Source organism: Balaenoptera acutorostrata, chromosome 12 (assembly GCF_949987535.1).
Source record: "Balaenoptera acutorostrata chromosome 12, mBalAcu1.1, whole genome shotgun sequence".
NCBI classification, from domain to species: Eukaryota; Metazoa; Chordata; class Mammalia; order Artiodactyla; family Balaenopteridae; genus Balaenoptera; species Balaenoptera acutorostrata.
In genome coordinates, this window is record NC_080075.1 from 42,021,136 (window position 1) to 42,140,365 (window position 119,230).

General features: G+C 36.7%; 2 protein-coding genes across 7 annotated transcripts; one reads left to right on the plus strand and one right to left on the minus strand.

The window, feature by feature from the left end:
• Positions 1–5,065: 5,065 nt before the first annotated feature.
• Positions 5,066–47,622, minus strand: PEX13 (peroxisomal biogenesis factor 13). Its single transcript, XM_007189697.3, has 4 exons — positions 47,464–47,622; positions 24,399–25,093; positions 10,584–10,709; positions 5,066–7,876 (listed from the first exon to the last, which is right to left on the minus strand). The coding sequence occupies exons 1-4, from the start codon at positions 47,553–47,555 to the stop codon at positions 7,578–7,580; spliced, it is 1,212 nt and encodes a 403-aa protein (XP_007189759.1). The 5' UTR covers positions 47,556–47,622; the 3' UTR covers positions 5,066–7,577.
• A 260-nt stretch (positions 47,623–47,882) lies between these two features.
• On the plus strand, positions 47,883–116,847 carry PUS10 (pseudouridine synthase 10). 6 transcript variants are annotated; one of them, XM_007189696.2, is made up of 18 exons: positions 47,883–48,077; positions 50,957–51,097; positions 54,106–54,369; positions 55,117–55,203; positions 88,040–88,074; positions 91,307–91,418; positions 93,029–93,090; positions 93,384–93,429; positions 95,681–95,745; positions 97,291–97,376; positions 98,446–98,571; positions 103,605–103,661; positions 104,531–104,607; positions 104,701–104,756; positions 105,799–105,916; positions 109,655–109,797; positions 112,857–112,956; positions 115,043–116,847. In XM_007189696.2, exons 2-18 carry the CDS (start codon positions 50,972–50,974, stop codon positions 115,079–115,081), a joined length of 1,599 nt encoding a protein of 532 aa, XP_007189758.2. In that variant the 5' UTR covers positions 47,883–48,077; positions 50,957–50,971; the 3' UTR covers positions 115,082–116,847. The 6 variants fall into 6 exon arrangements, with proteins under 6 accessions (XP_007189758.2, XP_057414489.1, XP_007189757.2 ...); XM_057558506.1 differs by lacking the exon at positions 47,883–48,077 and adding an exon at positions 48,105–48,156; XM_007189695.2 differs by lacking the exon at positions 47,883–48,077 and adding an exon at positions 48,115–48,251.
• The last annotated feature ends 2,383 nt before the right edge of the window (positions 116,848–119,230 follow it).

A 119,230-nucleotide genomic window follows, 5' to 3' on the forward strand; every position in this document is an offset into this window, starting at 1 on the left:
TAACATACTGTACAATCTAACATAATTCCCTACTCCATTTTTTCACATGGAAGTATTTCTCTAGAATAACACTGGTGCCTCTTTCTCCCTCCTTCTCTCCCTATTTTACTAACAGCTTCTTAGGGAAGGAGTGATTGGCGAGTTTGGAAGGAGAAACTATACACATGCAGTTTTCCATTCTCTCTCTACTCTCATTGGAGCTTCCTGCCTACCTACAGTTAAAGTGCTTTCTGTTCTGTTTTCCTGACCATTCTGTAAGTTTGGTGGGTCACTCTACCTGAGACTGGATAGAAAGTTTAATTTAGGGAAATATTAGCAAATCGTATGTCATGCGTTCCAAACTACCTTTAACACAAAGTTCACCGACAACAAGCCCTCCCTATCTGCTCAAAGTCTTCAATCAGCTGTTCAAACTCTTATTCTTAAATATAAGCAGGCAGCCAAAGTTCAGCAGAAATCTGAGGAAAATCTTTATTGTGATAGAGATAAAACATAAACACACACACACACACACAGTAACACAGGGGAAAGAAAAGACTATGTAGGAAAATGGAAACTTCAAAACAAAGTAATTTAGGGACTTCTCTGGTGGTCCAGTGGGTAAGACTCCAAGCTACCAATGCAGGGGGCCCAGGTTCGATCCCTGGTCTGGGAACTAGATCCCGCATGCATGCCACGAGTAAGAAGTCCACATGCCGCAACTAAAAGATCCTGCATGCTGCAACTAAGACCTGGTGCAGCCGAAATAAATAAATAAACAAATAAAAAACAAAGTAATTTACAATCATTAATGTCCTCGGATGGATCCTACAAGCTTCTAGAGAGGAAAACAAAAACAAAAACAAAATAGAGCACATATAAAGGATCAAGAATCAGAACAGCTTCAGCCTTCTCAGTGGCCACAATGGAAGCCAGAGACAACAGAGAAATCCCTTCACATTTTTAAAGAAAAACAACTGCAAACTTGGAGTTCTATATCCATACTATTATTCAAATTGAGATTAGAATTAAAGACATTTTCAGACATTCAAGGACCCACACTTTACCTCCCATGCAGCCTTTCTCAGGTAGCCTTTACTCCAAGAGAGTAAACCAAGAAAGAGGCAAATGTAGGGTACAGAAATAAGAAAGTTCATAGGACTCCTCAGGAAAATACAGAACCCGGGGTAATTGTGCACCAGGCAAAGAGAGCAGCCAGTTCAGATTTGTGCAGAATGACTCAAGAGACTTCAACTGATGTTTTCTTACGGTATACCTTATTTTTAAGAAATCTGACAGTGCCTGGGTGAGCCTGGCCTAGGTTATTAGCTGTACTTGGCTTGCGAGACCATGTGCTGATGGTCTAGCTCTTTCCTTCTGCTCCCTGGATCTTTTGAGAACACACAAGTGTTCTGCTTTGACCTACTCCTGAGTGCTGAAGGATAGCCATAAGGAGCTTAAAAGCGGAAAAGCCTAAGCAGCCCACTCCTCCTGTGTCACAGGCAGTATCCAGCTCTAGGAGCTGGCACATATTTCAAAATACATAAACTGTGGATAACCCTGTTTCCCAATATTTGCTCAGGGCCTTGCCCAATTACTTTCTCCAGAAACGGCTCTTGTAAAATTTCAGAGACAATGAAGCCAGACTATGACCCAGTGTCTCTTTTCAGCTTATCTTCTGGGACACCTCAGCAAACAGTGGCAATTCTGCCTTCTGAATATAGTTACATTTCTGCATGATACCCCACTTTTATATTAATCATCTTCCATGCTCATTTATATGTGTATTTTTGATAAAACAAATTATTTCATTGAAAAAAATAACATCAAGTAGGAATGCAAGAATGGTTCAATACCAGAAAATCAATGTTATACTCTATATTACTATTACTAAAGGTGAAAAATCAAAAGATCATCTAAACAAAGGCACATTTAAATTATCAATAAAAGGGAACTTCTTTTGATAAAGACTAACTAGCATAAAACTCCAGCAAACATCACATTTAATAAAGCAACTTTAGATTCTGAAGTAGAAATAAGATAAAAATGCCAGCTACCACAACTACTGTCAAATACAGACTGGCAACCTGGCTGAAACAATAAAGAGGAAAGAAAGGTATAAGGACTGAAAAGGAAGAAATAAAACTCATTATTTGCATTTGCACTTAGATAGACAACCAAAGAGAATCAATAACTTTAGAACTAAAAAGCATTCATCAAAGCTGGAAATACAAGATCAACATCAAGTTCAACATATTTCTCTGATCAGAAATAATAGGATACCATTTTCAATGGCAATGAAAAGTATGAAGTACCTAGGAATTAGCCAAAAAAACAAACGAATAAAAAACCCATAAACACATGAAGTCCAGAATAAATGAAGAGAAAAATTATGTTCACAAATGTGATGATTTGACCTTGTAAAAATGTTAATTCTAAATTAATCTGCAAATTCAATTCAATTCCAATAAAAATCTCAGCAGCTTGTTTTGGGGAACTTGATAAACTGATACTAAAATGTATACATAGAATAAAAATCCACAAACAGCTAAGGTAATTTTAACAAAGTAGGACAAATAGATTCACCTATTAAGACATATTACAAACTTACATTACAAGTGTTGTACTGGGAAAGAAATTGACATTTATCAATAAACAGAACAGAGAGCCCCAAACAGTTTCATGCTTATGGAAACTTGGTATGTAATGAAATGGGAAAATATGGAGTTAATAGATGGTGTTAGAAAAACTTACAATTCTACTCTGCATGCCCGGCAGACATTGACACTCACAAGACCCAAAAGGCACCAAGGTCACTTAGCTTGCCAGAAAGGTACAGCACAGTAAACACAGCATATAGAGGAGAGCATCCACTTTAGGTAAGCCTCACATGCCACAGGAACCACTATGGTGTAAAAATCCCTAAAGGTGGGTTCCACATCTCCCCAAGGAGGAACAAGCTTGGTTATCAGTTGTACCTTACTCAGAGAAATCTCAAAGCCTGTGCTTTTTACAATAAAAAAATGTTGCTGGGTAAACAGCTGGCATTCCTTATTTATCTTAACCCACTGTTTCAAGGAAATAGTGCTAAGGAGAAAGTAAATCCAAGATAATTTTCCTCTAGAGAGAGAGAGAAGTGGTTTTGTTAATAACACTTTTCCCTTAATGATTAGCTGAAGAAAAAGTTGGATTCGTACCTTATACTATATCCAAAAATAAACTCCAATTATATTACATGTAAATGGTAAAACTATAACACTGATAGAACAAGACCTAAAAAATACAAACAACTGGGGGCAAAATTTAAAATGTCTATTCCAGGAAGGACACCAAAGACAAGAATTAATAAATGACAAGCCTAAGTTATTTCCAATACCTGAACCTGACAAGGAAACATTATTTAGACTATATAAAGAATTTCTTGTACTATAATCAGCAAGAAAGAGAAAAGTCTAGTAGAAAAATGGGCAAATTATACGTATAGGCAATCCATAGCCTGGAAAACCAGAATTACTAAAAAGCGTATGCTTAGACTTATTAGTAATCAGATAATGCAGATTAAACAAAATACAATTTCATACATTATCAGATTAACAACAATCAGAAAATATCAAGTACTGCTGAAGATGTAGAGAAAATGAAATCCTCATGTCTTGCTGGTGTAAGTGCAAATTGGTACAACCATTTCCGAGAACAATCCAGCATTACTAACTGAAATTAAATATGCATATACTCAAAACCCCAGCCATTCTACTCTAGGACATATATACCAAAGAAACTACAGGGCAGGGTCATAGGAAGAAATGTACAAGTTTGTAGAAGTGGGAACAGCTGGAAATAACCTAAATATCTATGACTAGAGGAAAAGATAAGCTATGGTATGTGAATACAATAGAATAATATGCAGCATGCTATATACAGTAACATGAATAGATCTTAAAAACCTAATATTTTATAAAAGTTAGAAGCAAAATTAAATTTATATCATATCATTTATATAAAATTTAAAAGTTATACAAAATAAATGTTATTATATAGTTTTTCAAAGAAATATATCAAAAATTTGGGAGATGGCTTGGAAGGATAAACATTAAATATAGTAGAGAGTGGGGAGTATGGAATTGCAGGCAGGAGATGAAGAAAAACTATTAAGGTAAAATGAAGCAGAACAAAAGTGTAGGTTTTCTAGACCAATGATACTGCTGTCATTAATAAAGAGTATAATCAATGATTGAGTCAATGCTGAGCACATGAAATCCTTAAAAAAAGAAACGATTTATATGAGAGAAACACAGTTAGACTAAAACATTTCTTCATTAAATGTGAAGAACTATCCATAGGGCATAATATAGTAAGTACCCCATAGGATTGGTGAGTTAGCTGTCTTTAAAAGAAACAGTTCATTCTCCCAAATAAGATAAGCTAAATAAAAACAACATATAATATGAAAGGACACTTAAAGGCAATGCTTAGAAAACAAAATTTCTTTGTGTTGAACAAATATTTCACTGCATTTTTCTAGGCTGTTCTGGTATTCAGCAAAATAATTTAAAATTACATTTTGGGCAAAGTTATAAGTAAAAGTAAACTAATTTTAATTTTTAATTATGTGTGAATCTGAAATTTTAGAATGATATAAATACCTTGTGACATTTTAACAGGATGTAAGAAATTTAAATATACATGGAAAAAATTACAAATAAGTAGTTGCCATAATCTCTTACTTTTGACTGTGCTTCATATTTTAAAAAAAGTACTCTCATGTGAGGCAGATGTAGTAGCTATCTCCAATGTTATCAATGAGGAAACTGAAAAATAATCTTACAGTAAGTAAGTAGTGGTATCCAGACTAGAATCTAGGTCTCCCAAAACCTAGATTTGAGGCCTTATTTTTATTTAACTCACCTTGTAGATAATTTTTATATAAATGTAAATTTAATATTTTCTTTAAATCACAAGGATATAGAGCGGACACATTGGTTTGCAGTAGTTAATATACACAATGATATGAAGAAAAATACAAAGACTTTTACATTAATTGCAATCCTGCAAAAAGAGTTAACAGTTTGTCTTCAAAAAATGTCAATGAAGTTTAATATATTTTTATTTGTCCAGTAAAAGTAACTTCACAATCTATTAAAAATAAAATTTTAACTGCATTTAATATCATTCTTTTTTATACTAAAGAAAGCACAAGATAAAGGACAGCAGTATTCAAGTAAATATATAATTATGACACACTGATAGACTAAATCAAGTACCTAAATGAAATGTTAAAACATGAAAATTTATAGTCCTCTTACCTTTTCCTTTCTACACTGATAAACTACAATCAGAAAAGAATTTTAAATGAAACCGGTTTTCTTGTTGTAACGTGTGATTTATTATTTTATTTAATTGAAAGTGTTTTAGTTTCAGTTAGTAATTTCTGTAAAGCAGCAGTCCTTAAATAAGTTCCTAAAAATAACAATATTGGAGCCTTAAACTTTACATTTAGTCATCTAAAAAAGGTTACAAAATTTCTCTGCTTATTCTAGTCCTAAATTCCTTTTCTAGATTCTTAATAGAAAAGGAATTTTCAGACACAAATCGTTACCAGTCAGATAATATACATTGCAATTTAGCATTCTTAACCAAAAACAAACAAACAAAACAAAACCAAAAACACCCTAAGAAAAGTCAATTTTTTTTTTTTTTTGGTCATGCCATGCAGGCATGTGGGATCTTAGTTCCCCAACCTCCAAGGATGGAACCCGCGCCCCCTGCATTGGAAGCTCGGAGTCTTAACCACTGGACCACCAGGGATGTCCCAAGTCAAATTATTTTTGTCATTCATTCTGTACTATACTCTTCTCCCTATACATCTTTAATAGCAATCACAAGTACTATCTTAAAGACCCACCTTTTCTAATCTAAATAGCGCCGACTCAACATTTCACCTCTACTTCACTTCTAGTATTCAATTTAGATGTCTCAACGCCAAATTTAATAATTCATCAAAAATTGTTTCAATAACAAAATTTCCATAAATTACTTTCTAACAAACAAAGCAGAACCTCTAATTGTAGAACACAAATGGAAAATAATATATAAGTAACTTTATCTCCTTAACTTGAAGGTTTGAAGAACCGGATGTTAGAAAAATATGCCTAAGATAAACAGATTTTACTATCTTATTACTTTTTCTGCACGGGATCAACATTTGTATTTTAAATGATATATTACTTTTTATATTGTCTCAAAAGAGAGATTCCCAAGAAGCCTTTAGTAAAATTCTATGTTGCTTATACACATACTTGGTTCCTAATGTTTTAGTTTGAACTGTTCTAGAATTACTTACTTGTTGAACATAAAGACTGTAAGAAGAAAGATAAAAATACTAAATCAAAATATTTATCAAATAATTCCAAGTTTTCAACAATATATGTAAATGTATTCTTGTACCCTGTATTCCTGATAGTATTATTTTTGTAGTATGATCACAGCAAGTACATGAATTTTCCAGTTTTGTGGGGAAATATTCAGTGTTCTGAAATTTAACTAGATTTAAAATCATTATTAAACAAAAAACAAGTCAAATAGCACTATCATATTCTAAATGGCAATTCAGCATTGTATTTATAGTCTCAGTAGTAAAAACCAAACCTAAAAGAAATGTGTACCCAATATGACACACTCTCAATGTTTAAAGAACAGCCTGAATGTGGAATTTTAAAAAGTTAATTATATTAGGTAGAAGCAGAGAATCTATGAAAAGATTTAAAATCGTTGCTGCTAGAACTGAGTTGGAAACTCAAAGGACTTGAGTCTTGCCTGGACGAAAACAAAGTAAATCTTTCATATATGTATTCTGATTCACCCAGGATGAAAACTAATCATACTGTAAAGGGATATGATCCTCTGAAGAAATGGAAATAATCTATAAGAAAGATAAATTATAGCCTCTTTATTAGCAGGGAAAACTATTAGGGCTATATGTCACCCTGGAACCATTTCCTTCACAATGCTTCTAGTGACTTTTCCAAGATAAATTTTTTAAAAATACAATAAAAGATAAAAGTATCAATTGTCGGTGGGTGAAAACATATTACTACTGCCTAAAGCAAACCCAATACCGGATGTAATACACATCAGAAAATTTTTATTATTCTGTTTAATTAAAGTTGTAGAAAAATTAGCCTTTTTGCCTGTTCTGATATTTATATGTTGTCACTCAACTTCTGAGGATTCCAAGTCAATTAATCTAGAATTTTAAAATGCATTAGTGATCCCTACTGCAGCAAACTGTGTATTCTATAGTTCATGAATCTTATTCTTTCAATAAACACAGGGTTTTAAATAAGATGAAAATGATAGTCTCCATAATCTTAAAATCTAGGCAAAACAAATATCCTCACGGTCCAGTAACAACTCCTAAAATGTAACCAGGTCACTAGACCAACATACTAGTGTACAACTTTAATAATTTCTAGCAGCAAAACATCTGGAATAGCCATTAACAAATGTTTTCACTGGATTGAAGATTAATTTCTTTGTAAGAAGAAATTTTTTAAAAGTACTCTGAAGTATAGTTCAGCTGCAGGTAAACATGAAAGTTATCAAAGATCTTGTTTATCTCCATTTTTCCCAGTGGAATCAAGTGCAACTGGAACCTTATTACTTTCAACAAAAACAGATTCAAAGGCAGCTTCCTGTTCATCCAAAGAATCAGCAGCTGTTGCTCCTTTCATTAGTGTTGTGTTGGTAAAAGACTGTTGCTGTTTGGAAATTTTACTGGATTCCACTGTTTTTCTACCTCTTCTTTTACCAAGAATTTTGACATAATTAGCAGGTATAAGTCCTGTTGTTTGACCATCAAGACTGGCCAGAAGCCAACCACGCACTCTGGGTTGCTGTTCTGATGGAAGAAAAGACAGCCTTGTAATTATCACATACTTTAAGGGTCCAACAGAATATTGATAATAAAATGTTAAGTAAAATCTCTGTTACACTTACATAATAAAGTACATAAACAAATAGTGTACATGAATATTCAAAAAATCAAGATGAGTAGGTTTAATTTAGGATCCCTTCTTATAACTTACACTTTTAATTTTATATTTACTAAATATTTTTTCAGCCTTGAAGAACATGAAGTTTACATCAGTTGGTGCATTCATAGAGTAAAAAGATTCAGTTCTATCAAAAGATGAAAACTAACATCAATGTCTTTCATATTTTAAATTGAAATTTAAGGAATGAATATCTCATTACTTCTCAATAGGATGTTAGGGGTAAGTATAGAAAATATATACATTTACACAAGGCAGCTTTCTTTATATACTTTTGGCTGAAATATAAAATTCATTCTATATGATTGTGATGTATAATCCTGAAGGACAGTGAATGTTAATTTTAATCCAAGGTGGGCAAAAATTGAAGACCTCAGTTACCTATAGCTACATAACAAAAAGTTAAAGGCAATACTCTAAGCTTAACGTAGGAAGGATTATTTAAATATTCAATTTTGTACTTTGATATTCTCCCACCTATTTTATCCATGTCTTTAAAAACCTGTTTAACTGTTAAGTTTTAGTTCAACACTATAATTTAGGCACAATATGACATTTTCATGTTTAATACTACTCTATAATAAAAAAAAAAAAGTTAAATTAACTATGTTTGTGACTGATTTTGTTCTAAATGCCCACACACAGTTTACTTGAGCAATGGAGGAAAGCAACGAAGCAAAGCCAAAGTGTTAAAAGGCACTATTAGTTGAAGAATAATCTGAGATATAAAATTTTTCTGGAATATTATAATTTAGTTGAAAGAAACAACATTTTTTTTTTAATTATTTTTTTTTTAATTTTTATTTATTTATTTATTTATTTATTTATTTTTGGCTGTGCTGGGTCTTTGGTTCGTGCGAGGGCTTTCTCCAGTTGCGGCAAGTGGGGGCCACTCTTCATCGCGGTGCGGGGACCGCTCTTCATCGCGGTGCGCGGGCCTTTCACTATCGCGGCCCCTCCCGTCGCGGGGCACAGGCTCCAGAAGCGCAGGCTCAGCAGCCGTGGCTCAGGGGCCCAGCCGCTCCGCGGCATGTGGGATCCTCCCAGACCAGGGCTCGAACCCGTGTCTCCTGCATTAGCAGGCAGATTCTCAACCACTGCGCCACCAGGGAAGCCCAAGAAACAACATTTGATCTTTATTCTTTAATTAGATTTATTAAAACTAATTATCTGTATTTTCCTCTAACAATAAATCTTAAAAAGAAATAATTCTTTTGAAATCTAAAATAGTAAGTTACTATTTTCACTAGAAGAGAAACATGAATATAATACCTAAAAGCCAGGATTTTTGAAAAGTTACATTTTATTTTATTATTTATTATTTAAAAATTTTTCTTGGAAGCCTAGGTTTTGTGTGTGAAGAGATGAGGCAGAGATTTAGCAAATTTGATCCAAAATTTTCTATTATTTATACATTAAACTAATGATTTGAACATTGAAGGTATTTTTCCCTTATGTAAACAGTGACTAACACCAATAAAAGGTTAAAGTTTCCATTAATAGATCACATGGAAATCAGCCAAAGTGGTTAAAAATACAGGTTCTGAAGTCAGATAAACCTAGGTTTATAGTCCAGCTCCAACACACTGGACAATTTACTCATTCCGAATCTTGCTTTCCTCATGTGTAAACCAGGAACAGGATAATAACAGTACTCACTTTACAGCATTATTATAAGGTTTAAAAGAAATATGTAAAGTACAGTGCCTAGTACATTGTTTTTTTCTTTTTTTTGGCCGCCCCATGGCTTGCAGGATCTTAGTTCCCCAACCAGGGATTGAACCTGGGCCCTTGGCAGTGAGAGCGTGCAGTCCTAACCACTGGACCACCAGGGAATTCCCCCTAGTACATATTAAGCAGTCTATAAATGACAGCTGTTATTATTGTTACTAGTATCTTTACCAACAAAATGTGACTTTTCGTAGAAAACCTGAATCCCCACAAATACACAAAAAATCTTTTTTTTGTAAATCCACAAAAATTCTGATCATTACTGGGGAAAGGTGGAAGAAAAGGCCATTTTGCCTGGAGCCATTAAAAACTATTAGTGACCTCGTCTGAAAATTAACCTGAATGCCTATAAATTTCTTGCTGAGGTTCTTTAATACGTCATGACAGTAATTCCTAAATGTTCATGTTGAAGTTTCTAAAGTAAACATTATTCAAGCAAAAAAGAAAGCAATACTAGTCCCAGCAATAAAAGACCAATAGGGATGCTTAGATGATGCTAGACAATTACTTTGGTTTATTAGATTTGTTACACTTAGCGCTTACCTCATGTTCTGGGGTGGTGATTAAAAGTGTTTTGAGTTTAGAAGAGATTATATAAACAAAATCTTTCCTTATCTCAGTGAAATATTATTGGAACAACTCTGATGGGACATTTTTCTCCCACTCCCCCAGATTTAGAAGGTCTACATTGACAAAGAGAAATCCTAGTAACTACTTCTGAGTTAACTAACAGTGACCAAGATCCTTTAATGCAGTTTTTAATATTACATTTACAAATTCTAAAAATGCACAGATAATTCCAATTTATTCATGTTTTGTTACCTTTGAGAGCTAAGTTTAGCATATCACCAGCACGGAAAGAAATTTCTTCTTCGGATACAGCAACAAAATCATATTCTGCTCTAGCAACTACATGGTCATCCTCACCACTTGCCCAGTTGGTATTGTCTATAAACCAAATTAAGAATTAAGATTAGGTTAGTAAAACTTAAAAAAAAAGAAAAAAGATATTTCAGTGGCTATGTTTTGCAAACTGTATAAACTTATTTGCCAAGAGAAAAGTTCCCCCCAAAGTAAATTCCACAATTAACACTACATAAAATCAACAATATGTTCATTACGATACCTATTATAAACTTTTTCCTATTCTTTAAGCTCCAAATTCTAGTTCCCTTAAAGCCAGGGGTCAGCAATTATTTTGTAGAGTAAAAAGATTTTTGATAGTAAATATTTTAGGCTTTGCAGGCCATGAGGCAAAATTGAACATGTTGTATAGTTTCTTATATAAAGAGAGAAAAAATTTTTCCATAAATTTTATGAAAAATTCAAAATGTAACAATTGAATTCTTTTTTTGTAATATAGGTCTACTACAAAGAACGGAATCTTTTTGGGATAGGATAATATTTCACTTAATTTGGGGTTCAAAGGTAGTGTTTTTTATCATCAATATCAATTGCAAATATTCATCTGTTAACGCTAATTTGTAATGAGATTTGAGGTATTTCATTTTGAAAATGTTTTTTCACATAGATATGTATTGCCAAATTCTGATATCAATACATTGAACATGTGGTTTTAATTGAGCATATTCATCCTAAGAAGATGAATAGAGTAGAATTCTGTTAAATTCCTTCGATATTAACCTTTTAACATGTCCTTACATTAGATACTAATCACTTCCAAATGAAGATTAAATGGAAACTCCTCAACGGCAGTTAAACGGATTTTGAAATATGGACATTTCCTTCGCACTTGCATGGAGGTCCAAAAACACTTCTGAATTGTAGTTTGAGCTTGAAAAGTGTATCTGCTGCAAATTTATGTGGGAAGGGAAATCTCGTTTCTTTAACTTTTGACAACCTGGGTGGGGAGTGTATAAAGCAGTGTGACATTACTTGCGAGTCAAACAATATTAGTTGTTGTCAAAATAACTTCACTCCAATGTAAGTTTCACAATATAATTGCTATTCTGCCTTATAGTTTTAGGTTGAATTCATTAAGAAGATTACCAAATCTGCAGCAAAAGCTGATTTCCAAAGCCATTAGGCATTTTCTAAGAGTGGCTGATGGTGGTTCTTGTTTTTCAGAAAAATTTCAGTCTTGGCCTTGATCCCTCAAAAAGAGTAATAAAACTTAACCACTGACTGCTCAGCCCTCTAACTGCTGTGTGGTAGGGCAAGTCAGGATCTTCAGCTTCTACTTCTGACAAAAATTCACAGAACTGACAATAGTTATGTCCACAAGGGTGACTGAAGTTCACCTTTGACATTACTAATTCAGTAACACATGATAAATTCAAATATTTTCTGCAATGTACCTGCTGATGAAGAATACAATGAATAACTATAGGCTTTAAAAACCTTATATTTTCAAAACTGTAAATTTTGTCCAACTAAGCCTTTTTCTGTTCCACACAAATTTTTACCACCATCAGTCACAACACATCTTTGCAGATGAGTGTTTTTTCCGAATTCTTTGAAAATATTCTTGTCTGTAGTTGTTCCATGCAGACTATTCAGAGGCTACATCTTTAGCCACTTCAAATTCAACATTGACTCTTCCAATAAACCACTGAGCAGTAACAATATCTATTGGGTCATCATGAGCCAAGTAAATCCATTTTGAACTCATCTGCCTTGTTTTAAAATGACTATTAAAATGATGTTGTTTCAAATACTCTTCAAGAAACTGTTCTCCCTGAAAGGTTAACAGTCTTAAACAAGTTTACTTTCTCTGACACATTTCCTTGGCTGTTGCAATAACCACTGGTAAACAGATTTCCTTGCTAATCTGACAAATGAGCCTCTCAGAAACTTATTTTGGTTGCAGGCTTATTTTTTCTTCTTTTGCTTATTTATTTGTTTATGGCTGAGTTGAGTCTTCGTTGCTGCATGCGTGCTTTCTCTAGTTGAGGCAAGCAGGGGCTACTCTTTGTTGCAGTGCACAGGCTACTCATTGTGGTGGCTGCTCTTGTTGTGGAGCACAGGCTCTGGGCGCGTGGGCTTCAGTAGTTGTGGCACACGGGCTCAGTCGTTGTGGCTCGCAGGCTCTAGAGCGCAGGCTCAGTAGTTGGGGCACACGGGCTTAGTTGCTCCGTGGCATGTGGGATCTTCATGGACCAGGGCTTGAACCCATGTCCCCTGCATTGGCAGGCGGATTCTTAACCACTGCGCCACCAGGGAAGTCCCTTCTTTTGCTCCTTCCCCCGACCCCTTTTGGGTGAGGAAATTCTGCTATGATGAGCTATTCCATTTTAAATTTTCTAATTTTTCTGACTGTTGACTTCCTGTGAGTTGGGAATATTGGGATGAGTGCTCAGTCTGGTAATGTTGATGTACTGGGTTGGCCAAAGAGTTTGTTTGTTTTTTTCTGTAAGATGGCTCTAGTAGTGCTTAGTTGTCTTTAACTTCATTTGAAACAATTTTGTTAGACTGTTTTGTGACAGCTGTTATATCAGCAAAAAAAAAAAAACTTAACAAAATTGGTGAATTTTTGTGTAGCCATTTTAATATTGAGGATGGAAGGAAAAAAGCAACATTTTCGGCATATTATGCTTTATTATTTCAAGAAAGGTAAAAACACAACTGAAGTGCAAAAAAAAGATTTGTGCAGTGTATGGAGAAGGTGCTGTGACTGATCGAACGTGTCAAAAGTGGTTTGCGAAGTTTCGTGCTGGAGATTTCTCGCTGGATGATGCTCCACGGTTGGGTAGACCAGTTGAAGTTCATAGCCATCAAATTGAGACATTAATTGAGAACAATCAATGTTACACCACGCGGGAGATAGCTGACATACTCAAAATACCCAAATCAAACGTTGAAAATCAGATGCACCAGCTTGGTTATGTTAATCGCTTTGATGTTTGGGTTCCACGTAAGTTAAGCGAAAAAAACCTTCTTGACAGTATTTCCACATGTGATTCTCTACTTAAACGTAATGAAAATGTTCCGTTTTTTGTTTTTTGTTTTTTTATGGGAAGCCACTGAGGAGTGTTAGTCTTGAAATGACTAGTGGTCAGATTTGCGCAGCATTGTGCAGGATACACAAAGCACAGGGTGCCAAAGGGGCTTTTTTTTTTTTCAATTTATTAATTTATTTATTTTTGGCTGTGTTGGGTCTTCGTTTCGGTGCGAGGGCTTTCTCTAGTTGCGGCAAGCGGGGGCCACTCTTCATCGCAGTGCGCGGGCCTCTCACTATTGCGGCCTCTCTTGTTGCGGAGCACAGGCTCCAGACGCGCAGGCTCAGTAGTTGTGGCTCACGGGCCTAGTTGCTCCGCGGCATGTGGGATCTTCCCAGACCAGGGCTCGAACCCGTGTCCCCTGCATTGGCAGGCAGATTCTCAACCACTGTGCCACCAGGGAAGCCCTGTTCCGTTTTTAAAACAAATTATGATGGGCGATGAAAAGTGGATACTGTACAATAATGTGGAACGAAAGAGATCGTGGGGCATGTGAAATTAACCACCACCAAACACACCAAAGGCCGGTCTTCATCCAAAGAAGGTGATGTTGGGACCTCTCTGGTGGCGCGGTGGTTAAGACTCCACGCTCCCAATGCAGGGGGCCCGGGTTTGATCCCTGGTCAGGGAACTAGATCCCACATGCATGCCACAACTAAGAGTTCACATGCCACAACTAAGGACCCCATGTGCTGCAACTAAGGGGTGGGTGAGCTGCAACTAAGACCCGGTGCAACCAAATAAAAATGAATAAGTAAATAGATATTAAAAAAAGAAGGAAAAAAAAAAAACAAAGAAAGTGATGTTGTGCATAAGGTGGGATTGGAAGGGAGTCTTCTATTATGAGCTCCTTCTGGAAAACCAAACGATTAATTCCAACAAGTACTGCTCCCAATAAGACCAACTGAAAGCAGCACTCTATGAAAATCGTCCGGAATTAGTCAACAGAAAACACATAATCATCCATCAGGATAACGCAAGACCACATGTTTCTTTGGTGACCAGGCAAAAGCTGTTAGAGCTTGGCTGCAAAGTTCTGACTTATCCATGGTACTCACCAGACATGGCACCTTCATTCAGATTTCCATTTATTTCAGTCTTTACAAAACTCTCTTAATAGAAAAAATTTCAATTCCCTGGCAGACTCTAAAAGGCACCTGGAACAGTTCTTTGCTCAAAAAGATAAAAAGTTTTGGGAAGATGGAATTATGAAGTTGCCTGAAAAATGGCAGAAGGTAGTGGAACAAAATGGTGAATATGTTGTTCAAGAAAGTTCTTAGTGAAAATGAAAAATGTGTCTTTTATTTTTACTTAAAAACCAAAGGAGGACTTACCTGGTGGCGCAATGGTTGAGAATCCGCCTGCCAATGCAGGGAACACAGGCTCAAGCCCTGGTCCGGGAAGATCCCACATGCCGCATAGCAACTAAGCCCGTGTGCCACAACTACTGAGCCTGCGCTCTAGAGCCCGCGAGCCACAACTACTGAGCCCGTGTGCCACAACTACTGAAGCCCATGCGCCTAGAGCCTGTGCTCCTCAGTGAGAAGCCACCGCAGTGAGAAGCACGTGCACCACAATGAAGAGTAGCCTCCGCTCATCGCAACTAGAGAAAGCCTGCACGCAGCAACAAAGACCCAATGTGGCCAAAAATAAATAAATAAAATTTAAAAAAACACAACAAAAACCAAAGGAACTTTTTGGCCAACACAATATATTGTAATCCTTTAACATAGCTATGTTGTCTCTGCATAATAAATGTAATAATGGTTTACCACCTAATTCAGTAACAAAATAATCCAGACTATACGGTGCCTTAAAAGTGTGACCTTCAAAGTCCACTTCACTCTTCTTTTCTTGTGTGGCATGTATGTACTCATAATAAAAATATATATTGCAGTATAACAATACATGTGGCACTCAACACATTGCCAAATTATGTTACTGACATCTGCAGTGTGCAGAACAAGTGCAAAGCAATGAGAGTGCCAACATAGTAGATAGGATCTCTATGTTACAAACTACTCAACTCTGGTCTTTCAGTACAAAAGTAGCCATAACAATACATACATGAATGAATGTGGCTGTGTTCTAATAAAACTTTACTAATGGACACAGATATTTGAATTACATATAATTTTAACATGTCACAAATAGTATTCTTTTGGATTTTATTGTAAAAACCATTCTTAGTTTGTGGGCTGTACAAAGACAGGAGCAAGGCAGATCTTGCTGACAGGCTATCATTTGCTGACCCCTGTCCTAAGCAGCTAAGAAGTCATACGGCCTAAGCTTCCTCAGTTCCACTTTTCCTCAAAAATGTCTTAGTATCATTACCCATTGCTCCCTCTTTGGCCTCAGATAAAAAAATCGCCCCTCCTTTTCACCTGCCTTGGATCGTATCTTCTCCCACCTCTTACAGGAGGCTTCATCTTTTGACTCCTGTTTCTCCCTCCTCAACAATCAATCCTTCTCTACAGACTCCTTTCTTTCAGCCTAAAAACATTCCCAGATTTCACTTCATAAAAGACAAAGCACAACAAAAAAACTGAAAACTACCACATCAACTTGCTCTTACCCAAGCAGGCTGTTGATTTTTCTTCATCCATTCATTGTTAATCTTTTCTTTTTTCACACCTTCTGATTTTATATACCCTTTATACTCCTCCATGGTTTCTGTCTCTTCCACTTTACTAAAATTGCTTGCTGGAGCTGATGACCTCCAATTGCCAAATCTGATGATCTTTTTTCAATTCTCGATCTTATCTTACTACAGCATCTGACACCAGGCATCATCCTTCTCCCCCTTCTTGAAATTTCCTCCTTTCACCTTCACTTCTATAACACAGGATTAACACAGTTCTACTTCCGCTCTTCCTGGTTTCCATCTTAGTCCCTCTTTTCTCTCTACCACTGTAATATCATCCACTAACACTATTTCAACTCTCACTTTTATGTGGATGACTCTTAAATATTTCATTTTTCACCTCTTTCCTAAGATCCTTTCCTGCCTTTTAAACTGCTTTCTAAAACTTTCTCAAGTTCCATTTGAATGTCCCACTGGCACAACCAAACTCAATATAGCTCTAATGAAATGAATGATAATCATTCACAAACCAGTTGTTCCATGCGATTTCTCTGTATTTATTTTATTGACTTTGCCTTCAAATAAATATCCAGAATGTGACCCACCTCAGAACCTGCATCACTGTGACCCAGAGCCAAGCCACCATCATTTCCCACTTGAATTACTATTAATGGCCTCTTGATTCTCCAGACTGGTCTCTTTGGCCCTAGCTCTACCTAAAAACCGTTCTCAGGAAAAAGATTTTTTTTTTAAACCTAAGTCAAATCATATCACTCCTTTGCTCAAAATTCTGCCATGACTTCGCATTTCAGAATAAAAGCCAAAGTTCTTAAAAATGTCTACAAGGCTTATACCATCTACACACTGTACTCTTCCCTCCTTCATCTCCTGGTACTCTGACTTTGCTCCATTCGTACTGGCCTCCTGTCGTTCATGTGACATGCCAGGCACACTGCCACTTAAATAACTTTGCAGTTCTGCTGTTCCCTATGCCTCCAGCAGTTCTCTCATACAGCTTAGCCCCTTTATCTCCTTCAGAGAGGCCTTCCCTGTGTGTAGCTCTGTAACCCCATTTCCTACCACTGGCACTCTGCAACACTCTTCCCTGCTTTATTTTTTTCCTATGGCACTTATTACCTTGTGACTTACTATATATTTGACTTACTTGTTTATTGCTGTCTCTAACCACTAGTCACAAGGGCAGGAATTTTTAAAATCTGTTTTACTCACTGCTATATCCCTAGATCCTAGAACTGTGTCTGGTATGTAGTAGGCACTCAACAAATACTTGTTAACAAATAAAACATTATCCCTCTCATAACTCAATTGTAAAGGTCTAGGGCATTTCAATTCCTCCTTTCCCTTTATGTACTCCATCTAGCTAGTAACTAAATCTGTTACATCTATTATATCTTTGCTGCTTTTCACATACCCTAGTTCAGGTCTTCATTATTTCTCATCCATTCAAATGCAAAAGCATCATAAGTGATGTCCCTAAATTAATAAATATTTATTAAGCACCTTCGATATGCTGGTCAGGTTGTTAGCTTTTGGGAATACAATGGTAAATATAACCCAAAATTGTTTATTACTCTTACCATCCAATTTCAACCTGTGTTAACCTGCACTGACCTATTTTTAACACTTAAGACAGACTAACCTCTTTACAGCACTGTTTATATGTATGTCACAAGCCTGCTTTAGAAAACAAAAACAAAAGCAGACAACCAAAAAACCATCCTTTCCTTACTAAATGAAGATTAAGTCTTGTCATGGAAATTAAGATCTTCCATTATTAGGCTCCAATCTAATTTCTCAGCCTTACTTCTTAATATCCTTCTATTCAATACTACAGGACAGCTGATGAACAAATCTCATATTTCCTACCTATATATTTTTGTTCAAACTACTCCATCTGCTTCAGTCTTTTTTTTTTTCCATGTAACTGATGGAATGTTACCTATCTTTCGAAAATCTAACTTAGATGTTACTTCTTTCTGGATACAAATAGTCAAAAAATGTCAGCTTCACTTCTGAACTGAGATAATACTCTGTACCAGTTGACAGAGTAGAGGCTTAACAGTCAAATATGCCTGGTTTTGTTTCTGGTTCTGGCTTATTAAAGATGTGACCTTGAGCAAGAGACTTCTCTGAACCTCAGTTTTATCACTTGTAAAATGAGGATAATTTCCTTAGGATTGTTGTAAGAATTAAATGAGTAAAATACACGAAATACTTAGCACAGTGTCTTGTATATAAAAAAGGCTCAATAAGAAGGGAGAAGAACTACAGTCCTGCAGCCTGTGAAACAAAAACCACATTCACAGAAAGACACACAAGATGAAAAGGCAGAGGGCTATGTACCAGATGAAGGAACATGATAAAACCCCAGAAAAACAACTAAGTGAAGTGGAGATAGGCAACCTTCCAGAAAAAGAATTCAGAATAACGACAGTGAAGATGATCCAGGACCTCGGAAAAAGAATGGAGGCAAAGATCAAGAAGATGCAAGAAATGTTTAACAAATACCTAGAAGAATCAAAGAACAAACAAACAGAGATGAACAACACAATAACTGAAATGAAAAATACACCAGAAGGAATCAACAGCAGAATAACTGAGGCAGACGAACAGATAAGTGACCTGGAAGACAGAATGGTGGAATTCACTGCTGTGAAACAGAATAAAGAAATAAGAATGAAAAGAAATGAAGACAGCCTAAGAGACCTCTGGGACAACATGAAACACAACAACATTAGCATTATAGGGGTCCCAGAAGGAGAAGAGAGAGAGAAAGGACCCGAGAAAATATTTGAAGAGATTATAATCGAAAACTTCCCTAACATGGGAAAGGAAATAGCCACCCAAGTCCAGGAAGCACAGAGAGTCCCATACAGGATAAACCCAAGGAGAAACACGCTGAGACATATAGTAATCAAACTGGCAAAAATTAAAGACAAAGAAAAATTATTGAAAGCAGCAAGGGAAAAACGACAAATAACATACAAGGGAACTCCCATAAGGTTAACAGCTGATTTCTCAGCAGAAACTCTACAAGCCAGAAGGAAGTGGCATGATATACTTAAAGTAATGAAAGGGAAGAAACTAAAACCAAGATTACTCTACCTGGCAAGGATCTCATTCAGATTCGATGGAGAAATCAAAAGCTTTACAGACAAGCAAAAGCTAAGAGAATTCAGCACCACCAAACTAGCTCTACAACAAATGCTAAAGGAACTTCTCTAAGTGGGAAACACAAGAGAAGAAAAGGACCTACAAAAACAAACCCAAAACAATTAAGAAAATGGTAATAAGAACATACATATTGATAATTACCTTAAACGTGAATGAATTAAATGCTCCAACCAAAAGACACAGGCTTGCGGAACGGATACAAAAACAAGACCCATATATATGCTATCTACAAGAGACCCACTTCAGACCTAGGGACACATTCAGACTGAAAGTGAGGGGATGGAAAAAGATACTCCATGCAAATGGAAATCAAAAGAAAGCTTGAGCAGCAACACTCATATCAGATAAAATAGACTTTAAAATAAAGAATGTTACAAGAGACAAGGAAGGACACTACATAATGATCAAGGGATCAGTCCAAGAAAAAGATATAACAATTATAAATATATATGCATCCAACATAGGAGCACCTCAATACATAAGGCAACTGCTAACAGCTCTAAAAGAGGAAATCGACAGTAACACAATAATAGTGGGGGACTTTAACACCTCACTTACACCAAATGGACAGACCATCCAAACAGAAAATTAATAAGGAAACCCAAGCTTTAAATGACACAATAGACCAGATAGATTTAACTGATATTTATAGGACATTCCATCCAAAAACAGCAGATTACACTTTCTTCTCAAGTGCACACGGAACATTCTCCAGGATAGATCACATCTTGGGTCACAAATCAAGCCTCAGTAAATTTAAGAAAATTGAAATCATATCAAGCATCTTATCTGACCACAACGCTATGAGATTAGAAATCAATTACAGGGAAAAAAAACGTAAAAAAACAGAAACACATGGAGGCTAAACAATACATTACTAAATAACCAAGAGATCACTGAAGAAATCAAAAAATACCTAGAGACAAATGACAATGAAAACACAACAATCCAAAACCTATCAGATGCAGCAAAAGCAGTTCTAAGAGGGAAGTTTATAGCTATACAAGTCTACCTCAAGAAACAAGAAAAATCTCAAATAAACAACCTAACATTACACCTAAAGGAACGAGAGAAAGAAGAACAAACAAAACCCAAAGTTAGCAGAAGGAAAGAAATCATAAAGATCAGAGCAGAAGTAAATGAAATAGAAACAAAGAAAACAATAGCAAAGATCAATAAAACTAAAAGCTGGTTCTTTGAGAAGATAAACGAAATTGATAAACCATTAGCCAGACTCATCAAGAAAAAGAGGGAGAGGACTCAAATCAATAAAATTAGAACTGGGCTTCCCTGGTGGCGAAGTGGTTGAGAATCTGCCTGCCAATGCAGGGGACACGGGTTCGAGCCCTGGTCTGGGAAGATCCCACATGCCGCGAAGCAACTAGGCCCGTGAGCCACAATTACTGAGCCTGCGCGTCTGGAGCTTGTGCTCTGCAACAAGAGAGGCTGCGACAGTGAGAGCCCCGCGCACCGTGATGAAGAGTGGCCCCTGCTCGCTGCAACGAGAGAAAGCCCTCGCACAGAAACGAAGACCCAACACAGCCAAAAATAAATAAATAAATAAATAATTAAAAAAATAATAATAATAAAATAAAATAAAATTAGAAATGAAAGAGGAGAAATCACAACTGACACTGCAGAAATACAAAGGATTATAAGAGATTACTACCAGCAACTCTATGCCAATAAAATGGACAACCTGGAAGAAATGGACAAATTCTTAGAAAGGTATAACCTCCCAGGACTGAACCAGGAAGAAGTAGAAAATATGGACAGACCAATCACAAGTAATGAAATTGAAACTGTGATTAAAAATCTTCCAACAAACAAAAGTCCAGGACCAGATGGCTTCACAGGTGTATTCTATCAAACATTTAGAGAAGAGCTAACACCCATCCTTCTCAAACTCTTCCAAAAAACTGCAGAGGAAGGAACACTCCCAAACTCATTCTATGAGGCCACCATCACCCTGATACCAAAATCAGACAAAGATACTACAAAAAAAGAAAATTACAGACCAATATCACTGATGAATATAGATGCAAAAATCCTCAACAAAATACTAGCAAACAGAATCGAACAACACATTAAAAGGATCATACACCATGACCAAGTGGGATTTATCCCAGGGATGCAAGGATTCTTCAATATATGCAAATCAATCAATGTGATACACCATATTAACAAATTGAAGAAAAACCATATGATCATCTCAATAGATGCAGAAAAAGCTTCTGACAAAATTCAACACCCATTTATGATAAAAACTCTCCAGAAAGTGGGCATAGAGGGAACCTACCTCAACATAATAAAGGCCATATACAACAAACCCACAGCAAACATCATTCTCAATGGTGAAAAACTGAAAGCATTTCCTCTAAGATCAGGAACAAGACAAGGATGCCCACTCTCACCACTATTATTCAACATAGTTTTGGAAGTCCTAGCCAGAGCAATCAGAGAAGAAAAAGAAAGAAAAGGAATACAAATTGGAAAAGAAGAAGTAAAACTCTCACTGTTTGCAGATGACATGATACTATAAATAGAGAATCCTAAAGATGCCACCAGAAAACTACTAGAGCTTATCAATGAATTTGGTAAAGTTGCAGGATACAAAATTAATGCACAGAAATCTCTTGCATTCTTATACACTAATGATGAAAAATCTGAAAGAGAAATTAAGGAAACACTCCCATTTACCACTGCAACAAAAAGAATAAAATACCTAGGAATAAACCTACCTAGGGAGACAATTACAAAGCTACAGTAATCAAGACAATATGGTACTGGCACAAAAACAGAAATATAGATCAATGGAACAGGATAGAAAGCCCAGAGATAAAGCCATGCACCTATGGTCAACTAATCTATGACAAAGGAGGCAAGGATATACAATGGAGAAAAGACAGTCTCTTCAATAAGTGGTGCTGGGAAAACTGGACAGCTACATGTAAAAGAATGAAATTAGAATACTCCCTAACACCATACAGAAAAATAAACTCAAAATGGATTAGAGACCTAAATGTAAGACCAGACACTATAAAACTCTTAGAGGAAAACACAGGAAGAACACTCTATGACATAAATCACAGCTAGATCTTTTTTAATATACCTCCTACAGTAATGGAAATAAAAACAAAAATAAACAAATGGGACCTAATGAAACTTAAAAGCTTTTGCAAAGCAAAGGAAACTACAAACAAGATGAAAAGACAACCCTCAGAATGGGAGAAAATATTTGCGAACGAATCAACGGACAAAGGTTTAATCTCCAAAATATATAAACAGCTCATGCAACTCAGTATTAAAAAAAAAAAAACAACCTAATCAAAAAATGGGCAGAAGGCCTAAATAGACATTTCTCCAAAGAGGACATACAGATGGCCAAGAGGCACATGAAAAGCTGCTCAACCTCACTAACTATTAGAGAAATGCAAATCAAAACTACAATGAGGTATCACCTCACACCAGTTAGAATGGGCATCATCAGAAAATCTACAAACAACAAATGCTGGAGAGGGTGTGGAGAAAAGGGAACCCTCTTGCACTGTTGGTGGGAATGTAAATTGATACAGCCACTGTGGAGAACAGTATGGAGGTTCCTTTAAAAAAGTAAAAATAGAATTACCATATGACCCAGCAATCCCACTACTGGGCATATACCCGGAGAAAACCATAATTCAAAAAGACACATGCAGGGCTTCCCTGGTGGCGCAGTGGTTAAGAATCCGCCTGCCAATGCAGGGGACATGGGTTTGAGCCGTAGTCCGGGAAGATCCCACATGCCGCGGAGCAACTAAGCCTGGGCTCCGCAACTACTGAGGCAGCGTGCCACAACTATTGAAGCCCGTGTGCCTAGAGCCCATGCTCCGCAACAAGAGAAGGCACTGCCGTGAGAAGCCCATGCAGTGCAACGTAGAGTAGCAACAAAGACCCAATGCAGCCGAAATAATAAATAAATAAATAAATTTATTAAAAAATAATAAGTTAATTAGAAAAAAAGAAAAAGACACATGCACCCCAATGTTCATTGCTGTGCTATTTACAATAGCCAGGTCATGGAATCAACCTAAATGCCCATCGACGGATGAATGGATAAAGAAGATGTGGTACATATATGCAATGGAATATTACTCAGCCATAAAAAGGAACGAAATTGGGTCATCTGTAGAGACATGGATGAATCTAGAGACTGTCATTCAGAGTGAAGTATGTCCGAAAGAGAAAAACAAATATCGTATATTAACACATATATGTGGAACCTAGAAAAATGGTACAGATGAACCAGTTTGCAGGGCAGAAATTGAGTCACAGATGTAGAGAACAGACGTATGGACACCAAGGGGGTAAAGCAGCAGGGGGTGGGGGTGGGGGTGGGGTGTGATGAATTGGGAGATTGGGATTGACATGTATACACTGATGTGTATAAAACGGATGAGTAATAAGAACCTGCTGTATAAAAAAATAATTAAAATAAAATTCATAAAAATAATTTTAAAAAAAGCTCAATAAGTCTTATGTTTCTCCCCAAGTGTCGTACTATTTACACTCTTTATGCCTCATTACAATTACCTATTTATGTGTCTCGCCCACCTCTCGCCCAGTAAGTTTTAGAAAGATAAAGGGATTATGCCCTATGTTATCTTTGTATCTTCCACAGCATCAAGTTCAGTGACTTGTGAACAGCAGTTAAGTAATGTGTGCTGTTAAACTGAACTAACAAAGAATAAATCAACAAGCCTGTTTTTGCTACATGTTCCTCTTCCAGTTTTGAAGTTCTTAACTGAAAATATAACTGGATCAAAATATTAAATACAAATGAATAAAGAAAGCTAATTTAATCTATTCTTGAAATTTGAGATTGTTATATGGTTTTTGAACCCATTCTATTACTCTTACCTGTTACTTCGTCACTGTGAGTAGATAGCAGTTTCCAGATGAGGTAAGGACCACCAAGGATAACAGCAAAGAACAAGAATATTGGCCAAGATTTTGCTGAGTTAGTTGCTCTGTCCTCAGCACCAAGGCAAGCGACAGTTCCTTCACTTTCTGCCCATAGGTCCTCATTCTCAGAGTCTCTTCTTAAACCTATCATCCATTGTAACCGTCTGTAAAGATACCTTATAGTCCTAACTAATGCAAAAGCTGAAAAAACCTTTGTGAAGTGTATTTTTAATCGGGAAAAGTGGTTTGCTACATCCAATACAGCCCTGAAACTGTTATAGACAGCTGAAAAGGTAGCATCCATCATCATGCTGACAGAGGCAAATGCATGCACAATACTTTCAATGGACTGAAATGCACCTCTGCTGCTTTCTTCAGCTTGCTGAACAAATCTACTAGGTGGAAGATCATCTATACGAAGGCGGTTATAGCCCAACCCATTATACCCATAACTATAAGGGCTATAGCTTCCATAAAATGAATTTCCATAGGCACCATATCCAGAAGAAAATGAACTGTAAGCAGGTCTGAAAGTGTTCACATTACTACTTCCTGTCTGCTGAGATGGCCTTGGAAGAATAGGCGGTGGCACTCTGGTAAGTGTTGGTTGTCCAGGTCTTGTCAATAAAGTAGGACCCAAATCAGCAGATCTAAAACCAAAAAGGATTCAAAGTTGTAACTTAAGCACACAATAAATCCATTCAAAGTAACTATTAAACACTTTGTATATACCTAGTGTTATGACAGATCCTACTAAAGATGTCTTAAGAGTAAGGAATAGTCTCTAATATCCAGATGCTTAGAATCTGTGTTAAGACAAAAGAGCTAACTGAACTCTATATTCTTGTTTACTTATGCTGCATTATTAGTAGTATCTTCAATCTGTGGTTTCCTTTTAAGACACATGTCCATTTCCTCAGGGTTAGTTACAACTCGATATCTGTCCATCCTTACACCTAAATGGCACTATCTTAATTACTGTAGTTTTATAATAGGTCTTAATATCCAATAAGACAAATCTTCCTACACTATTTTTCATCTTCAAGAGTGTCTTGGCTATTTGACCCTTTGAATATCCATATATATTTTAGAATCAGAGTTTGAAGTTCTACACTGTTCTCCCCACAAAAGCCCTATTGAGATTCTGGTTTGGGATTACATTAAATTCGTAGATTAATTTGAGGTGGTCAACATCTCCATTATATTGAGAGTTTCAACTCAATATAACATCCTCCATTTACTTATGTCTTTTAAAGATTTTTCTTAATAATAGTTTTTTAAAATAACCACTGAGGGACTTCCCTGGTGGTGCAGTGGTTAAGAATCCACCTGCCAATGCAGGGGACAGGGGTTCGTGCCCTGGTTCGGGAAGATCCCGCATGCCACAGAGCAACTAAGCCTGTGAGCCACAACTACTGAGCCTGCGCTCTAGAGGCCGCAAGCCACAACTACTGAGCCCATGCACCACAACTACTGAAGCCCGTGTACCTAGAGCCTATGCTCTGTAACGAGAAGCCACCTCAGTGAGAAGCCTGCGTGCACACCGCAACAAAGAGTAGCCCCTGCTCACGCAACTAGAGAAAGCCTATGCACAGCAATCAAGACCCAACACAGCCAAAAATAAATAAATTAATTAATTAAAAAATAAATAAAATAACCACTGAGTCTCAATGTTTTATAGTTTACTGTGTGGAGGTCTTTCTTTAGATTTATTTCTATATATTTGATTGTTTTGATGCTATTGTAAACGGTGTCTTTCTAAAATTTCACTTTTTTGCTGTTATATAGAAATAATTGATTAAAAAAAATATGGTCCTTATATCTAGCAACTTTATTTTGGATTCTTCTTTTGTATTTTCTAGAATCTTAAGGATTTGCAGTCATATTGTATGTGAATAACAATAGGTTGTTTCTTCCTTTTTTCAATTCTTACAGCTTTGATTATTAAGGTATTGCATCTAGGACCTGCGGTACAATCTTGAATAGAAGGGATGATAGAAGGTATCCTAATCTCATTCCTAATCTCAAAGGGAAAATTTTCAAGACGTCACCAATAATTATGTTTGTTGTAGATTTAGTAGTTCCTTTTCTATTTCTTTTTGATAAAATTTTTTTACCACGAATGAATGCTGAATTTTATCAAATGATTCCTTACCACCTATCAAGATTATATGAATATTTTCCTTTGTCTTTGATGAATTAGATTAATTTTCAAATGTTAAAACCAACCTGCATTCCTGAAGTAGAATCAAGTAAGCCACAATATATTTCTGAATTTGGTTTGTCAATATTTTATTGAAGATTTTTTTATATCTATGTTCATGAATGAGACTGTCCTAATATGTTTTTTTTAATTAATTAATTAATTTACTTATTTTGGGCTGTGTTGGGTCTTCGTTTCTGTGCAAGGTCTTTCTCTAGTTGCAGCAAGCAGGGGCCACTCTTCATCGTGGTGCGCGGGCCTCTCACTGTCGCGGCCTCTCTTGTTGCGGGGCACAGGCTCCAGACGCGCAGGCTCAGTAATTGTGGCTCACGGGCTTAGTTGCTCCGCAGCATGTGGGATCTTCCCAGACCAGGGCTCGAACCTGTGTCCCCTGCATTGGCAGGCAGATTCTCAACCACTGCGCCACCAGGGAAGCCCCCTAATGTGCTTTTATTGTAAACGTCTTTGTCAGGTTTGGACATGAAGGTTGAACTAGCCTCTTAAAAAGAGTTGGGGGAGTATTTCATTCTTTTCTATATTCTAGAAAAGTTAATTATTTCTTCCTTAAAGGTTTCTAGAGTTTACCAGTGAATCATATGGGCTTGGAATTCTCCTACTGGGAAGAATTTTCATTATGAATTTAATTTCTTTAGTATCATGCTACTTAAAATGTGGTCTGTGGACCAGTGCTATTTTATGAACCATTTTATACCAATCTATAATAAGAAAAGTACAGAAAACGAGATTGTGTTTAAGTAATTTGACACTGCTATGATATTTTTACTGCATTTTATAAAAAGTATTAGTCATCATCACAAATATTTTGAGAAGCACTGCTTCAAGTGTTAAAGGACTATTTATCTTTTCTATCTGTAAAATATACCTTGCTTCATCCTCTAAATCTCTTCCCTTCCTTTCTGTATTTTCCTGTCCTTTTGTCTCTTTGTACTTCCTTCTAGATATTTTCTTCCCAACTATTTTTTTTTTTATTTTTATTTTATTTATTAATTTTTGTCTGCGTTGGGTCTTCGTTGCTGCACGCAGGCTTTCTCTAGTTGCTGCGAGCGGGGGCTACTCCTCATTGCAGTGCACGGGCTTCTCATTGCGGTGGCTTCTCTTGTTGCGGAGCACGGGCTCTAGGCACGCAGGCTTCAGTAGTTGTGGCTCGTGGGTTCAGTAGTTGTGGATCGCGGGCTCTGGAGAGCAGGCTCAGTAGTTGTGGCGCATGGGCTTAGTTGCTCCGCAGCATGTGGCATCTTCCCGGACCAGGGTTCAAACCTGTGTCCCCTGCATTGGCAGGCGGATTCTTAACCACTGTGCCACCAGGGAATCCCTCCAACTATTCTTTAGGTCACTGCTACTCAAGGGGCCAATCCGCAAGATAAGGAGCTTGCACTATAATGTAAATCAACAAATTCTTTCTTCACAGAGAAAGTTTTGCTATCAAGAAAATGCCACTTGAGTGGTGGAGGGATAAATTGGAAGATTGGGATTAACATATACACACTACTATATATAAAATAGATAACTAATAAGGACCCTACTGTACAGCACAGGGAACTCTATTCAGCACTCTGTAATAGCCTATATGGGAAAAGAATCTAAAAAAGAGTGGATATATTTATATGTATAACTGATTCAATTTGCTGTACACCTGAAACTAATACAACATTGTGAACAACTATACTCCAATAAAAATTAAAAAAAAAAAAAAAAAGAAAATGCCAGTTGAACTAAATGGTGTGCTCAGGGTCAATTTGTTCTACATTCTGATACAAATTTCCTATTTTGTTGTGGACTGTTACTACATAGTTCAAAAAATAGCAGCCAGCCCATAGACTCTCAGTAGCTAAAGAACACGCTTCGAGTAGTACTGCTCTAAGTCACTAATTCTCTATGTAATGGTGTCTAATCTGTTTCTGAACCTAACGAGTTCTCAATTTTGGTTACGTATTTTTTGTTCTAGAAATTCCTTTCCTCTTTTAATAGTTTCCAATTCTCTGCCAAAATTCTTCATCTTCTCTTTTATTGCCCTCAACATATTAAAGATAATTTAAAGTCTCTTTGCTAACTCCAATATCTAGAGTCCCTATGAATTTGTTTTTCCAGATGTTAACTTAGCTGCCATTTATGTTACATAATGTCCTCCTGGGAATGGCTATTTGATTTTGCTGTGCGTCAGCAATTATTACTGTAGCAGTAATTTGAGATTCTGGATGATGTTCTCTTTCTCCAGATGTGTTTCATTCTGGATATTGTTTCATTTTTTTTTTAATTGAAATGTAGTTGATTTACAATGTTGTGTTAGTTGCAGGGGTACAGCAAAGTGATTCAGATATATACACACACACACACACACACACACACACACACACATACACATAAAACTGAATATGTGTATTCTTTTTCACATTCTTTTCTATTTTTGGTTATTACAAGATATTGAATACAGTTCTCTGTGCTATACATTAGTTCCCTGTGCTATACAATAGGTCCTTGTTGTTTATCTATTTTATATATAGTAATATGTATCTGGATATTGTTTTCTGAACTATTCTCTAATTTGGTTCAGGCAGGCTGCTAAGGCTACTATGAATTCATGATGTCCCTAATTTAATTTCAGGAATTGATGATTTGAAGCTGGGCTTCTGTTCCTATAAGGGCCTGTCTACTTCTTTTATACCCTTATATCTAGATGTACCTAACACTAGGTATGGGTAATTTATCAGTATCTCGTCTTGGAAGACGTCTGAACTCCAAACATGCTTCAAGAGTCTGTCAATGTATATATACTGATCTGTATAAAATTGATGACTAATAAGAACCTGCAGTATAAAAAAACAAACAAAACAACTAATACTAAACTTTCATTGGGTTACCTGTATGGAAATATGTTAATATAAATGTTTCTCTAGACATTACGTGAAATTTCTAAAAATCTTATATGTTCTGGTATAATGTTATAAGTCATAATTCTAGTTATTACTTTAAAATGTACATCTCAGAAAAAACTAAATTTCCTTGTCAATTGCACTATTATGAACTTTCATCAAATCTTTAACCGTGGTCATTTTTAAGTCTTTTGTCAATTACAGACAGTTCTGGGTGTACTCTGATGCTTTTGCAAATATGTTCCTATAAAAGGGTTTCATCTTCAAGGAATTCATAGGAAAGACTCTGACAAGTACAGGTTTCTGGTAACTGTACTTCTGAACTGAATGAATACGCATTTTCAGAACTCTAATGAAAAACTGATGAACTCATAAAAGTGCTAACAAAAGATCAAGATGAAAAACAAAATTAATTACATGGGGCTGAGTGAACTGATGAGGATGATTATAATTTTTGTGACTTTCTGTTTGAATTAAAAAAAAAAATCCCACAAGGACTCAGAGGCAAAGAATATAGAAATCAATTTTCACTGCAAAGTAAAGGAGCTGTTACAGTGGAGGATTACTGGACTGAATGTCAATATTATGGCATAGTATGAGTGTGTTTCGTGTTTGGTAATTGCAATCATTGTTGCTTTTGTTGTGGTCATCCATTTACAATGCTTGGTGTCAGTCTATTTATCTCTTGTAAAAATAAAATACAGTGTGTGTGTGTGTGTGTGTGTGTGTGTGAAAAAAAAAAAAGAGTTTGTCAAAAGTTCTACTCAACTAGCTTCATTATCTAAGCTGCTTCTTCTGAAATCAGCAGAAGCTTCTATGGGAAAAGTGCTTTCAAAGGCCATGCTCACCTTTGTGAATTTTTAACTTTCCTGAACCTGGGCTCCATAAATCTTTATTTTCTTTTTTGCCCTATAATGCCTTCCAGCAGATGTTTTATATTCTGCTTAGCTTTCTACTTGTCCTCAATAGTTTTTTTTTTTCCTAAAGTACTTATTCTGCCATCATCAAAAGTCCTTCCTATAATTCTTTGTCCATATTTTGTACAGTATCTTACATTTATTTATACATCTGACTCTTCCTGTAAACGGCGAGCTCCTCAAAGGCACAGGAGCTTTCCTTGTTTCTCCATCACCTAACTATAGTGCTTAGCATATAAATAGGTACTGATACAAACACTATACTGGAGTCTTTCATTAGTAAATATTTAATACACATATATCACACAGACTATTAATACAGATTTTTCTTTATATATCTTTGTATTGTTTCATAAATTGTGATGAATATGTAACTTAAAAAATTATAGGGAATTACATTTAAACATTTGGTAATAAAAAAATAAAGAGCTTTCCTCTTACTCTTCTTTGTGTTTTTTTTTTTAAATTTTGGTTGCCCTGCTCAGCTTGTGGAATTTTTGTTCCCCAATCAGGGACTCAACCCAGGCCTTTGGCAGTGAATGTGAGAAGTCCTAACCAGTGGACCACCAAGGAATTCCCTCTTCTTTGGTTTTAATGTGGTCTGTTTCCGGCATACACAAGTGCATTCAGTGTGCATGTACAGTCTTGCTTTCTGTTACAACAAGCATAATAAGAACTAAAGAAGCCTATGACTTAGAAGAACAAATGATTTATTCTCATTGCTGAATGTGCAAAGTCTCCCCCACCCAATTTTTCATCTTGAAAAGTTTCAAACAGGAAAAAAAAAATAACTTGAAAGAAAAGTACAATGAATATCCACATACCTTCTATCTAGATTCAACAACTGCTATCATTTTGCCACATTTGCTTTCTCTTTATCACTCTCTAGTCTTTTAAAACTTCTTGAACTATTTGAAATTAACTTGTAGACCTAATAAATTACTCCTAACTACCTCAGCAGGCATTTCCTAAGAATAAAGATATTTTATACAAAAACATAATACTGTTTTCCCATCTTTGAAAATTAGTAATTCCATATCATCTATTACCCAACTGATATTCAAAACATCCATTAATCTCAAATATCTTTGTCTAAATAGCTTTATTGAGATAAAATTCACATACCATAAAATTCACCCATTTAAAGTGTAAAAAGCAACAGTTTTCCATATATTCACAGAGGTGTACAACTATCACCATATGCAATTTCAGAACACTTTCATCATCCCAAATAGAAATCCCATATTTATTAGCAGTCACTCCCCATTTCTTACTCTCCTCCAATCCTGTGCAATCACTAATCTACTGTCTGTCTCTATAGGTTTGCCTACTGTGGACATTTCCTATATAATCGATTCTTGTTATTTGCGATAGTTATGTTCTATAAACCTGCAAACAATGAATCAGCAAATACTGAATCACTGCTCCTGGAGGAAACAAAGGGTTAGGTTCCTTCAAGCCTCTGGTCACAATATTTTCATCTACTGATCAATACATATACTTTTTTATGTATGTTTCCGTTTAAAGATACTTTATCTAATTACATTGTTGACTCATTAACAATGAATTCATGGCCAAAAGCACCACAACTCATGTCTGAACAAAGTTTATCTAATGCTAATATTTTCTCCATAAGGCCTTCTAGGAACACTTCAGCACTATGCTTAGGGGCCATTTAAAGACAGTGAAATCATAAACAAAAATGTGAAAAACGTGGCTGGCACTTAATTGATTTTGAAAAGGACACCTGTTTACAGTATGAGAGCTGAAACAAGAAGCCAGAATGTTGCTTTTTGTTCAATCTTAGCTGAGAGATGACTCAGATCTTTCACTGCTCTATGTGTGTCTGAAAAGATCATGAAAATGCCTCAAGTACTGATTTTAGCGTTACAAATAAATTTCATCGAGTAGGAGAGTTTGCAAATACTGAATCTGCAAAAAATGAGGATCTACTCTAAATGAAACTTACAATATGTAGTATATTGTGACTGGCTTCTTTCACTTAATGTTTTGAAGGATCATCTATGTTGTAGCATGTATCAGTACCTCATTCTTTTTTATTACTATATTATATTTATCCATATATCAGTTGATAAACATTTGGGTTGTTTCCACTTTTGGGGTATTATGACTAATGCTTCTATGAACATTTATGTACAAGTTTTTGTGTGAACATATGTTTTCATGTTTCTTGGGGGTGATACTGCTGGGTCATATCGTAACTCTGTGTTTAACCTTTTGAAGAACTGCCAAATTGTTTTCCAAAGCAACTGTACAATTTTACGTTCCCACCAGCAGTGCATAAGGGTTTCAATTTCTCTACATTTTGCCAACACTTGTTATTATCTGTCTTCTTTACTATAGCCACCCTAGTGGGTGTGAAATGGTATGTCACTGTGGGTTTGATTTATATTTCCCTAATGGTTAATGATATTGAGTATATTTTCATGGGTTTATTGGCCAGTTGTAGATCTTCCTTGGAGAAATGTCTATTCACATACTTTGCCCATTTAAAAAATTAGGGTATTTGTCTTTTTATCATTGAGTTGTAAAAGTCAAAATGTCTTTTCAGGTTTTTCTGAAACAAAAATTCAATTAAGTCTCACATATTGCATTTGGTTGGTTGTATCCCTATTCTCATCTAAACAGAACAATAATGTCCTGGACTTTTTGAAGAGTCCAGTCAATTTCTTCTAGAGTGTCCCACATTCTGGATTTGTGTTTCCCCCAAATGTTGTTTAACTATTCCCTATCCTCTATACTTCCAGTTAAACTGGAAGTATAAACTGGAAGTATGAACTGGAAGTATAAACTGGAAGTATGCATCTAAAGGTTTGATCTAAAGGTTTTGGCAAGCATAAATCATGAGCGAAGTTGTTTACCTCAGATTGTATTACATCATAAAAAAAGGAACAAAACTTTAAAAAGGGTCAGTAGACTACCAAATAGTGTAGTATATTCAGGTTTGGATGAAGCAGCTCTGAGGGTAAGTGCTCCACTCAAATGAAACTAGTTCATTGCTTGAGGCTGGGGACTGGGAAGTGCCACCTTGCCTCATAAAAATGTGCTGACAGTGGTAAAAGAGATCATAAAATTTGCTGACAACACTTTAGGATTTTTAGAAAGTTACAAAACTAAGAATGGGGGAAGACTCTGATAAAGCCTCAAACTCAGGAAATGAAACAAGTTAACAACTGACTCAATGACTTAATCTGTGATATCCTTAATCTAACCCACTTTATACCAGATTCTTACATGGAGAGTGGATGCTGAGAGGGAGGTACAAGCAACAGGAAGCCTACCAGATAGACAGAGCTGAATGTAGAAGGAAAAGTGAGACAACAGAACCCCAAAATTCCCACTCAAAATGGACATATCAAAAATACTACACACAAGAAGAAAAAAAAAACACAAAGAGACCAAACTAACAAAAATCAACAATAAGAATGAAAAGTCATTCAAGGAAAAACTAATTTTATATAATAGCTCATCAAAGATTCTAAATATGTTTAAAATGGTCAAAGAGATAAGCAGAACAAGAATAATATGAATTGAATGAATTGATTTTTAGAAAGTCAGAGATAAATGTAGCAATAACATCTGTGAAATAAAAATTGAAAAAAAAACACATGTAAAAATGAAAAAAATTTCATTAGAAATCTTATACACAATGCCCACAGCCACAAGGCATCTTGTAACTATGAGGCAAAAAGAAAATTAGTTGTTGTACACTAAGGAACAGAGTAGAAATATAAAACTTGCGGAATTCTACTTCAAGTAATGGTATTCTAGGTAATCAGACCAACTCTTTCACAGAAAACAATTAGAAAAGCTAGAAAAAACATAAAATTATCTGTTTAAAGCATGAGAGGACAAGACACTGAGGAATCAGAGTCAAGATCCAGGAGTAAGAGAAAACCTAGAGAGCCCATTTTAGATGTTTCTCAAGGGAAGAGGGCCAATTCCAGAAGAGATGGCTGACAGGATGAGAAGTTGAGTAGAGCTTTTAATAGACTCTCTGGGCTAAGGAGACAAAAACTAGAGCTCAGAAGCCCCAAAAGAGGGACAAGATAAATGCCCACACTTCAGACTGGGACTTTAAACAGCCACATGCTAGGAGTAAGGGGGAATAGGTTAACAAGAAATAGACTAGCCCTGGCAGAAACTGAAAACCACAATTTCAAGTTAGCTCAAATTTGAAATTATTAAAATGATCTTAGATTGCTAGTGGCCCAAGGTGCCTGTCAAAAGTAAAACTCTCTGGAGGAAGAGACCATCCTAGGCCTCAAATCGCCTTAAATTATCTATATACAATGCCCAGCTCTCACTGAAAAATAATTGAGCCTCTATGATGACAAAACTACACGTTATGTGTAAAGTGTAACTCATAAAAAAATGAGTGACATTAGCCAATATAAAATGATCCGTATGGATCCAGATAATGGAGTTATCAGGCGGAGACCTAAACAACTATGCTATACATATTCAAGGCAAAAAAGGCAAGATTGAGATTTTCAGCAGAGAATAGAAACTATAAAGCAGGACCAAATGGAAATTCTAAAACTAAAAAAATAAAATACTTGAAACTACGAACTCAATGACTGATTCGTTTACTATCAGATTAGACACACTGAAAGAAAAATACCGGTGAACTAGAAGAGTTCAGAAGAAAATACCCAGAATGAAGCACGAGTAACAAAAGGATACATACAGAAAAGAGTGTAAGATACAGAGTGTATAGTGAAATGTAGAGCATATATGTAATTGGGGTCAGAGAAATGAAAAGAGGATGGGCAGAAGCGATCAAGTCAGATTCAAGTATCTCTGAATCCCACCAAAAATAATATAATGAAAAATACACTGAAGCCCAACAAAGTATAACTGCTGGGGAAAAAAAAAAAAAAAGATTCCTTTAGAAGGAGCAAGAGTAAGACAGAGATGACTGAAAATGTCAGAAAGCTGACAGAAAAAGGAAGCCAAGAAAAATGTAGGTCCCTTGATGACAATGGTGAGTTAGCAGATCTCTAGACTTCTTGTCAACTAAACAATAAATGCCTCTATAGTTGAAAGCACAGAAAGTCAGATATTGTTACTTGGAGCAGAACTATTCCTGATATATTTAATAGTAGTTCCAGAAGAAGAGATGGGAAAGAATAGTGCTCAAACAATATTTAAAGACAGGATTCGTGAGAGTTTTCCTGAATTAAAGACAGACGTGAATCCTCGGATTCAACACTGTGGGTACTGAGCATGAACACTGTAGCTGCTGAGCATAAGGAAAACATATACACGTACATATGTATATCTGAATATTTGAACCTAGATAGAGCCTAAGAAAGCTGTAGAGGACCAAGGTATCAGGGAAAATCTTAAAGGCTGCTAAGGAGAACATAGTCTGTAAAGGAATAAAAATTAGACTCAATAGAAAAATTTCTGTAGCTACAAAACTCTGATACCAAACCAGAAAGGTATAATACAAAGAAAGAAAATTATAGGCCAATTAGGAACATATATGCAAAGATCTTAAAATATTAGATTTCAGCATTGTATTTTTTTAAAAAAATCAAAATTAAGCAGAGTTCATCCAGAAATGCAAGGATGATTCAACACTGGACAGTTAATTGATGCAATAAACCACATTTTCATATTAAAATAAAAACACATAATTATCCCAACAGATGCAGAAAAATTATTCATAAAATTTAATATCCTTTCATAATAAAAATCTGAGCAAGGTAGAGAGATAGAAGTTTGATAGGATATCTATCAAAAACAAAAAGCAAACATAATTTATAGTGAGACTTGAGAAGCATTCCAATGAAAGTCTGGACCAATACAAGGATGTTGGCAATTTATGCTGGCTTATTTGTAAATGATAGGATTGTCAACATGGGACTCAAAAGAATTTCAACCAAACCATCAGAATAAATTAAGAGTCTGACATTATGTGGATAAAATATCTATATCTTATAAACGATGGGAAAGGACTTCATGGAAACAATTATAAAACACTACTTAAAGCAAAAAAGAATGTCAAAATCTCACCAATTGCACCTTACACAATATTCATGGATGAAAAGGCTTACTTGATCTTTACATAAAAGTTCCAATAGGAACTACGAACCTGCAGCCTGTGAAAAGGAGACCCCAAGCACAGTAAGATAGGCAAAATGAGACGACAGAAAAACACACAGCAGATGAAGGAGCAGGGTCAAAACACACTGGACTTAACAAATGAAGAGGAAATAGGTAGTCTACCTGAAAAAGAATTCAGAATAATGATAGTAAGGATGATCCAAAATCTTGGAAATAGAATAGACAAAATGCAAGAAACATTTAACAAGGATGTAGAAGAACTAAAGAGGAACCAAGCAATGATGAAAAACACAATAAATGAAATCAAAAATACTCTAGATGGGATCAATAGTAGAATAACTGAGGCAGAAGAAAGGATAAGTGACCTGGAAGATAAAATGGTGGAAATAACTACTACAGAGCAGGATAAAGAAAAAAGAATGAAAAGAACTGAGGACAGTCTCAGGGACCTCTGGGACAACATTAAACGTGCCAACATTCGAATTATAGGGGTACCAGAAGAAGAAGAGAAAAAGAAAGGGACTGAGAAAATTTTTGAAGAGATTATAGTTGAAAACTTCCCTAATATGGGAAAGGAAATAGTTAATCAAGTCCTGGAAGCACAGAGAGTCCCATACAGGATAAACCCAAGGAGGAACACGCCAAGACACATATTAATCAAACTGTCAAAAATTAAATATAAGGAAAACATATTAAAGGCAGCAAGGGAAAAACAGCAAATAACACACAAGGGAATCCCCATAAGGTTAACATCTGATCTTTCAGCAGAAACTCTGCAAGCCAGAAGGGAGTGGCAGGATATACTTAAAGTGATGAAGGAGAAAAACCTACAACCAAGATTACTCTACCCAGCAAGGATCTCATTCAGATTCGATGGAGAAATTAAAACCTTTACAGACAAGCAAAAGCTGAGAGAGTTCAGCACCACCAAACCAACTTTACAACAAATGCTAAAGGAACTTCTCTAGGCAGGAAACACAAGAGAAGGAAAACACCTACAATAACAAACCCAAAACATTTAAGAAAATGGGAATAGGAACATACATATCGATAATTACCTTGAATGTAAATGGATTAAATGCTCCCACCAAAAGACACAGGCTGGCTGAATGGATACAAAAACAAGACCCATATATATGCTGTCTACAAGAGACCCACTTCAGACCTAGAGACACATACAGACTGAAAGTGAGGGGATGGAAAAAGATATTCCATGCAACTGGAAATCAAAAGAAAGCTGGAGTAGCAATTCTCATATCAGACAAAATAGACTTTAAAATAAAGACTATTACAAGAGACAAAGAAGGACACTATATAATGATCAAGGGATCGATCCAAGAGGAAGGTATAACAATTGTAAATATTTATGCACCCAACATAGGAGCACCTCAATACATAAGGCAAATACTAACAGCCATAAAAGGGGAAATCGACAGCAACACAATCATAGTAGGGGACTTTAACACCCCACTTTCACCAATGGACAGATCATCCAAAATGAAAATAAATAAGGAAACACAAGCTTTAAATGATACATTAAACAAGATGGACTTAATTGATATTTATAGGACATTCCACCCAAAAACAACAGAATACACATTTTTCTCAAGTGCTCATGGAACATTCTCCAGGATAGATCATATCTTGGGTCACAAATCAAGCCTTGGTAAATTTAAGAAAATTGAAATCGTATCAAGTATCTTTTCCGACCACAACGCTATGAGACTAGATATCAATTACAGGAAAAGATCTGTAAAAAATACAAACACATGGAGGCTACACAATACACTGCTTAATAACGAAGTGATCACTGAAGAAATCAAAGGGGAAATCAAAAAATACCTAGAAACAAATGACAATGGAGATACGACGACCCAAAACCTATGGGACGCAGCAAAAGCAGTGCTAAGAGGGAAGTTTATAGCAATACAAGCCTATCTCAAGAAACAGGAAACATCTCGAATAAACAACCTAACCTTGCACCTAAAGCAATTAGAGAAAGAAGAACAAAAAAACCCCAAAGCCAGCAGAAGGAAAGAAATTATAAAGATCAGGTCAGAAATAAATGAAAAAGAAATGAAGGAAACAATAGCAAAAATCAATGAAACTAAAAGCTGGTTCTTTGAGAAGATAAACAAAATTGATAAACCATTAGCCAGACTCATCAAGAGAAAAAGGGAGAAGACTCAAATCAATAGAATTAGAAATGAAAAAGGAGAAGTAACCACTGACACTGCAGAAATACAAAAGATCATGAGAGATTACTACAAGCAACTCTATGCCAATAAAATGGACAACCTGGAAGAAATGGACAGATTCTTAGAAATGCACAAACTGCCAAGACTGAACCAGGAAGAAATAGAAAATATGAACAGACCAATCACAAGCACTGAAATTGAAACTGTGATTAAAAACCTTCCAACAAACAAAAGCCCAGGACCAGATGGCTTCACAGGTGAATTCTATCAAACATTTAGAGAAGAGCTAACACCTATCCTTCTCAAACTCTTCCAAAATATTGCAGAGGGAGGAACACTCCCAAACTCATTCTACGAGGCCACCATCACCCTGATACCAAAACCAGACAAAGATGTCACAAAGAAAGAAAACTACAGGCCAATATCACTGATGAACATAGATGCAAAAATCCTCAACAAAATACTAGCAAACAGAATCCAACAGCACATTAAAAGGATCATACACCATGATCAAGTGGGGTTTATCCCAGGAATGCAAGGATTCTTCAATATACGCAAATCAATCAATGTGATACACCATATTAACAAATTGAAGGAGAAAAACCATATGATCATCTCAATAGATGCAGAGAAAGCTTTCGACAAAATTCAACACCCATTTATGATAAAAGCCCTGCAGAAAGTAGGCATAGAGGGAACTTTCCTCAACATAATAAAGGCCATATATGACAAACCCACAGCCAACATTGTCCTCAATGGTGAAAAACTGAAACCATTTCCACTAAGATCAGGAACAAGACAAGGTTGCCCACTCTCACCACTATTATTCAACATAGTTTTGGAAGTGTTAGCCACAGCAATCAGAGAAGACAAAGAAATAAAAGGAATCCAAATCGGAAAAGAAGAAGTAAAGCTGTCACTATTTGCAGATGACATGATACTATACATAGAGAATCCTAAAGATGCTACCAGAAAACTCCTAGAGCTAATCAATGAATTTGGTAAAGTAGCAGGATACAAAATTAATGCACAGAAATCTCTTGCATTTCTATACACTAATGACGAAAAATCTGAAAGTGAAATTAAGAAAACACTCCCGTTTACCATTGTAACAAAAAGAATAAAATATCTAGGAATAAACCTACCTAAGGAGACAAAAGACCTGTATGCAGAAAATTATAAGACACTGATGAAAGAAATTAAAGAGGATACAAATAGATGGAGAGATATACCATGTTCCTGGATTGGAAGAATCAACATTGTGAAAATGACTCTACTACCCAAAGCAATCTACAGATTCAATGCAATCCCTATCAAACTACCACTGGCATTTTTCACAGAACTAGAACAAAAAATTTCACAATTTGTATGGAAACACAAAAGACCCCGAATAGCCAAAGCAATCTTGAGAACGAAAAATGGAGCTGGGGGAATCAGGCTCCCTGACTTCAGACTATATTACAAAGCTTCAGTAATCAAGACAGTTTGGTACTGGCACAAAAACAGAAATATAGATCAATGGAACAGGATAGAAAGCCCAGAGATAAACCCACACACATATGGTCACCTTATCTTTGATAAAGGAGGCAAGCATATACAGTGGAGAAAAGACAGCCTCTTCAATAAGTGGTGCTGGGAAAATTGGACAGGAACATGTAAAAGTATGAAATTAGAACACTCCCTGACACCATGCACAAAAATAAACTCAAAATGGATTAAAGACCTAAGTGTAAGGCCAGACACTATCAAACTCTTAGAGGAAAACATAGGCAGAACACTCTATGACATACATCACAGCAAGATTCTTTTTGACCCAGCTCCCAGAGAAATGGAAATAAGAACACAAATAAACAAATGGGACCTAATGAAACTTAAAAGCTTTTGCACAGCAAAGGAAACCATAAACAAGACCAAAAGACAACCCTCAGAATGGGAGAAAATATTTGCAAATGAAGCAACTGACAAAGGATTAATCTCCAAGATTTACAAGCAGCTCACGCAGCTCAATAACAAAAAAACGAACAACCCAATCCAAAAATGGGCAGAAGATCTAAATAGACATTTCTCCAAAGGAGATATACAGATGGCCTACAGACACATGAAAGAATGCTCAACATCATTAATCATTAGAGAAATGCAAATCAAAACTACAATGAGATATCATCTCACACCGGTCAGAATGGCCATCATCAAAAAATCTAGAAACAATAAATGCTGGAGAGGGTGTGGAGGAAAGGGAACACTCTTGCACTGCTGGTGGGAATGTAAATTGATACAGCCACTATGGAGAACAGTATGGAGGTTCCTTAAAAAACTACAAATAGAACTACCATACGACCCAGCAATCCCACTACTGGGCATATACCCTGAGAAAACCATAGGTCAAAAAGAGTCATGTACCAAAATGTTCATTGCAGCTCTATTTACAATAGCCAGGACATGGAAGCAACCTAAATGTCCATCGACAGATGAATGGATAAAGAAGATGTGGCACATATATACAATGGAATATTACTCAGCCATAAAAAGAAATGAAATGGAGGTATTTGTAATGAGGTGGATGGAGTTAGAGTCTGTCATACAGAGTGAAGTAAGTCAGAAAGAGAAAAACAAATACAGTATGCTAACACATATATACGGAATCTAAGGGGAAAAAAAAAAAAAAAAAGGCCATGAAGAACCTAGTGGCAAGACGGGAAGAAAGACACAGACCTACTAGAGAATGGACTTGAGGATATGGGGAGGGGGTGGGGTGAGATGTGACAGGGTAAGAGAGTGTCATGGACATATATACACTACCAAATGTAAAATAGATAACTAGTGGGAAGCAGCCGCATAGCACAGGGAGATCAACTCGGTGCTTTGTGACCACCCAGAGGGGTGGGATGGGGAGGGTGGGAGGGAGGGAGATGCAAGAGGGAAGAGAAATGGGAACATATTGTATATGTATAACTGATTCACTTTGTTAAAAAGCAGAAGCTAACACACTATTGTAAGGCAATTATACTTCAATAAAGATGTTTAAAAAAAAAAAAAAAGTTCCAATAAAATATAAAGTTCTAATAAAAATCCCAAAAAATCTTTTTATAAAGGCTAAGTGCAACAAAGGCAATTATGAAGAAGAGCAATGTGTGGAGGATCTTGACATACCAAATATCAAAACTTATTATAAAGACAGTGTGGTGTTAGCATAAGAATAGATAAATAGAGCAACAGAACATATTATAAAGTCCCCCAAACAGAACCACACATTTAGGAAAACTTGGTATGACATAGATGGCATTATAAAGTAGTATGGAATAAACTACTTAATAAATGGTGCTGGGACAATAAGTTATCCACATGGAAAAGAATTGAATTCTCTATTTCACATTGATTTTTGTACAACAAAGCCAGTTCCAGGTGGATTAAAGATATGAATGGGAAATGAACAGTTAAAAGAAGATATAGAGAAAAATTTTCCTTATCTGAGGTAGAAAGGGTTTCTTAACCAAGACAGAAAAAGCACAAATAAAATATGAAAAATTTGGCTATATTAAAATTAAAATATCTGTACAACAAAAATGAACATGAATGTAAATAAAGCAATAAAACAAGCCATAGATTGAAAGATAAAAACAAAATAGGATCAGTACAAACAATAAAGTACTCCTACAAATTGATAAGCAAAGATAAAGCCAACATAAAAGTGGGCAAAAGATGACCAACAGAAAAAATTTCAAATGGCTAATAAACATTCAAAAAGATCCTCAATTTTATTACTGATCAGAGAAGTGCAAACTAAATACCATTTCACATCTATTAGATTGGTAAATACAGTACTACAAAATAACATCAAGTGTTGGGAAAAATGTAGAGAAACAGAATACCTTGCTAGTGAAAACGTAAAAATTGGTATACGACCACTTCGAGGAGCACCTTGGTGATAGTCAGTACTTGAAGATAAGCATACCCTTCCAACAAGCAACTCTCCTCCCAGAAAACCTCTTGGAAATGTGCACAAGGAGAAAGACACAAGAATGTTGATTGCAGTAGCTTTAAATATTTAACAACTAATACTCTAATATCTATAACAGAACAAATAGTTTGCTTTTATATAACAGAATATCCTATGGCAGTAAAACGAACTACAGGCATACCTGATTTTATGATGCTTTGCTTTACTGCGCTTTGCAGATTGTGTTTTGTACAAATTGAAGGTTTGTTGCAACCCTGTGTCAAGCCAATCTTTCTGCACCATTTTTTGAACAGCATTTGCTCAGTTCATGTCTCTGTGTCACATTTTGGTAATTCTCACAATATTTCAAACTTTTTCATTACTATTATATTTGTTATGGTGATCAGTGATCTCTTATGTTACTATTCTAGTTGTTTTAGGACACCATGAACTGTGCCCCTATAAGACAGTAAACTGTCAAAATAAATGTGTGTGTTCTGACTGCTCCAGCGACCAGCCTTTCCTCCCATGTCTCTCTCTCTCTTCTTGCGATTCCCTTATTCCCTGAGACATAAGAATGTTGAAAGTAGGCCAATTAATAACCCTACAATGGTCTCTAAGTGTTCAAGTGAAAGGAAGAGTCACACGCCTCTAAATCAAAAGCTAGAAATGATTAAGCATAGAGAGGAAGGCATGTCAAAAGTCAGGATAGGCCAAAGGCTAGGCCTCTTGCACCAAACCGTTAGCCAAGCTGTGAATGCAAAGGAAAAGTTCTTGAAGGATATTAAAAGTGCTACTCCAGTGAACACGCTAATGATAAGAAAGTGAAACAGCCTTATTGCTGACATGACGAAAGTTTTAGTGGTCTAGCTAAATCAAAGCAGCCATTAACATTCCCTTAAGCCAAAACCTAATCCAGAGCAAGGCCCTAACTCTTTTCAATTCTGTGGAAGCTGAGAGGTGAGGAAGCTGCAGAAGAAAAGTCTGAAGCTAGCAGAGGTTGTTTCACGAGGTTTAAGGAAAGAAGCCATCTCCATAACATAAGAGTGCAAGGTAAAGCTGCAAGTGCTGATGTAGAAGCTCCAGCAAGTTATCTAGAAGATCTAGCTAAGATAATTAATGAAGGTGGCTATGCTAAACAACAGATTTTCAATGCAGACAAAATAGCCTTCTATGGGAAGAAGATGCCATCTAGGGCTTTCATAACTAGAGGGAAGACAATGCCAGGCTTCAAAGCCTCAAAGGACAAGCTGACTCTCTTGTTAGGGGCTAATGCAGCTGGAACTTGAAGATGAAGCCAATGCTCATTTACCATTCTGAAAATCCTAAGGCCCTGAAGAATTATGCTAAATCTCCTCTGCCTGTGCTCTATCAGTGGAACAACAAAGCCTGCATGACAGCACATCTGTTTACAATATGGTTGACTAAATATTTTAAGCCCACTGATGAGACCTAGTGCTCAGAAGTAAAAGTTTCCTTTCAAAATATTACTGCTCACTGATAATGCAACTGGTCACCCTAGAGCTGATGGAGGTGTACAATGAGATTAATGTTGTTTTCATGTCTGCTAACGCAATATCCATTCTGTAGCCCATGGATCAAGGAGTCATTTCGACTTTTAAGTCTTATTATCTAAGAAATAAATTTCATAAGGCTATAGCTGCCATAGATAGTGATTTCGCTGATGGACTTGGGCAAAGTAAATTGAAACCCTTTCTAAAAGGATTCACCATTTTAGATGCCATTAAGAACATTTGTGATACATGGGATGAGTTCAAAATATCAACTTTAACAGGAGTTTGGAAGAAGTTGATTCCAACCCTCATGGATGACTTTAATCCGTGAAGCAAGTAACTGCAGATGTGGTGGAAATAGCAAGAGAACTAAAAATTGAAGTGAAGCCTAAAGATGTAACTGAATTGCTGTAATCTCATGGTAAGACTTTAACAGATGAGGAGCTGCTTCTTATGGATAAGCAAAGAAAGTGGTTTCTTGAGACGGCATCCACTCCTGGTGAAGAAGATATAAAGATTGTTGAAATGACAACAAGGGATTTAGACTACTATGTAAATTTAGTTGATAAAGCAGCATCAGGGTTTGAGAAGATTTACTCCAATTTTGAAAGAAGTTCTACTGCGGGTAAAATGCTATCAAACAGTACTGCATGCTACAGAGAAATGTTCAAGAAAGGAAGAGTCAACCAATGTGGCAACCTTCATTGTTGTCTTATTTAAAGAAACTGCCACATCCACCCCAACCTTCAGCAACCACCTCCAATGAGTCAACATCGAGGCAAGACTCTCCACCAACAAAAAGATTACAACTGGCTGAAGGCTCAGATGATGGTTAGCGTTTTTTTTTAGCAATAAAGTATCTTTAAGGTTATGTACGTTGTTTCTTTAGACATAATGCTATTGCACACTTAATAGACTACAGTAGAGTGTAAACATAACTTTTACATGCACTGGGAAACCAAAAACACTCATGTGACTCCCTTTATTGCGATATTCAATTCGCTTTATTGCAATATTTGATTTACTTCGGTGGTCTGAACCCAACCTGCAATACCTCCCAAGTATGCCTGTACAGTTACAAGAATGAACAAGATAAATCTCAAAATAAATAATACTTAGTGGAAAAACACTTTGCAAATGATACATACAATTCGAATGTATTTAAAGTCTAAAAATATACTGAATAATAATACATACATATATACATATGTAATGTACACACAAAGCTAAATACTGAAGTATAAAAACATTGTATACAATAAAAACCAAATAGGGACAGTAGTCACCGTAGGAAAGAAGAATGGGAGGGTTTAACTGTTGCCCTAATTTTTATTTTTTTAAAAATCTGAGGCAAATCTGGTAAAATATTAATATTTCTTAAAGCTGGTAGCTAATACACAAGTATTCATCATCTTACTCTCTACCAGTCTCTAGGTGTTTAAAATACTTCACATTTTCTTAAAAAGTGGGAAAATGGTTAATTTTACATAAACAGAACTTTAATAGATGCAAAAATAAAACGTCTCTCTTCTAAAGAGCAGTCCAAATTTTTAAAGAAGGTCAAACCACTCATAAAAAAAGGCAGCAAAGGGGCTTTCCTGGTGGCGCAGTGGTTAAGAAACTGCCTGCTAATGCAGCGGCCACGGGTTTGAGCCCTGGTCTGGGAAGATCCCACTTGCTGAGGAGCAACTAAGCCCATGTGCCACAACTACTGAGCCTGCGCTCTAGAGCCCGCGAGCCACAACTACTGAGCCCGTGTGCCACAACTACTGAAGCCCATGCGCCTCGAGCCCATGTTCCGCAACAAGAGAAGCCACTGCCATGAGAAGCTCACCCACTGCAATGAAGAGTAACCCCCACTCGCTGCCAACTAGAGAAAGCCTGTGCGCAGCAACGAAGACCCAACGCAGCCAAAAATAAATAAAATAAATAAATTTATTTAAAAATAGTAGCAAAAAAAAAAAAAATAGTAGCAGAAAGTGTCACCCCAACTTAATAGCATAATTAAAGCTTACTACTTATGTACCTTCATTATTAAAGTACCAATTGTGTTCAAACACCTTAAAAAAAATTACAAGATTTTAGAACATAGCAGAAATACATTCCACTATGGTGGGAATTTCTATGTAAGTAAACCTACCACAGTAGGCAATCTGACATTCGAGTCTCACCATCTGAATTAAGATGCCCAGATCCACAGACTTAGAGAACAGAACTTATGGTTACAAGGGCGGAAGGGATAGATTGGGAGTTTGGGATTGACAATGTACACACTGCTATATTTAAAATAGATAACCAACAAGGACCTACTGTATAGTACAGGAAACACTGCTTAATGTTCTGTAATAACCTAAATGGGAAAAGAATTTGAAAAAGAATAGATACATGTATATGTATAACTGAATCACTTTGCTGTACACCTGAAACTAACACATTATTAACCAACTCTGCTCCAATATAAAAAATTTAAAAAAAAAATGTCCAGATCCACCCAACACAAAACACGCAAGGCTGTGAAATTCTTCTCTTTTATTCCATTTTAACCTTTTTTGAGTTGTAGATCCATTTAACACTGATTAAAACCAAACAAAAAACCACAGGCCTTAGAAAAAAATCACACACTATCTAGCACACAAAGGCCACTCGTAGGCCTCAGTTTTTAACTCCCGCTTTCAAGTTGCTTTTCCAAATCTTTATCCGAAACATTGCTGAGTTATGCTGGAAAAGAACGCAAACTGTACAAGCTTGAGTTCCAGTTGTGTGAAAGTGACCTTTTGGGCTTTTACCAACTTGTCGAGAGATGGTTAAAAGCTTTAGAGAGACTTTGCTCCCTAACGAGCCGGGGCGGGCAAATGCCTCTCTCACCTGCTACGGACCGAAAGTCTTAACTCTTTAAGGTGGGGGTGGCGGGGGGAAGAGAGTCGTGCAGTTCAGTCTGGGTGTCCCCCAAACAGAAGGGACAGCTACCTGACCCCTTCTTCCAAGCACCGGCACCCAGACAAGAACCCAGGACTATCGCCACCCACACCCCCACACCCCCGAAAACGTCGCTGCCGAGAGCCGCCGAGTCAGAAACAGCTGACACCGAAATTCCCCTTACAGGCGCCCCGGCAGCACTTCGACCCCCCTTAAGGCTAGGGGTGGGGGTGGGGGCTGGTTGAGAGGGGGAGGGGACACTTCACACCCAACAACGGCCTCAATCGCCTCTTGCCAAGTCCCCGCTACGGCCCACAAAACTCGCAGCCTGAAGAATCGCACACTCACTGGAAAGTGGTGCCGGGTCCTGACCCCGGCCCGGCCCCAGGAATCCGGCGGGTCTCCCATGGTTTCGGGGGAGGCGACGGCTGGGACGCCATCTCCGCCTCCTCTCAGCTCCAGCTCTGCGCTGGGACTCTCCAGGCCCGAGGACACCAGCTGCTTGAGCGCCAGGCACAACATGCAGAGTACCGAGCCCTCCACCCGGCCCTCCCCTGCAGTCAGGATGTGGCTTGTGGTGCTTTGCTGGCTGAGATTACAGCCTAGGAGGATGCCACTAACCTATGGGAAGAAACGCTCTCTTTTTATTTGCCCTGGAAAGAATTTCCATTCTAAACGGAGGGTAAGCGCTCATCGATATTTCTGGTGGCGGCTATAATGTCCTAGACGTCAGAGTCCCACGGAGGCTGCCTGGGACAAGTCCAGCACCCGGCCGGGAGTAATGCCCCACGCACTCCTCCACCCGCGGGGCAGCTAGGGTGCGTGGCGGCCGGCCAGGCCTCTTGACTGATTTCTCTGCAAACAAGCAGAGAAGAATTCACTCAGTCCTCGCGTGAGGGAGCTGGTACTTTTCGTTCTATAGCTCTCGTTTCCTCGGGGAACAGAATTGCTAGACGCAATAGGTGCGCTGTCTTTAGTCTTCCCCGTTCCCTCTGAGGGCTGGAAGGGGTTAAATCTCTGGCTCCGTCTCCGTGGGAGAAGGTGAGGCAAGGGAGGTCTGAGGACTGCGTGCCGGAGAGGTGTGGATAGAAGGGATCGTTTCCTTCCTGTGGGAGAGGCTTTGTTAGCAAGGAGGGGTGAGTGGAAAGTGTTTTTGGACCCGACTGAAGGTGAGAAGGGCTTTCTTGGTTGGCCAAAGGAAAGACTGGAGGTTAGACCTGGGGTTGAACTTTCCAGAAATCTAGAGTAGATTCCACTGCTGAGTGTATCGGTAGCGCGATGAAGTTACGAGCGCCTTTCTTTAAAAATTCACACCCCAACCCCACCCCACAAGACGAATGACACCCTTCTGTATGAAAATGAGTTTTAAAAGATCCCGGGATGTGAGACTCAACCTGGTTATTTTGCCTGCTCCTGGCCTGTTTGTAATAAATAGTTTCTGTAATCGTCCGAGAAGTGAAAAGAAAAACCATCTTCTCTAGTAAACCAGAGACGGGGCTAGTTACCATTGATTTGTGGCGCAGGGAGTCGATCGCCGTAGGATCCTGACACCTGGGAAGAGATTCTGTTGCAATGATATGTTCCAGTTCTTTGGGTAAAGTAAACACGTAAACGAAAAGCAAACATCTTAAAGGCAACCGACAATGAAAACCTTACAGTACGGGATGCATTTCTCAGGGCTTGGTTTCAAAGATAATAAATCTAATATGGAACAACTGATTTCTGATGTCTTATGAAATCCTGTCATTTCAGCGCTGTACATCAAGATGAAACAACCAAATTTAAGAACGTATTTTTTCCTAATGTTAACGCGCTTGGGAAGTCGCTAGATTGTTGCTAGGTGAAAATGATCTTGAGAAATTTGTAAGGCCATTCGATTACTAACATAATTACGGAAGAGGGTTTTGTTTTGCACTTTTAAGACCTCTTCAAATTACTCAAGACAGGAGATTTCCTAATTCTGACCGGGTTTGGAAACTTTTTAGAGCCAAGAGATTATAATGTGTCATTTATTGACTAGCGTGATACCTTTATTCTAGTGAACCTATTGGAGAAACAAACATTGTCTTTAAGCCAAAGGGGGGGAAAAAGCATACATTTTAATACAACTATTTAACTTAAGTCTCCTGGGAAATCTTTGATACAAAGTGTCCTTAAGCACTCACTCCTGGATGTATTTATTGGACAGGAGTGTTTATTTGTTTCTCTTTCTGAGTTAAAGGTTAATTCTCAATTAAATGAAATCCTTGACCTTAGCTAATGGAAAGGAGGAGAAAAAAAGGACGAGATAGAAACAGTTTCTCTGTGAGGGGAATGCAGTTGGGATACACTTTAAATGCTGATAATCAGCTCCCCAAAGAATCCCAACCCCTTATCAGCATCAAACTATTAGATTAAATGAGCTGGGGCAAGGGATTCAGATCGTTTGTAAATAACGATGATCACACAGAGCTTCATTATGCAGAGGGTGTTCTTTACATATTCTGTACTTTCTGGAGCTCAAATTTACTTAGGCAATCCTAAATCAGTATTTCCCAATCTGGGTGTCTGAAAGTTTTCACTGGTGTGTCCAGAGAAGCTTGGTTTTCTTCCCTTCCCCTCCCTGACAACTCACATATTCACCTGAATTAGAACCCAGCCACAGGCAATCTGGTTTTTGTAGTCCTGCCTGCTGAATTTATTTTTATGGTGAAGAGTTCCATAGTACTATCTATTTTCTGTCAAGGATCTACTCTTGATAAGTGGCCACAAACATTTAGAAACTTGCAAGTAAGTAGTGGGTTTTAAAGGGTTAGAAAACACAAACTAATTCTAAGAGTCACATCTTTATAGTAAGCAGTTGGTAAGAGCTTCACCCTCCACAAATATTAAGTTCATTTGAATTATGAAACTGCACAAATTAAAGGTGCCACAATCTTTTATCTCTATGACCTCAGTACCATTACCATGCAATCATGGTTTTATAAAATATCACTAGTTCCTCATTTTAAAGTAATGTGAGCGGATTCATTAATCAGAAGACCTTTTTTCCCCTCCAAACAGAATGACTACGTAATTTAATTTTTATTACCCCCTCCTTCCTGGCAACAAGAACCCATTCTCTATGTAGTATTTACTTCCAAGTGAGTTTGTTCAATTTGCAAAAAAGTGGCAACTTGTTTTAGACAATAATCACTCAAATATTTTGCACTTAATTTGTTTTTGTTGGAGTTTTTACTTGTGTATGAAAGGAGAAGATTTTTCTCATTTTGCTAATAGTTGGTTATTTAGTTATTATTTCATCAAAGTAAAGTTGATGTTTTTGAATCTGATCAGTTTGCTTTGAATACTTGACTGCTTAACTATCATTAAGGTCAGTCAAGTATTACATAACGTAGACTGATCTGATTATTTTTTCTAGCAAACTCATTTCTTATTTCTAACAGGAAAGTTTATTGAATTTACAACTCTGTGTTCTCAAGCAATACTGAATGGTACAAAATAAAAAGCAAAATTACACTCTGTATTCTTGTTTTCATTACCCTCCTTAGAGACAGCCATTTTTTATTAGTTTTTATGTCTTTTGATTGATTTAGTTATGTTGATGCACTTTATCATAATCCAGAATGTTAAAGTCCTTGACAGTTAGAAACTTTTACCTGATCCATCTAATAAATTGCCTTCAAGTTTTTGTTTCAATATGGTATAATGAAAGGGACATTATTGGAGAATACCAAATAGTGATTTTCAAATATAAATGTATTATCTTTAAAGATTTTTATCCTTAAAGGTAACCATATATTTGTCTGTGAAAGTAAAGCACAAAAGGTGCTCATTAGTTTTACTTTTTCTTTTTTTCTAGTTGTAGTTATTTAATATGTTTCCACTGACTGTGGAAAACAAGCATGTGGCCCAGTTGTTGCTCAGTACTGGTACCTGTCCAAGATGTATCTTCAGATTCTGTGGTGTGGATTTTCATGCACCATACAAACTTCCCTGCAAGGTAAGAGTATTTTCTCTTTCTTTCTTTCTTTCTTTCTTTCTTTCTTTCTTTCTTTCTTTTCTTTCTTTCTTTCTTTCTTTCTTTCTTCCCTGCAAGGTAAGAGTATTTTCTCTTTCTTTCTTTCTTTCTTTCTTTTCTTTCTTTCTTTCTTTCTTTCTTTCTTTCTTTCTTCCTGCCTGCCTGCCTGCCTGCCTTCCTTCCTTCCTTCCTTCCTTTCTTTCTTTCTTTCTTTCCTCTCTTTCTGTTAAGAAAGGGTCTTAAATCAATACCTGTGTATTTGAGGGCAAGTATCTGTTCATAACTCTTCATTAAATTTTTTAATAAAATAGTTACCGATAATGGTAATTTTGGAATTGCCATTACCATGTAAAATGTTAAGTTCCTTCTTAAGTGATTATATTTAACATTTAATGTAGTGAGAGCTTTGTGAAGCAATTCGCTGGTGCATTTAATGTTTGCATAGACCTTTCCTAAAGAATATCTAAACAGAATATCACAAAATAGTGCGTCTCACCAGATATTAGTAAAATGTAATGGGGGGGTGGAAGCATGGTGGGTTTGGTTGCCTTTTTTCTTTTTCTGTTTTCTGTATTACCACTTGTTTACACATAGGTGTTTGCAACTCTCTAGAAGTAAATGCTTATTATCATTTACCACTATTAATAGCAAAAGTAATACACTGAGGTCTTTGACATTTATGGAAATATACAGAGAGCTTTTGACATTTAGTAGAATATTTCATATAAAATAGATAACATTTTGTGAAATATATTTTATTCTAACAGTGATGTTCTTTTCAGAGGCAGATAGTAATTATATACATATGTGTAAGTATATACTTATAAACAGTACGAATACACCACACACACACACACATTCAGTTTCCTGTAATTAAAAAAAATTGCCCAGGAGTTAGCAATAGCAGTCATTTCTCCTATGTATTTCTATTATTTTGGAAATAATTATATCCAGTGTTCATATAGCATTATTATATGTCAAGCTCTCATATAATCCTCACAATAACCTATTAGGTAAGTACATACTATGATTGTCTCTATTTTCAGATGAAGAAACTGAGGCACAGAGAGGTTAAGCAACCTGCCCAAAGTTACACAGCTATTAAGTGAGCAAGCTAGGATATGAACTGTTTGTCTGAATCCAAAGCCTAGAATTTGGAGCTAGAAGACATGGATTTGAATCCCAGTTTCAGCACTTTCCAGCTTCAGTTTTCTTCTCTGTAAATGGGCGTGATGATAACATCCACCTCACAGGATTTTAAGGGACAATATCTAATAAAGTATGTGAAAACACTTTGAAAACTGGAAATGGTACATATGCTATGATGATTAATATATACATCTATATTCCTTTATATGCATAATGACTATGAAGTAATAAGATTGAGTTTGTGTAACTTGCCTTACAATTTTTTTCAGACACATTTATAATCTATTATTTTATACATATGTTGTAAGTTTTAAAATATATATTATAGGGCTTCCCTGGTGGCGCAGTGGTTGAGAATCTGCCTGCCAATGCAGGGGACACGGGTTCGGGCCCTGGTCTGGGAAGATCCCACATGCTGCGGAGCAGCTGGGCCCGTGAGCCACAATTGCTGAGCCTGCGCGTCTGGAGCCTGTGCTCTGCAACAAGAGAGGCCGCGATAGTGAGAGGCCCGCGCACCGCGATGAAGAGTGGCCCCCACTTGCCACAACTAGAGAAAGCCCTCGCACGGAAACGAAGACCCAACACAGCCATAAATAAATAAATAAAATAATTAAAAAAAAAAAAAAAAAAAAAAAAAAGATAAAGATTATTTAATCTTAAAAAAAAAAAAAAAAAATATATATATATTATAGAAAGAAACTTAGTGTTACCAACTTTTGTATCATCTTATGTAAATAAACATGAAAATATCTGAGGACTTTTCTGGGTAAATATATTTTGATACTTTCTATTCATGTGATATATGTACACATGCATGTATCTGTATGATATATTGACATTATAGGTCTTAGGTAATAATAAACATATTTGTGTGGGCCATAATATGCCTGTATGTGTATATGTGTATGAGTATGTATTTCTCTGTTAAAGATTTAATAGGAGAGCTCATGTCTTAATAAAATGAATTAAATTTGTTTGAGTGAAAGATTTTTCCCTTTAGAGTCAGTAAATTGTAATATGAGTGAATTTCAAAAGGATATTTATTCAACAACTGAATAATAAAACCTGCCTAATTTAGACAAAACAGAAGAAAATTCCTCTGAGTATTTAGATGAGTGGAATGTCTGAAATATGATAATGGTTTGAAAGGAATGCCACTTTTTACATTCCAATACAAAAAGTGACAGAAATTAGGCAAACCAGAATGTAGTAGAGGGCTTTTTTCAATTAATGCCTGTAAATGGTTTGTAATTATGATGCCAAATTTCAGCATTGCCAGCATCTGTTTGCCTTTGTTTAGTAAATTGCCTAGAAATTATTTTTACTTAATAGACTTCTAATCTATGTAATTTTTCATATTTCATATTAAATATTGTACATATGAAGTTTTAGTGGTTGTGAGATTAATAACCTAGCATAGATGGAAATTCAGTTTGCATTTCTATTTGCTAATAATTAGAATTGAAGTTGGTTTTTTTTGTTTCTGTTTGTTTGTTTTGCTGAAATTAGCAGGTGAATGACCCTCACAACAGAACTACAGGCCAAATTAATAAATTTGTTAATGGAGCCTTTCCATCTCAGATTTAGGATTTTAGCTTCACTGATGTATGAAACTCTTCTGAAAAAATATTCACACATATATTATAGGAATTAGGAATTCTCTTTTAAATTCTCCTGAAAGCCAGTGCTGGCTAATAAAACTAACTGATTGCTCCAGAACTGATATAAGTCAGCATTGTATAAGTCTGTGATATATCATAATTTTCACGCTTCATCTTACCCTTAAGGACATTGTCAAAGGGTCATTACTTTTTTTCTTTTTTTTTTAATTAACTTTCCAGGAGTTGCTCAATGAACTGCAAAAATTTCTGGAAACTGAAAAAGATGAATTAGTTTCAGAAGTTCCAAACCCACCTCCCAAGAAAATTCGACTACAAGAACTAGAAGATGGGATTGATGGGATGGATAATCTGAGTCAAAATGGAGAGGGAAAGACCTCGATTATTGAAGATGGAAGCATTGCTTCCAAGAACTCAAATTTAAATGTATGCAATGTATGCCTAGGAATTCTTCAAGATTTCTGTGAAAAAGAGTTCATTAAAAAGGTAAACTGTTTTTTTATTAATATGTGATTCATAAAGATTTTCAGTTCTAAAGCCTAGAATTCTTGTATCCAAAGGAGCAATGCCATTCGTTTCAACTTGTTTCACACAAATGGATCATTAGAACGTTTTCTTAATTTTTTTAAAAAAAAGCCTACTATTCTCAAATTACCTTTAGTATCAACATGTCTGAAAATTAATGAAATATGTATCCATGTATTTCAGTTATGAGTGCTGTTCAATTGAACAAAAATGTAGCAGTTTTCCCTTTGCTGTTTAACATAGCTAAGGAGTTAGAGAAAAGTTCTTCTTTAGTCATACCTTTTAGTGTCTAGAAAAGACTAGTGTTACAGCCTTGAGGAAGGTACATGATTGAAGGTGGGATTGCTTTTTGTTTCCAGGTATCAAGAGTGCCTATTTGGCTTTATTTTGTTGAAAATCTTTTCTGAATTACCAGGTGACTTAATAGAAAAGTATTTTGACATTCAACAGGTTGTTCTGCAGGTGAGTCCTGGCTCTTTTGGCACCTTGTGATATCAGTCCTCAGGGTCATAGTTGGCAAATATTTGATTTCAGGATGTTTGTGAGAGTTTCCTACTCAAAGGTAAAAGTTTAGAAGTTTTGCAGTGTCATCTCCTGGACCAAAAATTCATGTTATGAAGATTAGTGTAAAATTTTCAGCAATTCCTGGGAATTTATATAATACTTTTTTATATACTAAAAAATATTTTTTATGTAATACTTTTTTAGGTGTGCCAAAAGGTTGAGGCCTCTGGGTTTGAATTCACTAACTTGGTATTGTCAATCTCCTTCCCACCACAGCTATCTGTAAGAGAGGTAAGGTCATTTACGTACATAAAACTATACGTGAAGTACATAATAGAAATTTCTAAAAAAATAGGAAAGTATAAATATTCCTTCCCATATTATATTTTCACATTTTATGAATTTATTGAATGACTGAAAGCATTACATTATTATAGCTGCTTAATGATGTTGAATGAATGGATGAGAAAAGGAATTATTGGTTCAAGTTAGTTTATTCATCACAGTACTGCCATCTTTTTAAAAAGTCCTTATTCTGTAGCAACATTCATTGAGTGGCATGTTGATCAGAGAAAGATATTTGACCGGGACTTCAGAGATCTTTTGGGGCAGATGTATGTGTTTTATGATGGTCCTAGGATAAGATCATTTTAATTTTGATAAGCCTTCTCTTTTCCAGAGTAAAATATAAAAAGACGGCACCTCTTTTAGTCAATGGAAAAAGGGAGAGAAATAGCCTCATATTTATTTTAACTTTTTTCTTTTGGTAAGTGAAAAGAATAATAGTAGTCATTATTGTAACGTTCCTGTGTGTAGAAACTGATGTGAAAAAACAAAACTATCTTTGTTAATACTGTTAAATGTAGTATAGAGAGAATGGCCTCTGTAATCTCAAATTATAATGAGCTGTAAACACATCCATTTATATGTATGAGGTATATTTTCCCCAAGAATCCCAAAGCATCACCTTACATCTTATACCATCATTTTCTTTGGGTGAATATGTTTATTAGTCCCTAAAAGGCTAAAGATTGACTTAAGACTTGTTGAGGCTGGATAAATGATAGCGAAGAGCTGGGAAGTGAAAAAGAGTAGAGTGATTTTAAGTAGTATCTCTGTTGATGACAAGATAATGGAGCAAATGGAAGAGTGAAGGCGGTGATAATGATAATACTGAGGTTTATAAACACTTAAAGTCATTTTCTAGTCAATCATCAATGCATTTCTCACAGATAGGTCATCTCCAGGGTCCAATTTTGGTAGAGAAAAACAGACTTCCAAAAGCTAAGTGACTCACAAAAGCTTTCACTGTTTGAGTAACAAAAATAGGAAAAGAAATATATTTTCTAAGTGTGGTTATATATCTTACTACCAATCTTCATCTCAAAGTTTATATTTTTACATTAAAATTTGTATTGTCCATTTTTACCACATGTGATGATTTTAACAATATTAACTTAATATTTGTTGAATACTTATGAAGTATTTATATTCCATATTAGAAATAGAAGATGCTGTTTTAAAAAATAGAATTATTCTGCATAAACTCTTCTTGCTTTTATTTATTTATTTTTGGCTGCGTTGGGTCTTCATTGGTGCATGAGGGCTTTCTCTAGTTGCGGTGAGCGGGGGCTACTCTTCGTTGCGGTGCATGGGCTTCTCATTGCGGTGGCTTTTCTTGTTGTGGAGCACAGGCTCTAGGCACGCAGGCTTCAGTAGTTGTGGCTCGCAGGCTCTAGAGCACGGGCTCAGTAGTTGTGGCGCACGGGCTTAGTTGTTCCACAACATGTGGGATCTTCTCAGACCAGGGCTCGAACCCATGTACCCTGCATTGGCAGGCAGATTCTTAACCACTGCGCCACTAAGGAAGTCCTTAAACCTACGTTCTTATACTTGGGTTTAGAAAAACTGCCAAGTAAAGGATGAGGCACGAGTGGCTTGAGCTATGTTTAATTGGAAGATTGGGATTGACATATACACACTACTATATATAAAATAGATAATTAATAAGGACCTACTGTATAGCATAGGAAACTCTACTCAGTACTCTGTGATGGCCTATATGGGAAAAGAATCTAAAAAGAGTGGATGTATGTATATGTATAACTGATTCACTTTGCTGTACACCTGAAACTAGCACAACATTGTAAATCAACTATACGTATACCAATAAAAATTTAAAAAAAATAAAGTGCTGTGTTTATAGCGATGGCTTAGGAGTTTTACTTAGTAGCCCAATGAGAATTATGGGTGTGATTAGATAAGTTCTTTGGATTTTCACCCAGATGTTAGAAGTATAGTATCTGAAAAGATGAAGGTGACAATCCTTTTTTACTCAGTGCTGGCCATTCCTAGAGTACCATATTCAGATGGAATGTTCTACTTTAGGAGGAACAAATACAAATGGGAAGGCATTTTGTAGTAGTCCATGTACTAATCCCCCAAACTTGTGAATATGTTATCTTGCATTTTAAAAAAAGGGACTTGGCTGAAGTAACTAAGATTAAGGATGATGAGATACAGAGATTATCCTTAATTATCTAGGTGGGCTCAACCTAATCATGTGAGTCCTTAAAAGTACCCTTCCTGGCTGAGGTGATGGTAAGAGAAAAAGGTGATTGTGGAAGAATGGTCAGAGAGATACAATGTTGCTCACTTTGAAGATAGTGGGAGGGAGCCATGAGCCAAGGCAAATGAGTGGAATCTGAAAGCTAGAAAAGGCAAGGAAACAGGTCCTCCTAGCCTAGAGCCTCCAGAGAAGAATATGGCCCTTTTGACCCAGTGAGACCAGTGTCAGGCTTCTGACCTAAAGAACTGTAAGATAATAAATGTGTGTTTTAAACCACTAAATTTGTGGGAATTTGTTATAGCAACAATAGAAACAAACACACATTTAGATGAGTGCATTTAGAATGTTGGAGACATCTGAACGCTGGTCACAGGAGCTGCTGCCAAAGGAACTTGGGTTATTTAATTCAGAGAATAGATGATTTAGTGGGACAAATTTGCTCTGCTTAAATATTTGAGGGGTTTTCTCCTGGAGAGATAGAGTAATTTTCAGCTGTAAGGAGGATTATCCAAAACAGGATAGACTGTTTTCAGGAATGGTGAGTTTTCTGTCACCAGAGTGTTTAAGCCAAGGCTGGGCAACTACTTGGCAGAGATATATACATAAGGAAGTTGTGAACCTATATAGTTGGTTAGACTAGAGACTTTGTTCAGCCTTTACAAACTTCAAGATCCTATATAGTTTTAAGAAAAATATTTATTATAGTAATTTTTAAATGTTACCTTATATTCATGATTGATTCCTCTAAACTCCTACACCACATTACATTACTGCCACACTAAAATTACCATAGAGTGAATAACCCAGACTTATGCTAATATTAGGCTAACCTGGTATTGATGGAAAAGGAGCATTCCAAGTAGGTCCTTTTGAAAGTAAGCACTTTAAAGTCCTGTTCTTCTAGGTTTATCTTTACTAGTATAGTTCAGTAGGGGGCAATATTGTACTATCAGTTTGGCCTACTGGCCCCACCTCAGGAGCAACGTGTGGGAAACCGTTGTTTACTACTGACTTTTTTGTTTTTAATTTTTATTGGAGTATAGTTGATTTACAATGTTGTGTTAGTTTCTGCTGTGCAGCAAAGTGAATCAGTTATACATATATCCACTCTTTTTTAGATTCTTTTCCCACATAGGTCATTACAGAGTATTGAGTAGAGTTCCCTGTGCTCTACAGTAGGTCCTTATTACTATTGACTTTGAATGTTAATTGTCCCTTAAATGTTACTTTGGTCGTATGAAACACCTACTTCTCTATATGCAAATTGGTATAGTTTGAGTTTTATTTGTCAAATCAAAACCTTTTTTCTCTCACTTGTTATACTTTGTAATATTTCCATGCTTTGCACTAAGTACTATAAGTTATACACAGCCCTAGAAAAGTAGCCAAAAATAAAAGCAGTACCATTTCTGTGGTAGCAGTTTATATTTACAAAATTGTTCTTTTCTTAAATTCTGACAAATGGGTATTCAAAAGACTTTGGATTTTTACTTAAATCTGTGCGGTCTTAACCAGTTTGGGACCATCATCTCATTAAGAATCTAAAGAAAGCAGTGACTCCCTTGTCCTAAAAATGCATATATTCAGACTTTTGCATGTATTTATATAGGCCTCTTAAACTCCCAGCCATCAACCTAGGATCTTTCTTAATTGGACACTCCAGTAATTTTCCCCCTCTGTAATTGATTGATGTGCTTACTTTTTCTAAAGGGCAGTGTTTTTTCTAATTATGATTAGCTCATAGTACAGAATTTGACGAAATCTCTTTGACTTCAAGTACAGAGAGCTACACTTTCAATTTCATATTGTATGTGTAGGCCTGAGCTGGCTATCTTCTTTCATTAACCCAACTCTCTAATTTAGCATGCATATTTTTACTTTTCGTTCATTTTCTGTGACTTCTCAATTTTTATTTTGTATGACAAACACCCTGCTTAAATCAGTTTTTGTTCTCTCTTACCCAGCATTTAGTACCAACTTAAGGTTCACTTCAATCGATAAACTTTCTGAGCTTACTAAGGAGTTTTCAGACTTTGTAACCCTATTTTTTGGTTAGGTTAGTTAGTTAAGACTTGCTTCAATCTCTATATCGTCCGTTTATCCATGCAAAGCATTTTTACAGGGTTGCTGAATGAGGCACTGAAAAACATGCAAAATTATAGCAATCACTGTCTCGGCCTCTTAGGGATTTTTCAGTAGATTCTTTAGATGGGTTGAGCATGTACAGGCTGCAACATTTTAAGCCATTCAGAGGACATGAAGCAAACCCATCTTCCTTATGGGAGGTGACCCCAATAGCATACCTCTGTGAGCACAACATCAGTATATGGAAGTTTGCATGATCAGAATCACAGAATCATAGATCTATAGGAGACCTTGGTGACCATCTAGACTCATTGAAAAATGACATGTATATGGTCGTGATTTGTCAGAGCTCTGGCCATGCCACAACCCCAGGTATAAATCCCTTAAAACCTACTGAGAATCTCTGATAGAGTCCAGGAGTTCCCAACCTTTTAATCTCTGAAAATTTAACGTATCCCCAGTGTCTGTGAATTGGAAAGAAGATATGTTTGGATGATTTTTTTTCAGCCTCACAGATTGGGATTACTTCACTAATCATCTCACTCATCTCATGTGAAGGGGAGAAAACCATAGCTTGCCCAATGTGTCACATTTATTGGAATTTGGGTGTGTCTCCCTCATTCATGCTTTTTTTTTTTTTTTTTAATCCACACCATCTCTCCATCTTTTTTTTTTTTTTTTAATTTTTATTTATTTATTTATTTATTCATTCATTCATTTATGGCTGTGTTGGGTCTTCGTTTCTGTGCGAGGGCTTTCTCTAGTTGTGGCAAGCGGGGGCCACTCTTCATCGCCGTGCGTGGGCCTCTCACTATCACGGCCTCTCTTGTTGCGGAGCACAGGCTCCAGACGCGCAGGCTCAGCAACCGTGGCTCACGGGCCTAGTTGCTCCGCGGCATGTGGGATCTTCCCAGACCAGGGCTCGAACCCGTGTCCCCTGCATTGGCAGGCAGATTCCCAACCACTGCGCCACCAGGGAAGCCCTCTCCATCTTTTATACTTAGGTGTGTTTTATTTACTTAACTACCTTGCCTCTATGGGCATTGCCTTTTCTTAACTACTGCACTTGTTAAGCCATACACTCGAGAAGGATCAGGGGACAAAAGAATGATAAAATCTAGGTAGAGCTGTTGCATCAGGGGGAACATGGGACTAGACATGGGAGCAGGTTCAGGATTCTGTTACTCCATCTACAATTGGGACGTGTGTTCCAAGGAAGAAAGGATGAGTGACCTGTGATTAGTCAAGGTCTTTGTAGAACCCAAGTCCTGGTTAGTTTAGGATGGGCAGTCAGCAGTCCAGCTGTCAGGGAGTCAGAGCAGGTATTGAATAGGTTTAATAACTCACTATTAGAGGGTACAGGTGCAGGGAGACCAACAAATAAAGCAAGAACCGTTTCCTGAAGTCACTGAGCCTTGTAGCAAGGAAGAACAAATCATATTCCCACGAATGAGATGCCATGGTGAAGTAGGAAAAGGAGCAAGGCTAATTCTAAAAACCATCACAATAATGTATATTGGATTCAGGAATGCAGTTGGTGGAGTATTCAGACATATGTTTAAATACTTGAAGATGCATATGTTTACTTCCTAGCTTTGCTTTTTTCTTGGCCTGAACCAGCTAAGTATAGGCAGAGGAGGCAGCAAGAAAGAAAAGGTTGCTATGGCTAATCCACCAGTGTGGGTGGTTGAGAGGTAGCAGGGTGTGTTAAGAGCATGAGGCAGCCTTAAAATTTTGAAGTTTATGTTTTAATTTGTATGGTCTTATTCTCATGAATTGTTACATTTTGTATCTTTAAAATTTATAGTGAGAAATGGTTATATAACAGAGTTAATAGGAATACAAGATGAAGCAAATCTTTTTTCTATTTCCCCATCAAATGCAACATATTATCACATTGCTACTTACCAACTGTTGAGTTCCTTATCAAACTTTCTTTTTTTTCATTCAGTTTTAGGACTGCATGGCTTAGTGGACTAAGTTTCAAAAAAAGGGAGCTTCTAAATTAGACTCTGCCTATTTCAGATTTGGATTTCTTTTGTTACATAGAGAAGTCATCTCAATTACCCTTTTTGCTGAGATCACCACCGTGTTTTAGACTTAGTAATTCTCAACTACTAAGTTATTATTTTTGAAAAATCATTCATAATAATTTATATATACAATATATGTATATAAAGTGATAGTTTATATGTGAAACAGCCACACCACCACAATGTGTGCTTATGTTTTAGGAGCAGTAAGATACAACCCCTTTCTTGGAAAAAACAAGGGGCAGTAGCTGCCACCATTTATTGAGTATTTGTAGGACAGTGTGCTGCCTGTGCTGTCTCATTTAATCATAACAACCCCTTGAAGTAGATAGTGTTATTATTTCTATTTTACAGATAATGAAATTGAAACTCAAGGTTACACTGCTAATAAATAACAGAGCTAGGATTTAAATGCTCATGTATCCAACTCCAAAGTATATGCTTTTGATTATTGCTGTCCCCTACTTACTACCTACACTGTGATTTGGTCAGATAGATATCAGAAGTGGGTTATTGTGTATCTGTGTTTACAGGAGAGGCTTAGTCTAGGTTTTGACCTTTACACTCAAATGGTATAGTATCTTCAAAGTTAGGGAAAGGATTCTTGGTAAAAAAATATATATATATAATATATATATATATATATGGAACCAGAGCTCTTGTAATATTTTAAGGAGAGTAATAATTTAACGAACATGATGATAAACCACCAATTTATTTGGTGATTCTCTAAAATTACAACTTTGAAAGTAAAATTAAAATTACATTTTTTAGCACTTTCCCACCACACTTGAGCTCAAGTTTTGTTATCAGATGACTGGAATAGGTACAGAAGAGGTTTCAAATCAAATATCTTTTTGCAGCAGGTGTCTTAAAATAGAGGAATTTCCATTCATTTTTGTGAGGAGCTACTTCTGTTTTTCCTTTAATCTTAGGACGATTGGTAGGTGTGTATGATGATGAATTATTGTGTTATTCCCTTAATAATTAGAGGTGGGCATGTCAGGATTTCAGCCATGTCCTTTTGTCATGTATACTCCAAATATCCAAAAAGAGGGAGCTGGTGCCACCCTGAAGTCAGACAAATCCAACTTCATTATTGACTTCTCAGAAACCTCTTTCTTGAGAACTAGTACTGGTACTTTCCTACCTTTAAAAATAAAGAAGAATTAGTAGTATTAATTAATGGTAGTGCTGCAGCTGCTTCTGCTTCTTTTTTTAAAAAAATTAGGTTGTACTGCTTAAAATATTGGATGTTATCTTTACAAATCTTTCCTTTTATTTTTAAAAATATTTATTTATTTATTTATTATTTTGGCTGCACTGGGTCTTAGTTGCAGCACGTGGGATCTTTGTTGCGGCATGTGGACTTCTTAGTTGCGGCATGCGAACTCTTAGTTGCAGCATGCATGCGGGATCTAGTTCCCTGACCAGGGATCGAATGCAGTCCCCCTGCATTGGGAGCACGGAGTCTTACCCACTGGACCATCAGGGAAGTCCCACAAATCTTTCCTTTTAAATGAAACTGTTTTTCCTTACCAGTATTAATACAGGATCAATATTAGTGGAACCTATTTTCTAGAGTAAATACCATTCAAGGAAATGGTATCTGAGAATTTTTTTTCCTAAGAAAAACTGGGTATCTTTTTCCTTGCCATTATTTTTATTATGCAGAGTTATCTGACTTTTTTTTTAATATGATAAATATTTTTCAACCAATTTGGACACTCATCGTTTATAAAACTCTCATGTGAAAGGCCTTAGTTTAGCATTGTATTGTCATTTCACAGTGTTACTTCCTTTTTATTGCTTGTAGCTTTTGGTTTAACAGTTAGTGGGTCGGAGATCAGATGGGTGTATGGCTGTCTCTACAACCTTGGCAAGAGTGCTCAGAGCAGGTACTGGCAGAAGGAAGAGGGCAAGTTTTTTATTTAAGAGGTATATAATTATATAAATTTTTTATTTAAAAATTTATATATATGGCAAATTAAAGAGTCATATGTTATTTTTATTATCATTTAAAAGCTATTCAGAGAATTCCCTGGTGGTCCAGTGGTTATGACTAGATGTTTTCACTGCCGTGACCCGGGTTCAATCCCTGGTCAGGAAACTAAGATCGCACAGGCCGCGCAGTGCAGCCAGAAAAAAAAAAAAGACAGTTATTCATATAAGTAACTGTTGAAGTATTGATGTGATTGAAACTCTTGATTATTTTCTCTGGTGGAATCTCAGTTTTTCTCTGAGGGGTTGTTAAAATGTTATTGTGAGTATCTGGGCAGGTATAATATGAGGGGAGCTAATTTGTGGGGAAAAATAAAATGGATTTTATTTAGATGTGGTCATGATGTATAAAAAAGGAAATGAAATAGTGAAATAGATACGTTGGTATCAACACAGGTAGCCCTTTTATTCTTATATAAAGAATCATATCATACCTATTAGAATGGTTATTATAAAAGAGACAAGAAATTGCAAGTGTTGGAGAGAATGTAGAAAAAGGGGAACTCTTGTACACCGTTAGTGAGAATATAAATTGGTGCAGCCACTATGGAACACAGTATGGGGATTCCTCAAAAAATTAAGACTAGAACTATGATATGATCCAGCTATTCCACTTCTGGGTATTTATCCAAAGAATACAAAATTACTAATTTGAAAAGATATATGTACCCCTATGTTCATTCAGCATTATTTACAATAGCCAAGATATGGAAACAACCTAGATGTTCATTGAAGGATGAATGGATGAAGAAGATGTGGTATATATACACAGTGGAATATTACTCAACCATGAAAATAATGAAATCTTGCCACTTGCAACACTGTGAATGAAACTTGAGGATATTATGCTAAGTGAAATAAGTCAGAGAAAGACAAAACTGTATGATTTCACTCATATGTGGAACTTAAAAAAACAAATGAACAAATAAAACAAAACAAAAATAAACTCACAGGGGACTTCCCTGGTGGTCCAGCTGTTGAGAATCTGCCTTCAAATGCAGGGGACATGGGTTTGATCCCTGTCAGGGAACTAAGATCCCACATGCTGCGGGGCAACTAAGCCTGCGTGCCACAACTAGAGAGCCCACGTGCTGCAACTACTGAGCCCACGCGCTCTGAAGCCCATGCGCCACAACTAGAGAGAAGCCGGCACACCACAACGAAAGATCCTGTGTGCCGCAACGAAAGATCCTGCATGCTGCAACAAAAAGACCCGACACAGCTAAAAATAATAAATAAATATTTTTAAAAAACCCCTCCAAACTCACAGATACAGAGAACAGATTGGTTGTTATCAGAGGGAAAGGGGGTTGCAAGATGGATGAAATGGGTGAGGGGGGTCAATTGTGTGGTGATGGATGGTAACTAGACTATTGGTACTGATCACTTTGTAGTATATACAGATGTCAAATTATAATGTTGTACACCTGAAACATATAATGTTATATACCAATTTTATCTCAATTTAAAAAATCAGGGCTTCCCTGGTGACACAGTGGATAAGAATCTGCCTGCCAATGCAGGAGACACAGGTTTGATCCCTGGTCCGGGAAGATCCCACATGGTGTGGAGCAACTAAGCCCATGCGCCACAACTACTGAGCCTGCACTCTAGAGCCCGTGAGCCACAACTACTGAAGCCCGCGTGCCTAGAGCCCGTGCTCTGCAACAAGAGAAGCCACCACAATGAGAAGCCCGCTCACCGCAACGAAGAGTAGCCCCCACTCACCGCAGCTAGAGAAAAGCCCGTGTGCAACAACAAAGACCCAACACAGCCAAAAATAAATAAATAAATAAAAATAAAAATAAAAAAAAACTCAACTCATTAAAAAAAAAAGAATCATAATATAAAATAGTTTCTATTTAGAATTCAGTTCACATCTAGGATTTAAATTTTTTGTGAGGCTGGGGTGTTATGGGTATTGATAATATTCTGTTCATTTTGGTATTATCACTATAAATTCATATTAGAAACTGTGAGAGAATGATTTTAGTGAGACTTTGGATCGTATTTCTGGAAGCATTACCTATCAAGGTAGAATCTCTCCTTATGAAGAAAGTGGGCATGTACACTCAAGCCCTATTGAATAAATCAGTAACCAGGAACGAATGCTAAATTGGTATTCCAAAAGATTTTTTAAAATGCAGACATGTATTCAGGGCACTTCTTTTGGATAACATTTTTATTCATGATGCAACCTGAGTTATTTTGCAAATAAGATTAAGATGCACCACATGTGTCTTTTGAAGGGCTTTTAATCATACTCACTACAGGTATAGTGTAATGAATCAGAGTGAGTGTTCAGATAAACAATATTCAATTAGCATAGAGACTTTTTTTTCCTGAGCTTGTGATACAGTACGTCTATTGGATAGCTTGTTGGACATCTTAGGTAGTCTTTTTCCAGTTTGTTTTGTCTTTCATGTTTCTCACATTTTAAGTAATTGCCTCATAGGAAACACAGAGATTACATGATGTGAGTCCTTGAAGTTGAAATCTATCCTGGAATAGAAATATTTTCATTTTCTTTTTAGCAATTTATGTTTTTATATTCATCAGCATTTAACCCCTTCCTTCTCACAGATAACCATTGTCTTTACTCCTAAAGCTAGAGTTGAAATGGGCCTGATTTTGAACTTTATATAAAATGGAATCATAAAATGATAAATCTTTTGTGTCTGGCTTCTATCATTTGATGTTTTTTGTTTTTGTTTTTTTTAAATTTATTTACTTATGGCTGTGTTGGGTCTTCGTTTCTGTGCGAGGGCTTCCTCCCGTTGCGGCAAGCGGGGGCCATTCTTCATCGCGGTGCGCGGGCCTCTCACTGTCGCGGCCTCTCTTGTTGCGGAGCACAAGCTCCAGACGCGCAGGCTCAGTAGTTGTGGCTCACGGGCCCAGTTGCTCCGTGGCATGTGGGATCTTCCCGGACCAGGGCTCGAACCCGTGTCCCCTGCATTGGCAGGCAGATTCTCAACCGCTGCGCCACCAGGGAAGCCCCTGATGTTATTTTTAAGAGATTCATTCATATTGCTATGTGGAGCTGTAGTTTGTCATTGCTGTATGGTATTCAGTTGCATGAATATACTGCAGTTTATTCATACTACTATTAACGGATATTGAGGTCATTTCTAGTTTTTAGCTACTTTCAACAGTGAAACCATCAACATTCTTGAAGCTTATCCTAGTGCACATATGCAGGAGTTTATCTATGGTATATGCCTATGAGTGGAATTGCTGAGTCATAAGGAATACATTTCTTTTAGTTTATCAGATTATGCCAAACTATTTTCAAAGTGGTTGTACTAGTCTACATTCCCACTTTCATTTATTTTGATCTTTAATTTCTTTCAGCAATGGTTTACAGTTTTCAGTGTACAGATTTCACACATATTTAAAATAATTTGTCCCTAAGAATTTCATTGTTTTGGGTGCCCTTGTAAGTGGAATTGGAGTTTTATTGCATTTTCCAATTTTTCATTGCTGATCTGTAGAAATGTAGTTGGTTTTTGCAGACTTGTAACCTGCAATCTTGCTAAACTTTTAAAAATAGTTCTAATAGTTTTGTTGTAGATTCCTTAGGATATTTGACTATGTTTTTTAATTACAAATTCAGTTTCTTCAGTTGATAGTGGGTTATTCAAGTTTCCTATTACTTCTTGTGTCAGTTTTGATAATTTGTATCTCTTGAGGAATTTGTTTCATCTAAGTTGTCAGATTTATTTTCATAAAGTTTTTCATAATATTCCCCCTTCTTATGGTTTAATGTTTTATTCCATGACAATGGTAATTTGTGTCTTCTCTTTTTTTTCCTGTGATCTGTGCAGCTAGAGATTTACCAATGTTATTGATCTTTTCAAAGAACCAGTATTTGGTTTCATTGATTTATTCTGTATATGTTTATTTTATATTTCATTGATTTCTGTTCTTTATTATTTTCTTCCTTCTACTTATTATGGCTTTAATTGTTCTTTTTCTGTCTTCCTAAAGTTGGGAGCTTAGATAGTTTATTTTAGGTTTTTCTTCTTTTGCGCTACAATAGCAGAGTTGATTAGGTGTGCTAGATGCATATGTCCAGCAAAGCCTAAGATATGTACTATCTGGTCTTTAACAGAAAAATGTTGCCAACTTTTGCTCTAGGGGCTATAATAAGCATCTTTATCTTAACTCAATCAGGAATATCATAATCTTACAACATTATATTTCATTTTTTTTTTTAAGTATTTGTTTATTTATTTATGGCTGTGTTGGGTCTTCGTTTCTGTGCGAGGGCTTTCTCTAGTTGTGGCAAGCAGGGGCCACTCTTCATCGCGGTGCGCGGGCCTCTCACTATCGCGGCCTCTCTTGTTGCGGAGCACAGGCTCCAGAAGCGCAGGCTCAGTAATTGTGGCTCACGGGCCCAGTTGCTCCGCGGCATGTGGGATCTTCCCAGACCAGGGCTCGAACCCGTGTCCCCTGCATTATTGGCAGGCAGATTCTCAACCACTGCGCCACCAGGGAAGCCCCTATATTTCTATTTTACTGTTCTTAGTGCAATTGTTGTATATCTGTTATGTCTATATACGTTTTAACCCTACAATACTGTTATAATTTTTGCCCTGAAATATATATCTTTTAAAGAAGAGATAAAAACAATATGCCTACCTATTATATTTACCACAAATTTACCATTTCTAGTGCTCCTCATTTCCTGTAGATCCAAGTTGCCATATGGTGTCATTTCCCTTCATGTGACTCATGACCCCCTCATTTTACCTTCTCCAGAAAAAATAGTCTTTTAGAGGAGTTAGGGCAGGTCATTCACCTGGCTGAATGAAGTGGTGTGAGGGATTTGAAGATCTACCTCTTTTTTCAAACAGATTTTCAGTCAAACTTCCTTCTTTTGCTCCTTCTATCCCCACTTCCAGAATTCCATGGTGGTGTGTTTACTCCTCAGACTTTTGCTGATTGTGGCGTATCAGTTATGCGTGCTGCCAGTTTAGGATTCAGCTTTGTGTGTGTGTGTGTGTCTCTGTCCTCTACAACTCCTCTATCTGCTTTCCAACTTCCAGATTTCTAACTACACTCTCACTGTCCCCACCCTGGTGGATTTTATGCTCTTTTAACAAATCTCGTTACTTGTTGTTTTAGAGGATTAGCAAAAGTACATACCTGAATTTGATAATCTCTCTTTACCCAGAAGTCCAAATACACTTTCTTACTTTTAAAATATAATTTTTGCATTTGTCTCATTTTAATTTTTATTATAGTTACATTATTTTTATTTACTACATGAAACAAATTACCAAAATCAAAGTATACTGTCTAGTTTCTTTCATCTGTGAGGTTAGAAATACTTCTTTATGCTATAACAACCCTAATGGAAATCTGTCAGTTTAGTTTTTATTTTACAAATTAATTATATGGAAAAATATGAAGAAAAAATATTCTTGAAGAAATTGTATATTCTTTTTGGCAGTTAATAGTAGGGTTCATACCCAATAAGACCTTTACAATGTTTGCATATTTTAAGGTTATGTAATGGAGGAATGGTAGGTGGAAGAAAAGGGTAGAAAAAATTCATTACCAATTAGACTCATGACTGTATTTAATAATCATATTTGACATCTCATAAACTTAGGCCTTTTTTATTTGTTTAATTATTTTAGCTTCTATTTTTATATCATATTGTACAAATTAATGGTAGTATATGAATAACTCATCACACTGCCATTTTCTAGAAATGCACTTGAAATGTCCCAGCCACCAAAGCTTTGTCATTAGATCTTGCCGTTAGATAGTCTTCACCAAATTATTCGTAGGAATCTGTGGTTCCATTTTCCTTCTTTTCCTCTCACTGTCTCTATCTCTTTCTCCCCCTTTCCCTCTCCCTTACCTTCCTGCCTTCCCTTGCTCCCTCCCTTCCTTCCAAATACTATATCAAGGTGTCCTAATACAGATATTGGCAGGATTCAAACTGGACAAAACTTAAGGTCCAAGGGCCCCTGCCTTTCTCCTTTACCCAGCGTCATACTGCATTTTGTTGTTGGGTGTATGGTTTGATCTGCCTTGATCATTTGCCTTTATGTCTTGCACACCTGTTAACTAGCATTCATGGCTAGAAACTGGCCCAGTGCGGATGCTGTTCCATTCTCAAATTCACAACAAATCACCTTCCTTAAACTTTTAGACTAAAACTAGAACTGAAAGTTTGGAAGGGGCAAGACTTGAGGAAATCCCCTTTTTTGTTTAATGTGCATTACTAAACAGAGTTAGGAGACCTGCATTATAAAAACAACAATTAACATTTTGGTAGAATATCTCATTTAAACTTCCAATTATGCAAGAAACAGCATTCTCCCTGTTTTACAGACGAGGAAACAAACACCAAAAGGGCATTTAATTGCCCCAAATTACTTGCTGCTAAGTAGGAAGAGAACTTGAACCCAGTTCTTTCCATTTCAGACTCCCATGCTTTTTCCAGGATGCTTTTTGACCTCCTTCCCATCCCGCCTCTGACACTACTTAGGCAAGTTCCTGGAAAGAAAAAGTGGTAGGCACACTAAACCTTACCAGATCAGAGGAGTTTGTCATTTATTTGGAAAGATTTTGTTTGAAGTTTTCAGGACATTGTTTTAATAAATTTAGAAAGCCTCCAATATTAATACCTTCACACATAAGCTATTTCTCAAATTATAAAATTCATTAACTTGGAGAAAGATTTTTCTCTAAAAATAAGATCATGATATATGGGGTGGGGGAGGGTGTTGTGTGTACATTTTATAGTTTGCAAAACGTTCATTCTGTCATCACAGCACTTCTAAAGATAGCTATTGTATTTATGGGGAATGAGGTTTACATTTAAAATGGGCAACTCTTCTCTTTGAATTGATTAAAATTTTGATAAGTATTTCCAAATTGCCCTCCTAAAAGATGTTACCAGTTTACAACAGTGTATTACAACCTTGTACCCTTGCCCAAACTGAGTATATCATACTCTTTCGTATTCTAAACCACGCAAAAATTATCTTGTTTGATTTTCAAGTGAGGTTTCACATCTCTTTTGCATGCTTATTAACCATTGGGGTTCCTTTTTATTTGTTTATTTGGCTCTTTAAAATTGATTTCTAAGAGCTCTTTGGACATATGGTTATTGATCCTTTGTCTATTTTATTTCTTCCAGCCTGTCATTTGTCATTTACCTTTGTTTATGATCATTCAACAAACTTAAATTTCTAATTTTTATGGAACTTTTCAACTAGGAACAAATTTCTCTACATTTTTTCAATTCTTTGTTTGGGCTTACAATTATTTTATAGTTTTCATCTCACATTTCATAAATTTATTCCTATGTGGTTTTTTTTTAACGTGTTTTCGTTTTTTATTTTAATTGTAATCTGAGGGTTTTTTTTAAATAACATTTTCTATTTGGTTACTAGTAAAGTAATGTGTGTATGTTTGTGTGTCTTGATATTTATCTTGTAACTGCCCAACATTCTAACCTCTATTATTAATTCTAGTGGTTTTTCAGTTGATTATCTAAATATGCTATTACCTTATTTGCAAATAATGATCATTTTTCTACTTTTTTTTTCTACTATTTATGTGTATATTTATTGTATATGTGTGTATGTATGTATGTGTGTGTATTTATCTTATAGACTTGATTAGGACCTCCAAAACATGTTACGTAACGGTAATACTAGTGACTCTTGTCTTGACCCTCAATAATAGGAATGTTTCTAGAGTTTAAATATTAATTATGTTGTTAACTCTTTTCTGATACATACTCTTTCTCTATTTAAGGAAGTTTGCTTCTATTCCAAGTTTAGGAAGTTTTTTTAATCAGGAACAGATATTTGCAGACATATTTTTCTCATTTTAGCTATTATTATAGTCAAGTAAATGAATTGATTTTCTTATGTTGAACTTTTGTTGTTTTCCTGAGATAACATTTTTTAGTCATTTTATTTGCATAAAAATTTGACTTATTAATATTTTATATAGGATTTTTACATATATACATACATATGTATATATGTATATACATATGTACAGCATAAAAACCATTTTTATGCTACCTTTGGTTTGGGTATTAAATTATGCAATTAGATTACATATTAGATTATGGTTTGAATATTAGATTATGTAAGCCATGTGGATTTAATTAACAGGCTTTCTATCTTTTTTTTTAATTTTTAAATTTAATTTTATTTATTTTTTTATACAGCAGGTTCTTATTAGTCATCAGTTTTATACACATCAGTGTATACATGTCAATCCCAATCGCCCAATTCATCACACCACCATCCCCACCCACCCCAGCTTTCCCCCCTTAGTGTCCATACATTTGTCCTCTACATCTGTGTCTCAACTTCTGCCCTGCAAACCGGCTCATCTGTACCATTTTTCTAGGTTCCACATACATGTGTTAATATACAATATTTGTTTTTCTCTTTCTGACTTACTTCACTCTGTATGATAGTCTCTAGATCCATCCACATCTCAACAAATGACTCAATTTCGTTCCTTTTTATGGCCGAGTAATATTCCATTGTATATATGTACCACATCTTCTTTATCCATTTGTCTGTCGGTGGGCATTTAGGTTGCTACCATGGCCTGACTATTGTAAATAGTGCTGCAATGAACATTGGGGTGCATGTGTCTTTTTGAATTATGGTTTTCTCTGGGTATATGCCCAGTAGTGGGATTGCTGGATCATATGGTAATTCTATTTTTAGTTTTTTAAGGAACCTCCATACTGTTCTCCATAGTGGCTGTATCAATTTACATTCCCACCAAGAGTGCAAGAGGGTTCCCTTTTCTCCACACCCTCTCAGGCATTTGTTGTTTGTGGATTTTCTGATGATGCCCATTCTAACTGGTGTGAGGTGATACCTCATTGTAGTTTTGATTTGCATTTCTCTAATAATTAGTGATGTTGAGCAGCTTTTCATGTGCTTCTTGGCCATCTGTATGTCTTGTTTGGAGAAATGTCTATTTAGGTCTTCTGCCCATTTTTTGGTTGGGTTGTTTGTTTTTTTAATATTGAGCTGCATGAGCTGTTTATATATTTTGGAGATTAATCCTTTGTCCATTGATTCGTTTGCAAATATTTTCTCCCATTCTGAGGGTTGTCTTTTCGTCTTGTTTATGGTTTCCTTTGCTGTGCAAAAGCTTTGAAGTTTCATTAGGTCCCATTTGTTTATTTTTGTTTTTATTTCCATTACTCTAGGAGGTGGATCAAAACAGATCTTCCTGTGATTTATGTCAAAGAGTGTTCTTCCTATGTTTGCCTCTAAGAGTTTTATAGTGTCCGGTCTTACATTTACATTAAACTCCATTTTGAGTTTATTTTTGTGCACGGTGTTAGGGAGTGTTCTAATTTCATTCTTTTACATGTAGCTGTCCAGTTTTCCCAGCACCACTTATTGAAGAGACTGTCTTTTCTCCATTGTATATCCTTGCCTCCTTTGTCATAGATTAGTTGACCATAGGTGCATGGCTTTATCTCTGGGCTTTCTATCCTGTTCCATTGATCTATGTTTCTGTTTTTGTGCCAGTACCAAATTGTCTTGATTACTGTAGCTTTGCAGTATAGTCTCAAGTCAGGGAGTCTGATTCCTCCAGCTCCGTTTTTTTCCCTCAAGACTGCTTTGGCTATTTGGGGTCTTTTGTGTCTCCATACAAATTTTAAGACTTTTTGTTCTAGTTCTGTAAAAAATGCCATTGGTAATTTGATAGGGATTGCACTGAATCTGTAGATTGCTTTGGGTAGTATAGTCATTTTCACAATGTTGATTCTTCCAATCCAAGAACATGGAATATCTCTCCATCTGTTGGTATCATCTTTAACTTCTTTCATCAGTGTCTTATAGTTTTCTGCATACAGGTCTTTTGTCTCCCTAGGTAGGTTTATTCCTAGGTATTTTATTCTTTTTGTTGCAATGGTAAATGGAAGTGTTTCCTTAATTTCTCTTTCAGATTTTTCATCATTAGTGTATAAGAATGCAAGAGATTTCTGTGCATTAATTTTGTATCCTGCAACTTTACCAAATTCATTGATAAGCTCTAGTAGTTTTCTGGTGGCATCTTTAGGATTCTCTATTTATAGTATCATGTCATCTGCAAACAGTGAGAGTTTTACTTCTTCTTTTCCAATTTGTATTCCTTTTCTTTCTTTTTCTTCTCTGATTGCCATGGCTAGGACTTCCAAAACTATGTTGAATAATAGTGGTGAGAGTGGGCATCCTTGTCTTGTTCCTGATCTTAGAGGAAATGCTTTCAGTTTTTCACCATTGAGAATGATGTTTGCTGTGGGTTTGTTGTATATGGCCTTTATTATGTTGAGGTAGGTTCCCTCTATGCCCACTTTCTGGAGAGTTTTTATCATAAATGGGTGTTGAATTTTGTCAAAAGCTTTTTCTGCATCTATTGAGATGATCATATGGTTTTTCTTCTTCAATTTTTTAATATGGTGTATCACATTGATTGATTTGCATATATTGAAGAATCCTTGCATCCCTGGGATAAATCCCACTTGGTCATGGTGTATGATCCTTTTAATGTGTTGTTGGATTCTGTTTGCTAGTATTTTGTTGAGGATTTTTACATCTATATTCATCAGTGATATTGGTCTGTAATTTTCTTTTTTTGTAGTATCTTTGTCTGGTTTTGGTATCAGAGTGATGGTAGCCTCATAGGATGAGTTTGGGAGTGTTCCTTCCTCTGCAATTTTTTCGAAGAGTTTGAGAAGGATGGGTGTTAGCTCTTCTCTAAATGTTTGATAGAATTCACCTGTGAAGCCATCTGGCCCTGGACTTTTGTTTGTTGGAAGATTTTTAATCACAGTTTCAATTTCATTACTTGTGATTTGTCTGTTCATATTTTCTATTTCTTCCTGGTTCAGTCTTGGAAGGTTATACCTTTCTAAGAATTTGTCCATTTCTTCCAGGTTGTCCATTTTATTGGCATAGAGCTGCTGGTAGTAATCTCTTATGATCCTTTGTATTTCTGCGGTGTCAGTTGTGATTTCTCCTTTTTCATTTCTAACTTTATTGATCTGAGTCCTCTCCCTCTTTTTCTTGATGAGTCTGGCTAATAGTTTATCAATTTTGTTTGTCTTCTCAAAGAACCAGCTTTTAGTTTTATTGATCTTTGCTATTGTTTTCTTTGTTTCTATTTCATTTACTTCTGCTCTGATCTTTATGATTTCTTTCCTTCTGCTAACTTTGGGTTTTGTTTGTTCTTCTTTCTCTAGTTCCTTTAGGTGTAAGGTTAGATTGTTTATTTGAGATTTTTCTTGTTTCTTGAGGTAGGCTTGTATAGCTATAAACTTCCCTCTTAGAACTGCTTTTGCTGCATCCCATAGGTTTTGGATCATCGTGTTTTCATTGTCATTTGTCTCCAGGTATTTTTTGATTTCCTCTTTGATTTCTTCAGTGATCTCTTGGTTATTTAGTAACGTATTGTTTAGCCTCCATGTGTTTGTGTTTTTTATGGATTTTTTTCCCTGTAATTCATTTCTAATCTCATAGCGTTGTGGTCAGATAAGATGTTTGATATGATTTCAATTTTCTTAAATTTACTGAGGCTTGATTTGTGACCCAAGATGTGATCTTTCCTGGAGAATGTTCCATGCGCACTTGAGAAGAAAGTGTAATCTGCTGTTTTTGGATGGAATGTCCTATAAATATCAATTAAATCTATCTGGTCTATTGTGTCATTTAAAGCTTCTGTTTCCTTATTTATTTTCATTTTGGATGATCTCTCCATTGGTGTAAGTGAGATGTTAAAGTCCCCCACTCTTATTGTGTTACTGTCGATTTCCTCTTTTATAGCTGTAAGCAGTTGCCTTATGTATTGAGGTGCTCCTATGTTGGGTACATATATATTTATAATTGTTATATCTTCTTGGATTGATCCCTTGATCATTATGTAGTGTCCTTCCTTGTCTCTTGTAACATTCTTTATTTTGAAGTCTATTTTATCTGATATGAGTGTTGCTACTCCAGCTTTCTTTTGATTTCCATTTGCATGGAATATCTTTTTCCATTCCCTCACTTTCAGTCTGTATGTGTCCCTAGGTCTGAAGTGGGTCTCTTGTAGACAACATATAGACGGGTCTTGTTTTTGTATCCATTCAGCAAGCCTGTGTCTTTTGGTTGGAGCATTCAATCCATTCACTTTTAAGGTAATTATCGATATGTATGTTCCTATGACCATTTTCTTAATTGTTTTGGGTTTGTTTTTGTAGGTCCTTTTCTTCTCTTGTGTTTCCCACTTAAAGAAGTTCCTTTAGCAGTTGTTGTAGAGCTGGTTTGGTGGTGCTGAATTCTCTTAGCTTTTGCTTGTCTGTAAAGCTTTTGATTTCTCCATCGAATCTGAATGAGATCCTTGCCGGGTAGAGTAGTCTTGGTTGTAGGTTCTTCCCTTTCATCACTTTAAGTATATCTTGTTCCTTCATCTGTTACATAGCCCTCTGCCTTTTCATCTTGTCTATCTTTCTGTGAATGTGGATTTTGTTCCACAGGCTGCAGGATTGTAGTTCTTCTTGCTTCTGCTGTCTGCCCTCTGGTGGATGAGGCTATCTAAGAGGCTTGTGCAAGTTTAGGCTTTCTATCTTTTGTGTTTGGAAAATTTTAGCAACAAAGGAGTAGTCTGTTTCTGTTTCTTGAAGTTCTGGTAGACTACACTTAAAAAAACATTTTAGGGAGTACTAAGGGGAGATCTTTATTACTTTTTCAGTTTATTCTTTACAAGGTTATTGGTCTGTATGGTTTTGTTCATTCATGTTTTGTCAAATTTTAATTATTTGTATGTTCCTTCAAAATTGTTCATTTCAGTCACATCAGTAGTTCTCAGAGTGTGGTGTAGGGACTACTAGGGGTCCTTGCAAGAGGTTCATAAGGCCAAAAGTATTTTCATAATAATATATAATTATTTGCCTTTTTCCTTCTCATCCTTTCAAGAGTATACAGTGGAGTTTTCCAGAGGCTACATGATATGTACTATTGCAGCAAATTGAATGTAGAAGCAGATATGAAAAACCAGCTATCTTTTATTAAGATGTATACTGAGGAAATTGCAAAAATGTACCGCATTGCCATTCTTCTAAATTATTTTGTTTGAAAAATATAATATTTAAAAAGTGTTATTTATGTTAGCATGTAGTAGATTTATTACTTTGTTATCAATTTTAGTGAATTAATATTTAAAAAATTTTTAGTTTTAATTACTAATATTATAAATATTGATAGATATAACCAACATAAACAAAAGCTATACTGGGTTCTCAAAAATGTTTAATACTGTAAAAAGTCCTGAAACCAAACTGAGAACCACTGATCTAGATTTAATAATTTAATTTTTTGAAAATGCATGTACTTATCAGCTATGTTTCTTGAAATCTTCTTTGAATAGAGTATTCTGCCTTCTGCCTTATGGGTGTGTGTATATATATATATATGTATATATACACACACACACACACACACATGTACATACATATATATATGCATCTGTACGTACACATACATATTTGCTGCATCTATGATTTTTACATATTAATTGTGTGTCTCTTCATGTGTGCTTGCAAGCAGAACCCCAATGTAGATAGAAGAACTGGCCCACTTGGTATTTTGGATCTTCTTTGTGGCTGATTTTGTCCACAGGCCATGTTTACAGCAGTGACTTAGATATGTGAACTGACAGGCTTCTGATGGTCGGCCTGGATGAAAGGCATGGAGTTCCTGAGCCGTAGCAGGAAGAGTGGGAGGCTCTCCCAGGGAAGTTGCTGTCATAGGCCAGCCCCATGCTCTGATGGTTACATTGGATTTCTTGAAACCCATATTGTGTCCAAGGTAGGAATCCAGAAAACTCCCTAGACTGAGTCTGCTATGTACAGGATCCTGGCCACTATGAATCCCATGGTCAGTACTTTTCTGGGGCCTGCAATCTATGCATGCCAGCTGTCTGTCCTCAGTGTACCCTCTTCCCCAGTCCCATCAAGCTGGACTATTTGATCTTCTTATCCATGATGACTGTCTAGAAGCCTCTGGCTCTGAAGGCCAGTGCCTGTGGAGATGTACTGCAGGGCACAGATGAGATGCCTGGGCCTGGTACCTCCTGCTTGCTACCTGTGCACTGGGAGCTCCTTCTTGGAAGGGAATAATCCAGCACAGTATGAGGCATAGGGTTACAAGCCAAGACCTAGGACAGGGTTTTAGCTGGTAAAGCCTCAACTTATTCTTTCAGCAAATGGGCCAAGGACTGTTGAACAAGGGTTAGTTTGAAGGCATTCAGATCCAAGACTGGAAAAGACCCTAATCCTTCTCCTGTACCTGTCAAAATCATTTCCTTTATCCAGAGGCAGGTTGAGCAATTGCTTGGATTTTTACGGTAGCCTCCTAAAAGCTGTCCCTGCTTCCATGCTTGTCCCCTACCACTTTAAAAAGTAAATCAATTCATGTCCTTCCTTTGCTTACTCTCCTATGTCTCCCCATCTCCCTCAGAGTAAAATTAAAGTTCTTTAATTGCCTACAAGGTCCTATACTGGCCCTACCTTACCGCTGCACCTTAGTTCTTTGACTTCATCACTTGATACTTGTTCTCTTCCCTGACTGTTCCAGCCACATTGGACACAACAGGCACACTTCTGCCTCAGGGCCTTTGCATTGCTATTCCCTCTGCCTAAAATATTTCTCCCTCAGATATATGTATGGCTTATTCCCTCACCTCCTTCATATCTTTTTTCCTTCTCAGTGAGGCTTTCCCTTGCTACCCTGTTTAAAATTGCAAATTGCTCTTCTTCCATTCCTCTTTCCTGTTTTACTTTTCTCCATTGTATCTATTATTTCTCATTGCATTTATCACATAAAACAGCGTGTGATTTATTTATTTATTTTGCTTGTTTTCTGTTTGACTATAAATTTTGTAAGGACAGGGATTTGTGTCTGTTTTGTCTACTAATATATGCCTACCACACATGGACACACAATGTTATTTGTCATTGACTGTGGTCACTCTGGACCATATCCAGCATGTCTTACCCAGGTTGCCAGCAGCAGCAGCAGTGGCAATTTATATCTATCCAATGATCAGAGTAAGAGGAAGAAAGGGGGAATGGGAGGAAGGAGGTCTTTCCTTCTCCACTCCCCAGGGACCCTCATACTTCTTTATTTTTTGCTGAAAAAACACAAAACCTTTGAGGTTGAGATAATATCCTTAGAGAAAGAGAGAGAGAAAATTACGTTCCACAGTAAATAACAGTATGTTCTATACTTTTTAACATGTTATATAAAAAGAACAGAAAATGAGAAAAAAAAAACCCTTCTCTGCACACGTGGTTCTAGTCCCTTTTTCATTTCTAATGGTGTTTGTCTATTCTAAGGTTCAGTAAATGCTTTTCACACTTTTTTGCTTATGTACCCTTCTCCAGCCCCAAAAGAATTTTGAGAAACGATGTACTTCCTTACATATTTTAAAATTGACATCAGAAATGTTTCACTGTAAGTTTAAATGACAGCAAAGAATATTGCTTTTAAAAATGTTTCCATTGGAAGATATTCACAGGTGAAATTGTTTGAGATTTTCTTTTAATAACTCCTACCCACCTCCCTCTTAAAAAGAAAAAAAGTAATAGAGATAGATAAAACATGTTTGGCAAAATGTTGATAACTTGAAGTCAGCTTGAAGGGTACATGGGAATTCGTGCATTATTCTTTCCACTTGTGTTTGATGTTTTGGTTTCTTCCTTTCATGTTAGAGATTTTCTTCAAATGACTAGTGATATCTGTCCATTCATTTAAGCATAGAACATTAAAAGGTGATTGAAAGTTATGTGTGTATGGTGTGGGATGGTGGTGCTTGTTGACTGGGTTTTATTGGAAGAGAACAGGTAGTAAACTGACTTTTTATAAGGAAGGACCATATGACATTATCTGAAAAATTTCCCTCAAAAACCATCCAGTTTCTCCAGAGAAGAATCCTCTAATCTCCCATGCAGAAAGATATAAGCTTGGCAGCCTGAGTTCCCAGAGCAGGGTAGGAAAGGGGGTTGCAGGTCTCTGATCAGACTGTAAGCTCTCACTGACCCCTCCTGTTTTCCTTGCAGGGCTTCACTCCAGCTGTCCTCTTGCCAGGGGCTCCTTAGTGCAGACACCTCTAGTTTAGTTTCTCAGAGTATAAATCTCCTATTGCTTGGTGTCAGGGAGCAGGTTGGGGGTCTATCCGTTCTTTATACAAGCCTTCAGCTATTCCCCTTCTTTTTAGCCCATGTTTCACCCTCTATTGTCTTAGGCCTCTGGTCCTCAGCTTTGCAGGGCTTGGAGGAGCAAGCATCTCCCTTTGCTGAGACTGAGGGATCAGCTTCCTGGGCTCTGCTACTTTCTACTCCTGCATTCCCTTTCTGTCACCTATCAAGAGTTGGGGTGATGAGTATTTTCTTGTTTCATTGTAGATGGAGTTTCTTTTTCTGTTTCTCATTCTCCTGATTTTGCGATGATTTTCCAGAGAAGTGGGCAGAAAGGGCTTTTTTCCACCATCTTGAAGCCAGAAGTCTGATTATTTTATAATTTCTTTTAGTATATTTAAAAAGTAATATCTAAAAATTAATTTTAAAAAATGCAATAAATAAATCCTTATCCCTAAGAATACATTTAGTGCAAATCAAGTTCAACACATGGAATGACTCCAGTCTTGTAATTTTCCTGTGATAATTTTGAATAATTTTAAAATAATTCTGTTTTTAGAGTTCTTGAGTTATTTATTGAAGAGACCTTTTTCAACAATTAGTAGGTTCTCAGCAACTAACAATTAGTTTGTCTCCTTGGTATTCCAAAACTTAAAATTTACTTTAAAAGCTGTTATTCTTGTTAGTTGTTTTGAAGTAAAATTGTATTTATGACTATTGAAATTGAGCTAGTTGATACATTGAAGCCTCTTGAATCTGCACATTCACTTCACATTAACCAGTATTGCAGTGAGGATGCTAGTTCTCTAAAATCAAATTCTAGGAGGAAACACGTTTGCACTCTCAGCCACACCCAGTTGCTAACAGATATTTGTCGAGATGTCTCTGTTTCACTGATGTTTTGAGCTCTAGAATTACCTGAAATTCAGTTGCCGGGTTATCTCCTCGTTAGTGTATGACGCTGAAGGACAAGACTGAACCGTATCTGTCTTTATTTATGTCTGTCCCAGAGCCTTTCATTCATTGCAGCTGTTCTGTCTTTTCTGTTCCTTCTCTCCACCTCCACTCCTACCCCATCTTCCCACCCCCATAGAATTTCCTCTTGTGATTATTTCCAATCAAGTCCTTCAGAGGTAGGCCAACATCAGCATCTAGACTATTGGAAAATGAAATAGAAATTCTCCTTCTTAAAACTCACAAAATAGAAATAGTAATTCTCTTGGAAACTGGGTCAGTAGAGCTGTACATTATTTGGCTCTGCAGATTCATTCTATCTTTGCTGATTTGTCCTTGCTTTTCTCCTCTTGCCTTGTCAAAAATAAAATGTTCAACCTTTTTAATGCCATCTAAAGGTTTTTATTGCCAACAGTGGTAGGAAAAGCTGGAGTGAGCAGGTCTTATGTCTGGCTTCATTTTCTTTTTTCTCAACCCTGTGGAGAAAGATAATGTAGAGGATTGGGGTGGGTTTTTAAATATGGCTAACAGAACATTTATCTATCAAAAGAGACATCCAGACTCAGTGTGTTACATCACAGGTCTGACATCTGAGATTCTGGGGAAAAGAAGAGTGGCAGGGAGGTGACGGTGGTGAGGAGACATGGGAGTAGCTAAATGGAAGAGTCTATAGGGGTTCTAGGAGTATATTCTCCCTACCTCTCTTTCTGCCACCACACCTGACACCAAACCTGACCCAAGGTGAGGAGCGGGCCCTGGTGAGACAGATGTTCAAAGTGTTGCAGACTGCAGGGTGGGGAGGAGGAGAAGGAAACCTTAGGCAGTTTTGCTGGGTGGGAAGAGGGAATAAGAGTTTCTATTGTTACTAACATCATTATTGAGCCTAGTTCCCTACTGGCTATTTGTATGCAAGAAAAATACATAAGAGTGTGTGTGTGTGTGTGTGTATGTGTGTGTGTATGTTGGGAGAAAAAGAAAGAGCAGGGGGTAGTACTTCTAGCTGCCCACACAACTATTGTCATTTCCCTGTTGGTGCACGTCTATATTTACATTACCCTTGTTATTATAAATGAGTCCAAGAGATGTGTAGGATTCAAAAGACTTCAGAGTTTTAAGGGCATTAGTGGTAATTTAGAAACCCCAACACCACTGTCAATCACCAAGTCCCACTGGTCTGTCTTTATTGTCTCTTACAGCTGCCTCCTCCTCTCCATTCCTACCGCCACTGCCATATGTGTTATTTCTTACTTGAATTACTGCTTTTGTTTACCAAACGTCTTCATTTCCCTTAGTTCCCATCTTCTTCCTCTAATTCCCACTGCATCCAGAGTGAGCATTCCTGATGACGAATGTGACCATGCTACTCCACTGCTTAAGATCCTTCTGTGGCACTATATTGCCTTAAGTGTAAAATCTAAACCCCTAGTTTAGATCTAAATCTAAACCACTAGTTCTATGATCTTAGTCCTGCTTCCTCCTTTGCACTTTGCAGCCACACATCCTCAGCTCTTTAGGGACCATTAACCTTTAGTTCCCAGAACCTTCCTGATGCTCCGTGACCTTTGCACAACAGTTTCCTCTGTTTGGAATGTACTTTCCCCGCTCTTCACCCAGTTAATTCTCAATCCCTGATTCTTCAGAGCTCAGATTAGGTGTCACTTCTTGATAACTCTAATGCCAAGGCTGAGCTGAGGATGCCCTAAGTGTCCACTCAGAATATGTCCTTGTCACAGCCCCCACCACTCTGTATTTTTATTTTTATTAATATTATTAATCATTATTTTGGTTTTATTATCATTTTACTTACCTTTATTCTCTCCTAGTTCACGAGTTCCCTTATGGGCAGAAACTAGTCTTTCAGGTCTGTTTTCTCAGTAAAGATATCACCACGTAGGAGGTACCCCCCAAATAATGAAGTGTTGAGCCCCTTTATCTTATAGTTGAGAAACCAAGACTCAGAGAGATAAGCCACCTTGCAAAGTGCTCACACAATATTTAGAGCCTATCTTTTAGTCTAGTGTTTGTTTCCCCTCTGTCAGGAATTACAGACTCAGATGTCTGTAAGGGCCAGATAGGCAACAAATATGAGAAAAGTGGATTGTCTTTTTTGCAGTCATTCTGACATTTTTCTGAACATATGCCTGTTTCATACTGTATTTTCCCATGTATAATAAAGAAATATTTTTGTACAAGAAATACTTTTTTTTTCTCTTAAGCTACCGCATAAGAAAAGCGATAGTGTGAAGATGATGGTTATATTGTGACTTGATCAGTTATAGAAGATCAAATGTGCTGCCGTGGGAATTTGTATACACATAACGTGGCACTTCATGTTATGGTTTCAATCTTTGGATTCATGCCCTAGCTTGGCACTCAAAATCCGCTGACCTTTCCAGTTTCATCTCTAGTCATTGAACCCCTACTCACATTTTTGTACACACATACATACCCCAAGCTCCAACTTTACTGAATTGTAGTTCCCCAACATGCCTTTTTTTCTTTTTACTGAAGTGTAGTTGATTCACAGTGCTGTGCCAATCTCTGCTGTGCACCACAGTGACTCAGTTTTACACACATAGACATGATTTTCTATATTCTTTTCCATGATGGTTTATCCCAGGAGATTGGATATAGTTGCCTGTGCTATACAGTAGGACCTTGGTGTTTATCCATTCTATATGTAATAGTTTGCATCTACCAACCCCAGACTCCCAGTCCATCCCTCTCCCTCCTCCCCTTTCCCTTGGCAACCACAAGTCTGATCTCTATGTCAGTGAGTCTGTTTCTGTTCTGTAGATAGGTTCATTTGTGCCATATTTTAGTTTCCACATATAAGTGATATCACATGGTATTTGTCTTTCTCTTTCTGACTTACTTCACTTAGTGTGATAATCTAGTTGCATCCATGTTGCTGCAAATGGCATTATTTCGTTCCTTTTTATGACTGAGTAGTATTCCATTGTATATATGTACCACAGCTTCTTTATCCATTCATCTGTCGATGGACATTTAGGTTGTTTCCATGTTTTGGCTATTGTGAACAGTGCTGCTAATGAACATAGGGGTGCATGTACCTTTTTGAATTATAGTTTTTTCTGGGTATGTGCCCAGGAGGGGATTGCTGAATCATCTGGTAATTCTAATTTTAGTTTTCTGAAGAACCTCCATACTGTTCTCCAGCAGTACAACTTACATTCCCACCAACAGTGTAGGAGGGTTCCCTTTTCTCCATACCCTCTACAGCATTTGTTATTTGTAGACTTTTTAATGATGGCCATTCTGACTGGTGTGAGGTAGTACCTCATGGTAGTTTTGATTTGCATTTCTCTAATAATTAGTGATGTTGAGCATCTTTTCATGTGCCTACTGGCCATCTGTATGTCTTCTTTGGAGAAATGTCTGTTAAGGACTTCTGCCCATTTTTCAATTGGGTTGTTTGCTTTTTTGTTGTTGAGTTGTATGAGCTGTTTATATATTTGGGAGGTTAAGCCCTTGTCGGTCGCATCATTTGCAAATAATTTCTCCCATTCTGTAGGTGGTCTTTTCGTTCTTTTTATGGTTTCCTTTGCTATGCAAAAGCTTGTAAGTTTGATTAGGTCCCATTTGTTTATTTTTGTTTTTGTTTCTATTGCCTTGGGAGACTGACCTAAGAAAATATTGGTACAATTAGAGAATGTTTTGCCTATGCTCTCTTCTAGGAGTTCTGTGGTGTCATGTCTTATGTTTAAGTCTTTAAGCCATTTTGAGTTTATTTTTGTGCATGGTGTGAAGGTGTGCTCTAACTTCATTTATTTACATGCAGCTGTCCAACTTTCCCTGCACCACTTGCTGAAGAGACTGTCTTTTTCCCATTTTATATTCTTGTCTCCTTTGTTGCAGATTAATTGACGATAGGTGTGTGGATTTATTTCTGGGCTCTCTATTCTGTTCCATTGATCCGTATGTGACAACATGCCATTTTTAATTCCTCCCCTTCTCTCTCTGTCCTTCCTTCCTTCCACCTCTGCTTGAATCAGCCTCAATCCCTGGCCTTACTGTAACCCACTCTCATAGTTTGGTGCTGGATGCACCCCCAGCTCAGAACTCTAAGCTTAAAAGCCATTCCCTGGACTTCCCTGGTGGCGCAGTGGTTAAGAATACGCCTGCCAATGCAGGGGACACAGGTTTGATCCCTGGTCCAGGAAGATCCCACATGCTGAGGAGCAACTAAGCCCCTGCGCTGCAGCTACTGAGCCTGCACTCTAGAGCCCGGGAGCCACAACTACTGAGCCCGTGCACCACAACTGGTGAAGCCCACAAGCTCTAGGGCCCGCGGGCCACAACTACCAAACCCGCTTGCTGCAACTACTGAAGCCCACGCACCTAGAGCCTATGCTCCGCAGCAAGAGAAGCCACCGCAACAAGAAGCCCGTGCACTGCAACATAGAGTAGCCCCTGCTCGCCGCAACTAGAGAAAGCCCACACACAGCAACAAAGACCCAACGCAGCCAAAAAAAAAAAAAAAAAAACCATTCCCAGGCATAGAGTTTCCATGATGTGTGTATACAGGTATATGCTTGTGTATGTGTGTCTGTATGTCTGTGTATGGCCAGAGTGCACAAGCACTTTTAGCAAGCACGTTATTCAACTGCCCCATTTAGCAAAGCTGAGCCCAGGATTAAATTCTGTGGTTTCTGAATTTTCAGGAGGTGACATGCTGCCTTTGGTATCAAATTTGATTAAACTTGATAACTTTAATGCCATTTGGTTCTGTTGTGGAGGAAGAATTAAATTGCTTACTCTAGAGAATGAATTTTTTCCACTAAGGAATAGAACATTCATTAAAATTATCTTGGTGACCTGAAAGGGGGAAATGTACTTCTTTTTCCTCAGCAGAAGCAGGTCCAAGGCATTATTAGCACGTGATAAAAATTGAATAATTGAGCAACACTGACTACTTTGGGATTCAGGTTTCCAGCCCCTGCTGTGTGATTAGTTCAGTCCAACCTGCTGGCATGCTTAAGCAGGGAGCCTGCAAAGGATTAGGAAGGAAAAACCCTTTAACAAATCTCAGGTACTGAAGACATTTGATTTAATTTTACATGTTACACATGGTAATCTGGTTTCCCTTGGCAACCTCCAGTTCTACCCTACATTATAATCAGAGGATGGCAGGTTGATTACAGACTTGATGGCATCATCTGGAAGTGACCATAGAGAACAGAGTTTTCCTCAAAAGAGGAGAGAAAAAGGTCACTATAAAAGGACAGAAGAGTCTGAGTTCCCTTAAAAAAGAGGACAGATAGTTCTCTATAGCTCAGATACCCATAAGGGTTTCATTGATGAGGGAGGTTCCAGAATTACTTATAGCAGAGCAGTTTGGGATGTGAGGGAAAGGGATCAAGCCTTTTAAGTCTTTAAAGGGATAATAATTTTATTACTTGTGAAATACAGATAAGGTTTTAATTCAAAAATGACAGTAATAGTTACCATTTATTAAGTACATGCCAGGAATCTTACTTGGTTCTTTACATACATAATTTCATTAAATCCTTATAATATCTCTGCAGGGGGAGTATTAATATCCCTTTACAGATGAGGAAACAAGTATTTATTGATCTGTTAAAGTATGGAGGCTGAAGGAAGGTGGGGTAACATTGAATACAAGGTTTCAACTTTAGTCGATTTATTTATTTTTTTATTATATATTTATTTTTTTCTATGATCTCAAAGTCCTATAAATCTTAATAGCCCCTGTTACAAAACAGTATACTAAGTAATGTCCATTGATGACCTTTAGCCATCCAGAAAAATTTAAATTACAATCATCTTAGTCTAACTCTCTTATTTTACGCATTAGGAAACTGAGTGCCAGAAATCTGGTAAAGCCTAAAGCCAGGTCTTCTGACAACTCATAATTTGTGTATTACACCATGCCCATGCACTTTCAGAGAGGGCTTGAGTAAATGGAAGGCAAGGAGGAAGGGGTCTTGCAGCGCTATAAATGGTATTAGTTTGAGCTAGCAAAGTAAACAAACTAACAGATCGGAAGGTACTAATGAGACACTTAGGCATTGGGAACAGTTCTAGTTCTTACCTAGCTAGTGATTAATTTATTCTGCTTGGCTCATGTCTGAACAAAGTAATGCACCTAATGTTTCCAAATGATCCTAAGTCTTTCGCAGTCTCTGGTGCCCCACCAGCCACTTGAGGTTTAAAAGGACAGGGTTCTACATATGAACAACAAAAGCTGTCTCTCTCTCTCTCTCTGTCTCTCTCTTTGTCTTTGTCTTTGTCTCCCTGTCTCTCTCTCTCTCTGTCTTGCTCTCTCTGTCCCTCTCTTTCTCCAGGTCTTGAAGTGGATGTGACTGGCCGTTTTTGTGACATGTAGAAGCAGAGACTACTTATGGCATTTTATTGACTTACACATGTATGCTTCTGTCATGTTCACAAAATGCTGTATATAAGAGGCAGGCCACGTATTACCTTTCTTTAAGGTGAAAGCTATGGGAGTCTAATGGCAAACTGAGAAATCTTAGTGTCACACACTTACCATGCAAAGCATTTTATATGAATTTCACTTAATCCTCATAACGACCATGATTGTGAATGTTATTGTTTTCATGTTAGCAACTTTTTCAGTTTTTTATTAATCCTTCCCAGAACATTCTCCCTAGCATTTTATTATGAGAATTTTCAAACCTATATTAAAGCTGAAAGAATTGTACAGTGAACACCCATATACCCACCTAGATTCTATACTTGTTGCTGTTTTTCTTTACTTGCTTTATTATATACCTATCAATTTATCCAGCCACCCATCTTAGTTTTTGTTGTATTTCAAAGTGAGTTATAGACATTAGCACATTTTACTCCTAAACACTTACATGTGGATATCATTAATTAGAGTTAAAAATGTTAGCTCTATTAAAAAAGAAACAAAAAACTGAGTCCTTCTTTGGGGACACAGTATGTACTCCTCAATCACTTTGAGCTTTTCCCTATGAAACAGTAAGATATTTTAAGGAAAAAATGTAAGCTACCCATATTAAAAAACACTTGTAACTCATTAATGAGAAATAGAAATCTGTGGGGAGGAGGGGGATACCCCTGTTGAATTCGTAGGCCACAGCAAGCCAGCACTACAAAGTGGCATCTTACCTCACTTCTGATTTTAAATGAGATTGAGGTCATTGCCGCATTTCTGAACACTAACTCCTCTCCTAAAAAGGAGAGTTTGATTAGCAAATTACTTAAGCAGTTTACTAATGATATACCAAATTTCAATGAACATTTTTTCCCTTTTCTTTCTGGGTGTGACTAAATTGCCTACAGCATGCTGCATGGTTGCTGGTAAAACAGGAAATGGGGTAAGTAATTTAGGCTGGGAATTTTTACTACCCTTTAAATATAAGCTACCTGATTCTTAAAGTACTTTTACTACTACTAGCTCTTTTTTTAGAGGGAGTTCACTAGCTGCTAGAGAAATTGGCACAAAGAGGAAATTTTTATTGTATATATTTAAGGTGTTAACCTTGTTTAATTGGTTTATTTGCACAGCATATTAGTAATCTATTAAAGCAGACTCATTTTTTTTTTTTTGGTAGATTTATCATGAATGTAAATGCATGTAGTTTGGCAACTTATTTTAAAGGAACACATTTTATACTGGTCTTAGAAACTAAATTATAAAACTAATTATGCTACAAAAGATACATAGTAAAGTCCTAGTTAAGGCAGAACAACAGTGAGTTTATACATAGATAAGACATAGAAAACATAGGTCCACAGTCCTTTATCTGAAACCCTTGGTGCCAAATGTGTTTTGAAATTTAGAATTTTTTAGACTTTGGAAATGTAATGCAGTATAAATACCATATATAATATACCCATCTCCTCCAGGGTCTGGCGTAGTACTATATAATCAAACATTAATATTTCTGCAGTGAAATATATGAATAGTCACACTAAATTTGATAAACAAAGTCTAAATAAATAGTCTCACATGTTCAAGTCAGAGTTTGGTTGCCAACTGAGTTAAGGAAAAAATCTTTAATTTCCCAGAGCTTTCTGGATTTTGAAATTAAAAATTTTATACCAGTATGAAAAGGACCATGTGACTACTGGAGTTTCCTGTGTACTCTGGAAAGAAAACCACAGAGAGAAGTATAAATTTCTGTATCAGAATCTCATACTTGGTGTTTTATAGAAAATTAGTTGATTTGGCTTTTGTGTGTGTGTTGTATTTCACATCTGCATTTTTAAAAGGGTAATAACCACATATTTATTAAAGGTTTGGGGGTTCTGTTAGGTATGTTAAATTAGTCTCCAATGCTTGTGATTCTGGCATAATAAAATTTGATCCTATGTTTGAGAAATTTGTTAGCATAGTCAAGTCAGAGCATGCTATTTTTTAAATGTTTCCAGTTTCCATCTACCTTGCTTGCTGTTGTTATTTCTTATTGAAGGATTTTAAACTAAGCTTAGTTCTTCCAAAGATCCTGATCAATATAGGGATACTAGAACAGAGAAAAATATAGAATAGTAGTCTTTTATCTCAGTGTCCCTAGTTCACTCTAATATCAAAAGGTTGTGGAGGAATTGCCTTTAAAGAATTGATTCAAGGAATTTAGGAAAAAATGTATTGGATATTTTGGTTCATGTTTGCTTTAGAATGGTTATCCTGTTGTATCTATAGCAAAAGTGATGGTAATTGATATCCTCATCATTAGTTATCTAACAGAGGAAAGAGGGAAATGCAGTTACTAAGTGTTAAATTGGTACTGAATTTACCTTAATGACTACTGATTCCTCTAAAGGACCATCAGCCATAAGCTAAGGACCTTTGTGAAAACATTCACCCTAAATTATATTAGAAAAGCTATTAGCCACATTCAACTTGCAGGATTGAAAATTTGGAGTTTTAAGTATTGTATTTTTGCCTTAAATGTGAGGTTAAGGTTTCCAAAATGTCTCTTAACCCTTTCTTATAGCTCTTTAATCTGGAAGGAAAAAATACCTGTAGTTGAAGTTTTTAAACTGGACTAAGGTGCTTCAAATGTTTTTCAAAGACATGAGGGACTTAAAGTATCAGTTTTCTTAAATATATAATGAGTAATGTTTTAATCCATTTTTAGGATTGGCTTTGGCTACAATCCTTTGTACTCTCTAGAGTCTAAACAATTTTTAAAGGGTTTTCCATTCTTGTGTTTTGTTTCACCTTTTTATTCTTTAAAATGTGTGCTCATACCTTAATTATTTACCTTTCAACTGTGATGCTATTTTATGCAAATATCATTAGTTAAACTGTTGGTACAATATCAAGATAGTCCTTGAAAATTTCTAAAATGTTTCTGATAGAGAACGAGGAATGGTTTATGAAGCTAAAACGCTTAGTGTTTGAATAAGTTCTTAAGTGTAAAGAAGTAACTTAATTTTTTTATCAGATGTAGGGCTTATCAGAGTATTTCATTGTTAAACCACAATCCCAAAGCATATGAAAGCATTCTGTTTAACCAATTATTCTCAGCTGGATAAGAATGTGTAGATCAACTATTTCTTAATTTGCATTTTTAGAGGAACAGTGGTCTTTATATGTGTGTGTGTGTGTGTGTGTGTGTATATTTAGATCAATTAAGTTTAGCCATTAGCTAAATTATGTTTTGTTTTCTACCTGTAGTTCATAGCGTCTTTTGGTCTTGAGGAATTAAATTACAATGGATATTGACTATATTGTCCTTTCTAATAGTGAAAATAGGACATTGAAAGAAATGATTCACAAGTTGGCCTAAACACCTCTTTTGTTAAAAGCAGTCCTGTAAATAGCTATAGGACTGATTTGAAGTTTTAATTATTTGAATGATACGGCCTGTTTAATAGTGATATTGCAGAGTAGGACTGTTTAAATATTACCATACCATGTTTTTCTTTCCTTTTACTTCAGTTCCTTTCTATCTCATTTTAGGTTACAAACTAAAAGCTAGAACTCATAATTGGGACTTCCCCAAACCTATTTATTGGCTCATGAGTAGATTTGGGGGGAATGTAAAATATTTATTGAGATATTTATATGTTGTTAAATTGATGAGCATTCTAGAACACTGATACTTTAGGATTTAATACTTCTTCTTTACCAGTAAAGAGAAGTACAGCTTTTACATTGATTTCCCAAAAGTAAGCCCCCATTATCAGGAAGAGAGTAGATACAAACATTTTTGGTCTGAGATTATTGTAATACACAGTTTGTAGTTTCTAAGCAATAAATAATCCTCTCTATTCCACCTTTCCATCTTCTGATGTATAAATCCTGGAATCTGGCAATTCTATCTCAGAAAAACCTCATTTGTATGCTTTTGTCTTTGAAGCTTCAAAAACTGTCTTATATGCCATTAAAAAAAGCAGTTTCTTGATTCTACTAGAATATAGGTCCATGAACTGAGGAATTTTTGTCTGCTTTGGTCTCTGCTTTCTATCTAATGTGTAGAATAGTGCCTGGGACATAGTAGGCACTCAATAATACATACTTTTTAATAATCACATAAATTCTTGCTTTCATAAAAATGAAGCTTTTCATGTCAGTGAATTAATTTTTATGTTATTCAGAAAGCAGAGTCTGTCGCTGGGAAGAAATGATATAGTTCAGCTAAAAGAAGCCTACAAATGGATAACTCACCCCCTGTTTTCAGAGGAACTGGGTGTTCCCATTGATGGAAAGGTATTGGGTCATCAGCATTGTTAATTTTATTCTGTGGTTTTACTAGTTTTACTTCATTATATGGCAGAGTTTTGGTTATCCAAAAGAATCTTCTCTTTCAATAATCCAATGAAGGATTTTTAAGCTTTTAAAATGTTAATTTCTAACAGTCTTAAATTGAGGTTAAAGTTTTTCTTTCTTTCTTTTTTTTTTTTTAAAAAGATTTCTTTGTGATCCAAGACACTTATAACAGGTGCAGTGTATCCTAATTGACCTTAAAAGGTTAGAAGGGAACCTTTGCCTTTAGTATATTTATAGTTTAATTAGAGAGACAGATTTACTGATACAAAGCTAAACATAAATAACTATGAACAAGTGTGGAGTCAACTCTAGACTATTTAATTTTGGTTAACTCTGGCTAATTTTGTTTTCAACTATGCAGACAGACCCTATTCAACTAGAATGAGCATGGGCTCAACCTATCCCACCTTGTTGGTATCTGAGGTCCCTCTGTTTAATTTTAAGCAGACTGCCTTTGAAATGAGAACACTTACCATCTCCCCTATTCCAAGGCAGACCTTGCCTCAGCCTTTGAAATGGATTGAATTTTAGGGAAGAGTTCAATAGGTTTCCAGACATGGAAACAGGACATATTCCCACCTCCTCTTAAATTAGACTTTAATAGTATTGCCTCATTGCTTCATCATTTTGCGTGAAGGAAATTCCCTGAATATCAGACACACCCCTATTCAAGTAAAGTCACAAAACCATCTTTCAAAGCTAAGTAATTAAAAAATTTTCCTCATTCTGAATTATATAGCTCTGTTTCCCTCTGTTAGTAAGAATAAGCTCTGTCCTTTAAACTGAATACTAAGAGAATAGAGAATAAAACCACTTCACAGATAGTATGAAGAGGAAATGAGGTGATGAAAGTACTTTGGAAATTAGAGAAGTCATTGATGCAAAATATTTTAACCTCAAATTTCAGTTTGAAGCACAGATAATTTTACATGTTGAATCAGTGAGAACAGAAAATAGAAAACAAAAGATGCGGTAATGTTCTAATGGATTCAGGATGAATGAAGTTTTCTTGAGTAAAAGGAATGTGTTGTAATTTTAATTTTATTTTGTAGATTAGACTAGAGCAAAAATTTAGCTATTCACTATCGTGATTATAGAGTCGCTAATAGGCCTGCTGACGATCCAATGCAATCAGTAAATATAGAACTCAATAAAAAAGGAAAAATTGTTATATGGTATGATATTTATATATTTTTCTCAGTGTGGAATTTTGTATAATCTTATACAAAATTTATACATGTAGAAAAAAATATACTTGTACAAAAATGTATACATGTACAAAAAAATCATACAGATTTATTTTAAAATTTGTTTTAAACTTGTTTTTTGTAGGATCACTGATGATTGAGTTTTAGAAGTTAAAAAAAAAAAAGACGATTTCCTTTACAGCTGCCCTGTGAACAAGCTGATTTGAAAACAGTAGTATTTCCAGTTTTCCTTGTCACTCTTTTTCTGAGCCAATCTTTGAGAGTTAATTTCTGTTTCCATTCATAAGTTGTCAGATGTTAGTTTCCTTTTGCTCATCTTTAAACTGTCTTTATAATTTTTAGAGCTTGTTTGAAGTGAGTGTGGTCTTTGCTCACCCAGAAACAGTTGAGGATTGCCACTTCCTGTAAGTTACAATGTAAACAACAATGCCAATTGTGCAACATTGTTAATACTTTTTGATTTTCATGAAAATAGTATTGTTCTTCTTTCTGAGCCTGTCAGAACTTGTCATGTCTTAGTAGGTTGTGAGCTGTCTGATCTAAGGGTCTAGGCAAACCAATGCAGCTCATATAGGGATTCATTTTGTCTGCTTCTGATATCCTGAATTTAGCAGCCATGTTGTATAAAATATATTTGAATTTTATCCTCCCCAAAATAAACTCATTAATCTTTTATATTACCTTGAATTTTACTTAGACGTGTGATATGCCCAGATTGTTTCAAGCCAGCCAAAAACAAAAAGGTAAGGATTCCTGCTTCTTACTCTTTAGTGAGTTTTGTCTGAGCTGAATATTCAAATTAACAACAAAAAGGATATGCATTAGAAATGTTGGCAATCTATTATACTAAGAATCAGTCTTTAAATATTTCCATTTGCTACATTTATTTTCATTTTTTCAATTCTCAACACTTTTGCCTTTGGCTGGGAAGTCGTAACACACAAATGTTCTCATGCTTGTGTCAGTGTCTGGATTGTTTCCCCAAGATTATGTCATCTGGGAAAATACCTGTTCAGTATCATCACCGTTCCAAACTTTTGTCTAATATTTATTTTCTAGAAATCGGTATTTTGAAAATATAATCCAAAGTAAATTATTTTATTTAGAACAGTCCTGAGTTAATAGAGCCTATTTCAGGCTACATTTGCCAAAAGGTATTTTATTTAAACTCTCCTTTACTGTCTGATGTGAGCTGGTCTTCATGTTAATGAGAAAAATTAGTTAGCATGTACTTTTAGTTTCTATAATGCCAGGAGAGAATGGCATGGCACAACATTGGCAAGCTTTCACACCCCAGTTACTTAGCTGGTTTTGTGTAGACTCAGGCATTCCTAGTTTCACCGACATCCATTCTGCTGTTGTGGTTGTTAAAAAGAATATAATATAATATTATTGCCAAAGATACATCTTTTGGTCTTTCCTCTTGCCTGGGGTGGGAGGGGAGGGTTGGGGAGTTTGTAACATTTGCCAAATGCCCTGTGTGGAAATAATCAGAAATGCAGGAAGCCTAAAACACTGCTTGCCTCCTTTTCTCACATCATGGTATACCTAGAACATTACCATGTTTGGCCAGCACCCTGAGGTTAACAGATGAAGTTGCTCTAAGTTGTAAGCAATAGGCCTGGGGGTTCTCATTGTTCCAGGACCTGCCCCTCAGCCCTTGTGAACTAGAGGGATCTGGGCACAACTGTAGCCCAGTGGTATGCTTTGCCATACCAATTGGGAAGCTCTGCCCAAATGAGCTGGAAGCCATATTTATATTAAAGATCTAGTTTTATTTTTTGTTATCTTTGAGGAAGTATATAAGTACCAGCATCAAATAATAGAGTAAGGAAGTTTTTGTCAAACGATCATGGGCACCACGCCATTTGGCCAGTAGGTGTTGTATAGTCTTAAGTGTAGTTTTCCTGCCTTATGGCTGGGAATAATTTGAATGATGTTTTGAGATTCTTTCAGGCCTAAGATTTCATATCTTAACAAACAGGCACTTAATTTTTAATTCTAACCCTACGACACCTTAGGGTTCCCCAGAATATGGTTTAGAAAATCATTTCTTTGATGATAAACTGTTTAGATACCTACATTATTCTTCTTTTCAGTCAAGTATAATTTCTCATAACAGAAGAAATAATTGTGATTTATCATAGTGACCACAAATATATGCACTAATTAGTTCTAGTATATCTACCATGAGGTTTGGTTTTTCTTATTTTATTTTATTTTATTTTTTTTTTTTTTTTTTTTTTTTTTTTAGACGTTTCCTGTAATGTCTGAAACATTTATATTAACATATTTCCATACATATTTCCATACAAATACAAATATAAGATTTTTAGAAATTTCATGTAATGTCTGAAACATTTATATTAACATATTTCCATACATATTTCCATACAAAGGTTTTTCTTATTTTAAAAAACCCAGAGTGGGACATCTGTAGATGCCCTTTTATTCAGTATAGTGGATTCATTTACTTTCTCAGAGGTTGGTGAGTGATATTGAATTGCTAGATGCCAAGTCAGGCTGGTTGGCTCTGTTTTACCCCTTACCCTGGCAGCCAACTCCTAAATTATATACCGTGGCCCCTGAAGGGATGTAGGGAAGAAAAGATAGATGGATCAGTCTAAATTTCTTTTGAGGTCTAGGAAAAAATATTCAAAGCACATTTCCTGCAATACCATCATTTTTGTATTCGAAGAATACCACATTTTGAGGGGAATGGGAGAGTGCAGTGAAGAAGACATATTCTGCTAGATCCACCTGGTATTATAGACATAGACTAGATTGAAGAGAAGGGTTGTAGGGTCTACCAATCACAGAACTGACAGTATGAACACTTGTGCTTCATTTATTTTCTTGAAGTTATTAAGTATTTCTCCCTTTTAAGTATGGTTTAAAATGATATAATTTCTCCAACCATGTTCTTTGTTTCAACTCTGATGTTTTCTTATATAGGTGATAAAATGTCTTTTCTTTTCATTTTACCCTATATAGTCAGTATTCACTAGAATGGCAGTTATGAAAGCTTTGAATAAGATTAAAGAAGAGGATTTCTGCAAGTAAGTAGAATTATAGAAACAAGAAATAATCATGGAATTTTAGAATAAAGGGAATGTTAGAAATAATCGGATTATCTCTAAAACAAGACTGGATATATTTTAGGGAACAGGATTGTGTCTTAATCTTTATTATATCCCCAATCCCTGGCTCAGTATCTGGCATGTAGTGGTGTTCAGTAAATGTCAAATTAATATTTGAATTTATGAATCATGTCCAACTTCTTTATCTTTTATAGGAGGATATTGAGGTCCAAAGAGGGAGTTGACTTGCCTAAGATTTCAACTGGGCAATAGAGAGTGTACATAGAGCCAGGTTTCCTGATTCTCCAGCCTACTACTGGCCCCATTACATCCCTCATCCTGGTTTTCCTGTTATTGTACATCTCCAGAAGAGGGAGAAAAGGGCTCCTGAGTTTCCTTTCTTTTTTTTTTTTTTTCTGAGTTTCCTTTCTTGTTAAAATATACTGAACTACAGTAAATCTTAGATTTAATTCTCAGTGTGTTCATTTTATTTAATAAAATATTATCATAGTTATCCTTCCAGAAGAAGTTATGAGGAAGGTTTCATATATTTTACTGACTAAACATGAGTCTCAGAATGGAAATATTTTTATTAAAAAAATTTTTTTTTTTTTTTGGCCACGCTGCATGGCTTGTGGGATCTTAGTTCCCCGAACAGGGATTGAACCTGTGCCCCTTGCAGTTGAAGCACAGAGTCCTAACCACTGGACTGCCAGGGAATTCCCTATTAAACTTTAGGAAGTAAAGACAGTTACTCTACAGGCAATAGTTCCTGAGTTTCTAAGTGATTTCTTTGTTAAGACATCTTGGGAAACGGAATGAAAACTTTAAGACAAGCATTTTGGATTAAGTCCACATCTAGTCATTTACAGGTAGATTCCATTCCATGGCTTTGGAATTTCTCAGATGGTGGACAGAGAATAAAGCCATACATTGCTCTTTCTGGTCTGTCCTCAGCTGGATTGAAGTTTCTTAGCTAAAGGACAGAGTCTGCCATATTCCACTTTTTCTGGCTCTGTGGTCTGATTCCCAAGGTCATAGTTGAAATGAAGAGGAAAAAGAGAGAAAAATGGTGGCGTACCCTCCCCACAGGTGGGACATGCTTATGTGGCCAGTCTCTGACTGCACACCGGCTTTACCCAAATGACTGAGGACCTTGTCAGCCAGCAGCAAGTGTTCATTGGATAGCAAAATGAACCTGGAGAGGTTTCCACTATATATAGATGGATTTTTTTTCCCAAATCTCCAGGTTGATTTTGGAAACTGTCATTTGGGAACATGAGGCCTTCTGAGCATGAATGTTATTAGCGAGCCCTTATTTACTTAGTGCCACTCTCATGTGTTAAAAGTGGTACTCCAGAGGCCTAAGAGACCCTTATGGTTCCAAAACTTAAAATTAGGGAGAGGCTTAGTCCTTGAGAGACTCAGGCTCTGTGTAACTCAGAGAGTGCTGATTCATCTTAGTTGTGTGGTTCAATATCATGTCTGGAAAATAGTAGCTGTAAAATTTATTTTGTTTTGCAGGCAGTTTCCTTGTCCTCCAAACTCACCAAAGGCTGTATGCAGTGTTGTTGAAATTGAATGTGCTCATGGTGCTGTTTTTGTGGCTGGTAAAATATTTAGTCCAGGATATACTTACATTGTCAATTTTCTCTCCTTTCTGAAAAACTCAACTAACTCCTCCTCTGCTTCCTTCTTACTATTGTTATTAATTTCTGATTAGTTAACTCTTTTGAGAACTAGAGCTGATAACCAAGTTTATTGTAGGTTCTGTAGGCATTCTTAAGGGTCACTCAGGAGATTTGTTATTTAAAATGCCATGTTGAAGGGAAATGATACTTCCCAGGTTTTAATAGTTTTCATCAGAGATGGCCAGGTAAAAATATGGGTACATGTACAGACCTGAAACTGGTCAGGAGAAGGGAGAGGATGTTTTATAACATGAAATCAATCCTGAAAAAAGTTATTTTATTATCTGCAGAATGACTAAACATTTGGCTTCTGCCTGGAAAAAGAAATTGTTGCATTGACTTTCCCAAGAGGTAAATCGGGTAGACAGTTTTTGTTTTGAAAGCTACAGCTGTTTCATAGTAATAGCTGAAACGAAATTGCTCTTTAGTCTTGACTATAATACCCTGCCCTGGGGTAATAAAAGCTACCTGCCTTGGCATAGCTTTTTTCATAAAACAGTGAGTCATATTCTGTTAGGGTTTTTTTTTTGTTTTTTTTGTTTTTCTTACAAAAACTTCAAAATTTCCTGTATTTGAATTCTTTGGAATACATTATCACCAATGAGTATTACACTGAGAGTATTATTAACCAGGCATAAAAACAGTAGTTGCTCTTTTTTTAAGTGATTCACAGTGTGTTCCATAATATTGTAACTTGTTCAGTCAGCCAAAAAGATTAATAAGTATTTTGAGCATTCCTTTAGAACTCATTTGATGATTCATATCGTGTCTTTAGCCATCTCTTCTATTGCTACCTTAAATTTTTTCATTTAATTATGTGTATGTGTTGACTCTGCAAATTAGATTGTAAGTTAGTTGAAGGCTAAGCCTTGTTTTATATCATAGCACCTAGGATACTGGCACTCAATAAATAGCTGTTGCTTTCCTTTTTATCCTATTGTGTTAAGCACACCATTCCATCCAGGTAACCTTTATATTTCTTTGGCAGGGAGATATAATAAATATGCCAGGAATCTACCACAAACTCCTTGGATAATTGATGGAGAAAGGAAGCTGGACTCTTCAGTGGAAGAATTAATTTCAGACCATCTTTTGACAGTGTTCAAAGCAGAGAGTAAGTGTTATAATATTCATATTTTAGATACATTGTCATTCATGAATAGACTTCTTGGAGGTGGCAGGAAAGATTTCTATATTTTGTAAACCACCACCAAGTCTGGGCCTCTTGGCTGGCAGCTTCCTGTGAACAGGGACCGCCGTGTCCTGAGCTCCTCTGCCCTGGGCTGGATTTGAGCCAAGGTGCCCTAGGATTTCTCTCCTCTCTCAAGATTACGCTTTTTCCTGGGCAAATTCAAAACAATTGAAACTACTTTAAATGAATGCACTTAAGCTCTGACCTTGGGACACCTTGAGCCTCTGCCTCTTTTTGGGAATATGAGGTAATTAAAATACAGCTTCCACATCCAGTGCCTGTTCAAGAATAATCACTGGCAAATGCCCAGCTTCCATCTTAACGGCTAAAGTGTCCTAGAATAAAGTTCAGGCCTAGAGAAAATAGATCAATAGCTACCATTTTACAAAGACTTAATAGTAGTTGTGTTGTTTTAATTTCCTAAGTATTAATGAGCCCAGGTTTGTGGGGTGAGTCAGATCCTGTCAGGCATATGCTTTCTTTGCTCAATAGGGCTATCAGGTCAAAGGAGTAAAAAACCTTGTGATTTCACCTAGGATTAGACTAGAGGAGAGGGACTAAGATTTCAATCACAAGAAACCATGTTGTACATCTGGAAAAACTGTAGACAATGAGTACATATATCATACTCTTTGGAGTGGGTCTCCTAGCATAATTAGAACACCTTTTTTTTAAACAAAATATTTATTTATTTATTTCGTTACGCCGGGTCTTAGTTGCGGCAGGCAGGCTCCTTAGTTGTGGCATGTGGGCTCCTTAGTTGCGTCAGGCAGTCTCCTTAGTTGTGGCATGTGAACTCTTAGTTGCGGCATACATGTGGGATCTAATTCCCTGACCAGGTATTGAACCTGAGGCCTTGCATTGGGAGCATGGAGTCTTAACCACTGCTCCCCCAGGGAAGTCCCAGAACACCTTTTTGGAAGGACCAGATAGACCTAGACATCCATCTTTTTCTCTGACAAACCTTAAGACAAGCCTGCTTTAGGAATGGCGAGCAGGTGACCAAAATGAGACATGGCTATCCCTTCCAGCTCTCTGCTTGTTAAGAGGAAAGAGAAGCACTTCAAAAACCATATCCCTGGGGCTTCCCTGGTGGCGCAGTGGTTGAGAGTCTGCCTGCCAATGCAGGGGACACGGGTTCGAGCCCTGCTCTGGGAGGATCCCACATGCCGTGGAGCGACTAGGCCCATGAGCCACAATTGCTGAGCCTGCGCGTCTGGAGCCTGTGCTCCGCAACAAGAGAGGCCGTGATAGTGAGAAGCCCGCGCACCGCGATGAAGAGTGGCCCCCACTTGCCGCAACTAGAGAAAGCCCTCGCACAGAAACGAAGACCCAACACAGCCATAAATAAATAAATAAATAAATAACCACCATATCCCTCAAGTAACCTAGCAACCTAATATTTTTCAAAATCTTAGCCATAAAGGGCTATTGCCATTAGTTTTGACCTACGTAATTTAATATTTACACGCTGGTTATCTCATAAGACTTATCCAAGTTACAAAGAAGTGAAAATAAAGCGTTAGCATGAAAAGTGTCCTTCAAACTCTTTTTGGGGGGCTACCTTATTCCCTTTCTGTAAGAAGATTCAAGATTTAGTTCTGATTATTTGGGTCCCAAGGAAGCCTCCATTACCAAGAGGGCTGTTGGGGGGCTCTGAAATAGCTATATGTTTCTCCCTTGCAATCTTTCATGAAGGTGATTTGTTGTCATTTTCCATTTGAGGAGGGGAAAAAAATTTCCCCAAACTGAAAATAAAGCAAACTGTGTGTTTAGCATCTGTAATTGTGTGCTGAGGAAATTTATTAAGAGCCGCTTGAGAAAAAGCAGACCTCTGGGCCTCTGTGCTAACTGGCTCCTTGTCATGAAATAAAACCTTGTTGTTTGAAATGCCTGATTAATAGCATCAATTTGCTAAACTTGTGCTTCTCAGATACATTACTCGTTACTTCTGTGATTCACATCTGACAACTCTGGGAAAATGGTTCTGACTGTTGTACCTCTGTGCTTTACAGCTCTATGAAAATAAACCAGTATTGCATGAAGCAGCCTAGCTACTTCTATAAAGCAGAAGTAACTAGTACTCCTTCCCCTCAGTGGGAGATACAGACTTGTTTCTCAGCCACTTCAGACTGACACATCATATTCTCTACTTGCCAGTTCTCTAGTTAATAAGTAAAACTTTGACACACTCTCAAAATCAATATGTCTAAGAAATGTTTTCCTAATACATTTATTACTTCACTTATGGAATAAATATTTGTCATGTCAGTTCCCTGCTGAAAACTGGTCAGTGACTAGCTACAGGGTAAAGTCCAAACTATATAACTTGATATTCTGAGACCATCATCATCTGGCCTCTGCCCATCCTTCAGTCCCATTGTCTATCTGCCCCCAGGTATGAGAGCCACTACAGACTATCGAACCCCTTACAGTTCCTGATCATTCTTGCCCTTGGTTTTGTCCTTGTTGTTTGTTTGTTTGTATGTTTGAAATATCTGTTCCATTGAGCAGAAGTCTGTAGAACTCACAGGATTAGGGGAATAAGGCAAGGCGTAATGTGAGTTTAGAAAAATCAACTAAATTTTAAGCATATATTTCCTCATACTTAAGGCAGTGACTCCTTTTCCTTTTTTTGTCATTTATTATTCATAATTGCAAATTATTTTTTAAAGTTTGCCCCCTGAAGTATTTCTCAATGTAGGGTCCAAATTTGCAACATTTTTCTAAAAGATATAATAAATACCCCTTCTCCCTTAATCTGGATTTAATGTTTCTTTGGACTTCTCAAGAGCCTAGTTTTCTGTACTTTTTTCTTGTTGATGGGCTGGAATTTGTGGGAAGTTTTATGGGCTAATTTATGAATTTGAGATTTCTGGTCTGATTGAGTAGTCACTGGTAGATCTACCTCTTTGTGTCCTATTCATTCCCTCCACCCCTGTCAGTCACAGGTTATGGCTTAGTCACTGTAGGGCCCTGGTTCCCCAGTATTATGCCTGGATTAGAGATAGAGGCGGGCAGGTATAAGACAAACTACAGCCCCCCCTCAACCCCAGGGTGTATCTTTCAGCTTCCCAGATTCCATTTTGAACTCTCCGTGTAGCTATCCATCCCTAGTTAGCGCTACTCTTGAGTCTGTTGAGTCTGACTAGAAGCTACTGATGTTGCTATAGGTTTATTAGCTGCTTGACAATGGAGTATAGACATGGAATGGAGGGTTCTTTGGGACTTAATGGTCCACAGAATCCTACTACCTGCCTGGTGTAGATTCTCCACCTGGAGAAGAGTCTGACATTGTGCCCCTCATGGCTGCCCGTTTGGCTAGTCCCCAGGTGTTAACACTGCACAAGTTACCCAGACCTCTGAGCAGCTTGAATTCTAGGCCGACCTTAGATACCTAGGCCTTACCTAACCAGTCCTGGGTTGGTCCTCTCTGGGAGACCCACAGTTTTGGGCCATGTGGGGCAGAGAAGAGCCCACTTTACCTTGGCAGTGGGTGACAGACAACAGCTTGGAGCCCATGTTTCCAACAAGTGTTGGCTTTGGCTTGCTAAAGGGATGTCTTAAAGGTGAAGGAAGGGTGAAATCTTACTTTCTTCACAGCTAAACATCCTAGAAAGGAGAGCTAATCTTCAGTGTAGTCTTTATAGCACTTTTCAAGCCTTTTAGCCTTCCTTTTTCTAAAATCTACATGGGACCTTTGCATATTGAACCTTTCCTGGGAGAAAAATGTCTGTCAAAATGGTACAGACCCTCCTTTCCTTCTACATTTCCTGTCTGTCCTTCCCAGCAATCTTGTCCTTCCTCATCTTGTGCTCTCCAAAGTGGCTGGACTATGGATTGACCAGGGTTTCCAAAACATCCTAGTCTTTCCCAATCCCTGGTACAAGAGTACTGATTGGTCTTGCTTGTCCCAGTTGGCACGAGTCTGAGCTCTTCCAGCTGTCTTTGTGGTGGTGCAGTGTAGACGTGATTAAGAGACTCTGGAGCCAGACTGCCAGGCTGGTTCAAATCCTGACCCTACCAATTACCAGTGATGTGATCTTAGGCACATTACTTATCCTGTCTCTGTCTCACCTTCCTTATAAGTAAAATGGGGATAATGATAGTATCTACCTCGTAGTGTTAACATATATGAAGTACTTAGAATAATGCCTGCTCATGGTAATCTCTGCTGTGGTGAAATCATCAGTTAGTTCTGTATCTAAGAAAGTTGTCATCGAACCACTTCCCCTGCCCACCCACGCTGTATTGACCACTTTCCCATTCCAATATTTGCAGCTTTTAGTCTGTGATGATCCATCTATCTTAAAATGTATACTAGTTATATTGTGGTTCCAGCTTAGGTTTGCTTATATAATGAATTTGCTTTTAGAATCAGACCTTTTTTTTCCCCTCCTCTTCCTTTCATAGAGTTTAATTCTCAAATAATGTTTTTATTTTGTTTTCTTTTGTTTTAAGGAAAAGATGAAAGATAGATTTTTCACCATAAGTTTGTAGCCAGGGTGGTAGTGGGGCCTTCCTCCAAACAGTGCTCTGCCTTTGGCTTTCCCATGGGATGGTGGACTGGGATGATAAGTAAGGTCTGGCTTTGACATCAGAAACATCTAGCTCTGCCATTTAATCATGTTACCTTGGGAAAAGTACTTAACCTTTCAGAAGCTTGGTGTTCTTTTAATACCTACCTCATAAGGTTATAATAAGGATTGAATGAAATAATGTATGCAGAATTTTAGCTCAGTACCTGGTATGTAATAAGTGCTCAATAAATGGTATTTATTATTATCATTGCTATTTTTAGTAGAGATTGGGATTAGAGGCGTGATGATGACTATTCCTTGGGATTCCCCTGTAGATTGTTTAAGACAAATTGGGTTTCTACCAAAGGATGGGAATGAAAGTCTTAGCACCGTTATGTCTCTGATTTTTTTTTTTTCTTTATCTGCTTTCCAAAGGCTTTAATTTTTCATCCTCTGGGAGAGAAGATGTAGATGTGAGAACATTAGGAAATGGTAAGATTGCGACAATATCACTTGACTGGAACTAACTTTCAGATTATCACCCTTTTCAGACAGCAGCTTTTTTGTAGTCACTTAGTCAGAATCAAAGTTGGCAGAGCCCAGAGCTTCTCCATGTGAGGAAGACTTGTGGATTATGGAGCTACCCTTGTAAATTATATGACTATGTTTTAACAGGGATCATTTCTTCAGAGGCCATCTTTATTGAATACCTGTAGGTTATAAAGGACTTCTATGTGCATTAACAAAGAGGTGCCTGATTTTTTCCAAAAGTTTGATAATTAATTGTTCCTTTTAATAACATTTCAGTACCAGTACAGTTTTCAAAATGCACCTCATTTAAATTGCAAAATGTCTTCATTTAAAAAGTGCTTCTACTCTCTTAGCCTTCATTTCTCTCATTTTATATTGTTGCATTACGAGAAGGATGATGAGAGTAATCCTGAGCTATTCGAGATTTATAGTCCCTTCTCATGGAATCGCAGCTTTTCATTTCACTAGGCTAGGAGAATGTATTTCAATTTGGTATACCTGGGCATTGCTGCATGTGACAACATTACGTTAGTGTAACCAAGTCAATTAGTGGCTGTTTGGATTTGATTTTGTAATTAACACAGGCTTGTTCATGGACTTTTGGGAAAGCAGTCGTTTTTACATATTGCCTGTCCTGGGGTTTAGCAGCCCCCAAAAAGCCCCTTGATTCTTTTCACACATTCTTCCCTCCCCCAGATGTAGTCATGTCAGTAAACTTTCAGTCCTGTAGAGCTCAACTCGTTTTTTCACACCTCCTAACCCTCTTGCATTAGCCCAAATGTTAACTCCATCAACACGTTTCTGTTTCATGACGGGGTGTGTGCTGCCAGGAAGGCCCTTTGCAATTGAGCTGGTGAATCCTCATAGAGTACATTTCACTTCACAAGAAATTAAGGAACTTCAGCAGGTAAACCACTTCATGACATGGAAATTGTCATGTTTCTGCAACTCTGTAACTGAACTAGAGCTGCTAATTGTTTTTCTTTCTCTAATACTACAGAAAATTAATAACTCGTCTAACAAAATCCAAGTCCGTGACTTGCAGCTTGTCACAAGGTAAGGGTAGGCTCACTGGAGATGTTTTCAAGAGGGGAGTTTTGGTTGTAGATCATTTATCTGATAAGGGATTTGTATCCAGAATATGTAAAGAACTCCTACAACTCAATAATAAGAAAATAACTCAATTAAAAATGGAGAGATGATTAAGTGAACATTTCTCCAAAAAGGATACACAAGATAACCAGTGAATACATGAAAAAATGCTCAACATCATTAGTCATTACAGAAATGCAAATCAAAACCACTGTGAGATCCCACTTCACAAAAAGACAGAAAATAACAAGTGTTGGCAAGGATATGGAGAAATTGGATCCCTCATACATTGCTGTGGGATTATAAGTGGTGCCACTTTGGAAAACAGTTTGGCAGTTTCTCAAAAAGTTAAATATAGAGTAACCATATGGCCCAGCCGTTCCACTTCTAGATGTATACCCACGAGAAATGGAAATGTACATCCACACAGAGACCTCTGCATGAATGTTTATAGTAGCATTACTCATAATAGCAAAAAAGTAGAAACAACCCAAATGTCTATGGATGAACAAAATGTGAATGTGGTATATCCATACAGTGGAATATCATTTAGTAATAAAAAGGAAGGAAGTACAGATACATGCTACAACATGGATGAACCTTGAAAACGTTATAAAGTGAAAGAAGCCAGACATCAAATACCACTTATTGTATATTTTACAATATTCACATTTTAATATATGAAATGTTCAGAGTAGGAAAATCTATAGAGACAGAAAGTCAACAAGTGGTTGCCAAGGGCTGGGGGAAATGAGGAATGAGAAGTGATTGCAAATAGGTGTGGAGTTTCTCTTCTGGGGTGATGAAAGTATTCTAAAGTTAGATTGTGGTAATAGCTGCACAACTCTGTAAACGTACTAAAAATCACTGAATCGTTCAGTTACACAGGGAAATTGTATGTAAATTATATCTCAATAAATCTATTTTTAAAGAAAGGGAAGTTTGGGGCAAGTCTTGTCTGTATTTTATATATTCAGACAAACTTTCTTTTATTGTTTTTGTTTAGAGAGGCAATAGGTCATATGAAAGAAGGTGAAGAAGAAAAGACCAAGACCTATAGTGCCTTAATATGGACAAATAAAGCAATACAGAGGAAGGACATTGAATTCCTAGATGACATAAAGGTAGTTCAGTGCTCTAATTCTTTTATTTTTCTATTGCCTATAAAAGAGTCCTTTGTCTTCTCGTTTATTACCCACAAGTCATAGCGCATAGGCTTTGGGGACTGTGAGACCTGGTTCTAAATCCTGCCTTTGCCATTTATTAGTTAAATGACTGGGCAATTCATCTAACCTGTGTGAGAAGCAGTGTTGCTAGTGATTAAGAGTCTGACTCCAAGGACAGATCGCCTGGGTGCAAATCCTGGTTCTGCATTTCTTAGTTGTGTGACTTTGGACAAGTTGCTTAGCCTCTTTATGCTTCAGTTTCTTCATCTGTAAAATTAGAAGAATTAAACGGGTTTAGTCATATAAAGCTCTTAGAATAGAATCTGGCACATAGAAAACACTCAGCAATGCTATTTTTATATTTGGCCATTTGCAAAAAGGAAATGGAAAATAGAACTTACCTAATAGAATTGATGCTCAGATTAAGTGCATAAATAAAACATGTTGTAAATAAATACATCAGGGTGATATATGTAGAGCACAAATGTTTTGGCACGTGCTGGATTTTCCTTCACATGAGCATGTTGCTGTAGAGGGTCTACATGTTCATTTGCATGTTTCTTCCCACCTGTCCCCACCGCTTCCTGTAAAGATAACTTACTTTCACATGCAAGGAATGAGCATAAATGGGCACAAAGATGTAAATCGTTATCACAACATCGTTTAAATGGGCAATATTTTGTAATAATCTAGAGGGGACTGGTTTAATCTTATGGCTTATCTGTATGATGGACTATTACTAGCCAGCTGTTAGAAAGTATATGGTAGATGAATATTCATTGACAAAGGAAAATGTTCCTGATGAATGCTAAGGGGAAAAAAGCTATAAGGATATATAGAGGATGATACATTGTGAGTTAAACACACACACACACACACATACACACACACACACACAGAGAAGTGTGTGCTTATGTATACACATATATAAGACTATGTAGAAAACAAATTGTATGGCAAGAAAAATACCATAAATAGGATTTATACAAATACCCAATAGAGAAAAATGGACAAAATATTTGAACAGACAGCTGAAAAAAGAACAACTCCAAATGGCTAGGAATCATTTGAAAAGATGTTCCACCTCCAGACTGAAGTAACAATAAGACATCACTTTATTCTTCTGAGACTAAGAATGCCTGTTGGTTGGAGGGAGGAGAAGGCTAGTTATATACATTTTCAGTAGAAATGTAAGTGTTTCAGCCTTTTTGGAAAACAATGTGGCAGTGACTGTAAAAATAAAAAATACACTGGTCTTCTACCCAGTACTTCCACTACTGGCAGGACAAGAAATAAAACTCCAGTGCATAAGGATATGTGCACAAGGATGTTTGTTGACTTTGTTCAGAGTGACAAAATTTACAACAAAACTGGAAACAAAAGTGAATTTCCTTCAATAAGGAAATGGTAGAACACGTTGGAATATTATACAGCTGTTTAAAAAAAGTAAAACAGCATGTGATCCCATTTATGTTATTGTGTGTATATATGCCTAAAACTGTTGGAGAAAAAGACAGAGGTAGGTCCACATCTAGGACTTGTAGGAACACCCATGATATTACCGGAAAAAAGCAAGGTGCAGAATAATGTTTATAGTATGAGTGTTTTGGTGAAAACATACATGCCATTCACCTGCTTAGAGAAGTTCATCTATAAAATGAGGGGTGGACTAGATGATCCCCAGTGGGCCCTCCACTTCTCAGGTTCTGTGATTCCAAATCTAAGGCCTTCTGGCCTTTGGCCCTATTATCTAGGGTCTTTAGGATGATAGTTATGCTATAGACAGATATCCTTAATATTGCAAAACAAATTTCTAAACCTCTATTCTATCACATGTGTACATGTATACAGCTCATTTAGAATGCTGTGGGGAAAATAAAAACTCATTTTAAAAATAGATTCACAGTTTGGGAGTAGCCATAGAGCTGATTCAGAAATGATGCTGAAAGATGATTGTTACAGGTACACACTAGGTAGTGAAAGGGTCTGATTTAACGGCCCACAGCCCAAGTGGACTGATGAGACTAGGTGACGTCTAATAATTTTTTTAAAGTGTTAGGGTTAAAACATTTTTCAGATATTCTAATTGGCATCGAAAATAAAAAAACTGAGTTACTGCCCCATTCTGAGAAAAGGTCACTTCAAATTTACCACTTGTCTCCTTTTTTTTAAGGGCAACCTACTTCTAAGGAAAAAAGTCACTTGCGTGTGTTTCTGAAAATTCAGTATGGGGACAGCAGAGTGCAGTGTTAGAGTAAATGAAGTGGTTTCCTTTCGTTTGCTAGACACAAGCAACCAAAAACGACACGCGAGTGTGTGTTGATCTGAGTGTTATGTTGGAAGCAGTGGTGCATCTACTAGCTCAGTTGTACCTCCATTGACTGCTCCGGGGTCAGAGTCCAGGGAGTGACTCGAGGTAAAGGAAACAGAGGGGAAGGGCACACCTTAGCGAGTCACTCCTTTAAAGGCCAGCTGGTTCTGTGCTCTAAAGTGGAGGCCATATCTTTATTGATTCTATAATAATTCAGTCTTGTCCTTTCTTTGGTCTTTTTGGCCAGAGTAATGTTAAACGTTGTGGAAACAACTTATCTCATCAGAACAAAGTGCTTTTAAAAATCAAAGAATTATAGAATCGTAAGGAGGAGTCATTGACTCACTGCTCTGATAAAAGCAGTCATACCATTTCAAGTGTAGTCTTTGTCAGAACCTGCTCTTCTTTCTTGGTACAGAACTTGGTAGGGGGAGACCAGACAGAAATCTTTCTTTTCTCAGCATGGCTTTAGGCACTCACTAATCATGTAAATCAGGCAGGAGTTGTTCCTACAAGAAATTGCAGAGGATTCAAAGTTCTTATGAACCTGCATTGCTGGTTATGCCCAGTATCTATTTTTAAAAGTTGGGATTAGTTGGCCTTTTACAATATTAACCTCTATTTCTTAATTTATATCTTGTGACATAAAAGGACATCTCTAATTGTGAGAAAAACAAGACTTTGTCCCTAAAAACCTGAGTTGTAAAAAAACATGCAGTATTATTCTCAAGTAACCTGAACTGGGCTAACAAATATTGAGAGGTCCTGGTTTATTGTACACACTTATTTGTAATTATTATTTGGAAATACCACCCTAGACAGAGATGCAGCTGTTAATTTTCCAGATAAATCCTTTTGTATAACCAAAAAAATAATCCTGTGAGTAGGTATATAGTTCTCCCTAAAACATGGACACTGCCCAGGCACACAGGCGATGCTGATGTCCCACCTTCTACACCATTTCTCACCTTGGTCTCAGAGAGATCCCCACTATTAGGTCACTCTGTTGGGTTAGGAAAAAAAAAAGGTAAGAACATTATCTTTTAGAAGAGCTCTGTTTAAAGGGCAGGGTAAGACTCCAGGGTCCAATCAATTTGTTAATATTAGAACAAAAGAGACCTTGGGTATCATTTACTTCAAAGCCTTTAAAAAAAAATTTTTTTTTAATGGCATACTGGGGCCCAGAAAAGGAGTAATTGTGGACTAGGTTGTAGGAAGTCCCACAGAGTCTGAACCTTAGAGGATACAATTTATGATAGTATTAGTTTCTATCCTGACAGTGATAGACGGGGTGCCTATAGTGAGCCATGGATGAACAAAGGAGGTGCTAAGATGGGCTTCACTGGGCGGCAAGACGGACACATGGTTAACATATCCTCCTCTAGGACTTAAAGATTGACCAGAAAACACCTTTACGGGTCCTTCACCGGAGGCCCCTGGCTGTGAGAACTCGCATCATTCACTCCATGGAGACACACTATGTGGATGAGCACCATTTCCGCCTCTATCTGAAGACTCAGGCAGGAACGTATCCTTTCACCGTCTGTGCAGCACTAATCTAACCAGAATCCTATTGGGAGAGTTCATGCTGCCCTAGAAAAGAGGTTCAACCTTATCTTGGAACAGTTCGGGAAAGGTTTGGGCTGGAGAAGAATCCTTTTTTTGTTTTTGTTTTTGTTTTTTTGGTCTGGAGTGTTTTTACCCATTAAATTTGTGTTTTTCAAGATGACATATTAAACCATGAGGCAGCAGCCAATTCAATGTGAACCTTAAAATTGTTAGTGTCTCACATGATGCTGAGGTGCTGAGGGCATAGTAAGTGCTCAGGGAACACTGTTGATTGATTCATTCATTGATTCATGTCTTTACACATTTTGCAAGTCACATATTCATGACCACATTTGAGTCCTTTCAGCATTTCGAGCATTTGCCCCAAATGATTAAACAGGGATGGTAGATGGGAATGGCCCTACTTTACATGTAGACCTTCACATTATTTGGCCACTGGCCCAGAACAAGAGAACAGTCCCAGTTTGATCACTTGTTCATAACCTATCCTGCTTTGTGTGGTTTTGTATCATATCTTAGTTGCTGGTTAAAATATATCAGGGAGCTGCCATAGTCTTAGCTTTAGTTTAGTTTTCAAAGGTGCTCCTGGTTTTTGTTTGTTTCTTGGCTTTATATTATTTTGTGATCCAATAGCATGAAGCATGAAACCTTCTAATTAGTATAAAACTAATGACATACTTATTGGATACAATAGAGGGAAAAATGTCGTTTTAATCACCAAATAGCATTCTCACTATATTGCTATAATTAGTCTGCCTCTCCTTTCCCATCAACCTTCTCTCCCCTCTTCTTTCCCTACTCCACCCCAGGAGTGACTAAGCTGAAACAGGTACAGGTTATTTACTCCTAAAATCTTCTAAATTTTTGCAGTTTGGATCTATTTAGACCAGTGGGCATGGAGCATATTTGCCTATTATAGATGGAATGTGGATGGAATTTCAAAGAAATCACAGATTTTAAAAACATATTTTTACCTAATTTCAGCTTTGGTTTTGGTGTGCTAGGAAGAAATGCAGTGGTCTTATGGAGAAGCTAATGTCTTTTCAATCTCATTAACATAGTTTTAGAACCAGCCACGTACATGTACTTAAGGCATTAGCCAAGAAAGGCTATTTGGTAAAACTTTTTAATTTTTTTATAAATTTATTTATTTTATTTATTTATTTTTGGCTGCGTTGGGTCTTTGTTGCTGCACGCAGGCTTTCTCTAGTCGCAGCTAGTGGGGGCTACTCTTCGTTGTGGTGTGCGGGCTTCTCATTGCGGTGGCTTCTCTTGTTGCGGAGCACGGGCTCTAGGCACGCGGGCTCAGTAGTTGTGGCTCGTGGGCTCTAGAGCACAAACTCAGTAGTTGTGGTGCATGGGCTTAGTTGCTCTGTGGCATGTGGGATCTTCCCGGACCATGGCTCGAACCCACGTCCCCTGCATTGGCAGGCAGATTCTTAACCACTGCACCACCAGGGAAGTCCCTATCTGGTAAAACTTTAGATACCACGTGGTTATACACAGAAGTATGTGAATTTTTCTCGTATATTGCTCAGTATACTGAAGTAGTTCATTTGACTTATACCTCATAAAAAACATTCTGGACCTTTTAACTGGTTATTCTGGGGCTTTTTGGTCATCTCCCCTCATCATTGCTACTCAGAAGTAGCACTCTCTAAAGAAATGAGAGAAAAAGGACAGTTGTTAAGTAATTATGAGTTTAGCAAAGAAGACAGTTAATAGATAATTATATGCCTTATGCTTGAGTCAAAACATTTGGTGAAAGTATAGTGAACAAACTATCAGAAAGCGAGGAGGGGGCTTCCCTGGTGGCGCAGTGGTTGAGAATCTGCCTGCCAATGCAGGGGACACAGGTTCGAGCCCTGGTCTGGGAGGATCCCACATGCCACAGAGCAACTAAGCCCGTGTGCCACAAGTACTGAGCCTGCGCGTCTGGAGCCTGTGCTCCGCAACAAGAGAGGCCGCGATAACGAGAGGCCCGCGCACCGCGATGAAGAGTGGCCCCTGCTTGCTGCAACTAGAGAAAGCCCTCACACAGAAACGAAGACCCAACACAGCCAAAAATAAATAAATAAAAATTAAAAAAAAAAGAAAGTGAGGAGGACATAATGTCAGCATATTATGGTGTTTTTATTTATCATCTGAGAATAAACTTTTTTATATTCAAATTATATTAATTTTTATACTAAGTGCTGCTTTATAGACACAACATAATGCTAAATGAGTGTTTACTGAATGCTGGCAAAAACACATCTTTCAGATAAAATACTGTTAAGATTATAGTAGAGGTCTGTGTAAGGAGTGTTAAGGTAATCTGAATAATTCTAGGATCAGTCATTGACTTTGAAATTTGAAATTTTGAAGATCTATGAGGAAAACACACACAAAAAGAATTAGGTCTATTGCTAACCATGCAAGAGTTGCAGACAACTAAAATTTAGGTCCTTTGATGATCCTTCTGAAGGGCCTTCATCAAGTCTAAATTAATATGTTCATTTTCTCTCCCATCCTGTTGCTGTTGTCAGAGTCATGTTATAAGGAAAGACATCATTGAGGTCACTCTATGAGTGACCCTGTGAAAACCTACCATTTGGCAACCGCCTGCTGTCATTATCGAAAAATGATGACCAAATAGAATCTGTGGCAAAAAAGAAAATAGCTGAGGTTTTTTTTTTAAAGCATTGAACTATAGTTAATTTAAAAAATCCATATTCAAACCGTGGCAGTTGGAGATGAGCCAAAAGAAAAGTCATGACTCTTGGGAAGTTTGATGTAAACATAGGCCTTAAGTCCCAGTGTTGGCTGCCAGGCTGGTAGGAACCAGTTTGCCATCCTTAGTTTATTTATTGCCATAGCTGTAATTTCTAAGACATACATCCCAAGTCACGGCTCAGAAATAAACTCCCTTTTATAACCTTTCTGCTTTTGTTTGTCATTTCCCCTTCAACCTGTCAAATCTCACCAAACAGTTGGTATTGCATGGCTATCTTCATTTTTTCCTTAAACAAAACCCAGTTACATTAAAGAGTTTGTACATGGAGACTTTGGAAGAACAAAGCCGAACATTTGCTCTCTCATGGATGTGACTGCAGACATTCTTGAGCTGGATGTTGAGGTAAACCATTTTATTGTGGAAATGCCTGTTTGTACACTGAATCAGCCAAGGTTATGCTTCTTTAGCATTAAGCCAAATAGTACTATTCACTTTAATAGGTATTTGAAAACGGTCAAAATCTCACAGTAGCATTGAATTGCAGGGAGGGACTATCTTCAGAATTTTTATTTTTTAAAAAACACAAGGTCTCCTTTATGATCCTTGCAAATATATAGCTAATTTACTAACTGTGCTTTACATATGACATGAGATCTAAACCCTTAAACCAAGCAAGGAAACGAAGTTCTAAGTGCCCTTCATATATCCTTTGGACTCTCTTATAAAGAATTTAAGGCACCCTACTCAGAAACATATATTCAGGACAGGGATAGAAAATGGGAGAGCCAATGGTTATAAATAAAAGCAGTTCTATAAGGGTTCTGTGATGTGGTATAAGAGAAATTCTCTGCTCTTATAGTCTGAATTGAAATCAGATTACATTCTTAAGTAATTAGAAGAATGGAATGAATGGATCTTTCAGACAATTCTCCATAAGCATTCTTCTCACTTGAGCATCAATAGGTATTGAGTCATGAGTTGTGCACTTTGGTAAATATCTGGTTAAGAACAGCTTCCCCACACCCCCCACAAAAAAAGGAATTTTTTCACTTGGGAATAATCTCAGTATAAATAAAAAGAAGTGGGTATAATTGCCTAGTATGAAAACAGCCATGGTAATCAAATGATCACTGGAACGTCATTGCTTTACCAGCACTTCTCTTGAGTGCTTTCAGATTAGATTTTATACACCTGCGGTACAACCAGTGATAGCATCTTCAAGGTTGCAGGGAGTCTTCTTAGTAAGACTGTCATTTTGAAGAAGACAACCTTCTCTTAAAGAAAATCCCAAATGCATTCATCTTCTTTGACCTTAATTCTTAGGACAGCTTAGGAGTGTCAAAGAGCCAAAGGCCAGAGTTTCTCAGCCCTGATTGTCCATTGCAATCACCTGTAGAACTTTTAAAACCCTACAGATATGCCTACCTTCCCCTGACCTCAACACATACAAGATTGTGATCAGTAATGTTTGGTTTTCAGGCTTGAGAAACCACCCATTAATTTATATATGGGTGTTTGTTTTATGGCTATATTCTGAAACAAAACCAAAGTATTTCTTGGCATCTGTAAAAGATACACACACACACATACATACACACACACAATACTTATTTGGGCTTTTCTAATAAAAATTTACAAATCTGGTAGTGACTCAGATTAATTTTAAAAATAATTTGTAGTAAATCATTTCAGGTTTTACACTTTAAGTCTCGAAAAACTACATGGGTATGGTTGGTTGTTCGTTTTTTGTATTTTTTTGTTTTAACTTCTAAATTAGGCCCTCTAGGGTAGTTAAGGCAAAGTGCAATTTCATACTTCTAATGCCCGGGACATGATTATTATGTGGAGACAAATAGTCTGCTACTGTAATTCCATTATGACTTAAAGATCAAGGTTTCGTTCTAGAAGTGCCAAACCAGGATGAGTAGAGATAGATAAATTCAATTTTAAAAGAAACAAAAATTCTGCTGAGGTGACATGCAAAGATCTATAATCCTTTTCTAGTTACAGGTGATCTTTCATAACCATTTATTTCACATTTAGTTGCTAAGTTACAAACAAGGTTATAAGAATATAGACTACTTGAGTACTGTTAAATGCAAGATGGGAAAATGAAAACAGTCAGAAGACTAAAAGTTGCTGAGACTTTTGAGGGAAAGTTGGTGTTGGCCCCTGCATTATTTGCTACTTTTCCCATAAATAACATTTGAAAAATTTAAACATACTCTAGTCTTGTATTGACCAAAAGGTACAATTAATAACTGGCTGAGTAACCAAATACTCAGTGAATTCAGGAACAGACCTCAGGCCCAAGAATCCCAGGTCCTAGAATGGATTTTAGAGTGTTGAATCGTGATGTTCAATGGCTCTTTTCTTCCAATGCAGTTTCTTCTGTTGCATTATATTAAAACTACTAGATTTATACAGCATTACCAGCAAATGCTTACTAGAACAATAACGTTTTAATGACTTGTTTTCTTCTTTCTAGTCTGTAGATGTTGATTGGCCCCCTGCTCTGGATGACTAGCTTTCAATGGGACACAAAGAGTAGGGTTTTCCGGCAAAATGTGGACGTCCATTCAGCATACACTGTAAAATGGCTGTTTTTACTCACCATAACGGTGTCTTGGAAACCATTTGGATCATGTTGATCTATTTTTAAATTTGTTGTAACATCTCAGGATCTATGTACATGTATATTTTGTGTTGAATTGTTCTAAGGATGTCTCATGATTTTTCTCGTTCCTTCTCCAACCCCCCCCCAAGCCAAACTATGAATAATGAAACCATTCATTCAGAGAGGTACACAAACAGGATACATTCTCTGAAAATCTGAGAAGCTGTAATTTCTTTCAGCAAAATTGCCCTCCACAGGATAGATACCACTTTTAAAATCAGGTTTAAAAATTTTTAAATGATCTTGATAAAAGTTACATCTAGATTTATGCAGCACAGTATCCTTGTAATATTCTAAGATACCAAATGCAAATCTGACATCATTAATATTTTTCCCAGTAAGCTTCAAGCAAGCTATTACCAATAGAAGTGTGTTTTGGTACGATTTGTCACAAACCCTAATGACTCTAAGTTACTCTTTTGACAATCTAAAATTGTCAGTACATTTCCTGGGGGAGAGAATGTGAGACCTTAGGAATTGAGGCATACCATAGTAAGAGACTTTCATAAATCTTTTAAATAAGGAGTCACAAGTGCCTTCAATGACTTCAATCCCAGGGATAAGATTTAGAAAAACTGACATTGCTAAACAAAGGTAAGCTGATATTATTCCAGAGTGCTTCAATGTATTATCCAATTTCAAACATCTTCATCAGGTAGATAGGGTATTATCATCTCCACTTTATGAATATGAAAACCAAAGAATAGAAGTGAACTGACTTATCTAAAATTGTTAGTTACTTCCATATCTAGGACTAGGACTTAAGTTTCCCAGTCTCCAGGGTCTTTTCTAATAAATCTTATTACTGAGCATCTGCTACATGAAGGAGGCACCCAAGAATGTCATTTTAATGGACGTAACCATGAGAATTGACTTTTGGAATTTAGATACCAAATCAAGCTTACCAAAAAATTGCCCAAGTAAATTTCACGTGAGCTCATATGATTACGATTTGTTAATTAGTTAATCATTAGTTGGTACTACGAAGAGGAAAAACATTAAAGAAGCAAAGAAAATGGACAGATCATTAAGAGAAAAGTTTCAGAAAAGAGTCTCATTAAAATTTCAGATTTAAGTGCAATTTCCATCACCCTGATTTAACTTTCTGAGCTTATTTTGGAACACATGTGACTTGGACAGTATTGGATTATTCAATTTCCCATCTCTACATTAAACATGCTTCAGAGATACTAAGTTGTATCATTCACCTTAAGAATCAGGAAAACAGTTTAACTGACATGAAGAAATATCATATGTGAATAATAGCAAATAACTTTTTCATTATTTTCAATGCCGGTAAATGAGAAAGGGATAATAGAAATAAACTTGATAAAAAGGTAAGAACGTTTGTGTGAATGTTTCTCAGTTTTGGGGGAAACTTTGCTACAAAAGAGATTTAAGTAATTTGGGAAATAGTCTTTTGCAGGTTTCTTTTTGGCTCAGCTTTGAATTCAGTGGATCTGCAAATGGAAGAATTAAGAATCTCCTTAGCAAACTTAAATTAGAAGACTTGTTTTTAAAATTTCTATTCCTGGGATTATACAAAATTTCAAGAGTAAGCATTAGCTGCAAATACTTATTCCAAATATCCATATGAGACATAGGTTGTTAAAAATTAATGTAGGTCTTTATTTAAGCAGAACAGAAGACACTAAGCCATGAAAGTACTACATAGTTTAACTTTTGCCTATATAAAAATATTTTAAAATTACTTTTGTGATCTTCTATAGCTTATTTAAAAAAAAAAAAAAACACAAGAGAAAGGGCCCTTTTTACTTTTAGTATCTCTTTGTCCCAAATATAGTCCGTGGTTTAGTTTAGGAAAAACACCGAGTACCTGGAAAAGTGGGGAAAAAAAAAAAAATTTGGTGAAATGAAAAATTTCCCAAGTAAGATAACTGGTTTCATTTACAAGTTATATGAAATCAATTTAGAAGTTAAATTTCTATTTCCAAAGAGAAAAAGCATCTTACTTAGATAGATCTTTTGGGGCTTTATTCTTTGATTTTTAAGTCCATATGAGAATGAACTTTGATGTAAGCTTTCCTGAGTTGATTTTTTAAAATGCTGCGCTTTATTATTATAGAGAAAATATATTTTATATTTTTCAATTCAATTTTTTCATTCTGAAATAATTTCAGACTTGCAAGAAAAGTACAAAGAATGTTTTTCCCAGAAATGTATCACCCTGAATGCATTAGTGTGTAATTCCTACAAACAAGGACAAATTCCGACAAACAAGGACATTCTTCTACTTCCCCACAATGTAACTATCAAACTCAGATTAACACTATTACTATTATGTAATCCACAGGACCCCCCCCCTCAAATTTCACCAGTTGTCCAAAAATGCCCTTCATAGTCAAGGGATGATACTTTGTATTTAACTATGTCTCTTTAATCTTCACCAATCTGAAACAGTTTGTCTTTCCTTGACTTTCATTACTTTAACATTTTTGAGGATTTCAGGCCAGTTATTTTGCAGACTGTTCCTCATTTGGGCTTGCCTGATGTTTCCTTATAATTAGGTTCAGTTTGTACCTTTCCAGCAAGAATACCACAGAAGGGAGATTATCTTCTTGCATCTTCTCAGATGTCACAATTTTGATCACTGCAGTTAATGATGACTGGGCTTTGATCAGTTAACGGAGGTGGTGTGTGCCAATCTCCTTCACTTTTATAGTTACCCTTTTTTCCCCTTAATAAGTATCTTGTAGGGAGACCTTCAAACTTTCATTCACTAGTTTTAGCATTTATTGAAGATTTTCATCTGAATCTACTACCACAATGATTATCAAATGATTTTCTAATTCCACCATTCCTTTTGGCATTACACTGAAAGGTAGAGCTTTCCCTTCTTGTGGATTCATGGCTTCCTATTTTATTTGATGGTTTATAATTTGTTACTAACATTTATTTTGATTTCTAAGTGTTGACTTGGCCAGTGGGTGCCCCTTCAAGATGGCTCCTTTGTCCTTGTGACATGTCCCCATCATTCTTAGAGCATGTTCTTACTTTCTAATACAAAGACATTCCAGGCTCATCTTGTATTTCATCTGCACCCGCCCAGGAATGGGCTATTTCTCTAAGAAAAACTGGTTCCTTTTCATGGAAAATGATAGAAAAAAGATCTGGGCACGAGGTGTGCTCACTGCTATTGTGGCATTGCTGCTACCAAGCCCTCTCATGGCATGCACGCATGCACACACCCCTGTATACTTATCTACATATATTGAAAATTATGAGTTTATACCAGTACTTCCGATTCCAACCTTCTTCTAGTTTTCCCCCTTTCCGTATTTGTAAGTCCTTTCTGACAGTGAGAAATCTGGGTCCATTAGCCTTAATATTTTCCTTAATAGATCATTCCCCCTCATAAGTAACCAGTCTCCTGTTGCTGCATCCTTATTTCAGATCACTGAGACTCCCCTCCCTACTACCCTCAAATGTTCCCAGGCTCCACACTGTAATCCCACAATGGGCCACCATCTTCGCCCCCTGTGGCAATAGGTAACTGTACCTTGCTCAGAATAAGCAAATGACTTTTGTCCTGAATTGTTCAGGAAGGGAGAGAGCCAGGCAGGAAATAAGTCAGGAAGGCAGAAAATGAAAATCTCTTTAAAAGGCATTTCGGTACTCTACAAAAATTATCATTTTAAAGGACAGTTACATATGTAAGTATATTCAGATACAGCATTCCATAAAAATGTCTAATGTTTCTAAGCAACCAAAACTGCCTTTCTCTTTAAGGAGGATGCTATAAATACAAGAAAATCTTGATAACTTTAAAGTCAAACAGCAACAAATTTTTGTAAGGGTTTTAGAATTTTTTCCATTTATTATATTATCAAGAAAAAAATCACTGTATACAAGATATTACAAAGGTAATAAAATATTCTGTACAAAAGACATTTTGACATTTTAAAAATGATTTCAACTTTTAAGTATCACACTTAACATTAAATAATTGAACACTACCTGAGAACTTTTAAAAATCAT

Excerpts from the sequence above, each read along its gene's own strand:
- PEX13 (XM_007189697.3), bottom strand. The coding sequence starts at position 47,555 with ATGGCGTCCCAGCCGTCGCCTCCCCCGAAACCATGGGAGACCCGCCGG. Across the intron at positions 10,710-24,398 it reads TCACAGTGACGAAGTAACAG|ACAATACCAACTGGGCAAGT; the intron begins GTAAGAGTAATA and ends TTTGGTTTATAG. Across the intron at positions 7,877-10,583 it reads GCTAAACTTAGCTCTCAAAG|AACAGCAACCCAGAGTGCGT; the intron begins GTAACAAAACAT and ends TTCTTCCATCAG.
- PUS10 (XM_007189696.2), top strand. The coding sequence starts at position 50,972 with ATGTTTCCACTGACTGTGGAAAACAAGCATGTGGCCCAGTTGTTGCTC. Across the intron at positions 88,075-91,306 it reads CTGGTAAAACAGGAAATGGG|AAAGCAGAGTCTGTCGCTGG; the intron begins GTAAGTAATTTA and ends TATGTTATTCAG. Across the intron at positions 98,572-103,604 it reads GACAGTGTTCAAAGCAGAGA|GCTTTAATTTTTCATCCTCT; the intron begins GTAAGTGTTATA and ends TGCTTTCCAAAG.